Below are 128,895 nucleotides of genomic sequence, written 5' to 3' on the forward strand. Positions count from 1 at the left end.
CCGATTAATTCGAAAAACTGTGCAAATTATTCTTGCATCTTCCGCAACAGGTTGCAGTCGTAAAAATGGACATGGCTACGGTAGACTTCTCCATCTCCTCCGCTTCTAAAGCTGTGATCTAATCTTGTTTACATGAAATAAGCCTGCTCTCGAGCAAGCTTAAGCTGGCGCACATGTTGCTATGACAACAAGAGCAGGATGTCTTTCGAAGAACCAAACGATCCAAGATCATGCCAAATCGTCAACAATGAAATCCTGCTAACTGAGTTAGCGACGTATGAAGAACAGACCCCAGTTCTTGGGTAGGTCTCGGCCTGTTTTTTTTTTTTTTTCTGGCCCGGTTTTCTGATAAAGAGCTGCATGAGCAGACCGCGTCATCCCCTTACAGTCAGCTGACTGTCCGCGGGTTTTCCCGCGTGTCTGGCTGCACGTCCATTCAGACAAATTTCAGACATTCATAATAATACTAGCTTCCTTACCGTGCCACACGGTTTCCAGAGATGATTCTGCTTAGCAGTGTGACGAACCTCAGTGTCTGTTGTTGTTTCCTGCGTCTGTAAATCCTTATTAGATGTTTGTTTGTCTTATCCACGTCCCAAAAGCCGACTCTGTCTAACCATAACATCCTGAATAATACGGGCGCTGCCATTTTCATTTGCTCGGTCCCGCCTTCAATCCCAGAGAGCAGCAGTACCGCAGATCGCCACTAGGAGGCGAGGAGCAACCAAGGAACCGAGGTAACCGAGATAACTCTTGTGTGTAAACGGCCTTTTTTTATCCCGGTTAACTGATCGAAGCTTGGACTGGTCTCGGCATGGCTCGGTTTTTAGTTGTAGTGTAAACGGGCCTTTTGCTTAATGTTTAATCCCCCACAACTCTCTGCTGCTGGCTGCCCTACAATGACCACTCCACCTCCCCCCACTCCTCCTCCTTACAGACCCCATGTCTGCTCCTCACCACCTCAATCCACATCCACCGACTCCACCCCTCCCCCCTGCTTCACATCATGCCCTCCACAACCTGAGGACCTCCCCCTACTGTTACCTCTACAATGTCCTTCACTCCTGACCTGGTGAGAAGACAGCTAACCAGAATGCACTCCGGCAAAGCTGCAGGCCCCGATGGTGTTTTTTCCCAAGGTGCTCAAAGCTTGTGCCTACCAGCTGTGTGGAGTACTTAGCCTAGTCTTCAGCCTGAGCCTGCACCTCCAGAGAGTCCCCGTGCTGTGGAAGACGTCGTGCCTCGTTCCTGTGCCAAAGACGGCGTGTCCTAGCGGCCCTCAGGACTACAGATCGGTGGCACTAACGTCCCACATCATGAAGACCTTTGAGAGGCTGGTCCTGGAGCAGCTATGGCCCATGGTTAGGCCCTTAACCGATCCACTACAGTTCGCCTACCAGTCCCGCCTGGGAGTTGAGGACAGCATCATCTTCCTGCTGAACAGAGCCTACACTCATCTGGACAAGCCGGCGAGCACTGTGAGAATCATGTTCTTTGATTTCTCCAGTGCTTTCAACACCATCCGTCCGGCTCTACTGGGTGAGAAGATAACGGCGATGCATGTGGAGGCCCCCATGGTGTTCTGGATTGTTGATTACCTGACGGGCAGACCACAGTATGTACGCCTGCAGAACTGTGTCTGAAAGGGTGGTCAGCAACACTGGGGCCCCTCAGGGGACTGTCCTCTTCATCCTTTTCACCTCAGACTTCAACTATTGCACTGAGTCCTGTCACCTTCAGAAGTTTTCTGATGACTCAGCAATAGTTGGCTGCATTGAAAAGGGTGATGAGAGTGAATATAGGACTGTGGTGGGCAACTTTATCACTTGGAGTGAGCTGAACCATCTGCAGCTCAACGTGACAAAGACTAAGGAGCTAATAGTGGATCTGAGGAGGACAAAAACACCTGTGACCCCTGTTTCCATCCAGGGGGTCCCTGTTGACACTGTGGAGGAGTATAAGTACCTGGGAGTGTACTTTAACAATAAGCTGGACTGGACTAGAAACACGAGATGGTCTACAAAAAGGGCCAAAGCTGACTCTTTTTTTTCCTGAGGAGGCTGAGGTGCTTTCTGAGGATGTTTTGAGTCTGTTGTTGGCGGCACGCTCTTCTTTGCTGTCACATACTGGGGCAGCGGGCTGAGGGTCGCTGAAAGCAACAGACTGAACAAACTGATCAGGAGGGTGGGGGATGTTGTGGGGCAGGAGCTTGACACTGTGACGACCGTGGCAGAAAGGAGGACGCTGTCTAAGCTCTAGTCCATCTTAGACAATGTCTCACACCCTCTCCATGACACACTGGCCCAGCGGAGGAGCTCCTTCAGCAGACGGCTCCTCTTACCCAGATGCACCACTGAGCGCCACAGGAAATCATTCCTGCCTGTGGTCATCAATCTTTACAACGCCTCCCTCAGTGATTCAGACACCCCCCCCTCTGTAACTGACATTTATGCATTCTTTGCACTGTTCTTGCACAAGTCACTATCACTTTGTGTGTGTGTGTGTGTGTGTGTGTGTGTGTGCGTGTGGATGGGTTGGACAATGAAACTGAAACACCTGGTTTTAGACCACAGTAATTTATTAGTATGGTGTAGGGCCTCCTTTTGCGGCCAATACAGCGTCAATTCGTCTTGGGAATGACATACAAGTCATGCACAGTGGTCAGAGGGATTTTAAGCCATTCTTCTTGCAGGATAGTGGCCAGGTCACGACATGATGCTGGTGAAGGAAAATGTTTCCTGACTCGCTCCTCCAAAACACCCCAAAGTGGCTCAATAATATTTAGATCTGGTGGCTGTGCAGGCCATGGGAGATGTTCAACTTCACTTTCATGTTCATCAAACCAATCTTTCATCAGTCTTGCTGTGTGTATTGGTGCATTGTCATCCTGATACACGGCATCTCCTTTAGGATACAATGTTTAAACCATTGGCTGCACATGGTCCTCCAGAATGGTTCGGTAGTCCTTGGCAGTGACGCGCCTATCTAGCACAAGTATGGGGCCAAGGGAATGCCATGATATGGCAGCCTAAACCATCACTGATCCACCTCCATGCTTCACTCTGGGCATGCAACAGTCTGGGTGGGACGCTTCTTTGGGGCTTCTCTACACCGTAACTCTCCCGGATGTGGGGAAAACAGTAAAGGTGGACTCATCAGAGAACAATACATGTTTCAAATTGTCCACAGCCCAAGATTTGTGCTCTTTGCACCATTGAAACCGACATTTGGCATTGGCACGAGTGACCAAAGGTTTGGCTATAGCAGCCCGGCCGTGGATATTGACCCTGTGGAGCTCCCGACGGACAGTTTTGGTGGAAACAGGAGAGTTGAGGTTCACATTTAATTCTGCCGTGATTTGGGGAGCCGTGGTTTTATGTTTTTTGGATACAATCCGGGTTAGAACCCAAACATCCCTTTCAGACAGCTTCCTCTTGCGTCCACAGTTAATCTTGTTGGATGTGGTTCGTCCTTCTTGGTGGTATGCTGACATTACCCTGGATACCATGGCTCTTGATACATCACAAAGACTTGCTGTAATAATAAAATTAGTCTGTCTGTCCTGGAAAGGAGGGTCAGTCGAATCTTGGATTCAGGAAGAGGGATCCTGTGGGGGGTACTCCGGGAGTATGGAGTACCGGGCCCTTTAATAAGGGCTGTCAGGTCGCTGTATGACCGGTGTCAAAGTCTGGTCCGCATTGCCGGCAGTAAATCGGACTCGTTTCCGGTGAGAGTTGGACTCCGCCAAGGTTGCCCTTTGTCACGATTATGTTCATACCTTTTATGGACAGAATTTCTAGGCGCAGCCAAGGTGTTGAGGGGATCCGTTTTGGTGGCCTTAGGATTGCGTCTCTGCTATTTGGGGATGACGTGGTCCTATTGGCTTCATCAGGGCGTGATCTACAGCTCTCACTGGAGCGGTTCACAGCCGAGTGTGAAGCGGCCGGGATGAAAATCAGTGCCTCCAAATCCAAGACCATGGTCTTGAACCGGAAAAGGGTAGAGTGCCTCCTCTGGGTTAGGGAGGATGTGCTACCCCTAGTGGAGGAGTTCAAGTATCTTGGGGTCTTGTTCATGAATGAGGGGAAGATGGAGCGGGAGATCGACAGGCGGATTGGTGCAGCGTCTGCTGTGAAGCGGGCGCTGTACCGATCCGTTGTGGTGAAGAGAGAGCTGAGCCGAAATACGAAGCTCTCGATTTACCAGTCGATCTACGTTCCTACCCTCATCTATGGTCACGAGCTTTGGGTCGTGACCGAAAGAACGAGATCCCGGATACAAGCGGCTGAAATGAGTTTTCTCCGTAGTGTGTCTGGGCTCTCCCTTAAAGACAGGGTGAGGAGCTCAGTCATCCGGGGAGGACTCAGAGTAGAGCCGCTGCTCCTCCATGTCAAGAGGAGCCAGTTGAGGTGGCTCGGGCATCTGGTTAGGATGCCTCCTGGACGCCTCCCTGGTGAGGTGTTCCGGGCACGTCCCACTAGGAGGAGGCCCAGGGAAAGACCCAGGACACGCTGGAGGGACTATGTCTCTCGGCTGGCCTGGGAACGCCTTGGGATTCCCCCGGAGGAGCTGGCCTAAGTGGCTAGAGAGAGGGACGTCTGGGCCTCCCTACTGAAGCTGCTACCCCCGCGACCCGACCCCGGATAAGCGGAAGAAGACGGACGGATGTGTGTGTGTGTGTGTGTGTGAGGGTTTTGTGGTGTTCTGCTCTGGTTGCTTCCACAGGTAGTGGCTGAGGGGGCGTGCCCCCACACCTGCAGCTCATCAGTGGCAGCTTTCTCTGGCTACTTAAGCGGCGCGCAGACAGATGGAAGATGCCAGAGCCTTAAACCAGTCGTGGTACGACATGGCCTCTGACCAAGCCTTGGAAACCTGCTAGTAAGTCTTTCGTCTCTCAGCCTTGGACTAATTTTGATCTCCTATTTTTGTCAAAGATTTTGTGTGCATGGAAGCACTTACCTGTCCTGACGTCCCGAGAAGATTTCGAACCAGTGGAATCAATTACTCAGATCCTGCTCTGGCGCTCCCCCTCTTACTCCCTTGGCGTTACCAAGACGGGCTTGAGGTTCCCTTCCCAGATTCCACTGGCACTCCCAAGACTCCTGGACTCTGGTCAATCTGTTTGTCATTCACGCCTGCTGAGGTTTGCTTCGGGTCTCTCGCCAGCTACATCAGCCGCCCTCCAGCCACTACCACCAACTAGAGTAGGCACTCGGTTCCCTTGGCATCAACCCTTCACCGGTTAGGTCTCCCCTGCTTCATGGTAAGCGGCGTACTATTTGGCAGATTCCTGGTTCTGGCTTTAAATTCATTTTCCTCTTCTCTCCCTTGCAGTCAACCCCGCCTCGATGTTCAGGCCTCGTTCCGGCAACTAGTTGTCGTGTTTTTGTTTTCTGCACTTTCCTTAATAAACACCTTAAACGGTACTCTGGTCACCCGTTCTTATCTGCATGTGGGCTAAGCACCTCAAAATGTGTGTGTGTGTGTGTGTGTGTGTGTGTGTGTGTGTGTGTGTGTGTGTGTGTGTGTGTGTGTGTGTGTGTGTGTGTGTGTGTGTGTGTGTATAAAAATATTTTAAACTACAGTATAAAAAGGAGCATAATAACATGTTTGCAGTCAGCCATGTTCTCTTTAATTAGACAATAATCCCAGAATCAATATTAAAAACGAGCAAATTATTAATTTCCAAATAAACTTTATTGCTCTAGACATTAAAGTTAAATAAAACTATCCCGTCGTGTAGCTTCACATCAATCTCAATCATTAATCTTTGTGATGAATTAAACACTGAAATAAACTCAATAACTGTTAGATATCATCCGATTGAATTGCAGCAGTAGATTCAAACAGTACATAAAATATTGACTACTGTCAGGATAGAAGGACGATTTTACCCAGTATAACAAAAAGTGTTGCTGACAGGATTACAAACTATAGCTTTAAATGCAGTTGTGCTCAGAGGTTTTGACTAGTAACTGTTTACAGGCAGCAGATGACTATTAACATTAAAGAAGCAATAAGGAGAGACTGTCAATCTCCTCACATTTCTTCTTTTTTTTCCAGAATATATATTTATTTAGGTTCTCAGAGCACATACATTCACAATATTGCCCTTCTATTAAGAAAAAAGTATAGTTGCAGGTGAGTGATTAAACCACTAATGTTGGATTAAACTGTTAAAATGTGCATTTTGTTCTTTTGTTATCCTTTCTTGCTTCCTTCTCAAAAACAATCAGTGGTGCAACACAGTCTGTAACAGTAACTACCTAATTTTAAACATCTAAAGATCTTTCTTTACAACATGCGTGGTGGAATGGGTTGGAAAAACCCTTATTTAGCCACATTACATTTCCATCAGTTCTTGACACATTCCTGTCTCCAGGATGTCTTGTAAATGGGAAGGGCGTTGTTACAGACCCTGACTGAATGGCTTCCTGCTAAATAACCAGGATTTTAGGTAAACGTGTGATTTCAGGTTGTGTAAAATGTAGTTTGGATCAGCTGCTGTGAGACTTGAAACTGGGGATGTTTTGTCACGGTGGAAGCACAACTGAACATGCTCTGGCTAGCTGTTGTCATGAAAAAGAATCTGTTTAAAAATCGAGATGCAGAGAGTCCTAAACTGTAATAAGATATTCATCTTTCAGAATCTCTTAATGGAACCTCACTTGAAAAAAATATATTATAAAAAGAAATCTAGAAAAAGTGTTGCAAAACACTGTATCTGGATAAACTAGATTTCTTTGGTATTTTACCAAAACTTGTAAGAATGCTGCACTTAAAATAAGTGGAAAAGCAACCAAAGTTAGAACTTTGACCTGAAAAATGCTGGAAGCAATATATAAAGTGCATATCAATTGAACGTGTTTTTTATAAACACAATGTCTGAGTCCCATCAGCTTTAATCTGGATGAGAAATATGGAGGTTGCTCAGAGGGCAGCTCTTAGGCTTAAACATGTCTGTCTGGGAGGAAGCACAATGTGAATGGACTCCAGGCTCAAACCTGTTTATCCAGGATGCTGCTTACAAGCCGTCTTTAGTGGGTTTACTCCGAACCAGCCTGTCTAGGTTTCGGTTTCCTGTGTATTTTTAAAGGCACTGTGTACCGCAGTCTTGTTCCTGAGTTAGCACGAAGGGCTTTTAATATCCAGGACCTGACTGACGTAAAGCGAGTTGAGGATTAGCATTGCCAAATCAAAATTGGATTGGCAGGTAGGGCCCTGTCATTCAAGCCTTTAAGATGGGCTTTATTCATAATGTCCCACCTCTTAGGAGAGGCTGCTGTAGTAGGGCAGGAAGGTCGGGTCCAATGGATGATTTAATCTTCTGAAGGTTGTAGCATTGTGCTATTAAAAAAAAACTTCAGACATGCACAGACCTGGGGACTAAATGACTATAGAAAGACTAAATGAAGCGGAGGCAGTCAGTGCTGTGAAATCATTTACTTCCTTTGAACAGTTTCAACTGAATGAGTTTCCTTCTTGACACAGTGCTGCCAGGCCCCATCTGTCCTGAAAAGGAGGAGGCCTGACTCCAAATGAAATGCCGCTCTGATCAAGTAATTAAGTCCAGACACAAAGGGCTCAGCAGGAAGGAGTCTAATAGAGGAGGAGGTGCTATTCTCCAGGGATTAGTTTGGGCAAGCAGGACCCCTCTGGACTTCAATAAAGGGGAAGGGCTGCCGGCGGTTCAGGCCCACAGCCACTCCCATGAGTGGAAGATGTTACTCATCTATTCTGTCCTCCCAGTTTATTAATTGGGGAAACATTTTCGGCTTTCAACAATCAACTGATCAAATCTAGAGTCGGAAGTCATCAGTGTTTGGAAAATGAGTGGAAAGTTGCAGATTTGAACAAGTTTGCACTTCACACTATGCACAGTGAAGTTTTCTTATCCCAGGCTCACTACTGTATGAAAGAGTCGAGGTTAAACATGCAGAACCCATGTCTTCTGGAACCTGCTGATCATGCACATGTTTATAGGGATAAAAGAAGAAATCTCTGCAGGGCCTAAAAGCCTCTGACGCAGGTTTTATTTTTATTTTTCCTCATTCTTATGCCCTCGCCTCACACAGTGCCATATAGTAGCAAATCAAAAGGCCCTGGCCGTCCTCGGCTCATTATGTAACATGCCGCTTCTTTTGCACTTCTGCACGAGCGCCTGCATACATCAGCGGAGCGCTGCGGTGCTCCCTGAGCGCGCCACGTGCTGTGTTTTAGTGACGGAGCGTCGTGGATGTGCGTAGCCGTCTGGAATAGCCCTGATCCTCTTAAATGATTATTGGTTACGAGTAGAGAGTGAGGCGACGTGTGTGAGGAACGCTGAGTTCTCACCCCCACTGAGCACCGAACAGCCCAGGCGGCCAGTTGGGTTGAGGCTGCAGGGAAATGAAGACTGGAGACAAACTGTTACGTTGCTCCTTCAAACCACACCATCACAGTTCCTTTAATTTAATCTGCACCTTTATCTGGAGGGAGACTCTTGTTGCACATTAATCAGGGAAAACCAGCATGAACTACAGGTTCCCTAAACCTGACTCTGGTTGTTTTGTGGCATTTTTTTGTGTGCCTAATTTTCTCAGTAAATCCTTCTTTAACTCCAGGAATACATTGTGAGGAGTCTTTTGTTTCAGCCTATGCCAAATAACTTTGCTCCTTTTGCCAATTTGACTCTCTTACCAGGGGATGCCATCTCTTTCCTTCCCATCCTTGCATCCGGAGGAAACTATCTGGTCCTTATGTAGGCTACTCTAGATTAGGGACTCACTGATGCGAAAATGTACGCCCATATCCGATTATAATCTGATAATATGGCTATTATTTCCAATACCTGATATTTATCGATGCACACACATGTTCACATTTCTGGGATGATCAACTTTTGCTCGATAGTAATTAAAATGCTTAGCTCTCATGTTTTATGTTAAGCAAATCTTAGCATTGATTGTAACTCTGAAGCCTGGTCTTATGGCAAATAATCATTTACATTTAAACTTGCTTACAGTAGATTAGACCTGGTCTGGTTACTACTACTGAGGTATGCCACAATTTTAAATGATTATGGTTTTAAAACCTCATGAATGCTAAACTATAATTTTCAAGTCCTTCAATGAGATGCCAGAGACTGCTGGAGTGACCATGCTTTCTTGGGCTGTTTATAAAGCATAGAAATATATTGTATCTCCTCTTGTTGCTGGAAAGCCTCATACACTAATATTGCTTATGAAAATTGCGCTTGAGATGAGACCAAAACTATTCTTCACCCTGGCAGACCTAAAATAATCTATCAAGAATATTTCTGTCCGATTTAAGCCTGTTTGCTGTTGAGATGACCCGGATAACAGAATTTACACTGACAGGCATATCAAGAAAACGTGTTTCTGATTGGAAATGAAATGGGTATGTCTAAAAAAAAAATTTTTTCCCCACTTATTTAGAAAGTGGCACCTGTCTCAATAATAAATAGAAACATCTCTGCTAGCATTGCAGTCATCAACCCCTTCATGTAGTTGCTGACCAGCTTTTTGCATTTTTCCACAAAACTGACTTTTTTATTTTAGCGCAATGACCTGGAGGTTGGAAGGGCTCCTTGCTGTTAGCTTCAGATTTGAGTCAGGGCTACTTCAATATTACTTCCTGTCAGAAGAATGTTGATTTAAATAAAAGTAAAATGGCGAGGGAGTGCAATGATCAGCTCCCTTTCCAGCCTCGTTATTAAGCGGCTTTAGTTGCAAGCATGAAGGAATAAAGCAGGATAGGAACTCTGGAACGGTCTTCTGGAAGATAATTCTTCCTTATTCTGGACTTCAGGAGAACGGGTAAAATGATTAACCTGCGAGGAATCATTAATGAATTTGAATGACTTCTGTCTGGTTTTGTCTGCTCAGTCCACTTGGTGCAGCATCTTTTTTAAATTTTCCTGACAGAAGCTGAGGTGTTTGAAAGCTGACGTTACTGATGGATGAGTCATGAAGAACTTTATCATTAAAACTAATTTGTAGTTGACTAAGTGCTTATCTGAGTCCAACCTTAGTCTAACCCCACTGGTTATCTTTTATGTTTGACTCAAGCTGAGTGAAGGGGGGTGGGGTGTCAAGGGAAGTCATTTTAATGGAGGGGAAATAAGCGTCACAGGGAAAACAGACCTTCCATTAGAAGCATCATTGTGGAAACGTTCCTGTCAAATGACTGCTGGAGAATGTGCGTGGTAGGTCTCCGTCTCCGTCTCTGCCCTTTCCAGAGTACCATTCTCAGCTGCAGCAGCATAATAAAACCATTTTGTGTTTTCACCCCTCTTGGCCTCAGTTCTCCCACCCTCCTCTGTGCTTGACATTTGACCATGTGTGGGGGCCTTTGGTCCCTGCAGGGGGGAGTCCTCTCATGCTCCACATGCACACAACCGGAATTCGGACCAAAGATTTGCTGTTGTGAGCCTCACCCCCGCCATGAATGCCTACAATCCTTTCTGGATTGTTCTGTAGAAACCAAGGTCTGTTTCTGTTCTACCACTGTAAGCCCCAAGGCGGTTTCCACAGACTTCTCTCAATGTCGTCATGACTAAGTTGGAAGGCTGCTGGAAGTCTGCTAGCCTTGTTTGAGCAGTGAGTGTCAAACAGCCCAGAGGTCATTAGAGCAGAGCTGATTTAAACAGCTGTGGCAAAGCCAACACCTGATTTCCTTACAGGACGTCGTGTGTCCTGCCCTTTGCTCCTCAAGTTTGCTCTTTCTGCACTTTTGTTGCACTGGTTGACCCGTCTGTCTTCACCACCCCAGCTTGACACCCAGCCATCCTTATAAAAATAACAGAGTACTAAACTGGGAGGTTGGGGGTTGAAGAGGAAGCAGCAGCAGATCAACACCTCTATTCCATCTCATTACGTTTCATTGCATCAGGGAGTTCCTGGTTGGTCTGCTGGTTCGAGATGAGATGAGGTGGAGGGTGGCCGGCTAAGAAAACAATGGCTGCTTTGTGAGAGGGTCCCGCTGTGATGGGATTGTTTGGGGTGGGGGCCACAGAGATGGTCAGGGCTTAGTGAAGCGTAGCCACTTCATTAGTCAGGGTCCTCCTTTTGCACCTCCTCCTCTCATCCATCCTCCCTCCCTCCGTCCCGTCATTCTCTCATTTCTCTGGGCGCTCTGTGGTGGAAGCACAGAGGCAGGAGGAGCCGCTCTGGCTGAACGTATCTGAACACAGCGGCGGGGTTTGGCTCCGTTTAGCTGACTATGAGCTTCACAGTCTGCTAGGAGTGGGACACCGGACAGTTTTCCTCTGTAGTTTTAGCATTTTTTGTTCTGAGGTAAGTCTCTTGGTGATGTCACACTCTCTCTGCCCTCTACTTGACTGCTGACTTGCATCTTTGCTCCCCTGTGCTGCTGTTTTGGTGTTAAATTACTGGATGTAGAACTCTTGGTTCTATAGGTCGGTTTTCAATCCCATCGCTGAACTTTAATGGAAAACATCCTGTTATCTGCAGCAGAAAGAAGTTTCTGCTGCTGATATTCATGAGTCTGGGGTTAAAAGTGATGTGTGTGTGTGTAGAGGGGGGGTGTATTACAGGAGTATTGCCTCAGCTGTGTTGGCCAAATCAGCTATGTTATTAGGATCTACGGACTTGTGATTGCTTATCCCCCCACCACCCACCCGCCCACGGCCTCTTTGTCAAACACTCCCCCAGGGGAACAGTTGATGGTCCGGGTAATACTGGCCATCCCACACTGGTGTGGGAAAACTGGAGAAACCAGCTGGGTCACTTCCTTTTTGTGAGAAAACTTTGAGATTTATTAAAAACATGAACTTGGATTTGTCGTTTCTAACCACTGTCCTGATTTTAAGTCTTATTTCATCACATTACTGTAGTAGCTAACTATAATTCTTAAGTTATTGAGAGCATTTCTCCTTTTTTATATGCTGAAGAACTTGTCCTGTAAATATCATTACAGCATGAATGCAGATCAGAGGGTTTAGGTAGATGAACCACGTTCCTGAAATTGGTTTAAATGAATGTTTTGCTGACTGACTGTCTTCATGTGCCATCACCTGTCAGCAGAGGTTTAAAGAGAAAACGTCTGTGTCCTAAAAGCTCAACAGCATAAAACTGCAGCTTATGCTGTATTTCTGCCTAGGCGTTCAGCCTTCCTGTTCTCTGCTAAAGTCTTGCTCTCTCTCTCGTAGCCTGAACGAATAGCAGACATCTTTAAAAATTAGGTTTACACTTAAATAGCTTCCTATTTATCTGTGCTAACGCACTCTTCCTTTTAAACCACTGATGCTGCAAGTGGGTAACTTCTTGAGTTTTTTAAAAGGGCTGTTGAACCTGCATAAGCCGGGAATAATACGGCTGTAAAAGTGATTCCTGTGCTTGGTCATAACTCCCTGAATGATTAACGTGGCAGACTTCACAGTCAACGTGGATAACAGAAGATTTACAGCTCAGAAACAAAAGTCTCATTTCTTAGTTGTTGCCGTCTCGTTGAGCTCCGATGCTTCCTGCTTGCTATCTGTATGAATGGGTGATTAAAGGTCCTGCTGTAATCTTCTGTCTGGTAAATCATTGGTTTAAACACCAGGTTTGACAATTGTTCATGCTGATCTCTAGCTGACACTAAAAGCTGCTTTTCATCTGGACAGAATGAAGAAGTGACCTTCAGGTGAACACAACCATGGCTGTCCAGACTGGCATCCAGGTAAGGTTCAATTCAATTTTTCAATTCAACTTTATTTATATAGCGCCAATTCATGAAACATGTCATCTCGAGGCACTTTACAAAGTCAAAATCAATCATATTATACCGATTGGTCAAAACATTTTCCTATATAAGGGAACCAGTTGATTGCATCAAAGTCCCGACAAGCAGCATTCACTCCCGGGGAAGCGTAGAGCTACAGGGAGAGTCGTCTGCATTGTACATGGCTTTGCTGCAATCCCTCATACTGAGCAAGCATGGAGCGACAGTGGAAAGAAAAACCACCCATTAGCAGGAAGGAAAAACTTCCGGCAGAACCGGGCTCAGTGTGAACGGTCATCTGCCTCGACCCACTGGGGTTACAGAAGACAGAGCAGAGACACAACAAGACAAAGATCATCTTTTTAGATGGTTTCCTTGTTTGGTGAGAACGTGGTTAAAAAAACAATTCATTAGTAAATGATCTTAGTTCCCAAGCAGGCAGATGTGCACTTCTGAATCCTCAGTTAAATTGCCTTTATCCAGGCAGTGAGTCGGTGCCTGTGTAAACCAACTCGCTGCCAATTACTGAGATGAAACGAAGAGGACAGCTGCAGCCAGCCCACCTGTGTTGCAGCATGCTGCTGCTGCTGCTGCTGCTATGCATGGCTGACGTTCCTAAGCTCTGAGCCTTCAGAGTTTTCCCTCACTTCTTGTAGGAGTGGCTGGAATGCTCTTTACTTTGTTCCCCTCTCCTCTCCTCTCCCAGCGATGAAGTTATTCCATGACCCAAAACAACAAATGGATCTCTTGGCAACCCTTCCTCCCGATGAGAGCTTTCCTCTCATCTGGTTTGGAAGCCATAACTCTCCTCACCAGTGTTGCGTTGTGGAAATGTAAAATATGTATTGCAGTGCTGTTTACATAACGTGCAGCAGGAAAGCCTGGAGTTGCCTTGATGCTGCTGTGTTGATTGGGACAAGAGGGCGCTGCCCAGGGTTGTTGACGATCTGTGGCGGGGTGCTGCAGCTTTAAGCTCAGCCCGTGGATCCTGAAGATCACATTACTCAGTCTTTGTGGACGAAACAGCAGCTGGGATCTCTACGAAGTGGATCATTTTAAAGGTAGAAAATGTCTGTGGTGAAGTTATTCCACATGGCGGAAGGGTAGAACATGGATGGGTCTTAGTTGTGTTAAGTGTCCTAGGTGTACTGGTAGGATATCGATCTGGGCTGATGATGCAGCCACTGCTCGGTTCTGAGCCTCACTGCGCATGAAGAGCACAGTCAGACTGGATATCTGACTGCTCTGCTCACCCATGCTGAAGATGTATGCACCCATGGAAGTAGAAATGAAATCTGTGCTCGCCTGTGGAAGCTATTCTAAAGCAAAACGGCTGGAAAATCTGCCGGCTGCTTTTTCTTTTGCATTTCAAGTCCTCTGTGGTGGTTAATGGGGTTAAAACTCAGTGCCTGACTTTAGCTTTTGGCATTCCTAGACAGCAAAACCTTTAAATATACAATGTACTCTACCAAAAGTATTCACACCCATTGAACTTTTTCACACTATGTGCTGCAACCAAAAGCTTCACAGTAGTTTATACACAAAGTGGGAATCCCTGAGCGGGAATCAGAAAATATCTCTCTCCTCACTTCACGTTTAAGTCAAATGGAAAATTGAATTCGGGCCGAAAGTTTTATTTACAAGATTAAATTGAGTGACTCAGTCTCTCTATTGATGCAGCGATTGCAATTAAATTCAAAATTTGTTCTAACTTTATTTCCATAACCTTTGTTATGATGGTTGTGTTATTGTAAATGCAATTTTTTTCTTTTTTTTTTTTTCCTTATGTGTGCTCTGGTCATTTGAGCATGATTAAACATGGTGCCTTTTAATATGGCTATAAAGTTGTTGTGGTGTTTTTTGTTTTTTTTTGTTTTTTTTTTTTTGGAAGATTGGGGGTGCGTCAACCTGGTTGGGACACAAAAGAGGGGGTGCGCGGCTAAAAAAAGTTTGGATACCGCAGCTCTAGATGAATGCAGCTGTTAGGTGAATATCTCAAATGGCATCAAGCAAAACAGGAAGGTTTGCTACAAACGGTATTCCTGAGCAGCCAATAGGCTCATTGCAACTCTGGAGGAGCTGCAGAAATCTATAGCTCCTTTTGGAGACTCTGTAGATGACGCCACAAATCGTTGTGTGGTCAATAAAGACAATGGCACGGAGAATAATGGTAAGCAACATAATTGCTTAATGTTTTCATCACATTTTCCTCACCCGGCAAAATTTCTGATCGACTTGAGCCAAGGAAGTTTTAAGCACATTTAATTAGTTGTTGAGTCTGAGCTTTGCATGTTTATGAGGGATTACCAATCCACATTCCTGGAGGTGGTGGTGGACCAGGAGGGAAGATTAATTGAGATTGGCTCTGTTCTAAATGCATTTACAAAGGCTCCCAGTAAAGACTGCTAAAGTCTGAGGTTGGATTTTCTTCTGTACCCTTTTATCGTCACCTCATATTCAGACTGCCCTGACCCCTAAATGGTAAAAGGACTGAACTTGTAAAGGGTTTCTCTGGTCATACCAACCACTCAGTGTTTCTATTAGTCACAAATCAACACACATTCATCCACAGGTCATTGGGCAATTTGGGCCTTGCCCAGAGGCACATTGACATGGGAGGGGGGGCTGAAATCCAACCCACTACCTTCTGATTGCAAGACTACTAACTCCTCTAACCATTGAGCCATAGTCCCCCCAATGTTCCAACCTAGACGTGCATAGTGTTTTTTGCAACGTGACCCCAGGTTTCCTCCAGTTGTCTATGTTCACACCTCCTCTCCTTTAAAACCTAAAGGTCACGCTGAGTCTGTTCAGCCAGTGTGCTATGGCGCTTTGGGGGCGTAGGTTCTAGTTACCATTCTACAGTGAAAATGAGAGAAAACTAGACCCATTTCACTGGCGTTAGCTTTAGCCTGGCTTTCCTCTAAACCACCGTTGTGCAATTATACACTGTTTAAAGTTATTTAATGTTTATTAAATAACCCTCTGTTAAGTATTGTCTGGTGATGATCAGCTCTTAAGCTGATATCAAGACAATGGTTGAAAAGGATGAATTCAAGCACTAGCGATCTTTTAACAGCAAAACCTGCAAACACATAAAATAAAGGAGTGACAGCTTCTTTTCAAGTTCAAGAATTTAATAACAGAAATAAAATGAACATCCAGAGAACATCACTATGTAATGCTGTTTACCTGAATTAACACAATATTTCGATTAACAAATCCTCTCTACTAGGCTAGTGAAACTTAACTAAACTACCAAGCAAAATGAAGGTAAAAGAAGCTAAGCTAAGGAACTATTTACATGCAAAACAAACAAAAGACAAAACAAAAGTGGTTGATCATAATCAGAATAATTCGGTGAATCCTTGTTCACTGAAGATTTGATTTTAAAAGGGAAAAAATTAAATGGAGTTAAAAACATTTGGCATGTGTTTCAAACATTATTTGATTAAATAACATTCAGATGACCGGTTTGTCCTGTAAAATAATTTATTTCAGAATCGCTTGCCTTTATGCGATTCTACCTCCGGGCGCTAGGGGTCGCTGCAGCGATCGTCGCTAACCTGGTTAAAGTCTATAGTTATCAAAATTGCCTTGAAAACCGGCATTAATATACCATATTAATGCGGGAATAAGGCTCATAACACCATCGAAGGATGGCGGAGCAGAACAGTTACGCTTTATGCTTTAAAACAAACTACTTTTGAAATGTCCGGGACCGGATGTTAGCAAGGCTAATAGCATTAAGGCTAGCGTGAGCTACCTCTGTTAGCCATTTGTTTTAAAGCAACCATGTGTACAACGGTTTACAAGACATTTCCCAATAAACCTTTTAACTTCACTCTCAGCTCCCTATGCCCAAACCTGTCTTTTAACTGTGTAAGTTTTGTCCAGTTTGGCCATTCCAAGGAAGGAGCGTTGAAAGCAGGAACGTTGTTGGTTTGTCTTTGCAGGCTAGCGGTTAGCTCTGCAGCCATGAGTTAACCCACAGCATGGTCCTGGTCGGAGGCCTGGTCTTTGCCACGTTCTCTGACTTGGGTGCAGCCCGATTTAATAGTCTGATCGCTCAGCTTGTCTGGTGAGGGGAGGCATCCACCGTCTTGCGTCTGCTTTCCTGCAACAGCTGACAACAATGGACAAAGCTGTTTCAGCAATCTGTACTTTACCTCCTCCATACTACTCAGAATTCAATCTTACATCAATTATTCTTCATGGCGGTAATATAGCATAACACCACAGAAGACTTACTAAAAGGTCAAACTAAAGGTTTTATTTAGAGTGCAGCATTTCTGGTAATCTTAGGATAGACTATTTTGTTTTTAAAATTTTTTGAAAATGACTTGGTTATAAACTCTTTTTTTTTATTACATGAAGTCTAAATGTATCTTTTAAATCTATCCCTTTATAAATGTCTTAGTCGGTGTAAATTGAAACGTAGGTGGAATATATCTGAACTGCAGTCTTTGTCCACTAGCGGGATTCCAGGTGGTTCCGATTGGGACCGACTCAGTAAATGGAAGAGACCCAAAAGTCAGAGAGAGCAGCATCAAAACAGCCAAAGCTTAATTTTTTTATACATTTGTACTTTTACAGCATTGACTTTAGATTTTCAATCTCTTATTGTTTCTAGCATAAATATACTTCACGACAATTTAGGTTTGAATGCAACCTTTTGGAGATGCTAGCAGATGAGGGGGGAAAAAGCTGATCCTTCATATTGTTACAAGGACCTGTGAGCAGTCGAAAGACAAAAGGTAACGTTATATGGGGGTGTTATGCCATTATGACACGACAGACTGCAACTCCCAGCATGCAACACAGTTGGAACTGCCTCTGATTGAGACCCTTATCTCTGGTCACCATGGAGATAAGGACTGGCCAGAGATAAAAGCAAACCAGACGAGATCATTCTTCTGTGTTGGGAAGAGGTTCAGGTGAACTTCGGTCTGTGATTTGGACTCCTGGCCTGACCCGAGTGGTCATCACCATTTCCCCCTGCATCTCCAGGGAGGTCTTGACTTTAAAATTAATGTTAATTCATTTTTGATCTATCTGGAAGTTCCATCATCTTACAGGGATTGACAAGATCGACTCGTTTTGTTTTGGTCAAACAGATTGTTGGAGGAGCGCCCAGAGAATCAGTGTTTTCTGCCCGTCAGTGCACTTTGCAACAGCACGTAAAGGATATCTCTTTTTCTCTTTTTCCACCCATAAGGTGGTATTTTGTGCCTGGGCAGAACATATTAGGGATAGTTTTAATACTTAAGTACTCCAAAGAGAGTTTGTTTAAAACTGTGCTGAATATTTCCAATATGTGCATATGTTATAAGTGACTTTTGCTGTTTTGGTTTTGTTTGGTGAGAAAAGAGCCGTTCCGATCGGCTGAGTTAGAATTCTCTTTCATACTACTTTGCTTTTTCTCTGTCTCTCTTTCGGGTTTGCTGCGTTTGGTTGAAGCCTTTGTCCCAACTAGTTACTGCCCTTTGTTCAAAACCCGCAAGGTCGGAGGTCATATGTCATCAGAGTCGCCATCTTGTGTGGAGCACCGAGTCGCGCTATCAGCTGCAGGCTGTTGTGAAGTCGCACTAACTGATTGGCTATCGTTAGCCGAGTGCTACCTTGAAGCCGAACTAGAATGAGTTAGATGCTAACCGTGCATGAACCAACATTGCTAGCGGCTAATTTTGCCAGAAGTGGCCCTGATCTTAGCCTCAGGCCTGTTTGGTACACCAGTTTTGCTACCTCAGAGCTATTTAGCCAGTATTCTTTCAATACTGTTACCTCAAAGTGCTGACATGTTGATTGTGATGGTCAATGTTGAAGCCAATAAAATTTCTAATCAACTGTGAAGTGATTATACATTGCTACCTCTGAATTAATCCAGTTTGATTGACTTTTATTTTATTTTTTATTTTCCATGTTCTATTTAGTAGTCAGTAGTGTTTTCTAGTATTTTATGAAGCAGAATAATTATTGTAACGGAATTATCTGTTTAATAAATAACTAGTGAAATCGTAGGTGTTTGATTATTTTGAGTCAGAATTTGAATGATCTCTAAAAGTTAACGAATTATCTCCTTTTCAGTTAACTGAAAAAATTAGACATTTTCATTGACTTGTGATGATCAGAACTCCAATTGTAATTTATAATTTGTCAACGTTTGCTGGACAAGTCTAACCCAGTCAACAACTGGTTAGACAACCCTTCTCCAATATAAATAAGTTAATAATAGCTAATTACTAAACCAATTGTTAGTGCTAATCATTACAGGCTTATAGCCCTTGATCGCAACCATTTGAAATAATTTTCGTTGTAGCTATCCTTTGTTTTTGAATGATTATTAAATATTTATAAGTAATAATAATCTTCATGATCAAACAGGTGTAATTGCAAACAGGGAAAATATCAATTTTGTTAGTCAAGTCGGAGATGCACTTTTTTCTCCGTGTTCGAAATCACTGTATTTTACTACTGGCAGTCTTAGCTTTTTAAAGTGATTCCTCATGCAGCAAAAGCTTCACATTTATTAGGCGACCCAGTAAAGATCAGTATAAAGCCTAAAAAGCACAACCTGATCTTGCACAGGAGAAAATGCTTTGAACAGAGGTTCCACATATTTGCAGACGGGTTTGTTTTAGTCACACATTTGAATGTTTTTCTGATGTAATGAAGTTGAACACACCTGACCGACTTAAATCAAATGGTCTGTTATCTTTCTCCGTCACTGATGCACCAGAGAAACAGGAAGTTGCAAATTCCACCTCTAAACGTCTCGACACTCTGAGGGTCGTCGAGTCTTTCCTCTTGTTTGCCTACTATACTTTTTCCTTCCTAAATGTCGCACTTCTCTCAGGAGAGTTTTTTGAAAGCATCTCAAACTGTGTGGCCCATCTGAATTTTAAGGAACACTTTGTGTTTCTTTTTTTAGGATTCCCGTAGAGCAAGGGTCACCAACCTTTTTGAAACTGAGAGCTACTTCATTGGTGACGTGTTATGCGAAGGGCTACCAGTACTGACCTTTTTAACTAGAAGAGTCAAAGTTCACCTTAACTTTATGTAAAATAAATTGATTTTTTATGCTTCATTATAGATATTGTCATTTTTAAATCTATATAAATGCAAGTGTGATTCAACAAGAAGAGTAACGGCATAAAATAAAGTTTTGGTGGAGGATTGGGGTTTTGTAGAACAGGCTAGTGGGCATCACATGTGGTCCTCGAGGGCTACCATGTTGGTGACCCCTGCTGTAGGGGTTTAAATTGTTCTCCATCAGCTTATATTGCAACAGGTTCCTTTTTTAGTTGGTTAGTGGAGCACAAACTGTGTAGTGAAATAATCTCAAACTAAATTTCTTATCTCAAACCCTCCAAGTTCTGCGTCACCTAGGCTTTAATCAGTCGAGCCGTAACTCATTCTCAGTACAGCTATCAGGATCAGTGCTGCTGGGGCGTCTCCAAGCATCTGCAGAACTACTCTATTTGTGTTGAACAGCCCGTCTTGTTCCTCTGCCCAGAAAGTTTCCCGTTTGTTGGCTGAGCGAACTCCATGAATTCAGTGCCTTGTTTCTAAGCACAACAACCTTTTGAGCTCAGTGTCCCATCAGCGGCACATGTGATCGACACAAAGATTAAAGGCTGGATCTGAAGCGGATGTTAACAAACTAGGTGGCAGGAAAAGGAGGGGTCAATCAGAAGCTGCTTATGTAATGTTTGGAGAAAATGTCAGAGTAGACATCTGCTGCTGGTTTCTGTGTTTCCCCACGGAGTGCCTGGAAAGGGGAAAATCAGCAAGTACTGGGGAATGTGGACTTCCCCCTCAAGACTTGAGTTCAACATCATGAGATGTTGAACTCTTCCACACTGTATCCTCCAGCGTGGAAGAGTTGGGCAAGTGACGAGGATGGCTACTGTGGTGTGACAGCGGGTATGGATCTGATCAGACATTAGAAGTTGGTTTCACGTGTTTAGTAGAGTACAGCAGCACTGGTTGATTAGAAGGTAAATTATGGATGAAGATAAGAAACTGGGTGAACCCAGTGGTGACAAGGTCAGGTTGCTGTGTTTGTAGACCGTGATCTCCAGTAGAGCATACAAGTCTGTGATGTGTGTGTGTGTGTGTGTGTATATATATATATATATATATATATATATATATATATATATATATATATATATATATATATATATATATATATATATATATATATATATATTAGGGCTGGGCAAGTTAACGCGTTAATTTCGCGTTAATTCATTAGACTATTAACGGCGATATTTATTTTATCGCGCATTAACGCATGTTGCTCACATGCTTTCAGTCAGTGTCAGTCAGCAGGCGCGCTGACTGCAGCGCGCGGTCACCGCAGCACTCTCCCGCTCCCCCTCCCCTCTCGTACATGGCTCAGCGGCGTCAGCCAATCAGCACGCAGGCTCAGCCTGGCCCGCCCGCTCAGCTCTCACACAAGCTTAGCAAAGAAACAGCTGAGAGAGACCGCAGCAGCGAAAAAACATGAACAGAGGAAGTAGCACCGTTTGGCTTTATTTTAATACCGTAAATGAAATCAAGCTGCATGTTTTGTAAAAAGCCGGTTCATTTCAGTGGAAACACAACAAATTTATCTAAGCACGTGAAAAAACATGAAAACGTCGAGCCCCAGACTGCCGCGGATTCAGGCGGTGGCGCAGGGGGCGCGCGCACCCCCCTTTTGGAGACCAAAAGTATTTTTTAAAGAGCCCGAAATTTTAAACATCCTTCATAGAATTACGATTAAAAGCCAGTACCTGTCATTTAGAACGCACTGTGACGCCGGCGCGGCATAAATTGTCGTCGCAATCACCGATACTGGCGGCGGCATTTAGTGCCCAAATATGGGCAGTAATGGCGGCCAAACGTCACATCCTGTGTTGTTTCTTAGCAGAGGCACTGCGCTCACACAGGTGTGATAAACAACAATTATTTCAGATTCCCAGAGGACTTCACCATTGAAATTTTCTAGAGCTATTATTGAAGCAACAATGCCCACGTGCATGGCGGTTTGATGTTGCAATACATCGGGTAAAAGTGGAAAAAACATCTCAAAAATAAGGAGACCGCTGCCGCAGCAGACAGATTCAACTCACATCATTCCTTTTTGGTCTCCTTGCCTCAAACTGGTATGGCTGGATTTTGTCAAAAATCAGGTTGCTGTCAAGAAAGTCTTCTATATTTACACACTCACACACACATACACACTAAATCCTCCCAGCTAACTCTGTATCTTTTAAATATTTAATAAGTGCTTTAAATATTTTATCTGATTGATGCTTCCCTAATAAATCAGCCATCTTTACTGAACTCCCCAATACCCTTTCCAGTTCTTTCCTCTCTTTTATATATTTTCTACAATAAATCAAAACATGTTCTACTTCTTCGATTTCTCCACAATAAGAACAATTACCTGTTGGATGTTTCCCTATTATTTTTAAACCAGTACTTAAACTAGTATGCCCTATCCTCAACCTGTTTATCTATATTTCCTCTCTTCTATTCATTATACTATTATATCTTATGATAATATCTTTCTGTATTTTATATAAATGTCTTCCTTTTTCTTCTAAATTCCATCTCTCCTGCCATATATTATTTATTTTATCTTTAATAATTACTTTTATTTCTTTTCTACTTAGCGGGACATCATATTCAATTTCTCTTGCCTTAACTGCTTCTTTAGCTAATTTATCTACTTTTTCATTTCCTAAAATTCCTTTATGTGCTGGAACCCATGTAAATCGAATACTTATTTTTTGTTGCTTTATACCATATATTAAATAACTGACTTCATCTAGAAGATCTTGACGGCTTTCAGATTTTCCACTTTTAAAACTAGTCAGGCAAGACAATGAATCTGAACAGATAACTACATTTCTAGGCTTCACCTCCAGCACCCATTGTAATGCCATAATAATTGCCAACATCTCTGCTGAAAAAATTGATAAATTATCTGTTGTTCTTCTTTTTATAGAAATTTTTTCTTTCAGAATATATACTGCTACTCCTGTTTTACCATTTTCCTGTTTTGATGCATCTGTATATATTTGTGTCATATTTTTATACCTTATAACTAAATACTGCTGCATAATTTGATACAAACCTCCACAGGACTGTTCTATTTTTTTGGTTTCTAAATTTACTGTTGACATTTCAAAAAAACCATGGAGCAATTTTAGATGTAATTACAGTTTTACAGTATGCTATATTACTTATACCAGAATACTCTGCATAAATATTTCCTTCCCATCCAAAACTCCTTATGTGATGGCCATATTCCCAACATTCTCTGAATATCTGTTTAGTAGGGTGATTTTCCTCATGTCCTTATAAATTTAACCAGTAATGTATTGACAGTTTCATTCTCCTTAAGTCCAGTGGCATTACTCTAGTAATCACCTGAAGAGCAGGAATTAGAGATGTTCTAAAAGCACCACAACATATTCTAAGCGCTTTGGCTTGGATTCTATCTAAATCTAATAACAAAGAATTTGCAGCTGACTTATAAACGATACATCCATAGTCCAACACATATCGAATTAAAACATCATATATTCTTTTCAAAGATGTACTAGTTGCCCCCCAGTCATTCCCTGACAAACATCTCAAAATATTAATACCTTTTTTACATTTATCAATGATCTTCTGTATATGTATCTTAAATGAAAGTTTTTCATCAAACCATACGCCGAGGTACCTTACAATATTTACCTGTTTCAATTTATGCCCATATAATATAAGATCTACTGTTGGATTAACCCTTTTCCTTGAAAAACATGCTGAGGTCAACAATGGGACAGGAAAGGTTTGTGGCTTTGCTACTTATGTATGTCCACAAGGACATTCATTTAGACATCAACAAAATCATAGACATATTTGCCCAGAAGCATCCTAGAGGGTTGACATTCATAAACCCATTATCATCGTCATCATAAAGTTGAAGGTGTTGTAGAAGAGAGCAATATTCTTTGTCAAGTCTCACAGTTCTATTATAGGCTTATGGCTTAACTTCACCGTACATGTTCATTGGTTTAACTTACTTTAAAAAAAAATTCTCAACATGGTTTATCTTGTTAAAATGTGTTAAAAAATCCTTTGTCACTTGAACTATACCAAACTGTTCTTAAGTCCTTGGGTCTTTCTAAGTATTTTTTTTCTTAATATAGTTTATATGGTTAAAATATATTGTTAAAATACATGTATATTTTTAAAACTCTTTTGTCACTTGAACCATACCAAACTGTTCTTTAGTCCTTGGGTCTTTTTATTTCATTATCTGTATACATATCATTTCTGGAAATAAAGAAAATCTTTGTTTGATTAATTGTTGATAAGGATAATTTTTTCTTCAAACTACTTTTTAACCTTGTGCATGCTGTAAAAAGCACGAGATTTTGACTTAAAAACCCATTTTCAATTACAATAAGGTAATCATGCTAATTCCACTTATGTTCATCCATTAAAATTATTATCAATTAAAAAATCCTTAGATGAATAATTAGGGTAGTGTGAAAGAATAAAGATGGCATTCTTTGGTCGTTTAGCCTCACATTGTCTCGACCCCATGACCCTTGACCCCATGACCCTGAGGTGCGCACCCCCCTTTGAAAAATCCTGGATCCGCCCCTGCCAGAAACGGAGAGAGGAGATGAAACTTCTCTCATTGCCCCGAAAGACCCACAGACGTCACTGACTGAGGCGTTTCAGTCCTCCAGGGAACATCCAGGTAGATCAGTGGATGGATGGATGGATGGATGGATGGATGGATGGATGGATGGATGGATGTTACTGGAGCCCACACATAACATGTAATTAAGACCTTGAAAGAACCCAGTACATATATTAAAAAGTGTTATTTAAGATAAGATAACATTAGCTAATCCTTTTTTTATCCCACGACGGGGAAATTTATAGGATTAAAGCAACAGGCAGGTGCACACAACACAGACAAAATTACATAAGGATTGAAATATATAAGAGGTGGATTAGCGAAAAAACACTGAACATAATAATATTAATAATAATAATAATAATAATGTTATTATTTAATTGTAATAATAAAATAAAAACCACAAAACCCAAAAGGTCAACAGTTTCATGATACATCAAGCTTAGGGACTGGCTAATATACAGCAGGTCAAAAAAGGCCATATTTTGGCTGCAGTGCTTGCTGTTCTCTTATGAAGAAAAGATCAACTAGTGCACGAAATTCAATAGATGGGTTGAAAATATCCAGTATAAAATAAGATAAGTGCTACAAATGTTACAACACTTTTGTTCATATGGCAGCAGAACATTAAAATAAAAGTGCTCTTTACACTACTTTTGAATTCATTCTTGGAGTTTGTAAATACAATGCGATTAATCGCGATTAATCAGAGCGATTAATCGCGATTAAATATTTTAATCGTTGCCCAGCCCTAATATATGTATATATAATTTTATGTCATAATGCCACGTGTACCTGAACGTTATTTTGACAGACTTTGGGCCTGGAGAGATGGTTTGTCATTGGAAGATTGGCAAGACGCATGTACCTTAGCTCTTAAATTATTAACTTCTGAGATGGTTCAATTGGGACTTGTGGGACACTAGTGGAACTGGATCTATCTAATGGAAACATACCAGATGCGTTAGAAATTTGAAGAGTGTAAAGGAGCACTGGCTCAGTGCATGTGGGATTTTACGAAAAAAAATAATTTTGGGAAGATGTAAGAGATCCATCCATCCATCCATTTTCCGAACCGCTTAATCCCTCATGGTGTCCCGGGGGTTGCTGGTGCCTATCTCCAGCGTTCAGATGTAAGAGATATTACTGAAAATATCATTTCCAAACAAATAAGATTGGAAGCAAATTAGTTTCTGTTTGCTTCATGTCCAGAGATGCACAATTACACTAAAGATGAAGAAACCGTCATAAACCTCAGCTCCCTTAATGCAAAAAGATGTTGTTTTATTTTGGAAAGAAATCCGTAGACCAAGCGACATCCAATGGAATCAGCAGGTTCGTTTCCACTGGACTAAATTCCGTATGGACTAAAAGGGAGAAAATAATTTTTTTAAAGCATCTGGAAACAGTTTTATTGATTATGGGTAAGACTTGGACCTAGGGGAAGGCAACGCAAACGACCCTCATGGACAATTAAATCCACTTCTATTCTGCTGAATGCTATTGTTTACCAGTGAGGAAAGTTACCTGGAACATCAACAGTTGCCAGTAGGTATTACATGTTTGTTGTATGTTTAGCTATGTAAAATTATAAAACCTCAAACAGGAGAGCAGGGGACGGGGCAGCCGCAGCCCTCCTGCTTCCTTACTATTATCTGTGAAAAGGCTGTATAAGCTGTTTAACAGTGGGGAAAGTCTTCTGAAGCTTCTTGGATAACTTTGGAGCAATAAACCTGTCAGCTTTTATTTATAAAATGACTCGATTTGACTAAAAAGAATGCCAGGTTGAGGCTTTGTTTTTTCCACTCAGTAGTTAGTTTTGTTCTCCGTTTCAGGCTTGGTTCAGCGAGACCTTCGACGCTCCCCTGCTGAGTCCCAGGAGCCCTCGCTCCCAGCTGGTGCAGCGGCACGGCCCCGGCCTCACAAACGTCTTCCAGTATGACCAGTGGCTGGCGGTCCGCCACGAGGCCACCCTGGTCCCCATGCAGGAGGACCTGGCCATCTGGCTCACCGGCATGTTGGGTGGGGGAACATTTCCAGACAGCTTTCTCCTGTCTAACAACTTTAGTTTGACTTGTTTTAATAGAACATGGTTAAATTACATCAGTTTTCAAGCTGATTTTAACAATACCAATGTGTGAATGTTGCATGCCAACAGTTTCCCCCTGGAGGCGAGGAAAGTACCGATGAACTATTGACACAGCTCTACTGTGTAATTGGATTTGGATGCTTCCATTTCCAAGCGTCTCTTGGGAAACAGCAGAAAAGAGCGGAACAAAATCCCTCATTTTATCCGTTACTGCTATTATACGGACGTCCATTGTCCCCACGTCTCACAATGGAGCAGTGAGGAAACTGAAGCTGACTAGAAACTGACTCCATTGTGTTGCTGAATCAAGGTTTCACAACCTAACATTCAGCTGCTCTCACGGGGAAAACGGCCACTCAGCGTGGGTTATTGCTCCTGTAAAACACCATGACCTGCATTTCAGGTGTTTAGGCTTTTTAAGCTTTTAACCCTCCCAGTCTGTCAGCATTCAGGGGCCCAGCACTGACAGCACAGACCCCTGGAATCAGGAGGATAAAGTTTCTAGCCTCGGGCCTGTGCCCTCGTTGGGTGGAGGTAAACTTTTGTGGCTTATTGTGGGGGTATTGTAGTTGTGTTGTCATAGTGCTTTAAGGTTGTCTGTGACCTTTATGGAGTTCCCTCAGGCTTTGATTTACAGCGCAGGGATCGTGGGAGCGTGTTTAATGTGGCCTCCTACTGTTTTACAACAATGTACAAAGAAAGGAAATGTTCCTCTGAGTTGTCTTTTTTTCTTTTTAATAAAAGTAAATTTGGTGGAGGGGGTATAATAGTTCTACTGTGCTTGGCAACTGTGTTAATATTTGATATTCTGTCCTTCTCCAGGAGAGGAAGTGAGATCTGACTTGTTGATGGAGGAGCTGAATAACGGTGTGAAACTCTGCCAGCTTATCGACGTGCTGCAGGCAAAGGTGGCCCAGAGCTGCCCCACAGCGCTCAGCAAGGTGGGGCAGACAGCACACCTGGAAACGCTCCATAGAGCCTCTACAGTAAACAAATAGTTGCTTCATATTGTTGACTTTAATGTTCCGCTCACTTTGTGTTGCTAAACTCTCTAAATCTGCATCATTTCTGCTCCTTCCATGTGTCTGCCATCAAAGACCTCCCATGATGCTGATTTTGGACACTTTCCTTTTCCCGTTCCAGCTCTTTGCCACCAGAAGGGTCGCTTGCAAGCGTGATGCCTCCCCAGGCTCCTTCTTCGCCCGGGACAACACGGCCAACTTCCTGGCCTGGTGTCGACACATCGGTGTGGACGAGACCTATCTGTTCGAGTCAGAGGGCCTCGGTAATTACCTGAGACGAATCCAAGGAGAAGTTTACATCCCCTCGTTGATGGAAATGTCTTTCATTTGGGGCTTTTCGTCAAACATTGGGGTTAATGTAGAATTATTCCACCCAGAATTATTCCAAACCAAAAATGGGGGAATGTCCCTTAGCAAACTTTAGAAAACCACACCTTTGTGGAGCCAAACCAGGGCATAGTTCTAGCAGAACATTTGTCCACTCTGAAAGGAAAACTGATCCCTAAAGAGAACTCACAGTTCTCAAAACCAAAGACCTTTTAATTCACGTTTAATGTTCATTGGGTTGGGCTGAAGCTTCATGTCGGCCTACTTTTCAGAATCAGACATACTTTAATGATCCCAGAGGGAAATTATTTATTACTTTTCCATCCCCAAACCAGCCTTGATCATCCTGTTGGAACACCAAACATTATTTCAACTTTCTAGCTGATCAGATCATTTGATTAGGTATCAGTACCGCTGGTAGTAACATGGCTCCACAGCAGGTTCACCACTTTGTTCTTATATTTGACATCTGATCCCCAACTAGGACTCACTATTTCTGGAAAACAATGTTCCCACTGATCCACATGGTTTTCCGAACTTTTTTAGCATATTGGTCTCTACAATTATACATCAAGTAAGGAAATCCCAAGTGGAAGACTGTCCAACAGGCCATAAGTACTGACATGCAGAATTTGCATGCATGGCACTATAAGCCTCCCATATATTGCTTCTAGGCAGTCATTTGTCATTGCTTCCTTACACACATTTGCATTGCTGTAACAATTACTATTAAATATATTGTGCTGCTTTGGGATGGATCATTATAGCTACAAAGAGTTTCTGGTTGATCTGCAACTTCCTTCATCCAAATATGAGCCGTTTGTGTATATTAGAGATACTATGTACAACTCTGACCCTGTATTAACCAGAGAGCATACTGAACAAATTCAAACATTTTCAGCTAATTTGACTTTTTAAAGTTGTGCAATCTATACCTAAAAACAACCTGTTCTAAATGAATGACCTTGATAGCCTCGACGTGTGTCTGTAAACTTCTAGCACAGTATCTGTTCATAACTTCACCTTCACACTCATTTACACGCAGCTGTCTGGGTTTGTTCAGATTCTGGAGCAGACATGACCTTTGCGTTAGCGTTATGAGATGACCTGGCCGCCCTGTTCTGGTGAACTATTGAGCTTAGTTCAGTCAGTTATAAAGAAAGCAGTGACTTATTAAATACTCCTGTACAGAAAGGCCATCACAAAGCAGAGATTTTAGCAGAGAGTTTGATCTCTAACTACTTATATCTATTGAAATCCAGAAAAATAAGCAAAGTAAAACTCTACAACCTTTACCAGAAGTTCCACTAATCAATTAGGAGTTTAGACGTGCTTTCCTAAATGTTCCCTGTCTCCCTTTAAGCTACTATTTTGGTAAATTACTCGTACTAATCAGACTTATCCTCATTTTTCTCCTGTTGCTCCCACAAAGTCTCCATCAGGATTTTATATGTTCGACCAACAGGAAGTGATGCGTGACTGAAGTGGAAGGGCAGAAGGTTGTGAGGAAGTTGTAAAGCAGAGTTGGCTTCTAGAATAATCCTTCAAGCCCTGAATCTTTGTTAAATCATTCATCTGAACATCACACATCAGCAAACCTACTAAGATGTGGCCGTCCACCGACGCTAGCAGGCTGGGCAAGGATGGCATTAACCAGGAGTAGCCAAGAGAGCATGGTAGCTCTGGAGGAGCTGCAGAGATCCCTGGCTCAGCTAGGAGAATCAGTGCACCAGGCAAGTATGTGGCAAGAAGAAAGCTGCTGCTGAAGGAAAGGAAGTCTTGTTTCCAGTTTTCTAAAGGATCCAGCGAACATGTGGATCATCATCTGGTCATGGCAAAGCTACAGGAATCTTCTGGTCTTTGTGCAGAATTCTGTTTGCGGAAAACCATCACTGTCCGTCATCCTGACGACCCCCCCCCCCCCCACACACACACACACACACACACACACACACACACACACACACACACACACACACACACACACACCATGAGACGCTGTGATGGCAGCATCATGCTGGGGTGGTGTGGGTTTTTCAGCAGGCATGGGAAATCTGATGAAGATGGAGTGAAATATAGGCGCACTCTGGGAGGAAACCTGCTGAAGGCTGCAGAACACGTGTCTCTGGGGTGGAGGGTTCTCATGTGTGGTGCCATTCGGCAACAAAAAAAAAAAAAAACAAGCTTTTTGCCAGCCAACTTTACTTCACAATTATGCTTTAACTTAAGTTGGTTTAAGTTTGTTTTTGTGATTTTCTTTTTGGGGGGATACATTGTAAGGCACTGTATATAAATGGGTACTATTTATTAACTGGCATATTTAAGTTGCAGCTCACTGTTGGACATAGAATTGAGGAGCTGAAAGGATCACATGGATTAGACCTGAGCTTTTGGCTTTCAGTAACACAGATCTGAGGAGCAGAGTCTGTTTAAGCTGCACTTCTTAGAGGCTTAATGGGATCTGATGAAGGGAGCAATCACTCTGAGTGTCAGCCATGTGGGATCACATCATTACAGCAAATCAAACTCCAAAACCTAGATTGACATGACTTGGAAAGGAACCCAGACAACTGCTGCTCTGCCCATCATTTTTCTGTTTTTACATGAGTGTTTTTGTCAAAGCTGGCTGTTTATTGGCTTCAGCCTCACATTCACACTAACAGGCTGGTTACTGGTGTTTTCCTTTTGCTTTAGTGCTGCACAAGGAGCCTCGGCAGGTTTGCCTGTGTCTGCTGGAGATCGGCCGCATCGTGTCAAAGTAAGCCTCTGAACGCGCTGGTCCTTCCCCTCAGTGCGAGCTAGTCCTGACTCGTTGAATCTGCCTCAGATACGGAGTGGAGCCTCCTGTGTTGGTGAAGCTGGAGAAGGAGATCGAGCTGGAGGAAACCCTGCTGATGACAGAAGAACCTCGTCCTGCTGTGAAAACCTTCAGCGTGTGCTGCCAGCATGGGGCCCTCTACCAGGCGGAGGTGAGACCAGAAGACTTTCTCCTTCGCTTCTAAACAAACTGCATGAAGCGTTTCAGCTAAAGGCAGGAAATGCATGAGAGCAGCTGTCGTCTCCTTACACTAACCATGCAGCAGTGCTTGATAAACTAAGTCTGATGCATCTCTGACATCCACGTCAGAGAGGCAGATAGTTCCAGGCATACAGCTGATCACGTTGGCATCCATAGGTGGTACATGTGCGGCCCATTTTAAAGCTCCTCTCACTTCACTGGAGCCCCAAAGCTAGATGAGGCAGCGCAGCTGACCATGTGACGGCCCAGCGGCGCTCTGACTCAGTCACACGTGCCGCTACGGCTGCAGATCCACGCCATCATACACGTGTACGTGGAAACATGTATGAACCGTTCCTGATGGGGACCGCAGGCCGTCGTCTGATGAGCTCATTTTATTTAGTCTGCTTCAGTTGATCAGACCGTGCAGCAACGCTGTAAGGGGGCATCGTTTTCTTCCCACAGGAGACGGCACCTCTAAAAATAACCACAATCATTGAAGCAGGAAATAGTTTGGATTAAATTGGCCACAGCTGGATTAGCAGTATTCCCAGATCCATCTGGTCTTAAACCGAGCTGTTTATAGGATAAATAATTTTTCTCCCAAAGGTAGTTATTCTCCTTTTAAAGTTTGGGATTTAAACCTGACAAAATGAGAAGAATTTAGTTCACTTAAAGTAAGAGATCAACACAGTGACACATCTTTGTGAAGTAAAGGGATACAGAGACTAGGATTAGTTTATAAAACAAGCAAAATGAAAAGGGTTAACTGCAGATCTGCTAACATGGCCATTAGTGATAAAAGGAGCCAAAAGGCCCATGGCGACTCTGGAGGAGCTGCAGAGATCCACAGTTTAGATGGAAGAACCAGCTGATGGCACTATGTTCCCACTGCAGGGAAATGCGACCCATATCCATATTTTTCATGGCAGTGTGAGCGGCCTAATTTAGATTTTTTTTTCCCAACCCCATAATATCCGATTTGTGCCACTTCCATATGTGCTACTAATTCGGAAACGAATCGGATATTTTTCAAAGCATCCGCTGTCTGAACAGTCATGTGTGATTTCATCCATCTTTTACATCACTGTCCTGTCTCTCACTACACATCCACACACAGCAGCAGCTGCAGTTAGCGCTCCATAGAAGACCATTAATAACTGCTGCTTTCTTCTTACCTTACACCATCTCCCTATCATGTGCTCTTAATATTGTAAGCTCTCATTGCTCAGCAGCTTTCTAATAATAACAAGGAGAGATGCATGTGTCTTTTTCTTTTAAACAAACCTTTATTCAACTCGTCTAGAAACCATCACATTCACCATTACTTCCCTAAACGGTGCGCTGGTGTGTGACGCCTCCTTCTGTTGCCCGTGCTTGCAGGTCGCTCTGCGGTCTTGACCCGTTCAGACAGAAGTCTGATAGTGATCACATTTAATAGTAGCACTGGCGGCCACCTGGGGAAAAAAAAATCTGATTTTAGCAAAAAATCTGAATTGAGCATCAGGAGCTGCAGGGTAAACGTAGCCGTAGTCATGCACTCCACAAATCTGGCCTTAGAGCGCCCAAGAAGAGGATCCAAAAAGCAAATGAAGTCCTGTCTGCAGTTTGCCACAAGCTCTGCTCTTTAGGAAACTGTGATCAGTGCAGGATGTCTAATTATCTTATTTTAGGGGTAAAAATACTCGGTCCATTGGCAGATAGTCTTATTTACCTGCCCAAATCAAGGATAAATACAGTAACTTTAAGAACATTTAACTTATTTTTAGATCCGTTTTTGCAGTGTAGCTTGCAGAATGTGGTGTGAAGGAAAATTGCTGCTGTAAAACATGATGGTGGCCTTGTTGTGCCGTGGGGATACTTTTCTTTAATGGAGACAACAGGGGCAAAGTGGCGCATTTCATTTATTTAAAAAAAAATATCTGATTAAACTGGCTTTGTGTACTTCAGACCTGATGAATGTTGACCCCAGTGACACTGCAGCACTTTCTGGAATCACTGGTGTTGCTGATGTTTTGCTCTGGTGCCGTCTCTCCTGTAGGAGCACAGCATGGACGACCCGCCATGTGACTGCTCCAACAGGGTCTCTATAGAGTACCTGTCTGAAGGACGCTACAGACTCGGAGATAAGACCATCTTCATTCGAGTGAGTATTTGAGCTCGGCCCCTGCAGCGACTAACACCCCTGTCTGTCACCGTCGACCCAAACACATGTCTGAGTGCTGCTTGTGGTGTCGCATGTTGGCAGCAAGCTGCTGTCCTGGCCGTGGCAGCGGTGCCAAGTGCATCACCACAGGCTGTGACTGACACATGTAAGCTCATTAGCCAATAGCAGAGGATGGTGATTACATCATAATTACAGTGATATTCAGGGCAGGCGCCTCAGTGCAGACAGGTTAATCTGCAGCTATTTGGGGAGCTGAAATTATAATATCTCCATTGGCAGAAAGCTGGTGGAGCAGACCTAGAATGACGGTGAAATGTTTGTTCCCTCAGATGCTGCATGGTAAACATGTGATGGTGCGTGTTGGCGGGGGCTGGGACACCTTGCGTGGCTTCCTGACGAAGTACGACCCTCTAAGGGTGCTGCAGTTCACCACACTGGAGCAGAAGATCCTTGCCTTTCAGAAGGGCCCACCTGGTTTGGGTGGTCACCGTGCCAACACAGCTCCACACCCTCCTCCTGACATGGACCCTCTTGCTGCGGTTAGTGACCTCGCCTCCTCCTCCTCCTGCTCTTCATCAGGGTCGGTCTGTAAGCCGACCTCTGTGACCCAAGCAGGACAGATGTGTCGCTCATGCACCCCCTCCCCGGCCTGCACCCCCACCCTGCAGAGGAAAGGTTCCGTTGCAGTACCAAGGAAGACCCCTCAGACAGCACCCTCTTCCCCCAGGAAGCCCACCCAGCTCCCGCTGCCCATCGCCACCAAAGGCTCCTCATCTCTGCCCTCCACACCTGTGAGCAGCTCCTGCAAACAGCCCCTCAGCCCAGGTGGGCAGGGCCAACTTAGAGCCCTGACTCCAACCGCCACACCTGTGGGTCCTGGCTCTTCCTCCAAGATAAAGCCCCGCCCACATGGTCCCGCCTCCCATCCAAGGAGCCCAGTCTGTCCTGAGCCATCCTCCAAATGCCCAAAACCCTCCAGCCCCTGTACCTCCCCCACTGCTTCCCACATACCCCGCCCCAACACCGTATCTGCCCCCAAAGACGTTCGGCCACCCTCGGGCGCCAGCCAGCGCTCCCGCCTCGCACAGAGGCGCCCTGGATCTCCTGCGTCACGCCTCCGACTTGAGACGGTCAGGAGGACAAGGATGGCAGCAAGGACTGTGCCGGCGCCGTCGTCCCGTGCTCCCACTCCCTGCTCCCAGGCGGGGTCGTCCCGCGCCCCCACCCCCTGCTCCCAGACGGGGTCTTCCCGCGCCCCCACCCCCTGCTCCCAGACGGGGTCTTCCCGTGCTCCCACCCCCTGCTCCCAGGCGCAATCGTCCCGCGCCCCCACCCCCTGCTCCCAGGCGGGGTCTTCCCGCGCCCCCACCCCCTGCTCTCAGGTGCCGTCCAGGACCCTCACTCCTAGCTCACGGATCGCATCGCCAGCACCAGTGACACCCACTGGCTCAATGTCAAAGGTTAAAGACATAAAAAACAAGGTGGTGGTACCAAACACAGCTGCCTCTGCCATTTCTGGGCCAGTCCCAGTGGGCAGTGCAGGCTTCTCTTCCTCTAAAGGCAATCAGAAAACTCTTCCCACAGCCCAGCACAGGACGGGGAGAAAACCAGCAGCCTTGGTAAACTCCAGCTCAAAGGTGACACTGCCATCTGAACCCAGAACAACCTCACAGATGAACCCTGTCAAAGCTGCGGAGGTAAAGTCCAGTTCAACAAAGAAGAAGCCACAAAGTGGGGTCCGGGGTGAGGAGCCTTATTTTGAAATGAGCAGTAAGAGGAAGCAGAAGGCTTAACGGACCGGTTCGCCTCTGATGACTTCACTAAACCAGCGGCACTTGTTGCTCAGACTTGACATATAGATCATCTCTTTTGCTTATCATCTGTTTTATTTTCATGTTTTTAATGTTATTTAATAGTCTTTATTTTTTTATTCAAATGGGTCAAAGTTTATTTAGATGAATAAAACTCTAACTTGCACAATGTTTACGTTTTAATCTCTAACAGGGCAAAGTAAAGCTTTCTGGAGAAATGATAAAGTACTAAATATAGCTTTTTAGTCCTAACTCATGCGTCTAGTTGGTTTAAAACGAGTTTCAAGTCAACTTCTTCAACAGGTTACCAAAGTATGAAAAATAACCAGAAATCATGCTTGAATTTTATTTATTTTAGTTTTTCTGAGATTCCAGTTATCGCTGGTGAAAATGATTGGATTTACAGTCCACTCTAAAAGTAAATATTAATTTTTTCCCACAACCTTGTTGCAAAATGGATCATGTTCCTTTTCCTCCCATAATTCTACACACAATGTCCCACAGTGACTGTGGAAGTATCACAAATTGCCCCCCCCCCCCTCTCTCTCTCTCTCTCTTGGGCCAAAACGTTCTGCTTTGGTTTCATAAGACCAGAGAACTTTGCTTATCCTGCTTTGACTATATCGAAGGTGCATTTATGCAAAAATCCATCAGGCTGTCATCAGGCTGCCATGACCATCTAAAGGCCTGAGTGGTGAAGTGTTTTTGCAATGTTTGTCCTTCTAGATGGTTCTGTCTCCCCAAGGGTGACCCTGTTCAATCAACTGTCCTCATCATGATCCCTTTTAGCTCAAGGCTGTCAGATAAAATGTGTGGAAAGGTGAGGTGTAGTAAACACTTTCTGGATGCTCTGTACAAAGTTATCTCGCTGCTGGAGGCTGCAGACTCCTTCCTGTCATGTGCCTTCATCAGAAATGCCCCGTTAGGGTCCGGCTGCAGAATGACAGGCTGTGGCGGATCCAACGGTTTACTGTAGGAAAGTAGCACACTGTACAAACTGAGCTGATGCCTTTTTGTTTTTCACTGAGCAGAATCTACTTCATATAAACGTTTTCTCAGTTTTTGTGGTCTAAAAACCTAGTTTTGTATGTGGTGATGTTTGTGTAGGTGTTTATATAAATCTTTTTTTTTCTTTCTTGGCACTTTATAGAGAACGTATGTTTTGAATGTTGTCTCTGCTGAATAAACGGACAGTGGTTTTAAGATCATTGACTGTTTTGTTCCCTCAAACAACTGAAGACCTTCACATTAACTAGACTAAGAAAGAGGACAAAATCGTCCAGAAATGTTGCGTTAGTGTAATAAAGCGAGCTGAACAGTTAAACTTTCTCCAAACGTCCAGCAATAATTCTCTGAAATGTTAATTTAAGGACCTCTTGTGGTAGTAATGGAACACTACAATAACAGCGGTAATGTTAAACAAAAAGCAGACGGAACATATCTACAATTTTTGGAGAACCAGCTTTCAGTGTGGAAGAAACTCTCAACATGAACAGAATCTATTTCCAGAAAACTCTTGATTACTTTACGATTGAAGTGAATTCCTGTTAAACCTAGGATCTCCCCATTTGTATGAAATCTGCTCATTAAGCAAAAGAAGCATGAAATGTCTCTAATGATCCAAACCACAGACTGAAGGGAGGTTTTAGAACCATGGACAGACCATTCAACCATTCATATCAAGGATTACCAGGAGTTTCTTACTTTCTGGGGTAAAGAAAAAGGGAACCCCTGTTCTCCCAACAGGGGTTCTGTTTATTATGGGTCACAGATTTGCAGTTCTAACGTCATCTTGGATATCTTGAGGTTCCTCACTTTGTTACAGAACGGAGCTAGATAGAAAGGGAAGAGCGATGCTGCACACATGTCCAAAGAGTGGAAGGAAAACCCAAAACTGCCATGAAGCTTCACAGAAAACAGATCAAATGGATTCTCAGAGGTCAGCTGCTCAGTGGCCTGCGCTTCTACGGAGGAAGCATCACAGGGCCAGATCCACCAATCAGACGTCGGGACTTAGAATCTTGTGACATTGCACAGCCAATAAAAGGATCAGTCTGCAGAATGTAACCATGACATTAGAAAAACTGGATGCTACTTCAAATTATATTTAAAAAAAGAATGTGTTGAAGGAGCAGCAGGAGTTTCTAACATGTACTGGTCAGGTTCTACATGTGCAGCAGTTGCTTGCTTTCTCCTTATGGCTATGCTAAGGATTAGCACTGTGAAGCGCAAACATTTGCTTTCAAAGAAAACATCCATGTCAGGCTAAAATCTCCTAAAACTGTCAAAGCCTTATGGAAACCAGACATGAAGATTTGGGCCACAATTCTGGATTGCATGTCTGTTAAGAACGGCAGAACCACAGTAAAACATGGTGGTGGCAGCATTATGCTCTGGGATTATTTTTCTTTAGGTGGATCTGAGGTGGCAGTCAGTTCTGTCCCATATCCTTCCAAGTGTCTGCTAGAAAGCTAAGGATGGATTTTCTGTCCCATGGTGAGCCAAGTTTTCAGCCAAATCAAAAGAATACATTCATGAGGAAAAATAAGGAGCTGAAACGGCCTGGTCAAGAGTCCAGAGCCATTCTTGACCAAATCTCCACCAGGCCTTTTGAAATGGGCTGTGGACAAAAGATTTCCTCACAATCTGCAAGACAGAGGGCAAACATTACCAAGTGGAGAAGGAGGACCAGCTGAAACTGAATCTAGAGCTTCAACAGAAGCTTCAGTTTACTTCTATAACCTGGTTACTACACTTCCATCCATCCATCCATCCTTCTTCCTCTTATCCGGGGTCGGGTCGCGGGGGCAGCAGCTTCAGTAGGGAGGCCCAGACGTCCCTCTCTCCAGCCACTTGGGCCAGCTCCTCAGGAGGAATCCCAAGGCGTTCCCAGCAGAGAGACATAGTCCCTCCAGGTTACTACACTTATTCAAGCCTTTTTTTCCCCTTCTAGAAAAAGTTTTTCTCCATTTTCCCATCCCAAAAACTCATTTTTAATCAGTGTGTGAATCTGTGCTGATTGTTCCTATGGATGATCTCAACTTGAAGCACAGAGGTGGTGTGAAATGAATACACCTGGTGCAGGTGCTATTCTTTTTTTTTTTGTCTTAATCTAAGCAGGTTGATGAGACTGCAAGCAGAGCTCTAATGAACCAGATTCCTACGAAATAAATGACTTTTTGGTGTATGCTGCTGAGAGCTAAATTAAGTTAATCAGTAAGTTGACCCATACCGTTAACTATTACGGATATTATCTATGGCTCTTAGGACTAGAATTACTAACTTTTGTCAACAGTGCTCTGTTCTTTTATGATTGTTAAATGGAAAACTTTCAAGAAAAGAAATTATAAAAAAAAAAAAATCTAAGCAGGTTGAAAGTGCAGCTTGAAAACATTAATCTGACATTCTGCTACGTGTTCTTCAATGCCCAACACTGGTTTAACAGCAAAATTAGTGTAAGGGACCGAGCCGAAAAAGCAGAGAAGCACAGGGAAATCTTTGAGGAAAAATAGTAACAAAATTTATTTACCACCCAGGAACGTACCTTTTCTCCTTCCTCTCTTAAACTGACACACAAGGGAAACATATACACTGGTTGATCAGACCATTTTGACACAAGACGGGAACATAAAATACATTTACCTAAACAAAACTACAACAAAAGACCAAACTAATCAGTACAGTACTAAAATCAGCAACCTATGAGGAAGAGGACTTAAATAATTAAACTTTCCAAATTTAATTACAAAAAACAAAACTACATAGAAAAACCTAAACCCTTCCAACTCCCCTTCTAAAACTAAGTGGAAGAGTCCAACTAAGCCTCCTTGTCATGGGGATCTTTTGCAGCTGGGGACTCCTTTCCTCTACTGGCCACACCCACATGACAGCCTCCCAGGAACTGGCAACTCAGATGAAAAGTATATTAGTTTAAAGTAAACCAAAAACACAAGAAATGACTAAATGAGTCAACTAAATGTGTGCACCCAAATAGTTAACCAATGTCAAATCAAAGTGAAAAAGTGAAATGTGTTAAAGTAAAATATGACATTTAATTAAATGAAATCATTACCAAATCATTTGTTGTGAGGTTGCACATGCGGCCATCACAATTAGTTTGGAGAGAAAAATTGTGTTTGCGTGTGGGGGCACTAGGGGAACGAGTGAATGTGACTGTATGTAGTTTTCTGTTTGTACTGCCCCCTCTCCCAGGACATCTCAGGTCCCCACTAAGTGTGGACCCCCCCCGTCCTGCTCCCCTCCGCTGGCTGCCGCCTTGGCCTACTGGTGCATTGGTGGTCCTCACTCCTGCTTCGAGAGGCCTGGCCCCCCGTGGCTTGGTCAGGGCCCTTGGCCAGGGGCGGGTGCCTCTGGGGCCAATGGCTGGATCCGTAGCTGGCTGCCGGCGGAGCCCACAGGCTCATGCCCACAGCTCCGGGGGGGGGGGGCTTTGGCATTGTGGCTGTCGGGAGGTTTCCTGGGGGCCGTTTGTCCTCTTTCCTTGGGTTGAGGAGGCAGAATCCCTGTGTTGGCTCATCTTGGGACATCTCCCTTTAGGCATCTGGGGCTTTGGTCTGCCTCGGTGCTCTGGGGGACGGGTCTTTGGCTCCTCACATGTTCTCATGGATAAACCTTACATACACAAGTGCACTCTCACAAACACCTACAGGTACTTGGATCCAGGTGCTTACAGACTCACTTCCAAACAGAAAACCCCTATTATTATCATCATCTTCAGGTGTCACTTTATACATTCTGTATTAAATACTGTATATTCTTCAGTGATGGTATCAAGGTAATACTTTATGGGCTGGTTGTGCTGTTGCTGTTCGTTCTCTACATCTCTCTTTGCAGGTGAAGAAGCAGACTGAGGATGTATCGTTCTCTCCTCTTTCACCTTTACTACCTTGTTTCAGTGTCCATATAACATGAAATATTGCCTGCATAAATTATGATAAAGCTTTTTCCATATATAAATCAAGCGGAGCACTATGGCGAAAGCAGTAAAATATGTTGGGCTCTTTGTGGCATTAAGACAATTGTTATTGCCACATTACCAGACAGGACACCTGAAGAAAAGAAAGGATGTGTCCTATGTGGTTTGGCAGTGCAGTTACACATTACAGCAGAACTAGTCCAAAGAACTGAAGGCATTTTATTAAATATCAATACATTAAAATACAAATGTGCTAATCTTACAAACTTGGTGATGGCTTGTCTGGATAAAAAACAAAACAAAACAAAAAAAAAAACATATTCAACTGCTTCAGAAATACAATTTTCCATCCATTGTCAGACCTCATCAGTAGTTTAAAAGCTGCATGGCACAACCCTGAGAATCGTCATGGCAACAAGGTGCTGCTATAATGCGTTTTTTTCCTCTCACGGATTTCTTTGGTTATTTTGCTTTTTGTCACATTCACCTGTCTCCGATCTCAAACTGATTTATTCTCAGCCAAAGATAAGCTGAGTAAAGCTAGCGGAATGAGCACATTTTCCTGGAAAACCGAGGCAGACCCAATTACTGCCAGACCTGTAGAATGGAGGAATGACAACATGAAGTAGGCTCAAAAAGGCCTGATCTAACCAACCTGATGAACTGTTAATGAGTCTGGGAAGAGCTCCAGAGGCAGCAGTGAACCTTCCCATGAGTGGCCAACCTACCAGAAATGAGCCATTATGCGTTATACAGGAGGAGGATCATCAACATTACACCAGCAAGAACAAACAATCTACATGAAGGTTCTGGAGTGGCCAAGTCAAGCCTTCCCTGTAGGAGCCGTTTACTGCTCCCCATGAGGCCAGCTTCCTTCCTCCACTAAATGAAGCTGATGGCAGCTTCTTGCATTTACTCTGGTGGTCCTCGTCTGATATTAAAATTGGTTCGATGATCGGAAACATTTTGCCAACAAAAACAAAACTAGAGAGAATCTGTTAGGGTAGCACATCACAGCGCTAGAGAAGAGCAGCCAGTGTGGCCAACAGGAGGAAGTTCAAATGTCTGCAGAACAGATCCATCAGCTTTCATCTGGATCTGAGGAACTACTTCATCTAAAACAAGTGTCAGGAAAGTTGCTGCCTCCCCCGTTTTACTCTGAAGGTATAAAAGGCTGTATTGCTTTAAAAGCAGAAGTAAAAAGGTAGTGGTGGAGGATGTCAGGGCCTCTTTCTGCAGACCGTGGTGTTGTCAGAGTTAAGCAAAGTGACGGCAGCGTGATGATCTGAGGACGTTCACCACCGTCACCTGCTCTGTGGCACTTTCACAGCAGCAGAGGCGTGTGCTCTCCCGCCGGTTCCCTCCGCCTGACGAGCTGCCGCGCCTGCTCCATGAGGCGCCCGGGCAGCGAGGGGACGTGGTGGCTCGGGTCCAGCACGTTGGTTTTGCGGCGCTCGCGCTCCTGCAGCCACATGAGGTACGGGCTGGGCGGGAAGAAGGGGCGGGAGCGCTCGCGGTACAGCTGCAGCACCACGCCGGCCACGCCCAGCCCCGCCCACACCGTCATCATGGCGTAGTCTGCAGCAAGGCACGCAGCGGGTCAGACACCACAAGTACTCAAAGCCATCCACGGCGGGCTGACGTGGCAAACTCACCGACGGCTTGGAACGGCGCGTCGGTGAAGGCGGCGCTGAAGTTGTTGTTGAGGAAACGCTTCAGGACGTTCAGCGTGATGTAGGACAGGCTGGTGTAGACGTAGGCGTTGGCGGCCAGGACGACGGCGTAAGCCCCGACCACGCCGCACGTGGTGATGTTTCCCTGAAACGCACACATGAGGTGAAGCAGCCACAGCGGGGTGTGATGTTTCCCTGCAGCCACCGAGGAGCCTGCTGCTTCTTCCTGTCAGGGTTCACTCACTCCACAGAACAGGAGGCTGCTCTAACAGCCTCATCACTAACACAGGCTTCCTACAGCATCAGGCTACTTCAGGTCAAGACTTCTTAATGCCACCTGAGATAAAAACTTAAGACCAACTTAAGAATATATACAAGATTCAAAAAAACTTTACTCAAATGTTTATTTTAACATAAACCATTACTTTCTGGTCCAGTAGAATGTTTCAAATTTTGAAAAACTTTCCATACAGGAAGAAAGCTAAAAGCGCATAATCTATTTTTTAACAACTATTGAACTGAATTCATGAACTTTGTTTTGTTTCCTAGTAAAATAAACAAACGACTTTTAAAAATCCCAACATAATCAGTGCTAACTCCTTTTGGCAGCTATGGCGTGGTACTGCAGGCTGTCTTCAGTTCCTCCTCCACCATTTAGTCTTTATATCGCTTTCTGATTTGGTGAGAAGTTGTGGCATCACCGTACCAGCCGTTCTCGTCACCATGTCACCGTGTTCAAAGTCCACAATACCTCTGCTGTGGTACCACCAAACATTGTTGCTATCTACAGCCATGTCTGACATCACTGTCCATGTCGGACATGGCTGTGGAACAGAAGTGAGGTACCTGCCTTTTCACCCTTCACATGTGTGACTCCACTGCCTTGATTCCCATCGTGCCGAGCTTGAATGATTTCTTGCCCAAAATGCACCGTGCCTCACATACATTCCCTGGTACTGCTTTTAGCCACGCAGGAAACTCTTGGCTGGAGAGCCAATTTTCGTTGAATTTACACTTCCCCGTGTTGTCGAGATAAAAAGTCCCGGCCACAACATCGTTTTTATTGGTTTCGCTATTGTGACAGAACCAATAAAGGGTACAGCGAGCCGTTCGGGGAATAAAATAAATAAATTGTTTCAGTTATTTATTTTTTATTTATTTATTTTTTTCGGGATTTTTTTGCGGCTCTAGTGGCTCGCTTTTTCTGAAAGTAGGCTGACAGGAAGGGTGGTAGAGGGGGAGAGACATTCAGCAAAGGACCGCGGCTCGGATTTGAACCCGGGTCGACCGCCTCGAGGACTAAGGCCTCTGTATATGGGTCACACTACCCGCTGCACCACATGCACGCCCTGGTTCAGCTATTTTAATGTTTGATATGGCTTACAAAAATAAAATCCTATTTATGACATGGTAACAAATTTAAGACCTATGAATGACTGATTTAAGTGACTGATATAATATGACTGATATTTTAATACCAATTAAGGCCTTAGTTTTATATTACAGAATTCAATGCCTTTTAAGACTTTTTAAGGAACCCTGTAATAGTTCTGTTACGGTCCTTATATAAATTAGCAGTGATTTATTCAAGATTTCATGGACTGTAAAAATTCAACTAGTCTAAATTATCAGCAGTACCACAAGGTGGCAGCATGGCTCTAATGGTCTGGTAGACGACTGCTAAAAACATGCCCATCCCTCCACATGGAGCCCATCAATAGACTGGAAAATATTGAAGGGTTTAGCAAAAGCAGAATGAGGCTTGCTAAAGTATTGCCCCCCCCTGACCTTTTCCATAAAGTGGTGCTTTGTTGTAAACTGGCAGCAGAAACATGGTTTTAAGAGGTAACTAGCCGGCAGTCCCCCCCAGACCAGCTGCAGGGTGTGACACTGTGGTCTTGTAAATGGTCTTATCTCGTGTTGAGCGGCGGAAAAGGTGTGAAACCTGTTACCTCTCTGGGCCACCGCATGAAGAACAGCGGAAACATGAGCATGATGCAGCAGAACGTCACCCAGAAAACCACATCCGAGTTCCTGAACACATCCAGGTCTCCTGCCGTTAAAACAGTAATGCACAGGTCAGAGAAACAGAACACACACCAGCTCCACTGTGACCAACAAGAGGCAGCCCCCCCCCCCCCCAAATACCCAGAGGGGTGAAAAGGACAACGGACGCCACGAGGAAGCCCAGCATCAGGCCCACCACGACCACGCAGGCCATGACTGAGCCGAAGCGCCACCAGCTCATCACCAGGACCACTCCGCCCACCACGCCCACCACGGCGGACACCGCCAGGCGCACTACAGGGAGAGACGCACACACACCACATGTCACTAAACTCCCACCGTCTGTGGATGCAGAAGCTGGGAGCAGCTTACGGTCATAATCCAGCTGGGTGGTCCTTGTGATGAGGACGAAGAAGAAAAACGCTGCAAAGCTGAATCCCATGCAGAACATCTCTGTATGTCAGGAAGAGAAGAAACAAAGCGATCACTAATCCTGGTAGAAATTCAGACCTTATGGTTCCTTAAAGGCCGTTTCTACTTCTGTCTATTGCTCTTTCTTACATGTAAGCTATATCAGAGCACACTTCTGATCTGAAAAGCAAACACGACATATTCATAACAACAAAGCGTAAGGTTTGTCCCTTTTATATAATGTGTCATTGTGGGCCCTCTGTTGATCCAAAACATCTGCAGGAGTCCACAGTCCCATCCATGATGAAGAGCAGCAGCAACATCTGTTTCCTCTTCCTGAGCCAAATTAACCTATTTTGACTTCTCTTCTAACTCTCCTGAGTTGCTTTGAGTTGAAGTTGGTTTTTTTCAGGCCTAAATATGAGGAAGAAACCTAAAGATTGAGCTGTGGTTAAAAACCAGATTTTTAGCTTCACTCCTGCGTTCTACATGATTGTCTAAGGCTGGCCGTTCACACGCCTGGTCCAGGCAGAACTGGAGCAGAAAGTGCAACGTAGAGCAGAGTACGGGTCGACTTCTGTTCATTACGTGCAGGAAGAACTATGCAAACACAACATATGACCCTGAGATGATGGACTGGAAGTTTGATTGAGGGAGTCCTGTTTAAAAATCACATCATGGGTTAAACATTGGACTGTAAGATGAAAACTCATCTGCTTGTGTGGCTTTAAAAGCAACAAGCTGAGACTACTCACCACATTTGAAGAAGCGATGGCCGAAGAAGCAGACAAACAACCCAGCCAAGCCGGCCATGGTGAAGAACACCTTTGTAGATATTTTTCCTGTAATGGGTCAATGTCTGAAGGTCAGCTGAAGTCTGGACCATCCCTGGTCCTGGTTACACGATGATGTTTCAGAATTAAAGGAGAGAAGCTAACCCAGAGTCTGGCAGCCGTCCAGCGTGGAGGCGAAGCTGCAGGCGTAGGTGTGGGCGGGAACGTAGGAGGCGGAGGTGTTCAGCACGGGGTCTCTGACGATGACCGAGTAGATGACACCCTGACCGGGGATGGAGCTGAACACCATGGTGGTCTTATCCGTTGACTTCAGAGTGGTGACCTTGAAGGGGACACACAAGGGCGTGAGTATTGACAGCCAGCGAGTGGGGCTAAGCCAGGTCCACGGTCACGCTTTTACAGCTTTTTACCCGTCTACCGCTCGCCGCCATGCCTCGGGTGTCGCCCACAGCCTGGAACCCGCTGAACAAGCTGCTCTCTGATAGGTCGTTCTCGGGCAGGAAGTAGCGGTAGACGTCGTACTCCAGCCGCCAGCGCGTGCCGGTTCCTGTCGACATGTCGCAGGCTGGAGGAGTTTGGCCTCTGACAAAAAGAAAGATGGGAGAGCGAGTTCCAAGTGATCAAACTCAGTCACATGAAAATGATTGTGGGCCCATTACCCATGGCCACTAACCCCAACCATGGTTTACTGATGGTGCATCATGTGCTACCCAGGATGTTACTGCAGTCATCAGGCAGGACGAGCTGCTGCGCTAACTGATGCGAGCACTGATAAAGAGCTGGTATGCACTGATGAGCAGATTCTACGCCTGTTGCTGCAGCAGCACCATGTTTTAGAATCTGGCAAACCGCCGGTAAACAGGCTTCCTACTTATTCTAAAAAGAAATGTGACCGTCAGACAGCTCAGTAAGCAGAGCCTCTAACACGGCGACCTGCTAAAGCTTTCCTACACTCACCTCCCACATTCTGACAGCTTCCAACCACCGACGTCTGTGTGGTTTACTGGGATTTAACGTTAAAGGCCAACGCCAAGTAAAGAAAACGTGCCTTTCAACGTTCCTTGCAGATCTTAACAGGAAGTGTGTCGTGCATTTATATCCAATCTCTCTGGGGGATGTCCAGGCTTGTGTAGTGAACCTCTGCAGCCATGGATGAAGAGCACTTGAACATGTTGTTAGATCTTACTGCAGATTCTCTATTGCCTGTGGTGGGGATCTCTGACTGGCCCACAGGAACACATCAATACGGCCTGATCTAAAGCATCTACTGTGGCTGTGGCTGCAGGTTTAGGCCTGGCCTCCTGCGCTACACCCAGCTCAGACAACGTTCATTTAGCCCCATCCATCAAGCCCGGCCAGCTTCCTGCTGAAGAACAGCCCCTCCACAGCATGATGCTGCCACCACCATGCATCACTGTGGGGCCGTTGTATAAGGAGTCACGCATGGTGTTGGTTTCCTCCACATGCAGGCCAGTAAGTATAACTTTGGTGTGATGTGACAGAGCCCCTTCTTCACATGTCTGCCTCCATGGCTTTGATGCCGTTTGTTCACTCATGGATCTGTTTAGTGGCGTCATATTAAAATAAAGGATGAACACATATGTGTGACACGCCTTTTAAACTATGGATCCTTTGCTTCCACCTGACAACGATGCACTACAGAGCGCTGGTCTATCAAATAAAACACATTAAGCGTGCGGTTGTAAACAGACGGGATGTGTAAATGTAAAAGGGCTATGGAGACTTTTGCAACAACACACTGTGGAAGGTCAACAGTGTTCAGTATAGCAGCTAAAGATGGTTAACAAAGAAACCAGTCTTGCAGTCTAATCCAGCGAGCTGAAAAGTTCACACTGGAGGCTTTCTTTGGGATTTCTCAATTTAATCCACAGACCATTGGAATTGGCTGTTGTTCATTCTAAGGGGAAAGCAGGCAGGTTCCATCAGCTGCTGGCCGCTGTAATACTCAGAAACATCTGGGTAAAGAGGAGAAGACCCGCAGTCTGCCCTGTGTGTTTGCACAGAGATGTAAAAGCCTGTGACAGCAGCGCTGAAAAGGAAGTGAAGCAAGCGCTGCCCAGAGTTACCTTTCATATCCTAAATTAGCCGGCGCAAAACGGACGCTGGTCTCGTACAGATTGTAGCGGACGTAGATGTTGGGATCCACATCCAGGCTGAACTCCATGTTACAGGCTCCAGGGAGTGGTTCTGTAAAATACCGGACGGTACCATTAGAGCACAGCGAGCACGGCTACTGGGCCGGCTAAAGAAGGACCAATCAGTGCAGCGGCTCGCTTCATTTTCCTCAACTAGAGAGAAAAGACTAAAAAATCTCGCTTGCTTCTTGGTTTTTGGTTAAATCTCTTGCAGAAACACATTTCCTGAGCGATCATAAGCAACTTCCTCATTCCTTATTCTTTGAGCAAGTCAGAAGCACCCCGGCATGTTTAGCAACGCTTTCAGGTTTTTTTTTCCTTACCCGTGTTTGAGTAAGAGAGGATGACTCCGGTCCCGGCAACCGTTTCTTCATCAGGAGAAGACAGGAACAAGGAGACCAGCGTTTGGCCCGGCTGTAGAGCCGAGAGGAGCCCAGAGTCCGCCGCTGTCAGAGACAGACCCTGGACCGGAACCTGGAGACAGACATGAGGCAAAGCAGCCAACAGATTCCAGTCACTAAACTTCAAACTAAGGTCAAAGTGGCAAACAGGCCAAAGGAAGCAGCAGCACCTGTTTGGCAAGCTGAAAACCTGCTGCTCAGTGTCTGAACAAAGAGGAAGAGCCTACGTGTCAGAGACACGGCAGCTACAGCGCACACAGGAGAACTGATGATTGTTTAGTAAACCTCCATAAGAATAAAGACATGAGCATCCAGTTAGTAAGTGCTCATCTTACCCTTTGCTTTGTCATGTCACAACTTCATCAAAGTGAGGCCATTTTAAAACACAAATGAAAGCAAAACGTTTGTTTAGTTTTATTTATTGATTTCACTTTTTCCGTTTTGGCCAAACTCCCCCGAACAGAAATTGAGAGCGAGCGCTGAGCGGCTGGCATGCCAAGAGTGCTGGACCACAGAGAGACCAGTGAGCAGTTAGCTGTGACACAACAACGACCTGTTGTTCCTCTTCACCAGTCACCGCCAACACGCCAACAGGCCAACAGGCCAACACGCCAACAGGCCAACACGCCAACAGGCCAACACGCCAACAGGCCAACACGCCAACACGCCAACAGGCCAACACGCCAACAGGCCAACACGCCAACAGGCCAACACGCCAACAGGCCAACACGCCAACAGGCCAACAGGCCAACACGCCAACAGGCCAACACGCCAACAGGCCAACACGCCAACAGGCCAACAGGCCAACAGGCCAACACGCCAACAGGCCAACAGGCCAACACGCCAACAGGCCAACAGGCCAACAGGCCAACACGCCAACACGCCAACAGGGCAACACGCCAACAGGGCAACACGCCAACAGGCCAACACGCCAACAGGGCAACACGCCAACAGGGCAACACGCCAACAGGGCAACACGCCAACAGGGCAACACGCCAACAGGCCAACACGCCAACAGGGCAACACGCCAACACGCCAACACGCCAACAGGCCAACAGGCCAACACGCCAACAGGCCAACACGCCAACACGCCAACAGGCCAACAGGCCAACAGGCCAACACGCCAACAGGCCAACAGGCCCAACACGCCAACACGCCAACACGCCAACACGCCAACAGGCCAACACGCCAACACGCCAACACGCCAACACGCCAACAGGCCAACAGGCCAACACACCAACACGCCAACACGCCAACACGCCAACACGCCAACACGCCAACACGCCAACAGGCCAACACGCCAACACGCCAACAGGCCAACAGGCCAACACACCAACACGCCAACAGGGCTAGCTTACTGCCTGTAACGGTGCTCACAGAGATCCACCACGCTCCTTTAACGTCAACAGGTGAAGTGAGCAACTCATTCCGTTAAGGTCTAGATCTGCATCCATAGTGAGAAACAGCCGCTGAGGGATGAAGCTTTCAGCACTGAAGCAAAGCTTTGACCATGGGTGCCATGATACAACGCAGATCTAGATCTCTATGGGGATGAGAGTGTGAGATGGAGCGCAGGCTCCATGTGGTTTTAGCTGAATGCCAGCGAGCAGCCGCAGACAGCGTCTCCATGGCAGCGTCTCCATGGCAGCGTTACTGCTGCTGTCGCCGGCAGGAAATGCTGAGAACGCTGCTGCTGTCTTAGCTGTGTGCCCACCCTGTCAAAGCATCGCTGAGGCTCAGAGCCGGGTGCAAAACGCACGCCGCGTTCTGCATGCTACAAATTTGGCCTCTTGTTCTGTCTGAGGACAGGCTACAAAGTTTCTGGAGCAACCCCCCCCCCCCCAAAAAAAAAAAAACTAAACAAAAAACAGATTTGAACAGTTAAAGGATATTAAAAGATATTATGTAAAAGATGAAGTTAACATATTTAGGAGGACTTGCCATTTATGGTTTAGGCAGACTGCAGGTTTAGCAGATGTGCTGCAGGATAACTGCTGATGGATGGCTCTCTGCAGCTCACACATGAAGCTTTATTTACAGAAGCAGGTGATCAGTCACAGAGTTGTTGGCTTCTGTCTCCAGTGTTTTCCAGAAGAGAAGCTGAAATAGGACCACCTTCCCAACCTGTGTGTGCCCCCCTGACCCACTGGAGGTTTTTTTCCTGGGACACTTCTGGGACCGTGGCCAGTCGATTTATCCCCCCCCCCCCCCAGCGTGTCTGCTGCTCATGACCTGAGGGCTGTACATCAGCTGACTGGCACTTCTCACAAAGCCTCATTCATTACGCGGCAGCAGAACCTACACTGGGAGAAATGGCTGCAATGTCACAGTCAGGTTCCCGGCTTGTAACGTCTCCTGCGACCCAAAGTGTCAGCACTGAGAAACAGGCAGTTAAAGGCTCTTGTTTGGCTGCTATTTGTGTTCTGGTTTTAACTCAGCCCATTGACTGCAGTCCAGCTTTGTTGTCTCTGAAGCCGCAGCAGAAGTCACAGCCACTTTAAAGGGCATAAAGGGACAGCTCACATCACCAACATCCAGTCATTTATCCAGCGCTAAGCAAACACAGCATGTCCTCCGCTTCATAACATCATGCTGTTTACTGCCTTCTGTATAGCGTGGAGAATAGGAATCACTTGTTTGGATTCAAAGAAACATTAAGCAGGGAGCAGCAGCACACTGCTGAGCAGCAAAAGCATCCATCAGCTGCAGAAGTGATACGAATGTTGCAAATGTGATGTTTATTTCAAACGGAGTTCTGCTATAGAACCGATTATGAGACATGGACACTTTCTTAAATAAATCTTGTTCCTTTTGCTGCCACCCGACATGGGTTTCCTGTTTCTAGCTGTAGCTGCTCCTCACCCTGGTGTATGAGAGCGTGGCGTTGTGGTACAGCGTGTGGTACTGCAGCGTGATGAAGGCCACCTCCGGAGGGATCCTGCTCACCACGGCCTGCACAGTCTCGTTCTGCGAGATGTTCACATTCTGGAACGTCCCCGGCAGGAAGGTCACATGGTCTGAGGCGCAGGAAACAAACAACAAAATAAAACACACAGCGGGTTCATCTCCATCAGTCACATGAACGCACGGCTGGAGAAGACGGGCCGATGCCGAGGGCGTCGTGTCACGTCGACTACCCACAGACAGACAATTGGTTACATCTAAACATTGTGGGCTTCATTATTTCATAAAACCGTGTCACATGTGAACCTTTTAAGTTCTGGTATAGTCACCGATTAGGAACAGACGTTTTGGGGGAGTATTAAATAGAAAGTTACTAATTTGAGAATAAAGGTTCTAGAACAATAAAGTAAAAATAAAGACAAAAGTGGTAATATTATGAGTAAAAAGTCATATTATGAGAATTAAGGGGGGAACATTTCCAGAATAGTCACAGTTTGCGGAACTATTTCAGTCCTGGAGTAATAGGGCCAGCTTAGATTATTTTAATTATTTTTATTCTTTACGAGTATAAAGTCAGGAGAATGAAGCCAAAGGGACACGAAAATAAACTTGTTTTATTTATTACAAACATAGAAATATTACGAATATGAAGTATGTTCTGAGATTAAAGTCCCTCTGATACTGTTTAAGTGACTGAGTAACTGCAGATTTGCCACATTCAACATGGCGGACGCTCTGACGCATCGCAGCAGGCAGACCCCGCCCAACGAGGCGTCTACATACATGATGTCTATGAGGATACTGATGGGACAAAAAACAGAAGGAAATGCATGCTTGGTTGATTATGGCTTTGTTGTAACAACACTTAACAATATCTATATAGTATAGATCTATATAGTAAATGGTGGCATATTAGCTGAGTTGCACCCTCTCTGCCGTCGCCAAACAGCCATTTCAAATGGTTTGGTGTCTTTTATTACGTTAGATCAGATTATGCCAGAACAAGGCGTGTTGGTAATGGAACGCTTCATTCAACATTGAAGCGAAGAGCCTTGGCAGCTAGTAAAATGTTGTTTAAAAATGGCCCAACAATTACAACATTGAAATTGAGACCATCAACCTGGATCCCTCCTTCCCGTGTTGCAGAGGGACGTTTGAAACGAGAGGCAAGAATCGCTGACTGCTGCTCGCCAAACAAAAGCTTTCAGGGTTAAAACTCCAGCTGGACAATATATGCAGTCAACAGTGGCCATGGTCATCTCAGCGTGTACAACACTGTGACCGCAAAGAGCTGCTAGGAGGCCATGTTTGATGCACTTGCTTAAACTTCAGCTCCCAAAGAGAAATAACTTCCAGAAGGAGATTTAAAAATCTCACTTCTCACCCATCAGTAAATGGGATGCTGATTTATCTACCGGCACAGATCTTAACTACTGGAGTAACATTTGCACAGACCCGTTTAGAATAAGCCAAAAACTTAGACGATACAAAGTCCTTAAAGGTGCGTATCTGTTATTTGACCTTTTTAGTAGCTCACGCTATATGCCTTTTTAAAGCCTATAGCGTGAGAACGCGCTACACAGGAGGATCCAGATGGCTTTCTCAGCTCCATGAGTGCAGCAGGTTCTGAGAGTGGTTAAGACTTTGCTTTCCATAATCACACTACAGGCTCAGCAACTGTTGCTGTTGACAGCGGGAGGAAATGATGATCCTCCCAAAACGTTCTGTGGTGTAGAACGCTGGGGCCCCATCCTCCACATGCAGGCGCTGTAAGTTCAGGACTTAATTGGAGCAAGTGTTTAGATGACTATGGATCAATAACCAACCCCCTCAATCATGGTAATAATTTGTTGATTTGCTGACAAAGTCTTAGTGAAGGTACTGTATGGGAGAGAGGAGCAGGACTCTAAACTAACTTTTCAAGAATCAAGAGTCTTTATTGTTATTTAACCATAATGAGATTTTGGTGAGACACTAAATTAAAGAAAATTAAAGAAAAAAGATACATAAGCATTCCTAAAGGACACCCTCAAAAGTGAAAAACTTATAGAATAAACGTTCTTGGAAGTAAAATATGTAGGACAAATGTAGCAAGTAGTATTTACATAAAATGCAACCTGTGCTGACAGTCTTTGAAATAGGCTGGTAGTTTATTTGATTCTCAGAAGTCATCTTTTACACTGATTTCATTGTTAAGCCCAATTATTTTCCTTGAGGTCCAACCAAACTGCATTAGTTTTACAGCTTCACTATTGTTGTGTTAAATCACGGTTCATATAGACAACATTGGCTATTAAATGATTGACTAACAATGTAGTCAACATAAACTTCTTTATTTGAAGCAAAATTATTTATTACCTAATAATATAGTAACAAAACACCCAAGTAGCAGCTTGTTTTGTGCGCTCTCAGTCCAAATGTTCTATTTTGGAAAAAGAAGTGGAAACTTTTTTTTGTCCAATTCATGGATTAACTGTAAAAATAATCGACTGATTCATCGATCATTAAAATAATGGTTAGTTGCTGCTCTACTTTGCTTGGATTGGCCAGGTTCTTCCACAGTGGAGACTCCCTCCGGGTGTTTGTGGGGATCTCTGGGGTGAAGTGTGGGGCAGGCGCTCACCATTCTCACTACTCGTACAACAGTGCAGCTCCAGGTGACAAACATATTGCCACTATCCAAATGACTGAGGGTCATAAAAACACGGCTTACCATCAGATCAATGAGGCCAGGCACACGTAGGCACCCACCTTCTCTCTACGCTGTGTCTGAACTCCTGATACAGAACAAAACAAGCTCTCTCAGAGACAAAGAAAAGCCGCGTCGCACCAGTAAAAGACTGATTTTCACTGCTTGTGGGTTTCCTTTGAAAATGGGTACAAACTGACATATTGGCAGGACTGGCCTCTGATGTGCCAGGACTAATCAAGTGGATCATTTGATCATCTGCTTTCATTGTTTCTCCTCCAAGGATTCTTTTAAATTCTGTCTCCAAATCAGGAAGAATAATCAGTTAACTATGGATGTTTTGGCTCCTGGCCTGTTTGGATGGAATGTGCTGAAGGCAGCGAGTCTCAGTGCCAAGACCTCTCTGTGCAATCCACTAATCACACTAAAGTATCTTATGTATTCTTGTAATACAATGGGTTTCCACAACAGACTGTTTTGCAGTGACTACGCCGGATGCATCATCTTATCAGATTGAACTACCCAGGTTGGTTCGCTGCCACTGGCCACTGATGACTGATTTTAGCAGATCTCAGTTTGGCAGGGAATGACGTCATATTTAGGGTTTGTTTGTTTTTTAACATGTGCAGATCAGCATCTCATCTTAATGCTGGTTTAGTTTATCCAGATGGATTCTTACATTTACTTTTTTATTCTATTATTTAACTCCTCAGGCATCCAACACGTGCCACTTAAATATTTCCAGTTTTATCTCCCCCATTTATTATAGTTGGAGACTAAATACGTGTAGAAGATATTTGTTTTCTTAGCTAGCTAAGCTACTGCAGCTTTTCTTCTACAAGCTGCCCTGCTAGCTTAACAGGAAAACCCACAATGTTTTGAATAGTTTTCAAAAGACAAAAGGCTTTATGCAAACATTAAAAGGGAAAGTGTCACTAACAATCCGTAGCCGTGTCTGTACTCACTTTCCACTTGAGCTTGTCCTTCAAACCCGGACCAGAGCAGCAGCAGCAGCAGCAGCAGACTCCACATCTCCCTGTTTTACCGACCCGACAACAAGCCTCTGTCTGAGAGCCAGACGTTCAGGAATCACCGCAAACCGCGCACTCGTCCGTGTTTAAGCCCCACCGACCACATACTGGACAGCTGACGTCTACCCTGTGACAACACCAACCTCTCTCTGCTCCTGCCGAGCCCCTCTAGCCGATCCGGAGGAGGACGGGCACTCACACGAAATCTCGCCTCTAATCTCGCGATATTTCAAAGATTAAACGTGAATTTAGCAAATAAATCCAAGCGTGTCCGTGCATGTTTGGAGCATATTTCTACATTGGTTCCAACTTCGACAACCAATGTTTTATTTATTTAATTTTTGCAAAACATGTAAGATACACATAATCTAAAAATGTTATGAGATTCAATGACAACCCCCCCCCCCCCCCCCCCCCCCCAAAAAAAACCTTTGCCTTTTCCTTAGATGATCCTTAGTGCCTGACCAGTAATGTCACAGTACGGTAGGGGCCAGGCAAGTGGGTTTTTGTGTCTGCTATCAAATTTTTATTTTTTATTTTATTTTAGACTATACATTGAAATAACCCTTTGGCTGTTTTTGTTTTGTTTTCCATGGTTTCTGATAAGAGCCTTTCATAATCGATAGTCTTTTAAAGTGCCATGACATATTACTAAAAGAAAAACCCTGAAAAACCTTACACACATCTAATGAATTAGTCTTTAAAACCATGTAGTAAAAAGATAACCGTTTTTCATGAATTTAGTTGGACATTTTTGTTTAGACATACATTGTAATATGTATTAATTTCTATTCAGCGCCTGAGAGTCAATGCTTCGGAACCATCTTTCAAAGAAACTACAGCTCAAGTCTTCTGGAGTCTATGCCACCTTTGCCCTGTCATAGACTGAAATATTTCAATCAATCAATCTATTTTATTTGTCAACTGCGATTTGCATTGCAATCGAAAATTCAGTTTCAGTACAACCGTCCATCACATACACTTAGACATTTTGGGGGAAGGAACGCAGCCAGTCAGCCGCTGCTATCAGCACAGCCGTTAGGTGCGTTCCTCCAAACTGCCTCAGACCTCGCTTTACACGGAGTCCACAGGCGCTGCCCTTGAATCTGTTGAAGAAAGATTTACATTGGGGGAGTGGAGGGAGATAAAAAAGACTGGTGCTTCACAATTTATGTTTTCACACATAATGTGAAGCATCCGACAAAAAACCTCATTTGCACGAGAAGCACAATTAATTACGAGACACACATATGCAGAAAGGTAAACATTTCAATGCTGGTCGGGTGCAGTTCGTCTGTATTTGTGAGCATCAGTATGTGTGTCTGGGTGAAAGTTTATATTTCCGTAGGGCTCTTCAGAGGCCATTTGTCCTTGGTCTTATCCAGCAGCCAATTCAATTCAATTCAATTCAATTTATTTATATAGCGCCAAATCATGAAACATGTCATCTCAAGGCACTTTACAAAATCAAGTTCAATCATATTATACAGATTGGGTCAGATTATACAGATTGGTCAAAAATGTTCCTATATAAGGAAACCAGTTGATTGCATCAAAGTCCCGACAAGCAGCATTCACTCCTGGGGAACCGTAGAGCCACAGGGAGAGTTGTCTGCATTGTCCATGGCTTTGCTGCAATCCTTCATACTGAGCAAGCATGAAGCGACAGTGGAAAGAAAAACTCCCCATTAACGGGAAGGAAAACCTCCGGCAGAACCGGGCTCAGTATGAACGGTCATCTGCCTCGACCGACTGGGGTTACAGAAGACAGAGCAGAGACACAACAAGAGAGACAAAAAAGCACAGAAGCACACATTGATCTAGTAATCTGTTCTACATTAGATGGTAGTAGCGGGTGAGCCGTCTTCTCTGGATGATGTCACAGTTAACAGAACGTCAGACCAGGTGTACCTTCTATGAAGAAAAAGAGAGAGAGCAAAAAGTTAAAAGCTGAAATGACGACAGTCATTTCAATGTAATACAATGCAAAACTGGAGAACAGTAGACTGAAGAACAGTAGAAATCAGTAGAGTGAGAAAATTAGACCCTGATGTCCTCCAGTAGCCTAAGCCTATAGCAGCATAACTATAGAGATAGCTCAGGGTATGAGCCACTCTAACTATAAGCTTTGTCAAAAAGGAAAGTTTTAAGATTAGTCTTAAAAGTAGACAGGGTGTCTGCCTCACGGACCAAAACTGGGAGTTGGTTCCACAGGAGAGGAGCCTGATAGCTAAAGGATCTGCCTCCCATTCTACTTTTAGAGACTCTAGGAACCACCAGCAGACCTGCAGTCTGAGAGCGAAGTGCTCTGTTAGGAACATACGGGGTAATCAGAGCTCTGATATATGATGGAGTTTGATTATAAAGGGCTTTATACGTTAGAAGAAGAATTTTAAATTCTATTCTTGATTTAACAGGAAGCCAATGAAGGGAAGCTAAAATTGGAGAAATATGATCCCTTTTGTTGATTTTCAACAGAACTCTTGCTGCAGCATTTTGGATCAGCTGAAGGCTTTGAACTGCATTTTGTGGAGTTCCTGATAGTAAAGAATTACAATAGTCCAGCCTTGAAGTAACAAATGCATGGACTAGTTTTTCAGCATCACTCCTGGACAGAATGTTTCTAATTTTGGCGATATTCCGGAGGTGAAAAAAGGAAACTCTGGAAACCTGTTTAATATGGGATTTAAATGACATGTCTTGGTCGAAAACAACACCAAGATTTTTAACTTTATTACCAGAGGCCAAGTTAATGCCATCCAGATTAAGTGATTGATTAAGAACTTTATTTTTTGAAGACTCTGGCCCAAAGATTACAACTTCTGTCTTGTCAGAATTTAAGTGCAGGAAATTTAAAGTCATCCAGCTTTTGATGTCATCAAGACATGACTGCAGTCGGAGTAACTGATTGGATTCATCAGTATTTATGGATAAATATAGCTGAGTATCATCAGCATAACAGTGGAAATTAATCCCATGCTGTCTGATAATTTTGCCTATTGGAAGCATATATATAGTAAAGAGAATTGGTCCAAGGACTGAACCCTGTGGTACTCCACAAGTGACCCTAGAGTTTGAGGAAGATTTATTATTAACATGAACAAACTGGAATCTGTCCGACAGATAAGATTTAAACCAGCCTAATGCTTTTCTCTTAATCCCTACAGTATGCTCAAGTCTTTGTAGGAGAATATTGTGATCAACTGTATCAAATGCAGCACTGAGATCTAACAGGACAAGTATAGACACAAGTCCATTATCTGAGGCCATGAGAATATCATTAGTGACCTTCACCAGAGCTGTTTCAGTGCTATGATGAGCTCTGAAGCCTGACTGAAACTCCTCAAGTAGGTCATTACTTTGTAAATGTTCACATAGTTGATTAGCAACTACTTTCTCAAGAATCAATCTATTTTATTTGTTCAACAGTTTTGAAGTCTTCAAATCGCAGATTCTCAAATGGTCTTTGACTAGGCCTGTCAGTTATAGCACAGTCTATGTTTAGAGTGGTCTTTCTAGAAGGTGAACCTCCACACAAGACCCAAATTTTCTTCCACGCCTCATCTGCTTATGACTGCCTTAACTCTGAGCATCTTCATTGTCCGTGCTAAATAAGAACATCTCCACTGAATAATGCTCCCAGTGCTAGATTTCACAGTATGGACAGTTAGTGGAGGAGGTTTTTCTCCTGTGTTTTGCAGTTGAGCAAAAAACATCTGACTAAATCACCTTCTTCCTTGTTTGCTGTGTCCCTTGCATGGCTTGTGACAAACTAGAAATGCAAGCTCATAACTTTTTTTCTCTTGCCAGTCTCCCATAAAGGCTGGATTAGTGCAACATTCCACTAATGCCAACAGATTCGCTTACCTGAACTGTGGATCTTTGCAGCTCCTCCAGAGTTACTGTGGTCTCTTGGCTGCTTCTGGTTAATGCCCTCCCTGTCCAGTTTAGGTGGACGGCCATGTTTTGGTAGTTTAGCTGTTGTATCGTACGTTCTATTTTCAGATGACTTAACAGAAAACTGATGAGATGTTTAAAGCTTGGGATATTGTTTTAGAACCCAACACTCAGCTTCTCCAGGTCATCATCCCCGACTTGTCTGTTGTGTTCCTTGGTCCTCATGTTGGTGTTTTGATCACCAATGTTCTCCAGCAATCCTCTGAGGCCAGAAAAGGAACCGTTGGATTTAGACCAATATGTAAGCACACAAAGTTGGACCAATTCTAGCTAATTACGTGTTACTATTTGTGCTTGATTTCATTTAAAAGGTATAAGAGTAATGAGGACTAAATAGAAAATTCACACCATACTTCTCAGATTTTTATTTCTAAAATAAAATAGCATAGCACTGAAAATAAACAGTTATGTTCCAAGTAAGTTCTCCTGTTAGCCATCACCTGATTTATTTTGTATTTGTAAAAGGCTACTATTTACACTGTAGTTTGTTATTTTCCCATAAATAAGGAACCTGAGAACTTCTGTTTCTACTCCTGGCAGTGGTTTGAGCAGAAAAGGTTTCATTTCCTGTTCCTGACGCAATTGACAACAAAAACAAAAGAGTTGTGAAAGTTAAAAAATTGCGTAAACACACACAGCCACCAAATTCAAAGCAGAAACATACGAACGCATGGTGAGATTGCCACATGAAATCAACATGGCCTGACACGGTTTGATGACTGCGGATTTATTTTAACCCAAGCCATTCTTTCACTCATTCACACCTCAAAACAACGCAGGCTCAGCCGACTCGATAAGCAAACGTTACAGCAACAGCAGACAGACACAGGCGACATGCTTCGCCTTAAGGAGTCTTTGTGTGAGCTGGGTGAAGGGCAACAGCATGGACCCTCTGTACACTGTGTGGCCAGCAGATTTGGGGGGGCGGGGGGGGGCGGGGGGTTGACGTTGGGCTCTAACTCTTGCGCAGGCTGACGTCGGTGCTGGTCAGCAGCGGAGACAACGATGTGTTCTCAGATGGATCTTCTCTCTTAAGAAAGAGGAAAGCCTCCCGACTGATCCCCAGCAGCTCTCTAAGTCCGCTGTTCTCCAGCTGAAATACACAATCACATTCCTTCCATCTTTGTTTGCCTTGTTTCAGCATGTACCACAAACATATGGTGAATAAGAAATACAATAGCTTTTTTAAATACCAATTGGACTATTTCATAGGTGTGCTTTTTTGCTTAAGGGTTTTCTCCTAGAGAGCAGAATATGTGGCTCCATCCAGCAGAAATGAAGTAACTTAGTGGTCCTGGTTTAATGTATGGTGGCCTATCCCTATGTGTTCAAAACCTTGGAGTGTCTGAAACGCTTCAGTGTTACCTCTAACTGCTTAATCCTCTCCTCGTCTTCACATATCCGGCCTTCGTCCACCTCTATTGCCTTCCTCATCACTAAGGCCATCTCGTTTATTTTGTCTATGTGTGCTTGCATTTCCTGCAAAGGTGACAAAGGACATTTAAGTTTTACATACTTTGTAAACGCACAGTCTTTTTAACCGGTAGATAATATCCATGCACAGTGCATTGGTGTTGAAGCGCAGCCGCTGACCGTGGTATGCTGCTCTTTTAGCTGGGTGACGATGGTAGGGTCCTCCCTTTTGCTGGCCATGAGAAGCCTGAACACCTGCTCCCTGTATTTGGTCATGATGAGCTCCAGTGCAGACTGGTGTTCCTCCAACGATGCTCGCAGCTCTGCAGGACAAGAGGACGAGGCTAAGGTCTGTTTGCTATCAAATACATCAAGTTGTGGCAAATAGAAGGAGCGTGTTTCCCTCAAATGTGACATTAGTTACATTAATACGGAAGCGTTTACCTTTGTTTTCCTGCTGGAGCTCCCTGATCTGACGGTTTTCCTGCTGGATTCCTAGAACCAGACTGGAACGAGGTCGGTGCCGTGCAACCTGGTTAAGTGAATCGATCTCCTCTTGGTACTGCCAACCGGAAATCACAAATTGAGAGCCCTTCATACTTGATCATTATAACGCTGCATGTTCACAGACCTTATTAGTGACCCCCCTGTGCAGACTGCACTTTTTCTTTGTCATGAAAAAGGTGCAAAATATCTGCCTCAGCTTTCTGAGAGGACACTGCCCCCTGGTGGCAACGACCACAACAAACTGTTGCACAAAAACTGATGGAGGTCATGGAGCCTCTTTTCTGAGTGAATTTAATCTTTTAGTCCCTACACAGGTCCTTGTACCCTAACAAAGCATATTTGGAATTTAATTTGATAGCAAGAGTCTTTTAGACATACAAGGTGTTCAAAACATTTTTGTATGAATAAAGACTTGAACAGAAGTCCCGCCTGCAGTTTACAGCGAGCCATGTAGGAGTCACAAAAAAAAAAAAAAAAAAACATGAGGAAGAAGGTGACCTGATTCGAAGAGACCAATTTAAAGTGCTTTGGCTTACACACAAACACATCTTCCCCACATGGCAGTGGAGGCATCGTCCTGTGGGGCGGGTATTCTTCAGCAGGAACAGGGAAGCTGGTCAGAGTTGATTGGAGGAAATGCGTTTTTTATTTGTTAAATCAAATATAAAACAGTGTAGCTCTTTCCTTCTTTTCACAGTATTTACTACTTTGTGTTGATTGACCACCCAAAATCCTAATAAAATAAGTACGGCAACTTTATTTGTAAAACACCTTTCAGCTAACCTGACCCTAGCCAGATGGATTTCGCTCCACCTAGCTCCACTCACATCCATCTGGGACTGATCCATAGGAATGGCCTTTATTGAAGGCTGGGCCTTATCAAAAATCTTTGCATATGATTGGATAAGCCACTTGTCTGTCATCTTTATCGACGTGCTATTTCAACCACTCACACCGAAGTTAACCCGTGACGCTGATGAGAGCGACGCAGGAAAAAGAACAACTTTTTTTTTTATCTGTGTTTGCGGCTCTAGTAGCACGCATTTTATTGACAGTGAGCTGACAGGAAGAGGGGAGAAGACAGGCGGCAAAGCGCCGCGGGTCGGAGTCGATCCCGGGCCGACCGCGTCCAGGACTAAATGCCTCCTAACATGGTTCGCGCTAACTGCTCCACCACGAAAACAAAACTTGCCAAATCTGGTCGGGAGAAGGGCGAAAACATTGTTTCCACCAACAAAAGCCTTCAGAGGCGTTCTCTGATGTTCTTTTAATAAAACAATATTAGGAAGATTGGACAACAAGGAAGAAATAGCAGCATCAATGTTAACGCTTGCTTCCTCGATGCGAGCCGCCATTGCTGTCTAAACAGTCCACTAAGTCACATCTATGAATCTCCAGCCCTGCGTCCTGATTGGCTGGACAATAAAATTGGTTGGAGAAATCACTCTCTATCAGAGATGTCCCAGATGGATGTGAGTGAAGCTAGGCGGAGAGATATCAATCTGGCTAGGCTCAGGTTACCTTTCAGCAACACCGCAATCCAAAGTGCTTTACATGATGAAAACATAAGAGAAAAAGGACATTCCAGTGTCCGATTAGAGAAAAGTTGGACCCAGAGTTGATAGCCTTAACAGTTATGTTCACTTGTTTTCTGTCTGTGCCATGTGATCTGTTCTCAGGCCAACAATCTCCAGACAACTCTTGGCGTGAGAGAGACAGCTGCACAGAGCACAGCAGAAAATAGCCAGATGCTAGGGTTAACCCAGCGCTTCAACTAACTGTTGGCAGCGTCTTCTTTTTGTTTTTAATGTGGATCACACAGTCTCAGATGGCTGTTGGTGCCCTCCATGACGCCAACCCTACCGGGAGACGTCAGGCCATGACGTCACATGACCAGCCTCTGTTCACACTCAGTCAGCTACTGACTCGACCTACCTGCTTCATGGCCTCCACCCGCTTGTTAAGGGATGTTGTCTGTTCGATTAACATCTCTGCCGCGTTGTCGTGGTTACGGAGCCTCTCCACTAACGATTTGGCATCTGCCAGAACCTTCTCTAAAGAACAGTTCATGCCTGAGGGGAAACAAGCCATAGTCAGGACAAAATATGACAAAGTCCAAAAAGACCAGAAAAGTACTCTGCAGAAACAGAACTAAAGTTAAACCCTACAAATTCAGTTACTCTGAAAACTTTGGCATTTCACAAAATAAATAAAAAAGAAACTTTTTTTGTGGCCAACACTGGGATGAGGATAACTGCTGACTCAACCTGTCATCCAACACTTTAGTAAAGTTAGAAAGATATTCACAGATTCGGCCTTTCCGGATCAATAACTCATCAGCGGATGATTTATTCTACAAAACAGACACCTCTCTGTAACCACAGCAAGGCAGGCAGTGAGCTACAACCGTAGTTTCCTCAAAATGAGTCTCCCACCGCGCTGGGAGAATTACATTGGACCCTATGCAGAGCTCGCTCCTCCGCAAATGCTTAGGGACCGTCTGCAAGTTGCAACACCAGAAAAATAATCATAGAGAAATATTCAACAGCGTCACCAAGGAGAGGTGGACATGTGTATCTGACCTCATGTATATCATAGCACATTTATTTGATTTGAAAATAATTCATTTTTTTGAGGAATTTTCCAAGGCCTAAATGGCAAATGGCAGCTATTTTATTATTAGAATAAGTATAAAATGAGCAATAACTACACTATAGATCATTGTAGTGCCTCCAAACTTGTAGGATACATTTATACTTCATCTGGATCATACTACAACTCTTACTTTGGGAAAATGTGCCTAACTTTATTTTTGGAGATTTTTTTAATCGTTATTGTAAGCATATAATAGCCAATAAGTAAACTATAAAATCATTGTAGTGCCACAAAACTTGTAGAACACATAGATAACCTCATCTAGTTCATACTGCAGCTCTTATTTTAGGAAAATGTGCTAAATTGTATTTTTTGATATTTTTTCTTTGTTATTACAAGCATATAATAGCCAATAAGTACACCATAGATCATTGTGGTGCCACCAAACTTGTAGGATACATAGATAACTTTATCTAGACCATACTACAACTCTTACTTTAGGAAAATGTGCTTAACTTTATTTTTTGAAATTTTTTCATTGTTATTACAAGCATATAATAGCCAATAGGTACACTATAGATTATTGTAGTGCCATCAAATTTATGGCATACATATAAATTGAACATGTTGAATAAACATAACATTGGCTTTATTGATGCAGAAAGGCTTATACCTATAACAACTATATTACAACCAAAGACTATTTAACTTCTCCTTTACTGTTTGCATTATGATCAAACAATGTAACATGAGAATACAGCTTGTTCCTGCAAACTTACACAAAATAAAATCTCACTGAATAATAAAAATCACAATTTTAAGATTCCAATAAAGCGCCACAAAAATTGGTATAAACCTGAACACCGCTTTATGTCTTGTTTCCGGCATGATTTTGAGGGAGACCTCCGTGGGAATTGCCTGCTAGGAGGTCAACAGAGCTACAAGCTCCACATCACTACAACATGTTCAGTGACAGTCAGCAATAGTTACTCTGAGATTCTCTTGTTGGTGCACAACACACACCAAGGGGTGTCTTTGTTTGGAATCTGTGCTGGTATCAATTCAGTGCATTCAGTGTGGAACCATCATCTACAAGTTTCACACTGTATCTATAGCATCGGGATACACATTTATGTTATTGTAAAACTTTGGACATAAAGAAATTTGTAGAGAATGAAATATGCCCATAATTTTTTCCTAACAGCAGTCTTACCTTTGTTTTTACCTACCCATTGTCTTAAAAGCTTGTAACATAAGGAAAGTAAAATGCAAAGCTGAGGTCCTACAAGAATGTTGTACAATATGAAAGACTATAAAGTACTTGAATATTTTACTATGAATATATATATATATATATATATATATATATATATATATATATATATATATATATATATATATATATATATATATATATATATATATATATATATACAGTGGTCTGCAAAAGTTTGGGCAACCTTGTTAATTTCAATGATTTTCCTTCATAAATCATTGGTTCTTAGGATAAAAAAAAATCAGTTAAATATATCATATAGGAGACAAACACAGTGATATTTGAGAAGTGAAACAAAGTTTATTCCATTTACAGGAAGTGTGTAATAATTGTTTAAACAAAATTAGGCATGTGCATAAATTTGGGCACTGTTGCCATTGGCACTACAATGATCTATACTGTACTTATTAGCTATTATATACTTGTAATAACAAATAAAAAAATAAAAAAATAAAGTTAAGCACATTTTCTTAAAGTAAGAGTTGAAGTATGAACTAGATGAAGTTATCTGTGTGTAAGATGAGTTTTGTGGCACTACAATGATCTATACTATACCTATCACAGTCCCTAAGCATCTGCGGAGCCGGAGCTGACTGTCTGCCTTGCTGTGGTTACAGAGAGGTGTATGTTTTGTAGAATAAATCATCCACTGATGAGTTATTGATCCGGAAAAGCCGAATCTGTGAATATCTTTCTAACTTCCATCTTACAATCACTGATACCCTCCACAAGGACAGCAATCCACAAAAGCTCATTGGTAAACCAAAAAAAAAAAAAGTTGGTTATTCTCACTCCTGGAGTAAGAGTCCTAGCTGGGCGAAGAAGTAAAATCGTAAAATCGTCTTCTTTTCAGATGAAAGTAAACTGTTAATTCCACTTGGAAGTCAAGCCCCCCAAAATGTGGAGGATTCCTCCTGCTTCAGTGACTCCCCCCTGGATCTGTTTAGTCAACCACAGGCTGATCGCCTCCATGTCACACCGCACTGCAATTCATGCAAATAGATCCTGTACAGTAAAAGGACACTTTTCAGTAGGGCCACATTTCTGTATCAAAAATCATTTTTTTATTGGTCTCATGATGGAATACTCCAACCATCTAAAAACTGGATCCCGGGTTCTCGTTGGCTGCAAGCCACAACCATCCAAATTACCTGAAATAAACACTTCAAATACATTTCTTTCCGTGTCTCGTGACTCTATGAGTTTCACCTTTGAAATCGAAGCAGCGAAATAAATTATTTATCAGGATACACCTGTAGAACTAGTATACAATTCTAGGCATTTCAGCAGGCTTCCGCTGACAGCTCACGATACACTCGGTTACGAATAAAATATTAACATTAATTAAAAGAATGTTTGGTAAAAGTTTATTGTTCCCTTTAAACGAGGGAAAATGTCAATAAAATAGTCATACCTGAGGAGCTCAAAGTGCAAGCAGACGCTAGAGTTAGCTAGCCTCTTTACTTCCTATTGACGTTCGGCGGCTGTCATCAGCTACCGGCTAAAACTGGTCCGCGGTTAAGCTCTGCTCTCGGTCCGGTCCATTGGCAGACGCGGGCAAATGGAGACGGGTATAAACATTTACATTAACTGTTGTGAGTCCTACGACGCTCCAGAAGCCGCTTCAGTCACGGCTACAGCTAACCCAGAACTCAAAGCTTCCTAAACAGCCGCCCGACTTCCGCGAGACTTGTCGCTTTACACTCTCGCGAGGGGGGACTCGGGAATTCCCGTCCTCCCAGAAAAAATGGCGGATAGGCTAACGCAGCTTCAAGATGCTGTCAATTCGGTTCGTAACAATCTCGTTTTAAAGACACCGTATTAGAAACACGTGTAGAATTTCGCGTTGATGTGATCAGAATGCGACTTCATGTTTTATTAAGCACTTATATTAAGGACTGTTTCTTTAACATTTCTCGAAACCCGCTTTCAGGTTATCTAGCCATCACGGCTAACCACCTGAAGCACAAGTCTTTTGCTTTGTGATTTATGCTACATTATAGTCCTGGGTTCATGTGTTGGGTCGTGTCTCCGCTCCAGCTCGCTGATCAGTTCTGCAACGCCATCGGCGTTCTGCAGCAGTGTGCTCCCCCTGCCTCCTTCAGCAACATCCAGACGGCCATCAACAAGGACCAGCCCGCAAACCCCACTGAAGGTTGGCTTGTTGTTGTGCTGCCGTTGTTTGGACATGCAGTCTGTCTCTTTGGCAGCTTCGCAAAAATGAATGTTTTTTTGAAGGATGTTATGTGACATGAACTAACAAGGATTACAGCATAAGCCTTTTATTGTTAATGATTTTGTTGACGACCATTCTTCTTTGCACAATAGCTCAAGCTCAGTCGGATTGGAGCGAGCGCCTCTGGTGGACTTGGACTGGGCCATAATAATGCATACATTAGGCTTTGATCCAAACCATCACCAACTTTTTAGTTGACTGTGGACTGGCTTTGTGTTAGACCAGGTTTTGGTGAGGGTAATGAGTGTTACGCTGCTCTCCCTGTTTCAGAACACGCCTGCCTAGGCTGCAGGAGAGGCCCATACTCGGCTCTGCTCCTTTGCTTTGGCACATAGTAGTAATACATTTTTCCATTTTATCAAGAGAACCCGGTCTTTCCAAATAAACCATCTTTTATAAGCGATATTAATAAAGCATAAATGAAATAATTTATTTCCTCTTTCTCTACGTCTTTACACTTTGGTTTCCATCCAAATTTTTCTTTTTAGTTGTGGCTGTATGTTTAGGGTCATTTATCCAGCTAGAAGCTGAAAGATTGCTTCAGTCTCAAGCTGGGTTTTTCTACAGGATTACCCCTTGTTTATCTCCAGACATCATAACTGACCTCGCTGAAGCGCAGAGAGGTGGGGATTGTGTTTTATGGCGATGTGCATTTCTACTTTTTATGCCACGATCAGATCTGTGGAGTGTACAACCGGTAGTTGTCCTGCAGAGAGATTCTCCTGAGCGTTGGCGCTCTGTAACTCCTCCAGTTACCATGAGCCTTTTGGCTTCCTCAAATACAAACCCCACATTTATTAGATATTTAATATACAATATATCATTTTTCTCCCACTTCACATTTTTGTGCTTCTTTGTGTCAGTTAATCGCACAAAATACAATGACGTTCATCCCAGAATGTCGTCCATGTCTGTGGATGTCTCAGGAAGGCACTGTAAAGGTTGGCCTCTGGTTGGGTTAAAGAACAAAAATGCTCCTTTGCACCGTTCATTAGGGTTATTGGAATAAAAAAGATGATTTTCTACAACGGTCTTGTTCTTTCTCTTTGTCCTAGAATATGCTCAGCTGTTTGCAGCTCTGATAGCCAGAACGGCCAAAGATGTGGACGTACTGATCGACTCTCTGCCCAGTGAAGAGTCCACGGCAGCTCTGCAGGTCAGAACAATTCCCAAGTCCGCTCACAGCATGCTGTAAGCAAGCAGAGTCACGTGTAGAGGGCGTCCTGCAGAATAAACGCAACTAGGTACATCTATGCTGGCAAGCTGCGGAAGCAGAGGAGAGGGAAGAGGAAATAAAGTAACTTTGCTTTCATGGAATTGTTAAAAAATACATAAATCAATTTAAATGTATAAATAGTATGAAATCTTAAACAAACATAAGGATACATCTGGAGGATTTCCTCGTTTTGTTAGAACTGTGGGTGTTTGTGTGGAAATTGTCTGCAAAGTGGAGCGTAAACACTACAGACATTTAGTTCTTCTGTTCAGATTCTTGTGAAAATCACTTGTTAATATTTAGGGCTGCTTTGTTGAGAAATCTGGAAATAAGGTTTCTTGCTGGGATTTCCAACTTCTGGCCGGCAGGGGGAGCTATCAGACCCCTCAGACAGCACAAGCTCACTACTAAAAAAGGCTTCTGGTCTTCAAACCACTGAGCTATATTATACACTGGAGTGCTAATCACCGTCTGTTTGAACGAGTCGCTTTGAAGCCACCAGCCGCCATATTGGTACTCCCTATTTCCCCCCAGTAACTTGGAATATGTGCGCTGCAGCATCGAATAACGAGGATTTTCTCATGTTCAGGGGGGGCTTAAGACTTTTAAAATGTCAAATGCCATATAGTTTTATGTTATGTTCTAAAAATATCAAGTACTGAGAAAGTCATGTGCTGAAATATTTTGCATTTTATACATTTATATATATATATATATATATATATATATATATATATATCTATCATTTATAAATATCTAAATAACAATATACATAAACATATAAACATATATTTACATATGTGTATACATATATATACACATATACACATACTTATATATACATATATATATTTAACATGAATAACATGTAAAATATTTCAGCACCTAATTTCCCAGTAGTTGATAGTGTTAGTACATCCACTGACTGTAGAATTACCTGTGAAACGTTTTCACACTGCCAGAAAACTGCTTGTTGTTGCAAGCAAATCCTATGAGATTCTGTGAGAGTAGGGAGTAGCAAGATGGCGGCCAGTGACTTCAGTTTTTCGGCAAAATCAGCACTCCGGTGTATTATATAGCTCAGTGCTTCAAACAAGACCTCTGGTTTCTGTTGGTGATTATATTAAGTAAGAATTTTGTCCAAAAGTGTCAATTTTTACAGTCATGGCTAAAAGGTTTGGCAGTCACTCCAATTTCCTAGCTTCAGCATTTCCAGCGTGTCCTCCATATTTCTGTGGTGTAAACAGTAAAAACTACTTTAGAGTTTTTCAGCTCTTTCATTTAAAATGCTCTGAAATGTCAATATTTACCATGTTGACTTTAGTCCTTCATAATCTTCCTCGTTCCCTCTGGGAGGAAACCCTGACTGATAGTGCCTCGTTCTTTTATTGATCGGTACTTTTGGTCAAATTATATAACCGTTAAAGATGCTTTGAGCTATGGAAACTATCACCAGGTTGGGGTTGCATCACTGGCAGACGTTTTGAGGCCACTCTTTATTCAGACCGGTGTAAGTAAAGCGGCTCTTTCTCAGTCAGATGGAGGATTCATCTCAGGAACTAACTTTGTACCGGTCTCCTCCTCCCCATCTTGGTACTTCCTGTGGAGTTTTCCCGCCCGTTTGTTGTTATGGAAGAGGTGTTTTTGCTGCCCTTCTCATCACATGGCCGCCATCCGCTGCCAATCTGGAGCACACTCTGCACTGGTGGCAACAGGATTCTTTTCCACCTCCTCCCAGGGATGAGAGGATCTTGGAGCTTAAAGCTTTCACCCTTAAGTCAACCAGATGTTCTTGTTAAGTGCAATAGTTCCTGTTCTGATGTAAAGCAATGATGACTGCACACTTTTTTTTTAGCGGAAAAATTCAGTGAAACACATTTTTGGTTGCAGAGTCTGACAAAAACAAACCTTTGCAGGATTACTGGCTAAAAGTATAGCAAGTCATGTGACTCTGCTTGATTATATTTATGGAGTTACTATTAAAATACCTAAAAGAATCAAGTTTGCTGGGGCACTGCTGCTTCTTCTGTCTTGATTCAAGCCTTCACCATTCAAAGGCTTTACTGTCTCAGTTATAGTTTTCTTTCTAACACAAATCCTTTAAACCTTCTACTCTTAGTGTCCTTATATTTATAAATTTACATTGACACAGTAAAGTTTTCACACCCGTAGGATTTAACTCATCACTTTGTATTTTATTGGGATTTTATGTTATAATTGTGACACAGGAGTGCACAATTTCCGACTTCTACTCGTAAACGTTTGCAAACTATGTATCGTTTACCTTCCACTTCACTATTATGCCCTGCTTTGGGTTGTTTCCACAGATCAAAGTTTGCTTGCATTTTAGAATCCTAGCTGAAAGATGATTGATGGCAGAAGCGGTAACTGGATCTGACCCTTTGCCACCTCTCATCAGGCGGCCAGCCTCCGGCAGCTGGAGGAGGAGAACCATGAAGCAGCGGCCCGTCTGGAGGAGGTGGTTTACCGCGGCGACATGCTGCTGGAGAAGATCCAGAACGCCCTGGCCGACATCGCCCAGTCTCAGCTACGCACCCGCAACGGAGCCCTCAGTCAGCCGTCGCCAGCCGAGTCCTGACCCACAGCGCTCGCCCTGCTGTTATGGACATTTATCAGCCGGTTAATGTTTGCTTTTCAAAACCTGAAGATCTCTGAACTGCCAAACGTGTGTCTGGGAGCAACAACAGCACTAGATTCTCACTATATAGTTTAAGGTTCAGATAAGAGCATTATTGTAAAAGTCTGGATTTTCCATTCATATTTTGAAGTCATTTTTGAATTGAATGTTTTGTCTTAAGTTACCAAAAATAAACGTTTTGGTTTATGATCCAACTAGAAAACAAAAAGACATTTCTCCAGAAAATACCTTCTTGTTTTTCAAAGCAGTCTGCTTTGTGTGGCATATGTAGCTGGAGATGTTGTACTTCTTAATTTGTATTCTTTATGCACTGATATACTACGTCTTGCCAGAAAGGTAGACATACAGTCTGCTTTGAAAAAGGTTCCAATGTAAATGTGTGGCGACAGACAGCTATAGAGTAGTGTATGGTAACAGCTAATTGTTCATTTCACTCATTTTAGTCAATGTCATTTACTTGGAGCATCTAGGGGTTGGACAATGACACTGAAACACCTGGTTTTAGACCACAATAATTTATTAGTATGGTGTAGGGCCTCCTTTTGCGGCCAATACAGCGTCAATTCTTCGTGGGAATGACATGTACAAGTCCTGCACAGTGGTCAGAGGGATTTTAAGCCATTCTTCTTGCAGGATTGTGGCCAGCAGGTCACGACGTGATGCTGGTGGAGGAAAATGTTTCCTGACTCGCTCCTCCAAAACACCCCAAAGTGGCTCAATAATATTTAGATCTGGTGGCTGTGCAGGCCATGGGAGATGTTCAACTTCACTTTCATGTTCATCAAACCAATCTTTCACCAGTCTTGCTGTGTGTATTGGTGCATTGTCATCCTGATACACGGCACCTCCTTCAGGATACAATGTTTGAACCATTGGAGGCACATGGTCCTCCAGAATGGTTCGGTAGTCCTTGGCAGTGACGCGCCCATCTAGCACAAGTATGGGGCCAAGGGAATGCCATGATATGGCAGCCCAAACCATCACTGATCCACCCCCATGCTTCACTCTGGGCATGCAACAGCCTGGGTGGGACGCTTCTTTGGGGCTTCTCCACACCGTAACTCTCCCGGATGTAGGGAAAACAGTAAAGGTGGACTCATCAGAGAACAATACATGTTTCAAATTGTCCACAGCCCAAGATTTGCGCTCCTTGCACCATTGAAACCGACATTTGGCATTGGCACGAGTGACCAAAGGTTTGGCTATAGCAGCCCGGCCGTGGATATTGACCCTGTGGAGCTCCAGACGGACAGTTTTGGTGGAAACAGGAGAGTTGAGGTGCACATTTAATTGTGCCGTGATTTGGGCAGCCGTGGTTTTATGTTTTTTGGATACAATCCGGGTTAGCACCCGAACATCCCTTTCAGACTGCTTCCTCTTGCATCCACAGTTAATCCTGTTGGATGTGGTTCGTCCTTCTTGGTGGTACGCTGACATTACCCTGGATACCGTGGCTCTTGATACATCACAAAGACTTGCTGTATTGGTAACAGATGCGCCAGCAAGACGTGCACCAACAATTTGAACTCTGGTATGTCACCCATAATGTTGTGTGCATTGCAATATTTTGAGCAAAACTGTGCTCCTACCCTGCTAATTGGACCCTCACACTCTGCTCTTATTGGTTCAATGTGCAATTAATGAAGATTGGCCACCAGGCTGGTCCAATTTAGCCATGAAACCTCCCACACTAAAATGAGAGGTGTTTCAGTTTCATTGTCCAACCCCTTTATATGTCATGGATCAGTTCTGTGGAGTATGAATGGTGGGTTTTCCTTTAAGAGTGGAGCCTCATATTAGCAAAGCAGTTAAAGCGTGCTTTTACTCCTCTTGTGCCACACCAAATGATACAGATCACTGTTAGACAACATGTTTAACGGCGCCCTATGATGCTCTAAACATTGCATATAGTTGTGCACGCTGTGTGCACTATTGCACCTTTTTGCAACAAATGCTTGCCTTTGTAATTAGATTGCGAACATGTTTTTTGAGATTTAACATCTTTGAGTGTCTGGAAAAAATGTCAAATCCCACATTACAAAGAAGATGAACGGTATTTAAAAAAAAAAAAAAAGATCTGCAGCCCCAGATATAGCTTTAATAATAAAAAAAAGGGGCAAAAAATATATATACACTACCGATCAAAAGTTTGGGGTCACCCAAACAATTTTGTGTTTTCCATGAAAAGTCACACTTGTCCACCACCATACGTTGTGAAATGAATAGAAAATAGAGTCAAGACATTGACAAGGTTAGAAATAATTATTTGTATTTCAAATAAGATTTTTTTTTTATATCAAACTTTGCATTCGTCAAAGAATCCTCCATTTGCAGCTATTACAGCATTGCAGACCTTTGGCATTCTAGCTGTTAATTTGTTGAGGTAATCTGGAGAAATTGCACCCATCGCTTCCAGAAGCAGCTCCCACAAATTGGATTGGTTGGATGGGCACTTCCTGCGTACCGTACGGTCAGCTGCTCCCACAACAGCTCACTGGGGTTCAGATCTGGTGACTGCGCTGGCCACTCCATTACCGATAGAATAGCAGCTGTCTGCTTCTGCTCTAAATAGTTCTTGCACAATTTGGAGGTGTGTTCAGGGCAGTCAAACTTTTTTACAGTAGCAGGCCACACACTATCAGGTTGGAGGGTGCACTTATGCCGGTGCCCGAGTCCCGAAGGGGAGAATTTAGAAAAATAGAGTCTCCCTGATGTATTTTGGAAGCTTTCAAGACAGGTGATTATTTAAAGAATAGAGTCAGAGTGCATGTTTTAAATTGAATAAAAAGCAAAAGTGAGTGATCAATTCTTCAAAAACAACCTTTGTTTTTCTTAATTATTATTCTTAAAACGTTTTTTCACATGTTATCATCATGTTTAAAAAGTTTTTGAACAAATTTGCATAATATTTGTTGAATTTGAATCACTAGCACCATATAAAACAGATCAGATTAGGTGAATATATGACAATTTACTAACTTCCGAGCGCGCAGTGAGACAACACGCCCAGTCTCGCACGCGCTCAGTTCCTTCTCTGCTCGCGCTCTCGACCTGCTCATTCCATGCTCAACACCAGCTGTGCTGTGCGCTCGCTTGGCTGTTTCTCCGCGAGCGTCGCGCGATAAGAGTTTTTCAGAGTTGAGCTTGGATTGGTTCCTGCGCGCTCAACCAGAAGGCACAAATATCGCTCCATTATATAATCGGGGAAATGTAGGCGGCGGCAAGAGCTGCTATAGACGGCGATTTGCCGCCGTTGACCGGCCACTTTTGACTGCCCTGTGTGTTTAGGGTCATTGTCCTGTTGTAGGATGAAATCGCCTCCAATCAAGCGCTGTCCACTGGGTATGGCATGGCGTTGCAAAATGGAGTGATATCCTTACTTATTCAGAATCTCTTTTACCCTGTACAAATCTCCCACCTTACCAGCACCAAAGCAACCCCAGACCATCACATTACCTCCACCATGCTTAACAGATGGCGTCAGGCATTCTTCCAGCATCTTTTCATTTGTTCTGCGTCTCACAAGCGTTCTTCTTTGTGATCCAAACACCTCAAACTTGGATTAATCCGTCCACAACACTTTTTTCCAGTCTTCCTCTGTCCAATGTCTGTGTTCTTTTGCCCATCTTAATCTTTTTCTTTTATTGGCCAGTCTCAGATATGGCTTTTTCTTTGCCACTCTGCCCTGAAACCCAGAATCCCAGAATCCCGCAGCCGCCTCTTCACTGTAGATGTTGACGCTGGTGTTTTGCGGGTTCTATTTAATGAAGATGCCAGTTGGGGACCTGTGAGGCGTCTGTTTCTCAAACTAGAGAATGTACTTATCTTCTTGCTCAGTTGTGCAACGTGGCCTCCCATTTCTTTTTCTACTCTGGTTAGAGCCTGTTTGTGCTGTCCTCTGAAGGGAGTAGTTAAGAGTTAAGATAAGCTTTATTGATCTCACAGTGGAGAAATTCACTTGTCCCATCGGCTCAATAGTCAAAAGTCAGAAGAAGGTGTCAAAGTAGGTTAGTAGAATCAGTAAGATACAGTTATACAGCTATATACAATATACAATTCTGTACACTCCTATGTATAAATATGTTATTGCACATATGTTATTATACAGTTTATACAGGACTATTGCACAGGCTTATTGCACAGTTTATACAGTTTATACAGGATTATTGCACAGGTTTAATGCACGGATTATACACACCGTTGTAGGAAATCTTCAATTTCTTAGCAATTTCTTGCATAGAATTGCCTTAATTTCTAAGAACAAAAATAGACTGTCGAGTTTCAAATGAAAGTTCTCTTTTTCTGGCCATTTTGAGTGTTTAATTGACCCCACAAATGTGATGCTCTAGAAACTCAATCTGCTCAAAGGAAGGTAAGTTTTGTAGCTTCTGTAATGAGCTAAACTGTTTTCAGATGTGTGAACATGATTGCACAAGGGTTATCTAGTCATCAATTAGCCTTCTGAGCCAATGAGCAAACACATTGTACCATTAGAACACTGGAGTGATAGTTGCTGCAAATGGGCCTCTATACACCTATGTAGATATTGCACCAAAAACAGACATCTGCAGCTAGAATAGTCATTAACCACATTAGCAATGTATAGAGTGTATTTCTTTAAAGTTAAGACTAGTTTAAAGTTATCTTCATTGAAAAGTACAGTGCTTTTCCTTAAAAAATCAGGACATTTTAATGTGACCCCAAACTTTTGAACGGTAGTGTATATACAGTATATATATATATATATATATATATATATATATATATATATATATATATATATATATATTAATATAACATCTCCTTTGTAGTTTCACATAAAAAGCTGCAATAACGTGGTTGCATTAGAGTATTTTAATTTTTGGCAGCTTTTACATGAATTGTACCAGTACTATGACCGAATACACATACGGTTAAAGTAACACAGGGTGGTGGCAGCATTATGCTCTGGTTCCTTTTTCTGTGCTATAACTTGTCTTTAGTTATTTGGGTTATTGAAGATTCAAAGGGATTTAATGTTTTTCAAATCAGTCTAAGTTTAACCCTTTAAGCAGTATGCGAAAGCCTAGATGATTGTCAAGAATCAAGTCTATTGTCATGTAACCATAATGAAATTTTGATAAGACACTGGCTATGAGTTGAAAAAACAGACGCAAAGCAAAGACAGCATTCAAGTTGATTGGACCGAGAACGGCTCCTGAGAAGTTAGAAGCAAGCCGAGATGCTAAGAGTCCTTAGCAGCCACTTTACAGAACAATGTAAAATACTGCAATTACATGAACGTATCAGGCAAAATGCCCTGAGAAGTGTCGTCTGCAGACGTCAACCATGTCTGTGGGGAGGATAGCAGTGCAGTTGTGTGTGAAGAGGGCAGAGGACATAACCCTGTGACGTGTTGAGAGTATGAGGGGCAGATGTGAGTTTCCCCATCATGCTTGTATGGGCATCTGATGGGTGAATTCACACATTCAAATACCAGGAGGCATGCCTGTAAATTTATTTTAAGGCAACACCTCAAACAGGGTGCTTCCTTGTGTGCCATCATGGGAAAATGAAGAGCTAAAAGAAAGACCACTTTGGACCTCCACAGGTCTTGGATCGTTCTCTGGTTACATTTCCAGTTGCTTGAAGGTTCCACGTTTGTCTATTTGGATATGTTCAAGTCTAAACTGCGTTGGGATGTCCAGCCTCCATGCAATTTAGGAAGGAGATCCCAGATCTAAATCAAAAGATACTAAGAGGGAGCTGAAAGACCACTTGGAGAGGAAGAAGCCATTTCTCCAGTGGCAGCACAGAACACAGGATACAGTTTGTAGTTACACTGTGGGATAAAGACCTTAGCTTTTAAAGGGATGCCCTGTGGACTGGTGAGGTTAAAACTTAAGTGTTTTAGTCATCAGACCATCTTTGCATTTAGAAGAAAAGGAAGATTAAAAGCCTGAGAGCACCACACCAACTGTGAAGCATGGGGGTGGCAGCATGATGTGTAGCTATTTCGCTGTAGGACAAACCGCTGAACTTCAAAAATTTAAATTCAAGGAATTAAACATATCCTTCATTTAAGTGTTCACCGCTAATTTTAATCGTCCTGAAAGAGGAAACGACTTAATGGCAGATTGTGAGAACAAACCAGACTGCGTGTCTTAATACAATATTATAAATACCTGGTTTCAGCTGTGTGTCAAAATCCCCAAAATACAATGGAAACTAAAGGGTTTTGTCACCTGAAGACGCATGAGCAAAAATAAAAAAAAGTTTACATAAAAGGACATCTGGATAATTTCTGCTAAAGCAACGGACCTAAGAAGTCCGAACACCAAAGTTTTGACTCAAAATGTGCTTCCACAAAGTATAGTATATTATAGTTTAAAGGTGAGCACACGTAGGAGAGAGGATTACTGAGGTGGAAAATTATGGACATGACATAATAAACCAACTTTTTACATCACACACAAAAAAACTAAAATCTGATATGCTCACTGCTATGCCTTGTTATAGACACTGAATATACATTATTTTTCCAATGTCATTTTCTGTTTATAGCCAAGACAGACTCCAAGATTGAAAGAGTCTTTATTGTCACCGTGTGTTACTGCACAAGGATGATTCAAAAGTTGTTTGAACTGGTTGTCTTTCATGAGATGCAGACAATGAGGTAATGGGTTGCTTATTGTGCAGTGATGATTTGAGGCTTTATTTACAGAAATGTGCATTTAGATATTCAGAGATGATGGTGTGCAGTAGGCAGTAAGATTAAGGCGATTGTAGCGTATGGTGGGCTGGTAACAGTGGGGTGATTTTAAAGCGTTCGACTTAAGTCACCCATCAGGGGGGTGATTGCCCTCACAGCTCTTGGGAAGAAGCTGTTTCTAAGTTTTTGTTGTTGCTTCTGAGGCTTTTACCTGATGGGAGAGGGGCAAACAGCGCATTGCCTGGGTGGGATCAGTGGAGATGCGTCTGGCCCTTCCTTGGACTCGTTCTGCACAGATTGAGTCTAGATCCTGCAGACGGCATCCCACAATCCCCTGCGCTGTTCTCACCACCCGTGCTAAGTCCTTCCTCTCCTGCACTGTACAGCTCCCATACCATACAGTTATGCTGATACATAACACACTATCTATGGTAGCTCTATAAAAGTTACTTAGCAGTTTAGTGAAGTCCAGTCCTTTTCACTTTCCTGAGGAAGAAGAGCCATTGTTGGGCCTTCTTCACCAGTTGGGAGATGTTCACAGTCCAGGAGAGGTCGGAGAAGATGTGAATGCCCAGAAATCTAATGTCCACGTTCTCCACCACCGCCCCCTGTATGTAGACAGGAGCATGTTCAGTGTTCAGTCCTCCTGGACCTCCTGTAGTCTATTATTACCTCCTTGGTCTTACTGGTGTTCAGGATCAGGTTGTTCCTGGAGCATCACTGTGTGAGATTGCTGACCTCATCCCTAGTGGGACTCATCATTGTTGGAAATGAGACCCACTACAGTGGTGCTGTCTGAAAACTTCACCACTGTGTTTGTGAGATGGACAGCAGAACAATCCTGGGTGAAAAGGGTGAAGAGGACTGGGCTAAGGACACAGCCCTGCAGTGTTCCTGTGTTGAGGATCAGTGGAGCTGATGTGCGTTTCCCTGTCCTCACCACCTGGTGTGGTCACTGATCCAGCAGCAGAGAGGTGTGGATAATGCCATGTTGTGGAGCTTCAGAGCCAGCATGTTTGGTAGTACTGTGTTGAATGCTGAGCTGAAGTCTATGAAGAGCATCCTAACATAGGTGTTGGTCTGCTGCAGATGAATCAGAGCTGAGGACAGTGCTAATGAGACAGCGTTCTCTGTGGAGCCATTCTCCCTGTAGGCAAACTGCAAGCTGTCCAGATCAGCAGGGATGGTGTCCTTGGTGAACATCACATCATGTGACTTGAACATAAAATAGAAGCGAAACATGCATCATCAAAAAGGGGGGATTTTTTTAGGGAACTGAGCTCTTGTTATTTTAGTAGATTTCATAATGTTTGAATGACATAACGGAGCTAGAAAACATAGAAACTATTTAGGGGTTAAAATGGCAAAGTGGACGAATGACGAAACTGACGAGTGGACGAAATTTATCCAAACACATCAATCTATTTTTTTTCGGGACTGTCCTCCGTCATCTATGAGTGATTTCAGAGAAAAAATAGCATTCCTACAGAATTTCCCTCTGGCTTTGGATCAATTAGAACGGCGACTCTTGATGACATATTATCCAGTCATCAACGTCCACTACCATGGACATATGGTTATAGATGTAGCTAAGGCATTTATAACTATTATCCTACCCTGCAGCTGTAGAAACTTAATTCAGTGGGACTCTGTGAAGTTACCCTGACCTCATTCAGATATGTATAAAATAAATCATCTGCAGAACTTCGAATATCTCATGGCGTTCCTAAAAGAAATATTTTCGGTTCCATCTTCTCCCATTTTACTTTCATTTTCCTTTATGTCCATGCCGGTCAGTCGGTTGGTCTGTACAGAAGTAGAAGTTGTTGCTTTTATGAATGCTAAGACCTCAATTTGTTTATTGTCTGCGCTTGTTTTTGATCAAAAAAAAATTTTTTTCACATTTGCAGCTCAAGAGGAACATATACAATGTTCCTATTTTCTATATTAGCTTGTGGTGATATAATTGATTTGCTCACTACTTCTTACATCCTCACTATCCTTTGTGTAAAAGTTTTGAAATCAGAAAAAAACACCTAATAAACTGTATAGATTATAGTAAAGACTGTATGATACAGTTATCCATCTCAAAATTGTGTTAAATAAACCTTACATTTGGTACACATGCCTTTCCCCCCAAAAAATCTTTGGGATTCTGTATTTCAGCTGGACATTGCTGTTAAAATCAAGGTGTAATAAATAACATATGATAACTAACTGTGAAGGGAATGAAGAATTACCACATTGTTGAACATATACAAAAGTCAACAAATGTCATTGGAATTTTTTTTTTATTGAGTAGTGTGCTTTTCATGTCAGTTCCAGTGTTAATCAGTAGCTTGAATCCATTTATAACAGAGCTTCCTGCAGCCTGGGCTGCCGGCCAGTAAATTTACAGCCCAAATCTAAATATAGGTGCCGTGTCACAGCTCTGTGGGCCCCATTGATGCGAGAAATAAAAACAGCCTTGTCTGCTCTTCACCACACCCAGACGTGTTAGCAGGGCACACCCGCCCTTTTCTGTCAGCGAACATCACAGACCTAACAGTAAAAGGCCACAAACCGTCCAAGTAAGGAGATTTTACGACGGGGAAACGTTTGCGTCTGCTGTTGACTGCTCTGTGCCGTGTTTGGCTCAACAAAACTGGGTTGTCTGTGTTACAGTTGTGCTATCTGAGATTCCCAGGAGCAATCAGGTTAATATTTTTGCTCCATAAACAGCTGTCCTAAAGTCCTTTGGGATATTTTTACAAGGAAATAGAAAAGGTCTGATAGAGTACCTGTACTCCGATGGGACTTTTAGGGGAAGTAAGCTGGTTTTCTTCAGGCTTTTGTATTTTGTGCTTTTATTTAATGTGAAGGTCTAATTTTAATTGTTTTGTTTAAAACAATCAACATCTTAAGTTGTAGTTTGAAGTGTCAGAGCAGATTTCTGAGAAAGCGCTCTCAAAAGGAAACTCTTGGATTCTTATCACGCTTTATGGCTTTATTGTTCGGGTTAATAGTCATACAACCTTCATCGGGTACATCTACTTTACTTTCTCCTCTGTGCAGGAGTTGACTCCCAGTCAGCATCAATAGTAATACACCAGTAATTAATCCTATTCTTTATTTGTTGTTTGTGTCATTCGCAGCGACATGAAAAAAAGTTTTTCTTTATGTCACTCTTAAATATTAAAAACTAATTTTAATGTCAGACAAAGACAGCCTGACTAAATATAAAGTGATGTTTTCAAAGGGCAGTTTCATTGAGTTTGCTGAAAGAAACAAGCCCCCCATACCAACCCTGGCCCTATGTGAAGATGAATTTCAGGCTACTTTTTTATTTTTATTTATTTATTTATTTTTATTTATTTATTTTTTCTGCAGAATTGTCATGACAAAGCCTCAAGCTAAGGTATTCTGGCATGTGTTGTGTTTTTGGAACACTTTTGTGGATTCCATTTACGCAGAGTTTCTTTTTAACCGTTGAATCATGAACACTGACCTTAACTTAAGCAAATGAGGCCCACAGGGCTTCAGATGTTGCATTCAACATTCTGGATCAGATGATTTGACCTTGCACTAATTTTGCAAGGCTAGGAAGCTTCCCAACTGTTTAATATTTCCTCCTTTTGAGGATAATGGCTATAACTGTGTCTTACCCTAGTCACAAACCTTAGAGGTGGCTTTGCAACTCTTTCCAGACTGATAAAATGTCTGAATCTTTAGATTGGGACATGGCATGTTGCTTCTATCCAGCCTAGTTCATGTTGTCAGACATATTCTGCTTAGGTGATGTCTTAATTCTATCTTATTCAGTATGTCTAGTAACAGCCCCCCCTTCCCCCCTTACCCATGCTGTCCTCCGGTCAAAAACATCAGACATAATCAAGGGGATTTCTGTAATGTAATTTACTATTTACTAACTTACACAACTACATGTAGGCATATGAGCAGTGAGCAATATTCAAATATCTCATTTTAAAATGTTGAAATAAAAAGAATCTTGATTTATTTATCATTTATTATTATTATGACATCAGTGTTCACAAAATGAATTATGCATGGTCTTTCAACAATTTCAAGTAAATAATATAACAATTTATGAAAAATATATTTTTAAAGCATGTGTCATGTGGTGCCCCCCCCCCCCCCCCCCCCCCCCCCCCATGGTTGGTGCCCCTGGGCACTGGCCCACTGGCCCTTATGGATAATCCGGCCCTGTATAGTAAATATTAAACCAAAACATGGGTTAATCACAGTCAGTTCATGACCTAGAGAGCAGAGCTTCTTTTCCCACATAGATTCAGGTTGGTTTTTTTTACAGCTCTGCAAGAGTGAAAAGGAAACCCTTTTTTCTTTATGTATTTAACTTTAACAGAGTGACGCCACGTTGGCTATTTTTAGCAGGGTTCCGCACCTCACCACAGCCCCCAGAGCTGATGTACCACCGCTCACAACCGGGGGTAGTTCAGTAGTCTTTCTAGCTGCCGAGCCCGAGAGAGAGCCTGCTAGCCGTTGTTTGACGGCCGCTCATTGGTTGGTGGACCTGCTCGTTATCTTCGTGCCTGCGTCGTGATTGGCTAAAGCGAAAGAAGCAGCCGCTCGGACGTCGGTGATTGGCCTACCTCTCCTGTTATTCTCCTCGACGTGTTTGCGTCATCCGTTCAGAACGTCTGATGAGCCCCGACGAGCTCAGGAAGCAGCGGTCCTTATTTCATGTTTTGTGGCCACTGAAACGGGGAGGACGGGGAGACAGGTCAACACGGCGGAAGATTTTCCAGCTACTCCCGGGTTGGGTTGCTGTCAGCGACAGAAGAGCTTTGTTGTGATGTTTACTGGTCAGCCACACAGGTCTGTCTGACGGAAGGCAAATATTAACTGGTTCGTCCAGCCTGAAACTGCCTAAATATTAGGCTCAAACGGGATTATTTGACATTTTCCCCCTATATTGTTGTGCGCTGGCGGCACGCCAATAATTGACTCTGGAGCAGGACACGGAGGTAGGTGAAATCAATTTAATGCTTGTAAAATGCAGAATGTACCATTTTGGAGCTGTGCCCATTGATGGTGATAGAACCTATAAGACAAGGGCACGCTTATTTGCAAAGCATTCATCCCAAAGGCAATTTAGAGTGCTTCACGTTGCAAGGCATTCTTCATCTGATTTTACTGTAAAATCAGATGAAGAATGCCTTGAAACGTTTTTAGGTGCAATTAGGCCAAGGAAATAATGACAATGACTTCTGTCTGACATTAAGCTGGAGGAAATTCTGACCCATCCGCTTACTGATATGGTTACTCTTACTCAGAGACTATAAAGGACTGTGTTCATGAGGTGACACAAATAGAACATTATGTCATCTGCATATAGTAAGATATGTTGTAATCTTCTATAGTCTAAGCTGGAGGGAACTTGTAGACACTTAAAAAGGTGGCCTGAGAAAAGGCCTTTGAGAAGAAAAGTGTTTGAACTACACAATGTCTACATATATGGTTATAAATAACGAGATAGCCGACACAATACACTTTGTAGGTCACTGAATATTTTTATATTCCTAAAGTTCAATTATACACATTGATTTTTACTGTTATTTAAACGTCTAACATTTTTGTTACTGTTTATGTTGATACACAGACTTGGGCAAAACTTAAATTCCTTTTTAAGATGCCATGCCTAAATAAAAAGTGGCGTGACAACGGAGCCTTGAGGAGCCCTGCATGTAAACATTTATACACTTAGAGCTCCAAATTAATATAAATGTATTTTTTATCAGCAATGTGTCTGAATCTGTATAGGAAACAGATAGCATTGTCTAGATGTCAAATTTATATAGGACGTTTTAAGTCACCTTGACCAGACATTATTGCCACATTGACACACTGACCAGTAGGCAACTTGTTAGGGGAACATCGACACATGACGCGGGAAGCTGGAATTGAACCCACAACCTTCCAATTGCATGACAACTGCTCTACCCACTGACAGGCTCTATACCTTAGCTGGAGTCTAAACAGGCAAACTCAGGCAGGTGTCATTTTAATGCTAGCACCCATGCGACATAAAGAAAGCATCGGAGGTGTATGCGTTTCAATTTGCTTTGAATTCATGCACCTGTTTTCTGCAGCTTTATTTCGCAAGAATGACAAAGTTGTCATTTTGAGGAATGATTAAAGTGTCATTAAAGTTTAAGATGAGGGAGGCCTTTTAATCTGAAGAACTACACCAGGGGCGTCCAGCTCCAGTCCTGGAGAGCCGGTGTCCTGCAACCTTTAGATGTGTCCCTGGTCTGACACGCCTGAGTCAAATAATCAGTTCATTAGCAGGACTCTGAAGAACCTGACTGCATACTGAGGAGCTAATTGTGCGATTTGATTCAGGCATGTGGGGCCAGGGAAAGCTCTAAAAGTTTCAGGACACCGGCTCTCGAGGACTGGAGCTGGCCACCCCTGCACTACACTGTGCTCTTTGGGTGTTTGCGTTTTGCATGTTTGTCTTCATGTGTTCTCAGTGACGTCGCGACTGAGTCCTCTGGTTCAGGACAGAAAACAGTCGTGTAAGGGTGGAGCGCGTCTGACTGGAATTTACTGACTGGAGAATTATTATTATTATTATTTTTTTCACGGCTCTAGTGGCTGGCTTTTTATTACAGTAGGCTGACAGGAAGGGGGTGGAAGAGGGCGAGAGACATGCGGCAAAGGACCGCGGGTCAGGTGGTGCAGCACTACCCGCTGCACCACCTGCACGCCCTGACTGGAGAATTTAACGGCAAACTGGGAAATCCAGCTTTTAGGAGGATAAAGGTTTCTTTTTTTTTCTGGTAAACTGCTCTTAAAATGGATTTACCAGATTATCTGCCAAGCGGCCGAGTTTCAAGTGTGTGTGGAAGCTTTTTATAATCCGGTTATGATGCTGTTACTGTTATGTAGATATTCCCCAGGTGTCCACACTTGTTATTGGGGGAATACTTTTTAATCTCTGCTGAAACAGATCTTTGAGGGACTGCTGGTTCTGCAGAGTGATTCGAAGAACGTCTTGTTGCCTTCTTGAACAAACGGAAGCTCTCCGTTGGAGCAGCAGTACCATATCTTCCTGCTTCACAGCACTCCTTGTTGTTTTAAGTTTTAATGGCCCGATTCAAGCTGCATGCTTGAGCTTCTAAACAGCCTGCTTGCATTCATAATGCCTTCCTTGTCATTGCCTGAGTGGTGCAGCCGCTTGTTTGTTTGGCTACAGGGTGGGATCTGGTTAACCTCCAGCCAGAGTCGATCCCATCAGACAGATTTAAAGGGTCTGTCTAGCTTGGCCTGGGTGCAGCTGTCCAAACTGCCGCTTCGTTTTCCTACCTTTGTGGGAAAAAGGAGCAGAAGTGGACATCCTGGGTATTTAAAGCTGTGCCCGACTGTCCCAGTTCATCCACACAACAGCGTCTGACTGTTTCCCCTAAGGGCTTGCTCTTTCTCGCTCTTTCACAGCTGTAACAAAAATATAGACTGTTGGATAGACTGGTGTTCACAGTGGAAACAGTTTTGAAAGCTTATCTAAACTGGACACGCCTGTGTTTTTGTCGCATTCTTGTCATCAGTTAATTTGGAAAAACATCAAAAATTGATGATTTCCACAATGGAGAGGCCTTATGCAAGCCTTTTTGTTCTCGCCAACACACATCATGGTCTTTTATGAGAAATATATGAAAAGTAAACTTCATGGGGTAACCTTGAACACACCACGGAGGCTTTGGTGAGTAAATCTTGTAGATCCCAGAATTTATTAGTTGAACTTCAAAGTTCCCCATATCAGAAGAGTGGAGATGGAGTTAGAAGTTTACGTACTGTAAGAGTGCTATGCCTTTAAACTAATTTTGAAGGCCCAGATCAAATGCCGTGGCTCTTCAAGCTTCTAATAGGTTAATTCACAACATTCAAATTAAATGGAGGCCCGTCTGTGGGTGTATTTTAAAGCAACGCCTCAAACACAGCATGCCCTTTTGTGGCATTATAGAAAAAACAGAATAATGCAGTCTGAAACAGGCCTGTTTTAACCCTGGGCACAGCTTCCAGATGCGTTCAGTTTGCCGTGTGGATCTGTTCAAACAATCAGACAAAAGTCCAAACAGCACAGGGATGTCCAACCATCATGTTTTCCTGTAAAATGTGCAGCAAAACGAGTCCTGGGTTAAGATGCCACTCAGAGAGGAAGGATTTAGCAACATAATCTGGGAGGTTGTAGTTTTCAAAAGGACACGGGTGACTTATTTATTTTTTTGGTGCATTTCACTAATTCATGAGGAAGGAACATTACATGGAAATATTGAAGCAACACGTGAAGAAATGGGTCTTCCAAATGGGCAATGCCTCCTAAGCATGCCACCAGATGAATTACAAATCGGCTTAAGGACAACAAAGTCAATGTTTTAGAGTGGCCATCACAAAGCCCTTAGCCCAGCGCCTTAAAAACTCCAACACTTAGCTGAAGCGGGTGTGTGTGAGCGAGACAGCCTACAAACCTGACTCAGGTACACCAGTTCTTTCTGCACTGCAAAAATGGATCTAAAAATAAGTAAAATGTTCTTAAAATTTTATCCTAGATTTGAGCAGATAAATAATATTATCTGCCAATGACTATTTTGACCCCTAAAATAAGAGCATTAGACATCCTGGACTTGAAATAAGATGATGGAGATGAGTTGTTTCTATTTTAAGTGCAAAAACCTTATCCCATTGGCAGATCATCTTATTTACCTGCTCAAATCAAGAACAGATACACTAATTTTTAGAAAATATTACTTATTTTTAGTTCCGTTTTTTGCACTGTGAAGGAGCAGGCCAAACTTCCAGCGGGCTGCAGTAAAAAAGCTTGTGAAAAAGATCCCAATCATATCTGACCAGAGAAATACAGTTTAAATGCAATTCTAATGCATTTCATGAAATGCATCTAATGAAAAAATGTGTGTGAATTTATGAAAGTGAAGGAAATTTTTTAGAATTTAGCAAATAAAGGTGATTTTGATAATCCTAACGGACCTAAAAGAAGACAAGTTTAGCCAGATTTAATGTCGCGCTGTGAGTGGAAAAAAAGGGTAAAAACAAATCAGGTTTAGCTAGTTCATACATGTTACAGATAAGAGCCATGAGTGTTGCCACCAAACAAATGATGCTCAGACTGGGTTAACAGCAAACAGTAGAAATTAAACAAGCAGCAGAGAGTATCGTATTTCTTTCATAAGCAGAAGGGTATTGATTCCAATGATGAGTTTTCCTCCAGCAACGAGTTACCAGAGTTCGTAGGGCTGCAAACAATGGTTGCCTCCTGCTAGACTTACCGTCTACACAAAGTGTTTTATGTTACTAAATGTTACTTTACCTGTAATCTCCTCTGGAACATTCGTCCTGCTGCACATTAAATCTTTTTATTATGTCTATCTAAAATATACTGTCAATGCACTGCTCATATCCACAGTCAGCCTGCAGCAGCTCAGCAAATGAGTGACAGAAATGCAGCCATTTGTTTCTACTGAACCCAGTCAATGGAAAGTAGCCATAAGGTTTTCCCAAACGTCACTGCATGCGCTCACACTAGCCTCCAGCATGCAGCCAAGACGCACACAAGGAGGAAAACCTGGAAGCAGCTCAGATGGGAGGTGGGCAGGGGGGTTAGGGCCCGTAAGGGGAAATCTTCCTACTCTGCTTATGTAAACACTGGTCGTCTGAGTTTTTGTGTTTGGAATAAAATCTCAAAAAATTCAAGCAAAAATACAGTAGTTTATAGCCATGTCATGTTGTCATTGATTATTTGGTAAATCCGCTTTCTGGTTCGGACTTAAAACTCAAAACACCTTAATCAATAAACTTCACTGAAAGCCAGCTGCTAATCATTGCTCAGTTTTAAGAATAAAGAACACAATGATTTTCCTTTCAAGTTGACCTAAACTTTGAAACTAAAGTGACAACAAGGGCTGGCCTTTTCTGGTGGTTTTGAAAAGTTTTGGACAGTAGACTGTAAAAATATTCTGCTGGTTGCACGGGAACGAAGCAAACCATAAGGAAAATAGTTGTTTTTTAACACTAAGTTTCAGCTGAAGGCATTTTATTTTGTCCCTAAACAGATTATTTATGTTTAGTTTCTATACCGGTCAGTCAAGTAGTGTGGTGGTGGGTCTGGTTTCAGTGTCAGTCCCAGATTAAAGTGCTTTAACTTTGCCAGAAGTACTATGCAAAAATGCAAGGAGGTTTTTAGGCATTTTATTCAGCACGTTCCATTCTAAATGTAATATTATCAGTATAAAAAAAGTAATATTTTACTGGTCTGAAGCTTTGAGTTAGAAAAGCAATGTGCGGGCTGAGAATATTGAGACAAATCATTGACAGTGGCGAAAAACAGTAACACTTGACAATATATCGATACAGAAATGATAAGACATTTAATCATGGTCTGATCAGTCTCTCCCGACGGGGATTTCTGTGGAGAATTTGCTCTCCAGTATACAGGCTCCTCCAGAAAAGGACACACCTTTTCCAACACTTCCTTGCGCAAATCTCAGCTAAAAAGAAGGAAAAACTCAGACTTTGTCCAAACAACTCTGCTCAGTAGCAGGGTTGTTTCAAGCAGTAATTTGTTTTCATAATTTGACTCTGAGTCAAGGCTTCTGAGCTTTCTGAAATGGAAAAGCCATGGTATGCAGGAATTTACACCAGAAATGACTCTGAATGTCCATTAACCCAGCTTTCTGAAATGGAGCCCTGATGCATGTCAGCTGTGTGGGATCTGTTTATCTGATGCCTTAAGTGCTGTTTTTCAACCAATTTGTACTTTGGCGCTTCAAAAATTTGGTTGGTCTTTGAGCGCTACACCTGCTGTTTGTTTCTGTAGCGCTGTTGCTCCGCTGGTGTTAGCGGAGATGTCTCTCAGTTCTTCCTTAGCAGGACCCCTACTCTGAAATAAAGCATACCATACAGCTCTTAAAAAATCCAAGATTTTTGTTTTTTATGTAATTGAGCTAAATCAGTTATACCGAAACTAAGTAATCTAAAAGAAATTATTGCTGTAATTTGATTCTTTTAGTAAGCCATGTAGCTTGTTATAATCTCAGGTTTTGGACAGGTATAATGTTGCTCACAGAGGTCAAGTGAATGCTCAGGCAGTTTGTGTGTATGCTCAGACACATGACAAATTAGGGGGAACATTGCTCATCATCATTTTATTTCCCCTCCCCCCTGAAATCAGCCACTTTTCATCAGTGATTCAGAGATTTTCTTTCCCCCAGGAGAAGTCAGGAAGCGTCCTATTGTTGTGGGATTGTTGGGGCTGAAACGGGAAAAGTGCTGGGGAATAGACAAAACACGGCTCCTATCTCTGGGCTGCAGGGCTTGTTTAATGTCTTTGTGAGCCAATCAAGCTCATTCATAACTGTCTGAAGGCGTGCTGCCAAATGTTTTACTCATATAAACCGCCACCCTTGTCCTTTTCTCCCTCTCTTACGTAATGTTTGCATAATCTGATCCTGTCAATATTCTGCTCCTTAAAGAAGAGTTAAAGTCCCGTATGTTTTTTTTTTTTTTTTTTTTTTTTTAAGCAAACTTGTTTTTCCCCTGAGTTGGGATGTGGCCATCTGTTTTGGTTACTTGAAACAAAAAAAAGTTACAGTTATTGATGCTGCTGTTAAAATAGTGTAACATCGATTATTGGTGATAATTTTTTTTCTAAAAAAAACGCAAGATAAATAGCTAAGGGCTAAAATTGGAATCAGTTTTCAGAGAATATTGCACCTGTTTACTGCAGCCTCCAATGACAAAAGGCACGTCTTTTATTTTCTGAACCTGTCATGGGTTTTCTTGAGCAGAACAATTCCCAACCAGATAGACAAGCGTCTTCTTTCTTGTCGGCGGGGGAAAAGTCTCAAGTCGTTATAGTTTAAGGTACACCTTGAACCCAGTAACCAGCCATTGCCTAACTACAGAATTTTTGCCTGTTATATTTTAGTTTATCAACAATGGAGGGTTTTCCTGCATGAACTGTCTGCTTAAGGTCATGTCAGAGGATGGAAAATGGATTTATCATTAGAGTTTGACTCCATAACCTTTATTCCTGGTCTTTTTTAGCTATCCAGCACTGGACTAGCTGTTGTGCTTTGGGTCGTTCTCCTGCTCGAGCTCAGAGGCTGTTGGGCTTAAGGTCACAAACTGACGGATGTACGTTCTCCTGCTGTCTGCAGCACGATTCATCGCTTCATCAATTACCTGCGTCCTTCCTCCTTAAGCAGCCAAGCAGAGCTAAACTATCACATGCATAGACATTATATACGTAGACACGTCGTTGGGCGGGTTCTGCCTATGCTGCGATGCGTCAGAGCGTCCGCCATCTTAAATGTGGCAAATCTGCAGTTACTCAGTCACTTAAACAGTATCAGAGGGACTTTAATCTCTGAATATACTTTGTATTCGTAGTATTTTTGTTTTTGTAATATTACAAGTTTATTTTCATATCCCTTTAGCTTCATTCTCCTGAATTTATTCTCCTAAAGAATAAAAATATTTAAAATAATCTAACCTGGCCCTATTACTCCAGGAGTGAAATAATTCTGCAAACTGTGACTATTCTGGAAATGTTCCCTCTTAATTCTCATAATATGACGTTTTTCTCATAACATTACCACTTTTGTGATTTTTTTTTTTTTTTTTTTTTTTTACTTTATTGACCTAGGACTTTTTTTCCTCATATTATTAATTTTACCTCGTTAATACTCCCCCAAAAAGTCTGTTCCTAAAGGTTCACATGTGATGCGGTTTTATGAAATAATGAAGACCACAATGTTTAGATTTAACAAATTGATCCTTATATTCATAACACATTCACACACACACACACACACACACACACATATATATATATGTATGTATGTATGTATGTATGTATGTATGTATGTATGTATGTATGTGTGTATATATATATGTATATGTGTATATATATATATATATATATATATATATATATATATATATATATATATCTATATATATATATATATATATATATATATATATATATTATATATATATATATATATATATATGTCTTTCATTACTGGACAAGGTGATTAATCCAGGTGTGTCTGGCTGGTTACTGAGGTCAGACACACCTGGATTAATCAGTCTGTCCAGTAATGAAAGGCAGGAAACAAAGGAGCTACTAAAGTTCAGGAAGAAGTGGAGCTGTGCATAGAGCCCGTTTGGGATGAGAAAATAGATTTTGGTGATGTGAGGTGAAAAGGTGTTAAACATGCTAAAAAAGGCACAGACCTGGAAATCCCCTTGACATGAATGCAAGTGATTGTGCGTGTGTAGTGCAGCATGAGCATGTATAAACTTACATAAAGTGTGTATAAATACATTATGTGTATGGTAGTAGTTGATGTGTGAGTACCGTATATTTGCTCCTATAAGGTGAGTTAACTCCAGTCAGTGAGTCAGCTAACACGTGATCATCTCTGGTTTCTTCAAGGCCTTCTGTGTCTGAAGAGCCATCAGCCACGGTATCCAGAGGTCTGGATAAAATAAGAGGAGAAGAAGATATACTATGTGCAGAACAGACATCTTTAAAACTCAAGAAAAAATACAACTAAACTGCCTCTTCATTCTGCCACAGCAAGGGAAGTGCAGTGAAACTCATGTTCAGTGCAGAGACTCAGAAAGAGGTTATATCCGCAGACATTGGGCTACTGAACTCAAACCTGAGTATAAAGCCACTCTCTTTTACGCAGCATACTTTGGACACTACATTACTCAAAACATTAGTTTATCACTCAAATTATGTCAATACTTTATCACTTGAACTTTATTAATACTCTTCTAAGTAAGTTTTTCTCCCTTCTTGTCAACCATTCTTTCCATCAGTGTTCCTATTTTCCTCCACCCTCATTTAATCTCCTGTCTTCCTATCTTCTTCCTCTCTCCTTCTCCTCTCTCCTTCTTCCTCTCTCCTCCTATCTTCTTCCTCTCTCCAATCTTACATTATTCTAAAACGGAGACATTATATAATTAAAATCACTTCCAAAAACATTAGAATGTACATGAAAACGTCTTATTATTATTATTATTATTATTATTATTATTATTATTATTATTATTATTATTATTATTATTAATATTATTATTATTATTATGTCATCTGATTAAATACTATAAATGGTTATTACCACAATACTAGGAGCTAAAAGCAAAAACAACATAAATGAACATTAAACAGGTGGTTATATCTTCCTCCATCATTCTCAGATAATGCAGATCTTGTCTCATTCAGTTCTCCTGTTACTGACTCCTATTTTTTCATGAGGAACTTTCATATATCCAAACTGAGCAGTACAAAAGCACACCTAAGCCTGGAAGTATATGCTCATAAATCACAACCATAAATCACTTGTAATACTCTACTTATAATAACTATCTGAAATATAAACTAAAGGTCACCAATCAGTTCTAAAACATCTTTAGACGAACCCTTGTTGATCCCTGGAGAACCACCGTACCAGATTAGCGCCCTAAAAAGAGTTTTCAATCATTCTGTAACATTTTATCTAAGTGTCTTTTACTAATATGAGCAGCAGCTCGTGGTCTCGTCTTACTTTTTATTGATTTTTTTTTTAACCTGGACACGAACCATACATTTATCACAGGATCAGTCCGATCCAAATACAATGAATCGTTTAACACACTTACCATGACACAGCAGCTCCCCATCAGTTGCAACCGGTTGACATCAAACTTCCACTTCTTCTTCTTCTGTTTTAAAAGTGGTGCGCTCTTCTTCTTCTTCTTCTTCTTCTTCTTCTTCTTCTTCTTCTTCTTCTTCTTCTTCTTCTTCTTCGTGTTTTAATGGCAGCTGACATACAAAGGGATCATTACCGCCCTTCTAGTTGTGCAGTCTGTTCCTCATCTTTATGTTAACAGCAGCGCAGCCAGCTACCGTAACACCTGTTTCTGCGCGCAACATCTCTACCGTAATAACAGTCTAAACGCAACATTTTCCCCCTTGGTAAAATCGGGGACATTTCCGGGGACAGCTTTAGCCGGGGACAGGTGGGGACAGTCCCAGGAAATCAGGGATGTCTGGTCACCCTATTATACAACACTGCACAAAACCCCATTAAATTGACATTAATGTTCCATATTAATGTGTTAATAATGCGCATAGCACTATCGAATGATGGCGGAGCGAAACGAAACAAACCGTATGTTTGAAATGAACCGTACTTGCGTGGTAGAACGAATGTTATCCGGGAAGCTAATAGCATGATGCTAGCAGACATTCAGTGCTAATTTTAAAAGACATTAAGCTCCATTTAGTCGTAATGAGTGGGCCGGAAAACACAAACATCATTATCCCATCAATGTATAAAATCCCTATGGAAATAAAGTTTGTTATAACCTTAAAAATATTAATTCATATGACAGCAAAGCATGGTTTCAAAGAAGCTAACAAGAGCTATGCCTGTTAGCTCCACAAAGTGAAAATCCATTAAGTAAACCATTCTAAATTTCCCTGTTTTCTTCTCTGCCAAACCTCTCCCGTGGTCCCTGGTCGTGGCGACGGGCATCCGGTTGCCAGTGAATTACTCCAAGGGAAAGCCGCATAGCAGCATGCCGAAACCTGGCTGTCGGGGCCGGCTCTGGGTCCTTCATGTGGGTCTCAGGCCTGTGAAACTCAGCGCAGGGCTGCAGCATAACAGGGATCGCAGCATGGGGTCTCTGCACTCCTGCTGGATAGTGGCTCGGCTGCCAGGTCAGCTTTCTCCCGCACAGCTTAGACAGACCACCACTGGTTTGATTATGATGTTAGTTTAACAGAAAGCAGACTTTACTCAGCTTGGTCGACCCTGCAGATGCTTGTGAGTCTTTGAGCCTCATACGGCCCACATCGGTGGCTGGTCTCCTCAGCACAGACTCTCTCCTCGAGGGTCCACAGGTAAAGTGTCCACAGGAGTGTTGGCCTGGTGGTTAGAGCAGCGCGCTTGCACTCAGAGAAGGATGCAAGTGCCTGGTTCGATCCCCAGTGCCAGCACTCTGGGTCCCTGAGCAAGACCCTTAGCCCCAGATTGCTCCCCGGGCGCCGCACATGGCAGCCCACTGCTCCCCAAGAGTGATGGGTTAAAAGCAGAGAACAAATTTCGTTGTAATGTATGTTTCAATGACAATAAAGATGATATTACTATTACTAAAGAGGAAGATAAGTCTGGTGTAGCTTGGCTTCATATCCCCCCTCACCCTGCTGAGGGGGGGAGTTCCTTGGTGCCGGTAAAAGTCTCACATTTCTTTGCTTACAACTCAGTCTGATTTTTCCTCATGGCTTGATTGCACAACATTGTTTATATCTTTAGACCCGCCAGTTTAAACGAAGTCTATCAACATGCGACTAGTGTGTACTGTGAACTGTGCAAACCCTTAACGACTATTTGTCTGTGAAACAAAACCCCATAGGCCATGGGACTCTTCCATTTTGGGCTCACTGGAATAGTGAGATATGAGATTGAAACCCACGGTATGAAACGATCGATTTCTTATACGTGTCAGCCTGGCATTAGCTCAGAGATGGTGGGCGATTCAAGACTGGGAAGTAACAGCTTTCTGTTTTTTAGTGTTTTAACCATTCCTATATATGACTTTCCTTTACATTCTTCACATTTATCCCCATTTCATTACGTTTCTGTGAATGGGACTAGCATAACAATATTTGGCACCAGCTGAAGAAAAAGAAAACATTTAGAGGTCATCTCATGGGTGAATAGGGAAGGGTTTTCTTTTTAATTCTTAGAAATGGTACATTAATTGAAACATTCTTTTTAGGGCTGCACAGTAAATTATCAATACATCCATATTCCACAGGACCATAGCATTTTGTGAGGTCAGACACTGATGTGGGACATGAAGGTTTGGCTTGCAGTCTGATCTGTTGAGTAGGACAAGATGTTGTTATCCCAATAGATACCAATAGGCCCATTTACACTACACTTTTTTTAACCGAGCCGAGACCAGTCCGAGCTCGGTAACCGAGATAACTCTTGTGTGTAAATGCTCAGCAGACTGAACTGGACCGCGCCTGACATAACCGGACCGCGCTAACTGCAGACCAGTTCCCGAGCAGGTCTCGGACTGTTTGTTTTTTTTATCCTGGTTATCTGATAATGAAGAGCGCATGAGCAGACTGTGTCATCCCTTTACAGTGAGCTGACTCTCCGCGGTTTTTCCGGCGTGTCTGGCTGCATGTCCCGATTCACACTCCATTCAGACAAATATCAGACATTCATAATAATACTAGCTTACCATGCCACACGATTTCCAGAGATGATTCTGCTTAGCAGTGTGATGAACCTCAGTGTCTGTCGCTGTTTCCTGCGTCTGTAAATCCTTATTAGACGTTTGTTTGTCTTATCCACGTCCTAAAATCCAACTCTGTCTAACCATAACATCCTGAATGTTACGGGCGCCGCCATTTTGATTTGCTCGGTCCCGCCTTCAATCCCAGAGAGCAGCAGTACCGCAGATCGTCACTAGGAGACAAGGAGCAACCAAGGAACCGGGATAGTGTGGTGTGTAAACGGTCGTCTGGGCTTGGTTAACTGATCCAAGCTCAGACTGGTCTCGGCTCGGCTTGGTTTAACAAGGGTAGTGTAAATGGGGCTTAAGGCACCGACGAGACACTGTGGCCATCAAGTGGGTGATGGCATCCCTTGGGTTCTCAAGTGGGCGCCCCCTCTTGGGTGTTTCGCTGATAGGCCCACGACACCTCCAGAGGGTTCAGCAGTGAATCCCAGCATCCCAGGTTCACTCCCATCAACCATCACACACTTGAGCCCCAGGCCAGGTCCTTCCTCTTGGTCCACAGCCACTGGTTCCCCTTTTCAGCGGCCTTGGAGAGGTCCTTGATTGCCTGCCTGTGGGCCTTCCCTCGCACCCCCATCTCCCTGAGTAGCCTAGATGTTGAGCCGACTATGAATCCCCTGCAGCCTACTTCCACTGGGCGTACCTTCACGTTCCATCCTTGTTGTTGGGCTTCTGCTGCAAGATTGGTGTATCTCAGCTTCTTCCGCTCAAAGGCTTCCTCTATGGCACCCTCCCAGGGTACCGTGAGCTCAATGATGTACACCAGCTTGAGTGAGGAAGACCACAGAACGAGATCTGGACGCAGGTTAGTGGATGCAATTTCCGGTGGAAAGCACAGCTTTTTGTCCAGGTCTGCCAGCATTTTCCAGTCCTGTGCTCTGCCCAGCTGCCCAATGTCAGCCCTACTGGTGATGGTAAAGCTGGCTTGACCCTCTCAAACAAAAAGTGTTGGCTGCCGGTGGGATGGAGGCGGGGTAGCGCATTTGCACTCATCCGCTGCCATTCCAGCATTGCTACAAGACTTCTGAGCACCTGGTTGTGTTGCCAGGTGTAGCGACCTTGGGTAAGGCTGGTCTTGCATCCCACTAAGATGTGCTTTAGTGTTGCTGGGCTTGGGCACAAGGAGCATGTGGGGTCGTCGCCATACCATTGGCTTAGGTTTGCAGGTGACAGTAAAACATCATAAGCAGCTCTGATGGTAAAGCTTGCCCTGAATGCCTCCATCTCCCATAGATCTTTCCAGGAGAGCTTTCCTTTCTCAACGCCTTCCCATGCCATCCACTGCCCTTGCTTTGCCTGTGCCACGGCTTGTGTGCACCTTGCTGCTTCCTCTTCCCGCCGTACCTCTGGGACCACCAGCTTGCGCTTCTGATCTGGATTGGCCTTGCTCCAAGTTGGTGTGCGAGTGCAATGGCCAAGACCACTCCTCCCCTCCTGAACATGTCCCACGATGTCCCGTGTCGGAGTGCTGCCTTTGCCTGCTCTGTAGCAGCTAGCGGGGTCCACTTCCTCCCAGTGGCCAAGATGGGTGCTGCTTGGGACACAAGTGGGTCCCTGGAGTCTTGGAGCGTCATCTCCAGTCTAACCTCGGCACACTTGTACTCCTCTGCCAAGCTAGTGATGGATAGTTCCAGCATTCCTCTGCCATAAAGCCCAATGCTACTGAGGCACCTGGGAAGGCCAAGCCACTTCCTGGCATAGGCGTTGACCAGCCTCTCCAGTTTTTCCTCCTTTGAGAATGGAACCTCATAGAGGGTTAGTGGCCAGAGGAGACGTGGCAGGAGTCCATACTGCATACACCAGAGCTTGAGCTTGCCAGGAAGCAAAGTTCTGTCGATGTTCTCTAGGGCGCTGGCTATGTCCTTCCTGAGCTGCTCTACTTGCTCTTTGTCTTTGAGGGAGGCATCATACCATCGCCCCAGGCTCTTCACAGGCTTCTTGGTGACCGTTGGAATGGGTTCATCACCAATGTGGAAGCAGTGGTCTGATAGCCTTCCCTTGACGATGGAGATGCTTCTGGAGTTGCTTGGCTTGATCTTCATGCGAGCCTGCTCGATGTTCTCTTTGAGTTTTCCCAGTAGCCGTACTGTGCAAGCCTTGGTCACAGTAAGTGTGGTGAGGTCATCCATGTAAGCCCTGACTGGGGGCAGCTTCAGCCCAAGTCTTATTCGCTGTCCGCCTACCACCCATCGAGATGCCCGTATTATGGTCTCCATGGCCAGGGTGAATGCCAGGGGGCAGATGGTGCAACCGGCCATGATTCCCACTTCCAGATGTTGCCATGTTGTAGTGTACTCTGCTGTCGTCACACAGAGCTGGACGTCCTGGAAGTAGGCCTTGATCAGGGCTGAAAGGGCTGATGGGAGTCTGAAGTAATCAAAGGCTGTCCGCAGGAGGTTGTGAGGGACTGAGCCGAAAGCGTTTGCAAGGTCCAGGAATACTACATGAAGATCTGTCCCCTCCTTCCTGGCGAGCTGGATTTGATGCCAGATTATGCTGGCGTGCTCCACACATCCTGAGAAGGCTGCGATGCCTGCCCTCTGAATTGATGTGTCAATCAGGTGGTTTCTTTGCAGGTAACTTGGTAACCGATGAGCAACCACGCTGAAAAAGATTTTCCCCTCGACGTTCAGAAGGCTGATCTGGTGGAACTGGTCGATTTCTGAGGAGCCCTCTTCCTTGGGGATAAGGATTCCTCCAGCTCTCCGCCAGGATGTTGGAATCTCCTTCTTTTTCCACACAATCTTCATCAGCTTCCAGACGAATTGAAGGACACCTGGTGCATTTTTGTAGAGTCTGTATGGAACTCCATTGGAGCCTGGCGCTGGCGCAGCCCTTGCTCTACGCACAGTTTTTTCTACTTCACTCCACCTGGGTGGACTGATATCCAGCTCGTGCGCTGGTGTGTTAAGGGGTGGCATGTCAGGTGGGAGTGTAACCTTTTCCTGGTGTCGTTCATCTGTGCAAGTTCTTTTCAGGTATTCTTCTGATACAGCCTTTGACACAGAGAGACTTCCACTCTTCTCCTTTGTGAAGAGACTCTTCACAAATTTGAAGGGGTCTTTGTAGAAGCGCGATCTTGCTTGCTCTTTCCTTCTGCGCTTCTTCAAGAGATTGTCTGGTCTTCTCAGAGTTACAAGCCTGCCCTTGATCTCTTTCTGCAGTACGTTTATTCCGTCCTTTTCCTCCTCTGTGGCCTTCCTCCACTGCTTCTTCAGCTGTCTCCTCTCCTTCACTAGCCTTCACTTGTCTATCTCCGTCTGCCTTCGGGACTTGGTGGAGATTGTCGGAGTAGATCGTTTGCCTTCGACCACTCAGAACCGCTCCGATCCATAGTCATAGATCAGGTTACCCATTCTTTCCAGCTTCTTCAGGGTGGTGCCTCTGACCGCTTGTAAGATGTTTCAGAGATTAGTGTTGACCTCCCTCCACAGTGTTTTGTCACAGGATTTTGGCCACTTGACTAACGGCCTTCTCCCTGAGATCATCTTTTCTGTTGGGGGGCGTGATGTGCTGGTTTCAGGTTGCTCTGCAATGCCTTGTTCCTCCTCCTCAGGGGCTGGGGTGTTGATGTCTTGCAGTCTGGGGTGTGCATCCTGCTGTAGAACTTCAGTCGACTGACTCGGTCTGCTTCTCAAGAAGTAGTGATCAATGCGACTTCCCTGTTGACCCTTAGTTAGGCACTTCCTCTTGCCCTGATGTATTTGCAGGCCACGTGTGGTAGTAACCTTTGTCCAGCCACATACACAGTTCTGAAGTTTGCGTCCTGCTGTACCTATCGGAGCCTCAGGTATGCTGATCGTGCTTTAATTCTGTCCGAATGTGTGCTATCAGGCTGCGGTCAGGCCAGTCGAGGTCTTCCACACCAAATACTCATCCGTCTCTTTAAGGCCTTTACTTCATACCATAGTGTGTAGTCATGTTTTGACAGGAAGGGCCCATCTCCCCTAACTGTTACTTCACAGTGAAAGGGGTGTAAAATGGTCCAAAATGTCTTGCATTGCTGAAACATTGGGAGTTTTGTGGGACTAAACTACCGAAAAGCAGCCACACACCATAATTCCTGCCCCAAACTTCACACGTGATGTAGTGCGATCAAGCAAGTTCCGTACTCATGGCAACTGGTAATCCCACACTGCAAAAAGAGAACTAAAAATCAGTACAATTATCTTGAAATGAATGTATTTGCCCTTGATTTGAGCAGGTAAATAAGATTATCTGCCAATGGAATGAGTATTTTTACCCCTAAAATAAGATAATTAGAAATACACCACTTGAAATAAGATGATGGAGATGAATTGTCCCTATTTTAAGTGCAAAAATCTTATTCCATTGGCAAATAATCTTATTTACATGCTCAAATCAGGGAAAATTACACTCATTTCAAGAAGGTTTTTCTTATTTTTAGTTCTATTTTTGCAGTGCAAAACGATTCCATCCCCAGGTGATAGCAAACCTCCTCTTCCTCCTTAACTCATGAGATGTGTGCACAATCATATTTTTTTTTTCCTGACGTTTAAATGCTTTGTCGTCTATCAGGACAGTATGGCCATGACGGGAGGGACAGCAGCCGCCCTTCCCATGAGCAACCACACCCGGGAGAGGGTGACCGTGGCCAAGCTGACACTGGAAAACTTCTACAGCACCCTGCTCACGCAGCACGAGGAGCGCGAGATGAGGTAAAGCCTCCGCGAATGCCTGGTAGACCGTGCCGTTTCCAGCAGCAACGGGTTCCTTTGTCGAAACAAACGTTAGAGTTTGGTCACTGAGGCTAAACGCAGCTGTTGTTTACAGCCTCAGGTTTCACCACTTACACTTGTAGATAAGGCAACGCCCGCTGAGACGGTTCACCCAAGGTGTGAATGAAACAAAACACTGTCACTCCTGTTCTTGTGTTACCTGAAGGTTCCCCTGTTGCTCTGGGAACTCCTCTAGAAAACACCCAAGTCCCTGTTTACACCTCTCTAACAAACACCCGACACCTTATTGGTCATGAAGCCTCTGCGCAAGCGATTTCATTTACATGCTGTTCTGAAGGAGACTAGAGACTGGAGATGGTTTTTGATGTATATGCAGGGTTTACTCTGATGCTTATGCTTTGACTTTTGTGTGGCATCTTTCTCATTTTAGGCAGAAGAAGCTAGAGAAGGCCATGGAGGATGAGGGTTTGCCAGATGAGGAGGTACAAATACCCTTTTTACCATACCTTTTGACATTTTTCATGTTCTTTCATACTAGAAGCATGGATTTAAGTGTTTTATTGAAATTTCATGTGATTGTTCAACATAAAATAGTGTAGCTATAATTTATGTTGTAAAAAATAGAAATCTAAAAATTCAGGTTTATGTATTCAGCCTTCTTAAAATCTGATGCCCCTGAATAAAATCAAGCACAACCAGTCTTCTTCAGAACATACCCTATTAGTTAATAAGGTCCACCTGTGTTTAATATGAATATAGATATAACAGAAAATTATATCCCCCTGAGTCACTCTGACAACTTGCTGTCTCTGTACGTTGCAGAAAGTGATGCGGCGCTCGCAGCACGCCCGCAAGGAGACGGAGTTCCTGCGTCTGAAGAGGACGCGGCTTGGCTTGGACGACTTCGAGTCTCTAAAAGTTATTGGAAGAGGCGCCTTTGGAGAGGTTGGTCATTTTTCTGGTTCAAAAATGCCTCAAATGAAAGCAAAGGACCAATGAAATCAAAGCTAGCGGCTGTTTCTCAGGGCATATGTGCACTTGCTCTCCTTTCAGGTTCGCTTGGTGCAGAAAAAGGACACGGGGCACATTTATGCCATGAAGATCCTGAGAAAAGCAGACATGCTGGAGAAAGAACAGGTATCTGGTTACACTGGCATTCAAAAGGAAAATAAAAGCTTACTGCTGAGCTCCAGTCATGATCTGCTCCCCCTGCAGGTGGCTCATATCCGCGCAGAGAGGGACATTCTGGTGGAGGCGGACAGCGCCTGGGTGGTCAAGATGTTCTACAGCTTCCAGGACAAGAGGAACCTCTACCTCATCATGGAGTTCCTGCCTGGAGGTGCGTACCGAGGCAGGAACACCTACGCAGCATCCACTGATGTTTGATAAGTTGTGAGAAACATCTCTGACTTCTGTTGCCAGGTGACATGATGACGCTGCTGATGAAGAAGGACACCCTGTCTGAAGAGGCCACCCAGTTCTACATCGCAGAGACGGTTCTGGCTATTGACTCCATCCACCAGCTGGGCTTCATCCACAGAGACATCAAGCCAGACAACCTGCTGCTGGACTCCAGGGTCAGAACACAAACTCGTGACCCTCAAAAAGCTCCAGATGCATGTGCTTCATGGCTCTTAGTCACGCTGAATGTCTGCTTGCTTCCAGGGACACGTGAAGTTGTCTGATTTCGGCCTGTGTACCGGGCTGAAGAAGGCTCATCGCACCGAATTTTACAGGAACCTGACTCACAACCCACCTAGTGATTTCTGTGAGCCATATATCCCACATCCACAATAAGTAGTTTGAACCAAATAGAAATAAAAGCACTATGATTGGCTCATCTGTTGCTGTTCAGATGTCATATAATACTTCCTTTTGTATTCTTGTGTCTCAGCTTTCCAGAACATGAACTCCAAGAGGAAAGCAGAAACCTGGAAAAAGAACAGGAGACAGCTGGTACGGTTGCTTTTTGCACTCTGCAAGGAGATGAAGCTGTGGCGTAGTTTTGGTGCAGGCCAAATGTTTACCTCCACATCTTCTGCAAATGTCATGTTGATTTCAATCATTTATTGACCATTCTCTTCCTGGGGTTTGATTTTCATCAAAGAAGAAATAAGTCAGGGAGATCTGGGCAGGCAACTTTGAACTTTGTGTTTATTTTCTCTCATCCAGTCTGGGGTACAAACAGAGGCTATTGTGATCAGAATGGGTAGAGTTGGTTTAAAATGGCTGCCTTCTCAGTATGGACCCTGCTTTGAAGCATTGTCTATACATTATGAACAGGGATGAGGTCCAGCCCATCGCAACACACTAATCTCAGCGTGCTTTCTCCACTCCCAAAGCAGTTTTGATGTATATTTGGAATTATTGTCCTCCTGGACAACCCAGCTGCATCCAAAGACTAAGAGAAAATCAAATCGGTTGGAACGATGAGGCACAATGCAGGGAAAAACATCATATAGTGGAAGATGTTGATTAATTTTAATCCACACACACATTTTAGCTCGACTGACATTTGCAGCTGCCTACATGGACACGCTGAAGTTCTCCTGGAGGACAGTTTTATGACAAAGATCTGAGACAAAGATCCAACTGTTTGGCAGCGATGACAAGAAGAAGGTTCAGTGCAGCCAAGGTGAAGCTCTCACATCTAAAGAACACTCCTCCTTGTTAATATGGTGATGATGGCATCATGCTGCGGGGCTGTGTCGCTCCCGCGTCTGGCATTAGACAACGTGGGCGGCACATTAAAGCAGAAAAACGACCTCCAAATCCTTCAGCTTCTTCTCAGAGCGACAGTGCAATGCTTGAAAGAAGGACGCAGCTGGATATTCCAACACATACAGCACGTACATAAGACATCCTCTGCCCTATTTCTATTTCTTTTTGAATTTTTATTCTTATTTTTCTTATTTTCTTTTTTGATCCACTGGTTATATGAGGACACACTGTATATAACTGATGCACCTTTTCCTACTTGTGGAACCTTCTTCTGATTATTGATTACTGAGCCGATGTGTCAAGTGAATTTCTCCATTGTGAGCTCAATAAAGCCTATCTTATCTTATCTTATCTTATCTTAACACAACATGGATCCTAAAACTGCCTAACATTTAGCTTCTGGATTGGCCCTGACCTCAAACCTATTAAAACTCAAGGACTATGCTCCATCCCAGGTAGCAAGCAGATATTTAGAGTTATGCTAGAAGCTTCTTGCTTGCTGCAAATGTGTATGTATATATTTGAGCTTGGTTATGATTTGAACTTGACAAGAAATCAGTGTTGTATAATAGAGTACGTTCCCTGAAGTAGTAGAATACTCAAGGGTAAAATGAGATTGTGGAAACACATGGATTAGGAGTTATGCAAAGAACGTGAAATGCTTCCAACATTCATCGAAACAGCCGCAGGATTTTGGTGCATGCAGGTTTACCAAGATGATTAATTTAACGGGAACACGTCTGACCGCTCTATACCCTGCTTTAGGCATGATTTCCACATGTTCTCTTTAGAAACCTGAGTTTTGAATGTTATGGTTTATTCACAGGCCTATTCCACTGTGGGAACCCCGGACTATATCGCTCCTGAGGTTTTCATGCAGACGGGGTACAACAAGCTCTGTGACTGGTGGTCTCTGGGTGTCATCATGTACGAAATGCTCATCGGTAAGAATAGATTTCTCCTTTGCGTGGTGGAAGTGATTCAACGACGTAAGGTAGGGATTCACTCCTCTCGTTCTTTGGGTTTTCCATCTGTTGTGTGTCGTTGCAGGTTACCCGCCTTTCTGTTCGGAGACGCCTCAGGAGACCTACAGGAAGGTCATGAACTGGAAGGAAACCCTCGTCTTCCCACCTGAAGTCCCCATCTCAGAGAAGGCCAAAGACCTCATCCTAAGGTCAAGCATCATATATTTCATATTTCATATATCTCGTCAAACATGTCTATCCTTATGCATTTTTCAGTGCCGTTTTAACTTTTCTTTTTTAAATTTCCTGTCGGTGCTACTGAAGGTATTGCACCGATGCGGAGAACAGAATCGGAGCTGTGAGCGTGGAGGAGATCAAGAGCCATCCTTTCTTTGAGTCAGTGGACTGGGAACACATCAGGTACCAACATGCATCTCTAAACTTGGTTATTAGAGAACGGGCTTTTACAAAAAAAATGACACGCCTCTGGTTTCCGTCCGCAGGGAGCGACCAGCAGCCATTTCTATCGAAATCAAAAGCATTGATGACACTTCAAACTTTGACGAGTTCCCCGAGTCGGACATCCTTCAGCCAGGTTTCTCATATCAAATGTCTTATATTATGCAATTATGAGAGCACTTAATAGAGATGCACCGAGGAAATAGTCAGTGAGTCAGGTCAGCTGATTTTAATCGACCCAGACTGTAAGTCAGAAATCTGAGAGACAGAGAATTACAGCAGGTAACAGGAAGGCCGAACGTATTAAAGATGAGCTCTGTTTTATCCTCCTGGGCCTCCAACCTTTGACCGTCATGTTTCATGATGGATTTGAGGAAAAACTCAGAGGAATGTGTAGAACCACGTTCTGTGGTGAGCAAACACAGATTCCTGGTTTAGAGCTGCTAGCCACGCTAACCTCGTTAATCCATAAGTATGACGGCAAAGGCAGTTCAAAATGTTCACATCTTTTTTTCAATAGTAGTAAAACTGCTCTTGACAGAAACCCCTCTCACACATGCATGATATCGCCTCTGCTCTGAAGCGCCTAGCCAGTAGCAAAAACTAGTTTAAGTGCTGTTCTTTTTATGTTTTTGGACTTAAAGGAAAATCTTAATATAGAAATATAGAAAGCCACCTCAGATGGAAATCAGCCATAACGTTCTGACTGGTGCATCTCTAATCGTTGGGGTTTTCATTGTTTAACTGAAAACAAAGGGAATTTAAAGATCATGTGAGGGATCTGGTGACATCTAGTGGGGAAGCTGTTGCAGACTGCCACTCTGACGTAGCGTTGGCTTACTTCGTTTCTCTGTGTGTGTTTTTTATACAGCCAATGCGACAGAGCCTGACTTCAAATCAAAGGACTGGGTGTTCCTGAACTACACGTACAAACGCTTTGAGGGCCTGACACAGCGAGGCACCATCCCCACGTACATGAAGGCAGGGAAGGCCTGACACGCTCAAGGAAAGCAACACAGAGACGTTTTACGGACACAGGGTCGGGCCGCCACGCCCCCGCTGGCGCTGTAGGCTGCGCTGTAGGCCTCTGAGCCTAAACGTACCCCTCATCACAAGTTATTTAGGTCTGCTCTGCCGGCAAGAAAACGCCGGCAGGAAGAGTTCAGAAATGACGGAGCGTTGCCGCATTACCTCGGTTGTTTGTTTCACGTGTGCCGTCTCTAGCCACATTTCCCGGGCCAGCTCTCAATCTAGGACACTAGACGACCATATCTGCATGTTTAGCTTAAAGGTAACAGCAGGAATGGGCTTGAACACAAATCCCTGCTTTTGTGTCCTGACGTTGACCATTTATACACTGGTGGTTACATTAACACAGCTCTTAAAGGCTCTCTACGCTGTCATGAAAATCTGGATGACTGAAAAAAACGGGACGCTCTCACTTACTGTCGCTTACATGCTGCTATGCTGTTAGGAGGACTCCAGCATGATTTCCAGTGAGTCTTATATTCCCAACTGCTGATTTAAATGGGAAACATTTATCTCCTCTATATTTGTAGAAGCTTCTCATTTGGGTTTAGGACAAAATTAACCTAAATAAGTGCAGCCACTGATACAGAAAGGAAAGTAAAACCCAACTCAGTGTCTCACAGGGATATCTTGTAGGTACCTAGTGTTCTTCCCAACAAGTGGGTTCAAACGCTGATGACCCCATGGGTGAAATGATGTCAAAGATCTATGAAAATCATCCAGAACAAGAACTTGTATTCATCTCAACACGCACTAAACCTGGAGGCCTTGTTAGTCATCTATAGCAGCCTCTGGCTGTAAGGTAGTAACGGCAGCAGGAGCTGTGCTGTGAAGCCTTACCTTTTTTTGTCCTGTCTTTGACATTAACAGCTTAATATTATTTTGCCATGTGAGCTTCATAGCTAGTTAAAAGTTGACTTCAGGTGCAAGTTGGGCTGAAAGCCGTTTATGTTGTTAATTTTATGTAGTTAAAAAAGTGTGGCGGGGCTTCACAGTGTCGCAGTGGGTAGCACTGCTGCCTAGCAGTGGTTTGACTCCACCCTGGGTCTGTCTGCATGGAGTCTGCATGTTCTCCCTGTGCATGTGTGGGTTCTCTCTGGGTACTCCGGCTTCCTCCCACAGTCCAAAAACATGACTGTTAGGTTAACTGGCTTGTGCAAGAATGGTTGTTTGTCCTGTTTGTCTCTGTGTTGCTCTGCGACAGACTGGTTACCTGTCCAGGTGAACTCTGCCTCTCACCCACTAACAGCTGGAGATAGGCACCAGCACCTCTCACGACCCCACAAGAGATAAGCGTGTTGGAAAATGGATGGATGGATGGATGGATGGAAAAAGTGTGGCAATGTTGAAACATTCTAGTGGAAACCATCGTTATAGGTTAGAAATGAACATGTATGTTATGCATTTTACAAGGGCTTCTGGGTAATCTTCAGAATAACAGCTTTAATTCATTAAAGCAGAAAATAAAAAATAGCAGAAAAGCAGAAAATAAAACTAAATTTTTGACCCATTTTGTTGTGATGGAGGTAGCGTAAAATGTTTGCTTCTTCAAAGGGGGCGCAACAGAAAAAACATTCTGGAACCACTGCTTTCGTGTTTGAACGCATAAAATGGAAAGCAGGTTTCAGCTTGCAGCTAGAGCGCGGCCAACTTGTTTGTGATGTCGTTCCTAGACCTAAGCTTCGACTTCAGAGACAAATGGCCGCGTTGGCTATGCTCAGGACCTCCTGCATTCTCATTTTGGCAACGTCAGGTTTACAGGGTTCTTAACTGGAATCTCACAAACAGTTTAGACAAATATTGTTTTTTTCAAAAATACATCTAGAGTAGTGTGACGGAGAGCCTACATCTTGTGAATTTAAACTTTTCGCTCTTCATCGGGGTTTAGTAGAGCGTCCTCTTCGAGCGTCATATGCTGCTGCTTTTAAAGTTATGTAAGGTCTTAGGATGGATTTAAAAACAGAAAATGTCCTAATAAATCAGGAATCAGCAAACACCCAAATCATGCTGGAATCCTCCTTTATAATGGTGGCGCAGTGAAAGTGAAATAGGGTTACTCCCTGCAACAGAACAACAGGGAACTCTTCATTCTTCTCCAGCTTATCATCTGTTGGTGTTAAGTGTTGCAAGATAAACTGCTGTGTGTTCTTTTAAGATGTAAAATGATCCAGGTAATGAATTGCAGGGCCAGCCTCTTCCTTCTTAAATCAACAAAACATGCAAAAGTGCCTTTTTAAGTAGCTAGATGTACCACTGTAGTTTAGGAAAGATTAACTAGGAGGCATTGATTAAAGTAAGATTTGGGTTGATTTGAGGGAGAAGTAAAGGGGCAGCTTGGTTTGTGAAAATACAAAGGTAATGTTTTGGCTTGGGTGGAAGCCATGTTTTTTTCTCCTAATTGGAAACTGGTCTCATTTAGGTGATTTATGAAGCTGGTGATAAAAGAAAAAACAGGTTTTTATGGAAACACGAGTCTCCTCAAACAGAACAATGTGTCTTTGTTGAGTGGAAATAGAACTAAACTGCTGTCGGTCAAAAACAGCACAAGAGTAATCTTTCTGTGTTTAAGAGTTTTGATTTTTACATAGGATGTGTTTTGACACTTTTAGATCCCTCCCACATGCACACAAACAGTGCAGAACATTTCCTATAGGGCCAGTCAATAACTATCTTGTCACCAGTCGGGACTAAAAAGGTCCAATCGTAACATTTCACTGTCCGGACTCGAGTTGGAACGCTTCTTCTGCACTTAACAGGAAGCTACCTTTGTGAAGGAAGTCATATCTATTTACTATATCTAAACTTCTGAAGCAACACGTACGTGCTGGGAGAGATATGTCTTCGATGCCGGTGCTGATTCAGAAACGCCTCATGTAGAAACGTTCCTCTCCGGCATCGGGATCAGGTCACTGTAGAACCCCGGTGTCTTTTCTATCCTTACATTTTGTGGAAACAATTTATTTGCCAAGTTACCAATGTGTTGGCCGATTCCATTTAAAAGTGCTAATCATAACTGATGAGGGTTTTAAAGGCAGATATATGTATATTCTTGTGTTATTTATGCTGCTTGTGGTTTTCTTTTTTAAATCTGTAAATTGGCTTTTTGTTTAACGTTCACTGTATTTTAATTGACTTTGTTTCATGTGAAATCACACCCATGATGTAAGCAACAAACAACAACAAAAAAAGAGTCCAACTTCTAAACACTGGATGTCCATGGGCATCTTTTATGGCTATTATGATTGATTAGACCTTTTCTTTATTCACCTTCGAAATATGCAATATATTGTATATAGATAATGTCATTGGCAAAGAGTTGACACATCTAGGACTCAAGAAGGAAGCGATGGTTTTATCACAAGGGGCTGCTTTGTGGGGTGGTTTAACAGCTTTGCCAGCTTTGCATTGTTTGTTTGCATCAGACACGGTGGTGGTACCGTGCAGGTGCCCGACAGGATCTCACAGCGGCCCTAAATTGGAAGTAAAGGGTACAGAATTGCATCCGTACGCTTTGTGAAGTTTCCCAGTGCCCAAGATGAGGATTGTTGGGCCGTTCATTGCATAACTCATTTACATCTACATTTCCTGTCAAAATACAGGTGGCAGTCACTAAACCTCTCACCCAAACTCTTGACTGCTGGCGTCAGCGAGATTACAGGTTCACTGTCCTCGTGGGGTGCCATGAAGACCTGAGCAGAGGTGGCTGGTTGTGTGTGTGTGGGGGGGGGCTTGATGGTTAGGTGTAGACTGAGGATGAACTGCATCATTTCATGTTGAAAAGGTTTTGGTTCACCATCACCACAGACAACCATCACATGCAGAGAGGGTACACACTAGAACTCCCCACACATTAGAACTGGGGTGAATGGTGAGAAGGTCATCATCTTAGACATCAACTCCAACCCAGTGCTGACCTGAGCTGTGGGTGAACTTGCTAGACTATTACCCAGTTTTAGACCCAATCGCTGCTTGTATCAATGCCCCGAGGGGGCCAACTCCAGTGGATCTGATATTATAATCCTTTCTAAAATGTGCATTTTGCTCCCGCCTTTCAGCATCTCACTGCAAATACCGGTGGGGAGAGAGAGAAAAGGAAACAGATCGGCTCAAGACGTTTTGATTCTGTTGGCCTTGTAGTAGTTGCCCTAGACAGAGGGAGTCTGATCATCTGTTGCCTTGGATTGAATTAGACATGTGTTCTCATCTGCCGTTTGCTCGTGTCTTCCAGATTTCACATTAGGTGTTTGTAAGAAACTCTGCTCAAACTTAGTGTTTTACAGCAAAGCTCGACATCATCACTGTTCCCTCATATAAGGTGTTGAATTGAAATCTGTTACTGCGTCACTTTAACTAAAGGGATTTTCAGCAAGGTGGCAAAAAGGTTTCAGGATAATGTTTTCATTTGTTATTTATTAAGCAAGACTATTCATTTGCAATGGACCAAACCAGTTTACTGCCTAATAACCAACAGTCTTAGGCAGATTATTAAGGGTTCATGCTGCATGTTTCATTTTGCCAAGAGACAACAAACAACTCCATGGTATGGTAAAATCAATAGAAAAGCCACAGTGGTGAACAATCTGTCTTGTCCTCCCTGTTGAGGGGAGATCCCTCAGTTCCACAGGTCAGAACTTTGTTTGGAGCTAATCTGCGTAATGATGTGTTCACTGCTGAGGGCACTTGGAAGGAGAAAAGGAAAGGCTCATTAATATATTCATTCATGTTGCTGAGTTTATATGCTCACACAGTTCAAAAATAATAAACTTGAACACTTGAAGTTTTTGATGTCTTTACTATACTAAGAAGTCCTTTTGGTATTTTCTATTTTACTTTATTTTTAATTTTTTTTTGCCAAAATGAAAACCCTGTGTTAACATTGCACATCAACTTGAACATAATATCCCTATGGTGCAGCATGGTGGTGGCAACATTATGCAAAGGGCATTTGTTTTTAAAATGGGAACATAGAAGCTGTCAGAGTTGATGAAAAGGTGAGTGGGGTTAGATATGAGAGTCCTGGGGAATAGAACTCAAGTAAGAGGCTATAAAAGACTTAAAAGGACTGTAACAATACACGCGTAGCAACAATTGCACTGTTTAGATCAAAGGATATTCATGTGTTAGAATGGTATAGTCAAAGTCCTAGATCCAACTGGGGATACATGGCAAGACTTGAAAACTGACATTGACGATCGTCACCGTCAATGTCACTATGAAGCTGGTAGAGATGTACCTTCATTTATATTTGTAAATACAAATATAAATGTTTACCACGCTTTTTAGATTTTTAGTTGTAAAAAAAAAAAAAATTGTTTTTCATGACACAGTAAGCCTCAAATATAAGTTGGGAATCCAAAACAAAATTATTTGAACTTATGTTGGAGATTTGCCTCTCATCAATAATAATCATAAAAGTCTGTTTTAACAACCACCGGCCTGTTGCACTGACTCCCATCATGATGAAGTGCTTTGAAAGGCTGGTAAAGGAACACATCGTCTCCAGTCTCCCCCCAACACTCGACCCGTTCCAGTTTGCCTACCGACGGAACCGCTCCACTGAGGACGCCATCTCCTCTGCTCTTCACCTGAGCCTGGCACACCTGGAGGAGAAGAACACGCACGTGCGGATGCTGTTCCTGGACTTCAGTTCAGCGTTCAACACCATCATCCCACAGCATCTGGTAGGGAAACTGGAACATCTGGGCTTCAACACACCCCTACGAAACTGGCTGCTAGACTTCCTCACCAACAGACCTCAGTCTGAACACCTCTGATGTCATGACCCTCAGCACGGGCTCCCCTCAGGGCTGCGTCCTGAGCCCCCTGCTGTTCACTCTGACACACGACTGCGTCCCCAGGTTCACCACTAATCACATCGTGAAGTTTGCAGATAACACAACGGTGGTGGGCCTGATCAGAGACAACAACGACCGGTGTTGTGCGAAATTCAGTTCCACTGTGAAAATCTGTTCCCCTGTGTTGGGAGCGTGCATTGCAGCCAGAGAGGCGGGTCTGAGCATTTTCACGGCGCTTCTGATCGGTTTCTCGGTAAAACAACTCATATAATCATTTCAAGGTTGTAACATTCAGTTTAATCAGCAACTGTTGTTTACAAAATTGGAAAATAAAAATAAGCTGCCTTTCATGCAGCTGAAACATCCATTCTTTCCTCTCCTCCCCTCATAACTTTGAGAAATAAAGAGCATTAGTAATAGTTATTAGTAGTATTAGAGTAGTAAACTAGAAATTTCCCTAATCAAGTAATCTGCCATATTTTACATTACAAAGGGATTTACCAGGAAGTCTACTGTCTCAATTTGAACCAGCACAAACGTAGCACAAACGTTTGACACCAATTTTGTCTGATTTGTAGAAGGTGTGTGTGTGTGTGTGGGGGGGGGGGGCTGGTTGACCTTTTGACCTTTACCTTTTCATTAATATCTTCAAGGCCAAAGCAGCACAAACGACAATTTTTGCTGCACAAACGGAGTCGAGTTAATTGACACCCATTTGTGAATTTATATTACAGCTGCATAGGCCAATTTTTAAAATTTCTGATCTGCAATGTAAATAACATTTTCTGTACTTCAAATACACTTATTTGATGATCATAAAAGCTCAAACATGGTATTTTACAAAATGAGACAAAAAACGCCAAAGATTCTCTGGCTGATCCATCGAGTAAGCCATCATTCCGGGATGCCAGAGCTGCTCCGGAGTTAGATTACCCTACCCTAATTGGATAGTTGTTCCAGCCTTCATGTGTCATGTGTACTGCAAAAAGGTCCTCTTTAAAGGAGATGAAGTGTTCATTAGTTGTTGTTGTTGTGTTTTTTTTTTTTTTTTGGGGGGGGGGGGGGGTATACACTTTCCTTCATTATTATTTAATGCTGATTTTTAATGCTTTTACAAGTGTGATATTCCAGTAACTACTGTTGAATAATATTCTATGTAAAATGTTTGCACTTCATTATAGCATATGGAAAACAAACTAAGAAAGATAAAGGGCAAATCCGTCCCATCTTCCCAATTCAATTCAATTCAATTTTATTTATATAGCGCCAATTCATGAAACATGTCATCTCGAGGCACTTTACAAAGTCAAAATCAATCATATTATACAGATTGGTCAAAAATGTCCTATATAAGGGAACCAGTTGATTGCTTCAAAGTCCCGACAAGCAGCATTCACTCCAGGAGAAGCGTAGAGCTAATGGGAGAGTCGTCTGCATTGTCCATGGCTTTGCAGCAATCCCTCATACTGAGCAAGCATGAAGCGACAGTGGAAAGAAAAACCACCCATTAGCGGGAAGGAAAAACCTCCAGCAGAACCAGGCTCAGTATGAACGGTCATCTGCCTCGACCGACTGGGGGTTAGAGAAGACAGAGCAGAGACACAACAAGAGAGACAAAAAAGCACAGAAGCACACATTGATCCAGTAATCTGTTCTACATTAGATGGTAATAGCGGGTGATCTGTCTTCCCTGGATGATGTCACAGTTAACAGAACGCCAGACCAGAGAGAGAACAAAAAGTTAAAAGCTGAACAGTCATCCCAATGTAATGCAATGCAAATGTGGAGAACAGTAGAAGTCAGTAGAGTGAGAAAAATAGGCCCTGATGTCCTCCAGTAGCCTAAGCCTATAGCAGCATAAACATAGAGGCAGCTCAGGGTAAGATGAGCCACTCTAACTATAAGCATTGTCAAAAAACTACTAAAACTATGTCGGACTCTGTAATTTTCTCTGGTCCCCTGCCTGATCTGACCAGTGATGACATGTTTAGCCGCATGTCATCATTCAACCGCTGGTTGTCTAGGTGGTGTCCAGAAAACGACGTGGGCTACATTGATAACTGGAGAACTTTCTGGGGAAAACCTGGTCTGATCCGGAGAGACGGCATCCATCCTACTTTGGATGGTGCAGCTCTTCTTTCTAGGAATCTGGCCGGATTTATTAGTTCTCCTAAATGCTGACAACCCAGGGTCCAGACCAGGAAGCAGAGCCGTAGTTTAACACACCTCTCTGCAGCTTCTGTACTGTTACCCATCCATTATCCTATTGAGACGGTGTCTTTCCCACGGCCAAAACTTAACAGATCAAAAACTGATCTAAAAGGAACAAATCATAAAAACCTAATAAAAATCAATATGGTTCACCTTGAACCTAAAAATAAAATAATAAAATGTGGTCTATTAAATATAAGGTCTCTCCCTCCAAAGACTTTGTTAGTTAATGAATTGATTTCTGATAATCAGATTGATTTGTTTTGTCTCACAGAAACCTGGCTACAAGAGGACTACGTTAGTATAAATGAGTCAACCCCCTCCAGTTATTCAAATTTCCACATTCCCAGATCTGTGGGAAGAGGAGGAGGAGTGGCAACTATCTTTCAGTCTGATTTATTAATTAGTCCCAGGCCAACTAATAATTACAGTTCTTTTGAACATTTAACCCTCAGTTTCCCTCATCCAAGCTGCAAAGCAATAAAATCTCTTCTGTTTGTTGTTTTGTATCGTCCACCAGGCCCTTACACTCAGTTTTTGGATGAGTTGTCAGATTTCTTATCTGATTTGGTGTTAAATACTGATAAGGCTATTATAGTGGGTGATTTTAACATCCATGTTGACACAGAATGTGATAACCTTAGAGTAGCCTTTAAAACTATCCTAGATTCAATTGGTTTTGCTCAAAATGTGCATGAACCGACGCACTCTCGGCTCCATACTTTAGACCTTGTGCTGACATATGGCATTGATTGTGAAGAATTAACAGTATTTCCTCACAACCCTGTCCTGTCTGATCATTTTTTAATAACATTTGAGTTTAATCTAACTGAATTCTCCACCCCCAAAAGAGGGTTCCATTATAGTAGATTTTTATCGGATAATGCTGTATCAAAACTTAAAGAGTCTGTCCCCTTTTTAATATCCTCAGTATTGCAGAAATGCCCTGTAGATGGCAGCATTGCTGTTTCTTCCCATTCACAAATCGATACCTTTGCTAACAATGTGACTTCCTCATTGCGTTCTGCATTAGACAATGTAGCTCCCTTGAAAAAGAAGGTGATTATTCACAGGAAGCTGGCTCCCTGGTTTAATTCAGAGCTGCGTTCCTTGAAGCACAATGTTAGGAAATTGGAGAGAAAATGGCGCTCTACACACCAAGAGGAATCCTACCTAATCTGGAAGAACAGTCTATTGTTGTATAACAAGACCCTTCGCAGAGTTAGAGCAGCATATTTTTCATCATTAATTGAAGAGAATAAAAATAATCCTAGATTTCTCTTTAGAACAGTTGCCAAACTTACCCAGAGCCACAGCTCTGTTGATCCATCCATTCCCTTAGCTCTTAGTAGTAATGATTTTATGGGATTCTTCATAAATAAAATTGATGCCATTAAAAATAAAATAATTGGCATCCTCCCAAACATGATTACCTCGTCCTCAGTAAGTGAGGCAGCATTGGAGGAATCTTTAGAATCTGCGCAGTGTCTGAACTGTTTAGAAGCAGTAGAGCTTTCTGAGCTATCTAAAATTTTAGCTTCATCTAAACCTTCTACCTGTACGTTAGACCCAATCCCAACCAAGTTGTTTAAGGACATATTCCCTTTGATCAGTGGCACTATTTTAGACATGATTAATCTATCCTTATTAAATGGATATGTACCACAGGCTTTTAAAGTAGCTGTTATCAAACCTTTACTTAAGAAACCTTCTCTTGATCAAGATGAGTTAGTAAATTACAGACCTATATCTAATCTTCTTTTCTTATCTAAAATTCTTGAGAAAGTAGTTGCTAATCAACTTTGTGAACATTTACAAAGTAATGGCCTACTTGAGGAGTTTCAGTCAGGCTTTAGAGCTCATCATAGCACTGAAACAGCTCTGGTGAAGGTCACTAATGATATTCTCATGGCCTCAGATAATGGACTTGTGTCTATACTTGTCCTGTTAGATCTCAGTGCTGCGTTTGATACAGTTGATCACAATATTCTCCTACAAAGACTTGAACATACTGTAGGGATTAAGGGGAAAGCATTAGGCTGGTTTAAATCTTATCTGTCAGACAGATTCCAATTTGTTCATGTTAATAATAAATCTTCCTCAAACTCTAGGGTCACTTGTGGAGTACCACAGGGTTCAGTCCTTGGACCAATTCTCTTTACTATATATATGCTTCCGATAGGCAAAATTATCAGACAGCATGGGATTAATTTCCACTGTTATGCTGATGATACTCAGCTATATTTATCCATAAATCCTGATGAATCCAATCAATTACTTCGACTGCAGTCATGTCTTGATGACATCAAAAGCTGGATGACTTTAAAATGCAGCTTTAGCGAAAATTCAGACTGAAGAAACACTATTGCCTACCTCCATCAATCAGGGACTCATCCGCCTCCAACGCAAGCCAATCAGCTTTGAACTGCTCCTCCTCAAAGCCAATCAGCATCCTGGGTTCATCTTAAAAAGAACTCCACATCCTCATCTCGGCCTTGTCCTCAGCGAGCAAGCAGTGGCTGCGCGTGTCCGGTTTGGACTCTGTCGACCGGTTTCAAGAGACAATAACTTATCCTGAAATCCTCCTGCCACAGGAATACCGTCTAGCTGCACATCTTCCTTTCCAACCTCTGTTTTCGTCAGCTCCGGTTCCTGGCGCAAAGAACTCGCAAGCAACGCAGACGCGTCGCAACTCTGCCTAAGTTCCGGTCAGCTTCGCTTCATAGCGCGCCGGGGTCTTTCTCAAACTGATCCCGTGGGGCTGGCTCTTGGTTCGCGGATCCGCCGACTCATCCGGGACCTTCTCTGGTTCTCATCGGCTTTGCGGCGCCACCTTGCCGCTCGTCCCGGCCGCATCTTTTCAGCCGGATCTACTCTCTCATTCACTCGCTAATGCGTTCGGAGCCAGCTCAGGTAATATGTATTCACCCCACTGAGCTATATTATACACTGGAGTGCTAATCACCGTCTTTTTGAACGAGTCGCTGTGAAGCCACCAGCCGCCATATTGGTACTCCCTATTTCCCCCCAGTAACCAGGGAATATGTGCGCTACAGCATCGAATAACAATGATTTTCTCATGTACAGGCGGGGCTAAAGACTTTTAAAATGTCAAATGCCACATAGTTTTATGTTATGTTCTAAAATATCAAGTACTGAGAAAGTCATGTGCTGAAATATTTTGCGTTTTATTCATTTAAATATATATGTTTAACATTTATAAATATATAAATAACAATATACAAAAATATATATTTACATATGTGTATACATATATATACATATATACATATACACATACTTATATATACATATATGTATATTTAATATGAATAACATGTAAAATATTTCAGCACCTAATTTCCTAGTAGTTGATAGTGTTAGTACATCCACTGACTGTAGAATTACCTATGAAACGTTTTCACACAGCCAGAAAACTGCTTGTTGTTGCAACCAAATCCTATGGGATTCTGTGAGAGTAGGGAGTAGCAAGATGGCGGCCAGTGACTTCAGTTTTTCGGCAAAATCAGCACTCCAGTGTTTTATATAGCTCAGTGATTCACCCATGTTTGTTTTCGTTTTCTTCTTCTTCTGGTGTTGCCGGTAGCCACCGGGCTTGTGGTGGCATTGCTGCCACCTACTGGTTGGAGTATGAAGTGCATTTTAAAATTCAGCAATTGATACCAATCGTTATTAAACCGCTGCAACTCTGGTGCAATTTGGCATCCGCTTGGACTGGTCTGTATTGGGTTCAGACTTCTCATTCATGCTGACTAGGCCACTTCTGTCACTCTTGTCATTTCAATGTTTTGCCAATCAATTATTCAGGTGTTGTGAAATGATACATGTTAAAGTTATTTAAGGTTTAGTTAGTAGGTATTATCTGAATGTCAGCTGGGACCCTACGTACGGATGGCTGTGGGGGATGGTTTGAGTATTGGGCGATCTTTAACAGCAACTTGCTCATGTATTTAGGGATTGTCTATTTCTTCTTTTAGGTTCAAGGATTCATTCAAGATGAATAACCGGAGAGCATCACTGAAGGTGCTGTTGTCTGGTTGATACTATTTTCAATTACGGATCCTCTCTGCAGTTGTGAGGCTAACTAAAGCTACTAAGCAACGAGATCATCAGTCAGCAGGATGCAGTGCAGAATCTGAATTAAATTATTAAATTCATCCAAATGACATGGAATAAGCTAAATAGCTAATCGATTCATAACAGCATTTGGTATGCGTTTAGCACTCTACGTATTTATGAGCTAAGCAAACATTATCGATTATGTCTTAAGAAGTGTTAACCGTGTTTAATGGTCCTTCATTTTCTGGATGTTTTCTTCTTATAGATATTCTTTTCACTATTCCCAGTTATTTTCTCAAACTAAACCTGTCAGCCTGCATTGAGTTCTACGTATTGATCTTAACCTAGTTCCATGATGGCTTTTGCCTGCAGACAAGCTCTCGAATTCTGGATATCAGTTTCATTCTCATATCAGTTATTTTTGAGCGTCAGCTGCTCTCCTCGCTCGGTCACCTCAATCTCGCAGGTGCATCATTTCAAGAGTCACGTTTTTATTTCCAGGTAGCTTGAGCTCACTAATTCCGTTTCCTTCCCTCCTAGAACAGGATACTCTGGTTAAGAGTTGCTGTTCTGAACTTTCCTTCTGGTCTGGCATGCTTCCCGTCCGGATTTGGAACACACTTTCTATAATGTATTTTGTCTGTAGATGCGTTAAATTTTACGGATGTGCATCCGTAAGTTTTGGAGGATTCTAAAAACAGTTGGTTTGCAGATTCGTGAAATTGTCAAAGAAATCGTTAATCTTGTGACCTTTCATCTAGAGTTATTTCAGCATTCAGGATGTGAGCTGCGCAACAGCAGACGCTTGTGGAGCCCAATCGTAGGTGATGGCTATCATCAGCATGCCTCACATATCTGCTCTTACTTTTCATCTTAGCCGCCTAATGCTCATCTTAAAGGTAATCTAACTACGAATACTGGTGGTGGATTCAATCTCATTCAAGTCTCATTAAGCCCGCGTCCTGTCCTGTTCATTCCCTCTTGGTCACTTATTCATTTATGTGCATCATCCCTAAGCATCCTCTGTTATTTATTCTGTCATCCAGGCGTCCCGCCATGCAGGCATCCTGTTGTTCTGTTCATTCTTTCATGGTCATTCATTTATTCATGTTCCCTGCCATGTTCCCCACTACGTTCCTTGCATACTCCTTGCATGCTTCCTGCATGCTCCCAGTGTGCTCCCTGTGTGTTCCCTGCCATGCTCCCTGCCATGCGGCCTTCCCTGCCATACTCTGCCATGTTTCCTTCTACGCTCCCTGCCGTGTTTCCTTCTATGCTCCCTGCCGTTTTTCCTTCTACGCTCCTTGCCGTGTTTCCTTCTACGCTCCTTGCCGTGTTTCCTTCTATGCTCCTTGCCGTGTTTCCTTCTATGCTCCTTGCCGTGTTTCCTTCTATGCTCCTTGCCGTGTTTCCTTCTATGCTCCTTGCCGTGTTTCCTTCTACGCTCCCTGCAACGCGGCCTGCCCTGCCATGTGTTTCCTTCCATGCTCCTTGCCGTGTTTCCTTCTATGCTCCTTGCCATGTTTCCTTCTACGCTCCCTGCAACGCCCTCCTCCCTGCCATGCGGCCTGCCCTGCCATGTGTTTTGTTCCATGCGGCCTGCCCTGCCATGTGTTTCGTTCCATGCGGCCTGCCCTGCCATGTGTTTCGTTCCATGCTCCTTGCCATGTGTTTCCTTCTATGCTTCTTGCCGTGTTTCCTTCTATGTTCCTTGCCGTGTTTCCTTCTATGCCCCTTGCCGTGTTTACTTCTATGCTCCTTGCCGTGTTTCCTTCTATGCTCCTTGCCGTGTTTCCTTCTATGCTCCCTGCCGTGTTTCCTTCTATGCTCCCTGCCGTGTTTCCTTCTATGCTCCCTGCCGTGTTTCCTTCTATGCTCCCTGCCGTGTTTCCTTCTATGCTCCCTGCCGTGTTTCCTTCTATGCTCCCTGCCGTGTTTCCTTCTATGCTCCCTGCCGTGTTTCCTTCTATGCTCCCTGCCGTGTTTCCTTCTATGCTCCCTGCCGTGTTTCCTTCTATGCTCCTTGCCATGTTTCCTTCTATGCTCCCTACGTTCTCTGCCATGCTCCCTGCCATGCGGCCTTCCCTGCCATACTCTGCCATGTTTCCTTCTACGCTCCCTGCCGTGTTTCCTTCTATGCTCCCTGCCGTTTTTCCTTCTACGCTCCTTGCCGTGTTTCCTTCTACGCTCCTTGCCGTGTTTCCTTCTATGCTCCTTGCCGTGTTTCCTTCTATGCTCCTTGCCGTGTTTCCTTCTATGCTCCTTGCCGTGTTTCCTTCTATGCTCCTTGCCGTGTTTCCTTCTACGCTCCCTGCAACGCGGCCTGCCCTGCCATGTGTTTCCTTCCATGCTCCTTGCCATGTTTCCTTCTACGCTCCCTGCAACGCCCTCCTCCCTGCCATGCGGCCTGCCCTGCCATGTGTTTCGTTCCATGCGGCCTGCCCTGCCATGTGTTTCGTTCCATGCGGCCTGCCCTGCCATGTGTTTCGTTCCATGCTCCTTGCCATGTGTTTCCTTCTATGCTTCTTGCCGTGTTTCCTTCTATGTTCCTTGCCGTGTTTCCTTCTATGCCCCTTGCCGTGTTTACTTCTATGCTCCTTGCCGTGTTTCCTTCTATGCTCCTTGCCGTGTTTCCTTCTATGCTCCCTGCCGTGTTTCCTTCTATGCTCCCTGCCGTGTTTCCTTCTATGCTCCCTGCCGTGTTTCCTTCTATGCTCCCTGCCGTGTTTCCTTCTATGCTCCCTGCCGTGTTTCCTTCTATGCTCCCTGCCGTGTTTCCTTCTATGCTCCTTGCCATGTTTCCTTCTATGCTCCCTACGTTCTCTGCCATGCTCCTTGCGTGTTCCCTGCGTTCTCAGCCATGCGTTCTCTGCCATACTCCCTGCGTTCTCTGCCATGCGTTCTCTGCCATACTCCCTGCGTTCTCTGCCATGCGTTCTCTGCCATACTCCCTGCGTTCTCTGCCATGCGTTCTCTGCCATACTCCCTGCGTTCTCTGCCATGCGTTCTCTGCCATACTCCCTGCGTTCTCTGCCATGCGTTCTCTGCCATACTCCCTGCGTTCTCTGCCATGCTCCCTGTGTGTTCCCTGCGTTCTCTGCCATGCTCCCTGCGTTCTCTGCCATGCTCCCTGCGTTCTCTGCCAAGCTCCCTGCGTTCTCTGCCATACCACCTGCGTTCTCTGCCGTGCTCCTGTGTGTTCCCTGCCATGTCCCTGCATGCTGCCCGCCTTGCTCCCTGCCATGATTATTCATTCATCACGTGCATCAGCCCAAAACTGACCATTAAAATCACTTTCCACCTCTCCATCAACCTCACCTCATCTTTCCATTCATCTTGTTTAATCCTGGTAAGCCTTTGCAGCAATGGCCCTCTTTGCTAAGCTTTCACATATTTTCTCCTTCTTTACTCATCCTTCTCTCTGCCTTCTGAACTTGCTGACGCTCTGGCCTGGACCTCGGCATTTTTGGGGGGTAATTTCCCTATTCTCATACATCTGCTTATCTACGTTAAAGTATAAATCACCGTTTATGTTCCTGCCGAGGTCCGAGCGCCAAAGTTTAAACTATTGTATCAATAAATTCGTATCGCTTTTCTCTCTTTGTGAGTCTTTAGTTTGAAATGATGCTAAAGCGGAAATACAACCGAAGAACTCTTGCTTACTTCCATTCAATCAGAGGCTTGTCCGCCTCCGATGGAGCATTTGCTTCAAGCCACACCTCCTCGAAGCCCAATCATCCAGTGTTCACCTTAAACAGCAACTCCAAATCATCTCTCAGCCTGCTTTTGGCAAGCGCAAGAACCATTGCACTAATATCGTATTTCGCTTCAGACATTCCCCTTTGCAAGCCTTTCAGTTCCAAGTATCATCCCGTGACCGACCATCTCTATTCATGCACTTTACCATACACCTCATCTCCCCATTCATCTCACTCAACTTTGGTAGGCCTTCGCGGCAACCGGCCCTGTTTGGTAAGCCTTCGCAGCACTTTTCCTCTATAGCTCATCCCACTTGTCTCTGTTTTTAGTTTAATCCAAGTCTCATTGTCTTTCAACCATGCAGACGCATCGGCCTCGACCTCGGCAATTTTTGGGGGGAAATATCCCTATTCTCATACGCCTGCTAATGCATATTCAAGTATAATTCAGCGTGAATTTTTCCTGCCGAGGTCTGAGCGCCAAACTCTTAAAATATTGTATCAATAAAATTCTTCTAATTGCCTTTTCTTTCTGTGTGAGGTTTTTCAGATTGAAATGCAGCTTTAGCGAAAATTCAGACTGAAGAAACACTATTGCCTACCTCCATCAATCAGGGACTCATCCGCCTCCAACGCAAGCCAATCAGCTTTGAACTGCTCCTCCTCAAAGCCAATCAGCATCCTGGGTTCATCTTAAAAAGAACTCCACATCCTCATCTCGGCCTTGTCCTCAGCGAGCAAGCAGTGGCTGCGCGTGTCCGGTTTGGACTCTGTCAACCGGTTTCCACCCACCTCCATCCCCTTCTCCATCGTACCAAGCTTCGCCTGGCTTTCCTACGGTGCTCCTTCAACCTCGTTCCTATCAGAGTGTAATTCCTGCTGGACTCTCATGGAATTCCCAGCCACTCATTAAAACGGTCCGGCAGAAGACCGCCATGCTGAGCCTGGTTCTGCCAGAGGTTTCTTCCCAAGGGGGAGTTTTTCTCTCCACAGTCGCTTCATGCTTGCTCATCATGGACAGTTCATGCAAACCTGTGTTTATCAAGTTGGACATCAAGCTCAAACAGATCATCATATGGACTGAACAAACTTTGCTTATCTCCACTCCACCACCAGTTTCAGACCCGGGGGGAAATATCCCTATTCTCATACGCCTGCTAATGCATATTCAAGTATAATTCAGCGTGAATTTTTCCTGCCGAGGTCTGAGCGCCAAACTCTTAAAATATTGTATCAATAAAATTCTTCTAATTGCCTTTTCTTTCTGTGTGAGGTTTTTCAGATTGAATTTCCTGCATCTAAATTCTGACAAGACCGAAGTTTTAATCTTTGGTTAAGAAGTTTATTTTTTGAGGACTCTGGCCCAATCACTTAATCTGGGTGGCATTAACCTGGCCTCTGGTAATAAAGTAAAAAATCTTGGTGTTATTTTTGACCAAGACATGTCATTTAAATCCCATATTAAACAGGTTTCCAGAGTTTCCTTTTTTCACCTCCGGAATATCGCCAAAATTAGAAACATTCTGTCCAGGAGTGATGCTGAAAAACTGGTCCATGCATTTGTTACTTCAAGGCTGGACTATTGTAATTCTTTACTATCAGGAAGTCCACAAAATGCAGTTCAAAGCCTTCAGCTGATCCAAAATGCTGCAGCAAGAGTTCTGATGAAAATCAACAAGAGGGATCATATTTCTCCAATTTTAGCTTCCCTTCATTGGCTTCCTGTTAAATCAAGAATAGAATTTAAAATTCTTCTTCTAACGTATAAAGCCCTTAATAATCAAACTCCATCATATATCAGAGCTCTGATTACCCCGTATGTTCCTAACAGAGCACTTCGCTCTCAGACCGCAGGTCTGCTGGTGGTTCCTAGAGTCTCTAAAAGTAGAATGGGAGGCAGATCCTTAGCTATCAGGCTCCTCTCCTGTGGAACCAACTCCCAGTTTTGGTCCGTGAGGCAGACACCCTGTCTACTTTTAAGACTAGGCTTAAAACTTTTCTTTTTGACAAAAATTATAACTAGTGACTCATGTTACTCTCAGCTACCTTTATAGTTTTACTGCTATAGGTTTAGGTTACTGGAGTATATCAGGATCTAATTTTCTCACTATATTGAGTTCTACTGTTCTTCAATTATGCATTATGTGTTGTCATTTCTGCTTTAACTTTCTGTTCTCTCTCTTTTCTCTTCATAGTAGGTACACCTGGTCTGGCGTTCTGTTAACTGTGACATCATCCAGAGAAGACGGCTCACCCGCTACTACCATCTAATGTAGAACAGATTAGTAGATCAATGTGTGCTTCTGTGCTTTTTTGTTTCTCTTGTTGTGTCTCTGTTCTGTCTTCTGTAACCCCAGTCGGTCGAGGCAGATGACCGTTCATACTGAGCCCGGTTCTGCCGGAGGTTTTTCCTTCCCGTTAATGGGTGGTTTTTCTTCCCACTGTCGCTTCATGCTTGCTCAGTATGAGGGATTGCAGCAAAGCCATGTACAATGCAGATGACTCTTCCTGTGGCTCTACGGTTCCCCAGGAGTGAATGCTGCTTGTCGGGGACTTTGATGCAATTAAACTGGTTTCCTTATATAGGACATTTTTGACCAATCTGTATAATCTGACCCAATCTGTATAATATGATTGAACTTGACTTTGTAAAGTGCCTTGAGATGACATGTTTCATGATTTGGCGCTATATAAATAAAATTGAATTGAATTGAATTGAAAAAGGAAGGTTTTAAGATTAGTCTTAAAAGTAGACAGGGCGCCTGATAGCTAAAGGATCTGCCTCCCATTCTACTTTTAGAGACTCTAGGAACCACCAGCAGACCTGCAAGTCTGAGAGCGAAGTGCTCTGTTTGGAACATACGAGGTAATCAGAGCTCTGATATATGATGGAGCTTGATTATTAAGGGCTTTATACGTTAGAAGAAGAATTTGAAATTCTATTCTTGATTTAACAGGAAGCCAATGAAGGGAAGCTAAAATTGGAGAAATATGATCCCTCTTGTTGATTTTCATCAGAACTCTTGCCGCAGCATTTTGAATCAGCTGAAGACTTCAAACTGCATTTTGTGGACTTCCTGATAGAAAAGAATTACAATAGTCCAGCCTTGAAGTAACAAATGCTTCTGTATGTCTTTCAGATATGATTACAGAAAGATGTTGACTGTAACCATACTGATATTTTTATTATCTGACAAGTCTTTGAAGTTAAACATAATCATGAGTATGGAGTACCGGACCCTTTAATAAGGGCTGTCAGGTCTCTGTACGACCGGTGTCAGAGTCTGGTCCGCATTGCCGGCAGTAAGTCGGACTCGTTTCCGGTGAGAGTTGGACTCCGCCAAGGTTGCCCTTTGTCACCGATTCTGTTCATAACTTTTATGGACAGAATTTCTAGTTCACCCCTGAACAGAATGTTTCTAATTTTGGCGAATTCCGGAGGTGAAAAAGAAAACTCTGGAAACCTGTTTAAAATGGGATTTTAAAAGACATGTCTTGGTCGAAAACAACACCAAGATTCTTTACTTTATTACCAGAGGCCAAGTTAATGCCATCCAGATTAAGTGACTGATTAAGAAGTTTGTTTTTTGAAGACTCTGGTCCAAAGATTACAACTTCTGTCTTGTCAGAATTTAAGTGCAGGAAATTTAAAGTCATCCAACTTTTGATGTCATCAAGACTTGACTGCAGTCGAAGTAACTGATTGGATTCATCAGGATTTATGGATAAATATAGCTGAGTGTCATCAGCATATCAGTGGAAATTAATCACATGCTGTCTGATAATTTTGCCAATCGGAAGCATATATTTAGTAAAGAGAATTGGTCCAAGGACTGAACCCTGTGGTACTCCACAAGTGACCTTAGAGTTTGAGGAAGATTTATTATTAACATGAATAAACTGGAATCTATCCGACAGATAAGATTTGAACCAGCCTAATGCTTTCCCCTTAATCCCATACAGTATGCTCAACGTCTTTTGTAGAAGATATTGTGGTCAACTGTGTCAAATGCAGCACTGAGATCTAACAGGACAAGTATAGACACAAGTCCATTATCTGAGGCCATGAGAATATCATTAGTGACCTTCACCAGAGCTGTTTCAGTGCTATGATGAGCTCTAAAGCCTGACTGAAACTCCTCAAGTAGGTCATTACTTTGTAAATGTTCACATAGTTGATTAGCAACTACTTTCTCAAGAATTTTAGATAAGAAAAGAAGATTAGATATAGGTCCTGTCATTTACCAACTCATCTTGATCAAGAGATGGTTTCTTAAGTAAAGGTTTGATAACAGCTACTTTAAAAGCCTGTGGTACATATCCATTTAATAAGGATAGATTAATCACTGTCTAAATAGGACCACTGATCAAAGGGAATATCTCCTTAAACAACCCTGGTTGGGATTGGGTCCAACATGCAAGTAGAAGGTGTAGATGAAGCTAAAATTTTAGATAGCTCAGAAAGCTCTATTGCTTCTAAACGGTTCAAAGACTGCACAGGTTCTAAAGATTCCCCCAGCACTGCCTCACTTACTAAGGACGAGGTAATCATGTTTGGGAGGATGCCAATTATTTTATTTTTAATGGAATCAATTTTATTATGAAGAATCCCATAAAATTATTACTGCTAAGAGCTAAGGGAATGGATGGATCAACAACGGAGCTATGACTCTGGGTAAGTTTGGCAACTGTACTGAAGAGAAATCTAGGATTATTTTTGTTCTCAATTAATGATGAAAAATATGCTGCTCTAACTCTGCGAAGGATCTTGTTATACAACAATAGACTGTCCCTGCAGATTAGGTAGGATTCCTCCTGGTGTGTAGAGCGCCATTTTCTCTCCAATTTCCTAACATTGTGCTTCAAGGAACGCAGCTCTGAATTAAACCAGGGAGCCAGCTTCCTGTGAATAATCACCTTCTTTTTCAAGGGAGCTACATTGTGTAATGCAGAATGCAATGATGAAGTCATACTGTTAAAAAAGACATCTATTTGTGAATGGGAAGAAACAACATTGCTGCTATCTACAGGGTATTTCTGCAATACTGACGATATTAAAAGGGGGACAGACTCTTCAAAGTTTGATGCAGCATTGTCCGATAAAGATCTACTATAATGGAACCCTCTTTCGGGGGTGGAGATCTCAGTTAGATTAAACTCAAATGTTATTAAAAAATGATCAGATAGGACAGGGTTGTAAGGTAATACTGTTAATTCTTCACAATCAATGCCATATGTCAGCACAAGGTCTAAAGTATGGAGCCAAGAGTGCGTCGGTTTATGCACATTTTGAGCAAAATCAATTGAATCTAGGATAGTTTTAAAGGCTACACTAAGGTTATCACATTCTGTTTTCAATCATTAAACTAACCCCTGGAGGAAATATCAAGAAGGTGATCAGTCTCTAGGTTGTGCAGTGGGCTGGAGTATTTTGAGGTCACACAGGTTCTGACATCACGCCATAGACGTTCAATCCTACACACTCAGAAAATAACATCCGTCCGTCCGTCCTTCCGTCTTCTTCCGCTTATCCGGGGTCGGGTCGCGGGGTAGCAGCTTCAGTAGGGAGGCCCAGACGTCCCTTTCCCCAGCCACTTGGGCCAGCTCCTCAGGAGGGAATCCCAAGGCGCTCCCAGGCCAGCCGGGAGACATAGTCTCTCCAGCGTGTCCTGGGTCTTCCCCTGGGCCTCCTTCCGGTTTGGACGTGCCCGGAACACCTCACCAGGGAGGCATCCAGGAGGCATCCTGACCAGATGACCCAAAGCTCGTGACCATAGATGAGGGTAGGAACGTAGATCGACCGGTAAATCGAGAGCTTCGCCTGTTGGCTCAGCTCTATCTTCACCACAACGGATCGGTACAGCACCCGCTTCACAGCAGACGCTGCACCAATCCGCCTGTCGATCTCCCGCTCCATCTTCCCCTCATTCGTGAACAAGACCCCAAGATACTTGAACTCCTCCACTAGGGGCAGCACATCCTCCCCAACCCGAGAAAGCACTCTACCCTTTTCCGGTTCAAGACAATGGTCTCGGATTTGGAGGCACTGATTTTCATCCCGGCCGCTTCGCACTCGGCTGCGAACCGCTCCAGTGAGAGCTGTAGATCACGCCCTGATGAAGCCAATAGGACCACGTCATCCGCGAATAGCAGAGACGCAATCCTTAGGCCACCAAAACGGATCCCCTCAACACCTTGGCTGCGCCTAGAAATTCTGTCCATAAAAGTTATGAACAGAATCGGTGACAAAGGGCAACCTTGGCGGAGTCCAACTCTCACCGGAAACGAGTCCGACTTACTGCCGGCAATGCGGACCAGACTCTGACACCGGTCGTACAGAGACCTGACAGCCCTTATTAAAGGGTCCGGTACTCCATACTCATGATTATGTTTAACTTCAAAGACTTGTCAGATAATAAAATATCAGTATGGTTACAGTCAACATCTTTCTGTAATCATATCTGAAAGACATACAGAAGCTTGAAACCTTTGATTGTGGACACTTTTTCCAGAGATGAAGCTTCCTCTATCTGTTCCATGGACTGCGAACATGTATTGGGCTATTTCAACATTGTCTACCCCTTGGTCAGCACTGACCCTGCAACGCATTCACAAAAATCCAATAGCATGACTAGGAAATTATACAGCATAAATCTCAGACAAATTTTTTACATCATGCATGTCTGTGTAACTTAAAGGCATACTATGCAACATTTTTCAGTTAGTTAATGTGTTCCATACCGTTTTGGATGATTAAATGAGTCATTTCCTGTCGAACAAAGGTTTTCTCGGCCGCCCTGGTGGTCTGTGGGGAAATACCGCACATGCAATAGCGTACCGCGAGCTAGCTATTTTTAGAAACGTAACGTCACGATGACGTCACATCACGTGGTACGCAGTAGGCAAACTTGCATAGTCCGCCGCGGTTTCGCTGTAAAAGAGACGTGCGTTACCCTTGGTTTTACTCGGTAAACGACTGCTTTTTCCAAATCTAAGACCATGGTTTTTAAACATTGTTGCTATGGAACGTGCAACAGCGACTCGAGGTACGCTGATCGGCCGCATATGAAGGATGTTTTCTTCAAGACTGCCAAGGAGAAATGTGTGAGCTGGGTACACTGGTGCGGTCGGCCTACACAACAGTTCAACCCGGAAAAAGTTACCAAATTCACCTACATATGTAGCAAGCATTTTGTTGGAGGAAAGGGCCCAACCGAAGAACATCCTGACCCAATTCCAGCGACATCAAGTAGTGAACAGGTAAGAGTATTTTAGTGGCCGACATGTTAATAAGGAAGCGCCTGCTACCATGATAGCATATAGGCTATCATGGTAGCAGGCGACGCTAACATGATACCCTGCTACCAGGATAGCTTACTCAAAAACATTTCAAATAAGACAAACATTTAACATATACCGATCCCTGGACGGTGATTACAAACAAAAAAAACGGCCGACGACACCATGACCGCCGCGCAGGAAAAAAAACCAAAGCTTACCGTTCGATCATGTGTTTTTGCCCTGCCATTCACTATATGCACGCGCGAAAGCAACAACAAAGAATTTTTTGGCGGCCGCCTCGCCAAGATAGATGTCCACCAGGTTCTGCAACAGCTTTTCCCTGCTGCCATCACACTGTTGAACTGTTGAACTCTAAACTGGACCCTGCACCACATTTGCATCTTTATTTGGCACTATCAACATTGCCGAACTTTTATTATCCATTTAAATAGCACAGAACTCAACGTTTACTGCATTTTTGCACATATTATTTGCACTTCATGATGCTTTTGCATACAAATGGATTTTTGCTTCATTACTTTTGCACATAAACAATGGTTGAACAATTATCTGCACACTGTTCTTGTGCACTGTTTTTCTCCTGCATTGTTACAGTACATCTGATCACTGCTGCACTTTATATTGTATTGTAATGCTGCCTTATTCCACCTGAAATCCCATTACACTGTCGTAAGCTGTATGTAACAAAATGTCGTTCTGTATGCACTCTGTACATACAAAATGACAATAAAGTTTGTCTAAGTCTAATTTATGTCTGACATAAAAACACAGCCATCTCAGGTTGATTTTGCCGCTGGTCTCTGCACATGAGAAACATTATTTGCATATTTTGTACTAAAACATCATCTTTCACCTACCTCTTAAACATTTACGCAAAATAGCAGTAGTCCTAGCATGAAGCCTTGTGTAACAGGCATTTGAATGTGTGTGTGTATATGTGGTATATATATATATAGTATATATATATATATTATATATATATATATATATAATATATATTAAAAAACCAAAAGCTTGCTGTAAGAAAAAATCTGTTATCTGACCTTTGCTTCTCTGCTTATGGTATGGGGTGAACAGGAAAAAACAGGTGCATTTCATTCTAGTCAAGGATCAACACTGTGGCATGGTTCAGCTTAGTGTTGTCAACTTTAAAATGTTTCCTTATGTTGTCTCTGAGAGGCACTACCAGGTACATCCTAATGTAATTACTTGGAACCTAGTTTGAACACGTTCTAACCTCCTAGGCAGTGACAAAAAAAGAAACAGGGTGCAAAAGACAAAAACAAAAAGGAGGCGTTAATCTCCACCAGAGGTCATTTTCGTATTGTAGAGCAAAACGCTTTGCTTTGCTCTTGATCTGTCACAAGAGGGAGCTCTTGGCAAGCTTTTGTTTATTAGTTGTTGCTCAAGACCAGGGGTCTGCAACTTTACAACCCAAAGGGACATTTTTTCACCCTCAGTCCAGCTAAATTAACACTTCTTTAAAGCTACAAATGTACCTGACCTTTTGTGAGAATTGTGAGAACCTTAACCTTAAAAATAAAGAAAACATCAAATATATGCAAAAAAGGATGGACACACTGTCCTCCATAGATTACAATATTCTTCAAAATTATGAAAATAAAAATAGTTTCCAACCTGATTACAAGACGAATACAGCTAAAAAGATATGCTTTTTGCTTTTAGTATCCTTCTGATATAGAGGTTCAAAGCAATTATTTCATGGGAAAAAAATATTTATTGTATTTAAAAAATGTTTGTTCTTTGTAACTTTTAGCCCAAGTTATTAACAGTCATTGTGCAACGTCCAAAGAGCCACTTGTGGTTCTGGGGCCTCATGTTTGCAGTCAAACCCCTGGTCTAGACCTTCTGAGTGAATAAGTGCATGAGACCCAGCCATAGCAGAGAGATTTGCTTACAAAAACAAATTATGCCAGTCATAGTTACCAAGTATTTTTCAATATACGTATCTTACGAATAATGTTTATCGTTTGTAGACGGTAGAAAAAAACAATTTGTCCAAACAAAATGCTTGTCCTTTAAAAGCCATTGAGCCCAAGGTCATCAGATGTAGTAAAACAATAGAGTTCTGAGGGAAACAGAAAATCCATGTGAAGTCAGTATTATGCCTGTTTGTGAAAACTTCACAGGTGCTTCCATCTTCCCCCACACTCCCCTCTCCACTGTGAA

At 43.3% G+C, this 128,895-nt stretch overlaps 5 protein-coding genes and 1 long non-coding RNA gene across 10 annotated transcripts; 4 read left to right on the forward strand and 2 right to left on the reverse strand.

Annotated features, from left to right (window-relative positions):
• The first annotated feature begins 4,623 nt into the window (after positions 1 to 4,623).
• LOC118560882 lies at positions 4,624 to 5,426 on the forward strand. The gene is made up of 3 exons (XR_004929668.1): positions 4,624 to 4,839; positions 4,935 to 5,263; positions 5,335 to 5,426. It is a non-coding gene; the product is annotated as an uncharacterized LOC118560882 (long non-coding RNA).
• Positions 5,427 to 11,109: 5,683 nt separating this feature from the next.
• Positions 11,110 to 36,046, forward strand: gas2l3 (growth arrest-specific 2 like 3). Of its 4 annotated transcripts, none has more exons than XM_021310087.2 (9): positions 11,110 to 11,297; positions 12,629 to 12,684; positions 26,260 to 26,446; positions 27,336 to 27,499; positions 27,657 to 27,798; positions 30,557 to 30,620; positions 30,690 to 30,831; positions 32,902 to 33,006; positions 33,357 to 36,046. In XM_021310087.2, the coding sequence occupies exons 2-9, from the start codon at positions 12,661 to 12,663 to the stop codon at positions 34,818 to 34,820; spliced, it is 2,292 nt and encodes a 763-aa protein (XP_021165762.2). In that variant the 5' UTR covers positions 11,110 to 11,297; positions 12,629 to 12,660; the 3' UTR covers positions 34,821 to 36,046. The 4 variants fall into 4 exon arrangements, with proteins under 4 accessions (XP_021165762.2, XP_012707081.2, XP_035988277.1 ...); XM_012851627.3 differs by having other exon boundaries at positions 11,111 to 11,297; positions 27,336 to 27,454; XM_036132384.1 differs by lacking the exons at positions 11,110 to 11,297; positions 12,629 to 12,684; positions 26,260 to 26,446 and having other exon boundaries at positions 27,335 to 27,454; positions 27,611 to 27,798.
• Positions 36,047 to 39,970: 3,924 nt separating this feature from the next.
• On the reverse strand, positions 39,971 to 54,045 carry tm7sf3 (transmembrane 7 superfamily member 3). Its single transcript, XM_021310088.2, has 12 exons — positions 53,775 to 54,045; positions 50,079 to 50,233; positions 47,139 to 47,289; positions 46,747 to 46,867; positions 45,070 to 45,241; positions 44,804 to 44,981; positions 44,621 to 44,707; positions 43,827 to 43,907; positions 43,596 to 43,748; positions 43,400 to 43,500; positions 41,430 to 41,592; positions 39,971 to 41,352 (listed from the first exon to the last, which is right to left on the reverse strand). Exons 1-12 carry the CDS (start codon positions 53,839 to 53,841, stop codon positions 41,099 to 41,101), a joined length of 1,683 nt encoding a protein of 560 aa, XP_021165763.2. The 5' UTR covers positions 53,842 to 54,045; the 3' UTR covers positions 39,971 to 41,098.
• Positions 54,046 to 58,142: 4,097 nt separating this feature from the next.
• fgfr1op2 (FGFR1 oncogene partner 2) lies at positions 58,143 to 65,181 on the reverse strand. Its single transcript, XM_012851630.3, has 6 exons — positions 65,003 to 65,181; positions 61,653 to 61,789; positions 59,655 to 59,772; positions 59,391 to 59,533; positions 59,163 to 59,276; positions 58,143 to 58,890 (listed from the first exon to the last, which is right to left on the reverse strand). The coding sequence occupies exons 2-6, from the start codon at positions 61,785 to 61,787 to the stop codon at positions 58,753 to 58,755; spliced, it is 648 nt and encodes a 215-aa protein (XP_012707084.1). The 5' UTR covers positions 61,788 to 61,789; positions 65,003 to 65,181; the 3' UTR covers positions 58,143 to 58,752.
• Positions 65,182 to 65,238: 57 nt separating this feature from the next.
• Positions 65,239 to 69,909, forward strand: med21 (mediator complex subunit 21). 2 transcript variants are annotated; one of them, XM_012851632.3, is made up of 4 exons: positions 65,239 to 65,377; positions 65,629 to 65,743; positions 66,880 to 66,980; positions 69,460 to 69,909. In XM_012851632.3, the coding sequence occupies exons 1-4, from the start codon at positions 65,336 to 65,338 to the stop codon at positions 69,637 to 69,639; spliced, it is 438 nt and encodes a 145-aa protein (XP_012707086.1). In that variant the 5' UTR covers positions 65,239 to 65,335; the 3' UTR covers positions 69,640 to 69,909. The 2 variants fall into 2 exon arrangements, with proteins under 2 accessions (XP_012707086.1, XP_035988280.1); XM_036132387.1 differs by having other exon boundaries at positions 65,323 to 65,377; positions 65,592 to 65,743.
• An 11,018-nt stretch (positions 69,910 to 80,927) lies between these two features.
• Positions 80,928 to 104,761, forward strand: LOC105916971 (serine/threonine-protein kinase 38-like). The gene is made up of 14 exons (XM_012851635.3): positions 80,928 to 81,375; positions 98,285 to 98,424; positions 98,876 to 98,927; positions 99,268 to 99,390; positions 99,499 to 99,582; positions 99,661 to 99,784; positions 99,868 to 100,022; positions 100,111 to 100,213; positions 100,340 to 100,401; positions 101,993 to 102,110; positions 102,217 to 102,340; positions 102,456 to 102,551; positions 102,635 to 102,726; positions 103,462 to 104,761. Exons 2-14 carry the CDS (start codon positions 98,291 to 98,293, stop codon positions 103,584 to 103,586), a joined length of 1,392 nt encoding a protein of 463 aa, XP_012707089.1. The 5' UTR covers positions 80,928 to 81,375; positions 98,285 to 98,290; the 3' UTR covers positions 103,587 to 104,761.
• Positions 104,762 to 128,895: the final 24,134 nt, after the last annotated feature.

This window comes from Fundulus heteroclitus, unplaced genomic scaffold (genome assembly GCF_011125445.2).
Source record: "Fundulus heteroclitus isolate FHET01 unplaced genomic scaffold, MU-UCD_Fhet_4.1 scaffold_50, whole genome shotgun sequence".
Taxonomy (NCBI): Eukaryota; Metazoa; Chordata; class Actinopteri; order Cyprinodontiformes; family Fundulidae; genus Fundulus; species Fundulus heteroclitus.

Excerpts from the sequence above, each read along its gene's own strand:
- gas2l3 (XM_021310087.2), top strand. The coding sequence starts at position 12,661 with ATGGCTGTCCAGACTGGCATCCAG. Across the intron at positions 26,447-27,335 it reads CTGGCTCACCGGCATGTTGG|GAGAGGAAGTGAGATCTGAC; the intron begins GTGGGGGAACAT and ends GTCCTTCTCCAG. Across the intron at positions 27,799-30,556 it reads GTTCGAGTCAGAGGGCCTCG|TGCTGCACAAGGAGCCTCGG; the intron begins GTAATTACCTGA and ends CTTTTGCTTTAG.
- tm7sf3 (XM_021310088.2), bottom strand. The coding sequence starts at position 53,841 with ATGTGGAGTCTGCTGCTGCTGCTGCTGCTGCTCTGGTCCGGGTTTGAA. Across the intron at positions 44,982-45,069 it reads TGGCGGCGAGCGGTAGACGG|GTCACCACTCTGAAGTCAAC; the intron begins GTAAAAAGCTGT and ends GTCCCCTTCAAG. Across the intron at positions 44,708-44,803 it reads GGACGGCTGCCAGACTCTGG|GAAAAATATCTACAAAGGTG; the intron begins GTTAGCTTCTCT and ends GACCCATTACAG.
- fgfr1op2 (XM_012851630.3), bottom strand. The coding sequence starts at position 61,787 with ATGAACTGTTCTTTAGAGAAGGTTCTGGCAGATGCCAAATCGTTAGTG. Across the intron at positions 59,534-59,654 it reads GCTCCAGCAGGAAAACAAAG|AGCTGCGAGCATCGTTGGAG; the intron begins GTAAACGCTTCC and ends CTTGTCCTGCAG. Across the intron at positions 58,891-59,162 it reads AGAGGATTAAGCAGTTAGAG|CTGGAGAACAGCGGACTTAG; the intron begins GTAACACTGAAG and ends TGTGTATTTCAG.
- med21 (XM_036132387.1), top strand. Across the intron at positions 65,744-66,879 it reads GCCCGCAAACCCCACTGAAG|AATATGCTCAGCTGTTTGCA; the intron begins GTTGGCTTGTTG and ends TCTTTGTCCTAG. Across the intron at positions 66,981-69,459 it reads AGTCCACGGCAGCTCTGCAG|GCGGCCAGCCTCCGGCAGCT; the intron begins GTCAGAACAATT and ends ACCTCTCATCAG.
- LOC105916971 (XM_012851635.3), top strand. The coding sequence starts at position 98,291 with ATGGCCATGACGGGAGGGACAGCAGCCGCCCTTCCCATGAGCAACCAC. Across the intron at positions 99,583-99,660 it reads ACATGCTGGAGAAAGAACAG|GTGGCTCATATCCGCGCAGA; the intron begins GTATCTGGTTAC and ends CTCCCCCTGCAG. Across the intron at positions 100,023-100,110 it reads ACCTGCTGCTGGACTCCAGG|GGACACGTGAAGTTGTCTGA; the intron begins GTCAGAACACAA and ends GCTTGCTTCCAG.